We start from the raw sequence: 102,005 nt of genomic DNA on the forward strand, positions 1-102,005 counted from the left end.
GGAAGGGTGGGGGGGGGGAAGAGGGAAGGGTGGGGGGGGGAAGGGTGGGTGGGGGAGAGGGAAGGGTGGGTGGGGGAGAGGGAAGGGTGGGTGTGGGGGAGAGAGGGAAGGGGTGGGTGTGGGGGGAGAGGGAAGGGGGAAGGGTGGGATGGGAGGGTGGGGGTGAGGGAAGGGGTGGGGGGAGAAAGAAAAGGGAAGGGTGGGGGGGAGGGGGAAGGGAAGGGTGTGGGGGGAGAGAGGGAAGGGTGGGGAGAGGGAAGGGTGGGGGGGAGAGGTGGGTGGAAGGGACGGGCAGGGAAGGGAGGAAGGGTGGGGAGAAGGGAGGGGTGGGGGGTGAGGGATGGGAGGGGTGGGGGTGAGGGGGGAGAAAAGGGAAGGGTGGGAGGAGAGAGAGGGAAGTGGGAGGGGAGAGAGGGAAGTGTGGGGTGGGGGGAAGTGAAGTGAAGGGTGGGGGGGGGAATGGAAAGGGAAGAGTGGGGGGAGGAAGGGGGGAAAGGGCAGGGTGGGTGGGGGGGAGAGAGAAAAGGGAAGGGTGGGGGGGGGAGAGAGAAAAGGGAAGGGTGGGGGGGGGGAGAGAGAAAAGGGAAGGGTGGGGGGGGGGGAGGAGAGGGAAGGGTTGGGGGGAGGAGAGGGAAGGGTTGGGGGGGGGAAGAAAAGGGAAGGGTGGGGGGGGAAGAAAAGGGAAGGGTGGGGGGGGGGAAGAAAAGGAAGGGTGGGGGGGGGAAAGAAAAGGGAAGGGTGGGGGGGGAGAAAAGGGAAGGGTGGGGGGGGGAGAAAAGGGAAGGGTGGGGGGGGGGAGAAAAGGGAAGGGTGGGGGGGGGAGAAAAGGGAAGGGTGGGGGTGGGGGAGAAGGGAAGGGTGGGAGGGGTGGGGGAGAAGGGAAGGGTGGGAGGGGTGGGGGTGAGGGAAGGGAAGGGTGGGGGGGGAGAGAGAAGAGGGAAGGGGGGAGGGGGGGGAGATGTGTGGGTGGGGGGGGAAGGGTGGGTGGAAGGGACGGGCGGGGAGGGTGGAAGGGAGGAAGGGAAGGAAAGGAAGGGTGGGGGAGAAGGGAGGGGTGGGGGTGAGGGGGGAGAAAAGGGAAGGGTGGGGGGGGAGGAAGGGTGGGTGGGGGAGAGGGAAGGGTGGGTGGGGGAGAGGGAAGGGTGGGTGGGGGAAAGGGAAGGGTGGAGGAGGGAAGTGGGAGGGGAGAGAGAGGGAAGTGTGGGGTGGGGGGAAGTGAAGTGAAGGGTGGGGGGGGAATGGAAAGGGAAGAGTGGGGGGAGGGAAGGGGGGAAAGGGCAGGGTGGGGGGGAGAGAGAAAAGGGAAGGGTGGGGGGGGGAGAGAGAAAAGGGAAGGGTGGGGGGGGGAAGAGAGAAAAGGGAAGGGTGGGGGGGGGAAGAGAGAAAAGGGAAGGGTGGGGGGGGGAGAGAGGGAAGGGTGGGGGGGGAGAGAGGGAAGGGTGGGGGGGGAAGAGGGAAGGGAAGGGTGGGGGGGGAAGAAAGAGTGAAGGGGGGGAGGAGGAGAGGGAAGGGTGGGGGGGGGAGGAGGAGAGGGAAGGGTGGGGGGGGGGGGAAGAGGGAAGGGTTGGGGGGAAGAAAAGGGAAGGGTGGGGGGGAGAAAAGGAAGGGTGGGGGGGGAGAAAAGGGAAGGTGGGGGGGAGAAAAGGAAGGGTGGGGGGGGGAGAAAGGGAAGGGTGGGGGGGGGAGAGAGAAAGGGAAGGGTGGGGGGGGGGAGAAAAGGGAAGGGTGGGGGGGGGGAGAGAGAAAAGGGAAGGGTGGGGGGGGGAGAGAGAAAGGGAAGGGTGGGGGGGGGAAGAGAGAAAAGGGTGGGTGGGGGAGAGGAAGGGTGGGTGGGGGGAGAGGGAAGGGTGGGAGGAGGGAAGTGGGAGGGGAGAGAGAGGGAAGTGTGGGGTGGGGGGGAAGTGAAGTGAAGGGTGGGGGGGAATGGAAAGGGAAGAGTGGGGGGAGGAAGGGGGGGAAAGGGCAGGGTGGGGGGGAGAGAGAAAAGGGAAGGGTGGGGGGGGAGAGAGAAAAGGGAAGGGTGGGGGGGGGGGAGAGAAAAGGGAAGGGTGGGGGGGGAGAAGGGTGGGGGGGGGGAGAGAGGAAGGGTGGGGGGGGAGAGAGAAAGGGAAGGGTGGGGGGGGAGAGAGAAAGGGAAGGGTGGGGGGGGGAGAGAGAAAGGAAGGGTGGGGGGGGAGAGAGAAAAGGGTGGGTGGGGGGGGGAGAGAGAAAAGGGAAGGGTGGGGGGGGGGAGGAGAGGGAAGGGTTGGGGGGAAGAAAGGAAGGGTGGGGGGGGGGAGGAAGGGAAGGGTGGGGGGGGGGAGAAAAGGAAGGGTGGGGGGGGGGAGAAAGGGAAGGGTGGGGGGGGGAGAAAAGGGAGGGTGGGGGGGGGGAGAAAGGGAAGGGTGGGGGGGGGAGAAAGGGAAGGGTGGGGGGGGGAGAAAGGGAAGGGTGGGGGGGGGAGAAAAGGGAAGGGTGGGGGGGGGAGAAAGAAGGAAGGGTGGGGGGGGGGAGAAAGGGAAGGTTGGGGGGGGGGAGAAAGGAAGGGTGGGGGGGGGGAGAAAGGTTGGTTGGGGGGGGGAGAAAGGGAAGGGTGGGGGGGGGAGAAAGGGAAGGGTGGGGGGGGGGAAGGTTTGGATGGGGGGGGGGGGAGAAAGGAGGGTGGGGGGGGGAGTTGGGGGTGGGGGGGGAGAAGGGAGGAAGGGTTGGGGGGGGGGGTGGGTGGAAGGGTGGGGGGTGGGGGGAGGGAGGTGGGAGGGGTGGGGGAGAAGGGAAGGGTGGGAGGGTTGTGGGGGAGAAGGGAAGGGGTGTTGGGTGGGGAAGGAGGGTGGGGGGGTTGGGGGATGGGAGGGTGGGGGGGGTGGAGGGTGGGAGGGGTGGGAGGGGGTGGGAGGGAGGGGTGGGAGGGGTGGGAGGGAAGGGTGGGAGGGGTGGGAGGGAAGGGTGGGAGGGGTGGGGGAGAAGGGAAGGGTGGGAGGGGTGGGGGAGAAGGGAAGGGTGGGAGGGGTGGGGGTGAGGGAGAGAAGAGGGAAGGGGGGAGGGAAGGGGGAGGGGGGGAGGGAAGGGTGGAGGGGGGAGAGGCAAGGGTGGGGGGGAGAGGTGTGGGTGGGGGGGGAAGGGTGGGTGGAAGGGACGGGCGGGGAGGGTGGAAGGGAGGAAGGGAAGCAAAGGAAGGGTGGGGGAGAAGGGAGGGGTGGGGGTGAGGGGGGAGAAAAGGGAAGGGTGGGGGGGAGGGAAGGGTGGGTGGGGGAGAGGGAAGGGTGGGGTGGGGAAAGGGAAGGGTGGGAGGAGGGAAGTGGGAGGGGAAGAGGAAGTGGGAGGGGAGAGAGGGAAGTGTGGGGTGGGGGGGAAGTGAAGTGAAGGGTGGGGGGGGAATGGAAAGGAAGAGTGGGGGGAGGGAAGGGGGGGAAAGGGCAGGGTGGGGGGGAGAGAGAAAGGGAAGGGTGGGGGGGGAGAGAGAAAAGGGAAGGGTGGGGGGGGAGAGAGAAAAGGGAAGGGTGGGGGGGGGAGAGAGAAAAGGGAAGGGTGGGGGGGGAGAGAGAAAAGGGAAGGGTGGGGGGGGGGAGAGAGAAAAGGGAAGGGTGGGGGGGGAGAGAGAAAAGGGAAGGGTGGGGGGGGGAGAGAGAAAAGGGAAGGGTGGGGGGGGGAGAGAGAAAAGGGAAGGGTGGGGGGGGAGAGAGAAAAGGGAAGGGTGGGGGGGGAGAGAGGGAAGGGAAGGGTGGGGGGGAGAAAAGAGGGAAGGGTGGGGGGGGAGGAGGAGAGGGAAGGGTGTGTGGGGGGGGAGAAGAGGGAAGGGTGGGGGGGGGAGAAGAGGGAAGGGTGGGGGGGGGAGAAGAGGGAAGGGTGGGGGGGGGAGAAGAGGGAAGGGTGGGGGGGGAGAAGAGGGAAGGGTGGGGGGGGGAGAAGAGGGAAGGGTAGGGGGGGGAAGAGGAAGGGTGGGGGGGAAGAGGAAGGGTGGGGGGGAGGAGGGAAGGGTGGGTGGGGGGGAGAGAGGAAGGGTGGGTGGGGGGAGAGAGGAAGGGTGGGTGGGGGGGAGAGAGGAAGGGTGGGTGGGGGGGAGAGAGGGAAGGGTGGGTGGGGGGGAGAGAGGGAAGGGTGGGTGGGGGGGGAGAGAGGGAAGGGTGGGTGGGGGGGAGAGAGGGAGGGGTGGGTGGGGGAGAGGGAAGGGTGGGTGGGGGAGAGGGAAGGGTGGGTGTGGGGGGGAGAGGGAAGGGTGGGTGTGGGGGGGAGAGGGAAGGGTGGGGGGAGAGGGAAGGGTGGGGGGGAGAGGGAAGGGTGGGGGAGAAGGGAGGGATGGGAAGGGTGGGGGAGGAAGGGTGGGGGGGGAGGAAGGGTGTGGGGGGGAAGAGGGAAGGGTGGGGAGGGAAGGGTGTGGGGGGAAGGAGGGAAGGGTGGGTGGGGGGGAGAGGGAAGGGTGGGTGGGGGGGGAGAGGGAAGGGTGGGTGGGGAAGGGTGGGTGGAAGGGACGGGCGGGGAGGGTGGAAGGGAGGAAGGAAAGGAAGGGTTGGGGGAGAAGGGAGGGGTGGGGGGTGGGGGAGAAGGGAGGGGTGGGGGAGAAGGGAGGGGTGGGGGGTGGGGGAGAAGGGGGGGGTGGGGGAGAAGGGAGGGGTGGGGGTGAGGGATGGGAGGGGTGGGGGTGAGGGGGGAGAAAGGGAAGGGTGGGGGGAAGTGTGGGGTGGGGGGGGAATGGAAAGGGAAGAGTGGGGGGAAAGGGCAGGGTGGGTGGGAGAGAGAAAAGGGAAGGGTGGGGAAAAGAGGAGGGGGGACAAAGGGAAGTGTGGGGAGGAAGGGAAGTGTGGGGGAGAAGGGAGGGGTGTGGGGAGAAGGGAGGGGTGTGGGGGAGAAGGGAAGGGTGGGGGCGGAAGGGACGGGTGGGGAGGGGGGGAAGGGACGGGCGGGGAGGGGGGAAGGGACGGGCGGGGAGGGGGGACGGGACGGGCGGGGAGGAAGGAAGGGTGGGGGAGAAGGGAGGGGGTGGAGGTGAGGGAAGGGAGGAAGGAAGGAAGGGTGGGGGGGGAAGGGTGGGGAATAGAGGAAAGGGTGGGGGGAGAAAAGGGAAGGGTGGGGGAAAAGAGGAGGGGGGACAAAGGAAGTGTGGGGGAGGAAGGGAAGTGTGGGGGAGAAGGGAGGGGTGTGGGGGAGAAGGGAGGGGTGGGGGTGAGGGACGGGTGGGGAGGGGGGGAAGGTACGGGGGGGAAGGGGACGGGCGGGGAGGGGGGAAGGGACGGGCGGGGGAGGGGGGGAAGGGACGGGCGGGGAGGGGGGACGGGCGGGGAGGGGGGAAGGGACGGGCGGGGAGGAAGGAAGGGTGGGGGGAGAAGGGTGGAGGTGGGGAAGAGGGAAGGGTGGGGGAGAAGGGGAGGGGGTGGAGGTGAGGGAAGGGAGGAAGGAAGGAAGGGTGGGGGGGGGAGAGGGAAGGGTGGGGGGGAGAGGGAAGGGTGGGGGGGGGAGAGAGCGAAGGGTGGGGGGGAGAGGGAAGGGGTGGGGGGGGGAGAGGGAAGGGTGGGGGGGGGGAGGGTGGGAGGAGAGAGAGGGAAGAGTGGGAGGAGAGAGAGGGAAGTGTGGGGTGGGGGGGGAAGTGAAGGGAAGGGTGGGGGGGGAATGGAAAGGGAAGAGTGGGGGAGGGAAGGGGGGGGGGAAGGAAAGGGTGGGGGGGAGGGAAAAGGGAAGGGTGGGGGGGGGAAAGGGCAGGGTGGGGGAGTGTGCTTTGGGGAGGGGGTTGGGTGGGGTGGGTTGAGGAGTGGAGGGGGAGGTTGGAGTTGGAGGGAGTTGACAGCCAGCACGTTGCCCCAAAGCGTGATTGTCAGCTTTGTGTGTTGTGATTGATTTGTAGATTGAGCTGGGCCGGGTTTCTCCGTGGTGAGATCCAAGGCAATGTCCCCCTCACCGCACACCAACCGCAATGTGCACAGCCCTTTATCTCCCAGGCTCCTGGCCTGCTTCACCTGTCAGTGAGTAACCCTGACTGCTGAATTGACACCGTCGCTGCAACACAACGCACTCATCCTGCTGTCTGTCTCAATCGACCGAGGCCACGTCTCCTCACAATCTACGTGAGCTTTGCCTCTGAGCACACTCGCCCACCCCCACCCTGTGATATGGAGAAACACTGTACTGGAAAATGTTTATTTCATATATATATATATATATATATATATCCAAAATGTGTTCCTCTCCAAATCAAGTTGGTTCTTGTCTGTTGGTGGAGTGAGCAAGTGTTTGTGATGCTGCTGGCCTCCAGTTTTGGGGTGGGTTTAGCACACTGGGCTAAATCGCTGGCTTTGAAGGCAGGCCAGCAGCGCGGGTTCAATTCCCGTACCAGCCTCCCCGAACAGGCTCCGGAATGTGGCGACTAGGGGCTTTTCACAGTAACTTCATTTGACGCCTACTTGTGACAATAAGCGATTTTCATTTCAGTTCCTGTCTTGTATTTCCTCCTTCCTCTCATTTGCAGCAGCTTGGATCATCAGACTTGTCTTGAACTTAAAAATCCACATCCCATCCGGATTCCTCATCGGGAGCATCCCTCCTCTGAATCCAGTGGAAAGGTATCGAAATTGCTGGTATCCAAAGGTCCGGTCACCTGGAGTGGAGACACACAGTTTGTAACTGGCACCGAGTCAGTGTTTAACATGGTGCTCAGTGAAAGCACTCGCACTCCCTGCCCGCTCTCTGGCTTTCCCCCTAGTGGGGGAATGAAGGGCTGTAATTAGCTCCCGTGTCAAGGCCCCATTAGCTCCCGTGTCAAGGCCCCAGTGTGTAACTGTTAACAGGAATGAATGAGGAAGGTCAGTGTCACAGTTCAACCATTAGGGCAGCTTTGCCAGGAGGAGGTGTATGAACCTGGCAAACCCCCACCTCGTCCGAGACACCGTCCCCACCACCAAAGTCCTCCCGACACTCCTTTCTCCCCTCCTTTTCATTCTCTCTCTCCTTCACCCCCCCCCCTCTTAGTATCTCCAACCCCTTTTCCCTTCCCTTCCCACACTCCCCCTTCCTCTCACTTCTCTCCCATACTTACATTCAGAACTATGGGGTGCAGTAAGTGTTCCTTTCTTCAGACCTTCAAAGTTAAAGCCTTCGAACCACCTACAACACATTAAAGTTGTTGAGCCATTAGTAAATATCATACTTGGTACCTTTGTGCAATCCCATGTCCTTGAACCCTCTTTACCCCAGGAGTGGGTCGAGTGCTTTTTCAGAGGGTTGATGAAGACTTACTCAGCCAAACGGAATCCCTACAGTGCCAAAGGAGGCTGCACTGAGGGCGGCACAGTGGTTAGCACTGTTGCTTCACAGCTCCAGGGTTCAATTCTTGGCTTGGGTCATTTTCCGTGTGGGTTTCCTCCCGAAAGACGTGCTTGTTAGGTGGATTGGCCATTCTGAATTCTCCCTCTGTGACCCCGAACAGGCGCCGGAGTGTGGCGACGAGGGGATTTTCACAGTCACCTCATTGCGGTGTTAATGACTACTTGTGAAAATACAGGTTATTCAAAAAAAACATCGGTTTCTCCTGCCACGTGTTAACTGGTCTTCCTGCCAACACTCTGCTTTGTAATGCCACCTCCCTCCCTGGCTCAACATTTCCCTCCATCGTGTCTTCAGCAGAAGCCCGGTTTGTCCGCACTGCCCCATGTCACTCACTTGTGTTTCTGGATGTCCTTCACTTCGTTTTTCTGGTTGCCCAGTCTCTCGGAAGGGTTGTCCCTGTGGAGAGGAACACAGAGACTGAGCGAGTAGCACAGGTTGGAAGAGCAGCATCAATGTTGGCAGGTTGGGTTTTGCCATCAGTCTAACTGCCTGGCACAACCGTGCCAATTAGCAGAGATATTGAATTCTCTGCGCCCGCCGGCTCTCACCTGCACAGCTTCTTGATCAGGGTGCCTGCATTTTTGGTGATTTTCTTTGGGAACTCGACCATGTCGATTCCTCTCAGGATGATGTTGTACGTTTGCATAGGGTCAGAGCCAGAGAACGGGGGGCTGTGGCAACACAAACACAAGAGATTAATCTGGCCTAGCCTGCCCTGGTTGCTGCACAGTGTGTGTGAACTCCATCCGCACGCCCCCGCTGCACCGAGGCTGGTGTCTTGTAGACGGGATGAGAATCCCCCCTCAGGAAACAACAAATAAAAAGCATTGCCCTCCCCCTCCCTAAATACTGCCCAAGTTCAACACACAGCAGCCAGCAAGTGTTTGGCGTGCTGTCACATCACATGAGGCACACATTACCACGATATGATTCACTCTCCACTGAAGCAGTGCATCGCCCCAATGTGCTGAAACAGAAGGTTCAATCCCCAAGACTGATCTCAGCTCGGAAGCACGTGAGTTGCCCCAGGATTGGGCAGAGGGAAAGACCGCCTGATTGCTAGCCAGTGAACGACTCCTCCCCTTACACGTTCCATTGGGTGGACCTTAAATGAAGACAGGACCAGGCACAGAGTGCTCCTGGTTGAATTGCTGCCACACTGACTCTGGCCTTTGGCAGAGTAGGTCAGTAGGAGAGGGGAAGAATGGCAGATGACCCGTGGTCACGCTGGGGGGGGGGGGAGGAGGGATTGTTGTTGAATTTTAAAGAGCTTACCTTCCCGACAGAAGCTCGTATATTAGAATCCCCAAGGACCAGTAATCTGCAGAGCTGTCATGGCCTTTGTTTAGGATGATCTCAGGAGCTACGTATTCAGGAGTGCCACAGAATGTCCAGGTCTTCTTCCCAAATCCAATCTTCTTAGCAAAGCCAAAATCCACCTAAATGGTGCCAACGACATTGATTAGCCCTCAGTGCCAGCAGCAATGTGCCGCACAAATTGTCCCGCTCAAAATCCAAGTTTGGGACACTCATTGCTGGAGACAGAAGGCAGTGTGCTCGTCTTCAAGTGTAGACACATGCACTCAAAGAGTGTTTCTTGTGGCAGATTGAGACCAGCGATTGCTCGCATTTGTCCACACACTGAGTCCCAGTCTCCACATTGGCTGTGCTTCTGTGGTGCCCCCTGCTCTCTCTGAGATCAGAACAGAAAAGTTGCTGGAAACTTTCAATAGTTCTGGCAACATCTGTGGAGAGGGAAAGAGGGTTCACGCCTGTGACCTTCCATCAGAACAGAGAAACGCTGGAGATAGGACGGGTTTCAAACCAGGTACAAAGGCAGGTCTTTTAAGGGGATCAGGGGTTATTATGAGAAGGCAGGAGAATGGGGATGAGACAATATCAGCCATGATTGACGGAGCAGACTCAATGGGCCGACTGGCCTAATTCTGCTGCTATGTCTTATGGTCTTATGAAATGGGGGGGGGGGAGGGAGGAACGGACAAGGGGATACTGAGAAAGGGCGGAAGGCTGAAGAGATTAAACGAGGGAATAGGTTAATGGCCTGCAGTTAAAGGAGATGATAATGAGTTAAACAAAGGGATGGGCGGAGAGGAGGTGTCACTGGGAATAACAGGAAATGAGCAAATGGGGTCGACGAGGAGATGCTGAACATTGAGAGTTCGTTGAGCTTTGTTGGAATAGTGTGGGCGATCAGAGGTAGATGTCAGTGTGGGACTGGGACGGAGAATTAAAATGGCAAAAGGCTGGCAGCTCCAGGCTTGGGGACTGGAGGGAGGTATTCCACAAAACAGTGGCCTAACCTCTGTTCCGTCTGAGAACCCTCCACACCATCCCTCAGATTGCTCAAAGGCTGACAGGTGTCCAACATTTACCAGCTCTGATGGAATGTCATTGACCACAATGGTAACTCTCTCACCCGAACCTGCTGCCTACCTCACCACCAGTCGTACAATTTTGCTGAAAACGTAATGACATTGAAAGAGAAGTCGGAGGTTCCGTTTTCCCCTGCTGGGGAGAGACATCAGCATTGGTGGGAACACACGACTGAGTGGAGAAATCTCCCCCAATCTCAGTCTCCTGTTCTCGACACTGCAGCCAGAGGAAGAAGCCTCTCTGCACCTATCCCATCGAGTCCCCACAGATCACAGCGTATCCCCCTATCGACCTCATCCTCTCATTCCAGAGACCAAGTGAACCTTTGCTGAAAACTTTGTTTTTTAAAATAAATTTAGATTACACAATTATTTTTTGTCCAACTGTTTGCAAGTCCCTCACGCCTGTTGGGACACGCTCAAATGCCGGCCTGACTTGGGAGTGCTTACCAGCTTGGCATAACCCCTCTGGTTGAGGATGATGTTCTCCGGCTTGAGGTCCCTGTAAATGACGCCTTTGCTATGTAAATATCCGAAGGCCTCGAGCACACAGGCGGTGTAGAACCGAGTTGTGGAATCATTGAACGAGCCCCTGCAATTTACCACAATATAAAAAAAAACACCTCAGCTCAGAGATCCACCAGGAGCAATGGTCAGTTACTCAGCCCCGGGTTCCACATTGAAGCCAGAGGATGTGCCTGGAGCTGGGCAGCTGTAATTCTGTCTCCCAGGTATCTCACCAATAATTTGCACTTAATAATAACCGTTTATTGTCACAAGTATGAAGTTATTGTGAAAAGCCCCTAGTCGCCACATTCCGGTGCCTGGTCGGGTAAGCTGGTACGGGAATTGAACCCGCGCTGCTGGCCTTGTTCTGCATCACAAACCACTCTCCTTACCCCGACCTTCATCTATTACTTCTGCACGAACAGCTAAAAAGAAGCTGCCACGGAGAAAGGAGGGAGTTCAAGGTGAGGGTGTGAAGGGAAGGTTTCAGACTGCTGTCAGGAGGTAACTGCACAGAGGCCAGGCCACGATTAACCATTAGGTATTGTCATGGTGGAGACATGGTTGGTATTCGGGATATCAATGAACTGCAACAGGAGCCTATATCTGGATTCCCATCAGCCCACCTTGGTTCCCTACCCCTTCACAGCCTGATCCAACAAGAATCTATCACCCTTTTTAAATGTCATTCAAACCATTTTATACATAACACCAAAACAATGGGGTGGTGCAGTGGTTAGCACTGCTGTCTCACGGTGCCGAGGACCCGGGTTCGAATCCCAGCCCCGGCTCACTGTGGAGTTTGCACATTCTCTCCATGTCTGCGTGGCTCTCACCCCCACAACCAAAATATGTGCAGGGTAGGTGGATTGGCCACGCTAAATTGCCTCTTAATTGGGGGAAAAATGAATTGGGTACTTTAAATGACGTTTTTTTAAAATCACCAAAACAACACTGCCACCCAAACCCCCCCTTAAAAAAAATGTCAACCCCTTTTCGCTCTCCACCCTCCCCCCTTTAGCAACTAACGGTGACTAGTTCCTTGAAATACACAACAAACATCTTCAATAAAACCCCTCACGGTGTACTTGGCCTTCTCGCGTTCTCGGAACTCCATCAGGCACTGGGTGGAGAAGCTGACTTCCACCCCATCAGCACTCGCCTCCGAGCAATCAGCGAGGTGAAGGCCATGGTATCGCACCCCTCCCACTCCCGCCCCGGCAAGTCTGACACCCCACATATGGCCAGAGTGACAGGGCTCCAGTTCAATGTTCAGAATCGCCAAAAGAGGAGACCCAGAACTCCATGAGCGTAAAGATGACCGGAACATGTGTGGAAGAATCTATCAACCGTAGTCTGATTTTCCAGTGGCCTCCCAGCCTCCCCAGATTTCTGATGGAGAAAGTTCCAGATTTCCACTATGGTGTGTGTGTGAGGAAGTGCTCATTAACCCTGAATGGCCTGCCTTTCCATTCCATATGATGCTCACTTATGCTGGACATGTCCACCAGTGGAGGTCGCCCTTCTCTCTAACCCATCAAATTGCTTCATCGCTTGAACAATTCAATTAGTTCACCCCGTATTATTCTATACTTGTGCGAATAGAAGCCTAGGCTGTAGGCCGGAGGACATTTTACAACCTTGTCACTGGCACACGAGAGGGGCCCCTTCATCAAACCAGATTGGAGGCAACTGAATTCAGGACTCGAGTGAACGCTCAATGGGCTGGACAGCTGGTTTGTGATATGGAGCGAGGCCAGCAGCATGGGTTCAATCCCCGCACTGGCTGAGGTTATTCATGAAGGCCCCGCCTTCTCAACCTGAGGTGTGGTGACCCTCAGGTTAAACAACCACCAGTCAGCTCTCCCCCCTTCACAGGGGCAAGCAGTAACGGTCAGCAGGGACTACGGCGACCTTACTGACCTGTCTCTCAGGATGGTCCACAGTTCACCTCCTAGGCAGGCCTCCATCAGCATGTAAAGGTACTTGTGGTCACGGAACGTCCTGTACAACCTGGAACACACACATGGGCGAGCTGTCAGTCTGCTTCATAAACTACGTTGGACAGATCGGACATCACAGATTCCCTTGTTGCGATGAAGACAGAGTAGGGAACCTGTTGTGAATCCCACTCGTGATTATTTCTCTCCCACACCAAGTGGGGCTAATGTTTATCATCAGGGGAAGTTGGGACAATAACTGGGGTCTCTATAAAACACAGCGCCGGGATGGGGAGGAGCTGGGAGAGTGGGCATACCTGACTATAAAGTCACAATGAGCCTCCTGCATGATTTGCTTCTCTGAGCGGATGTGCTCTTGTTGCCGCATCTCCACGATGTGATGTTTCTTCAGAACCTTCATCGCAAAGCTTCGGCCTTCCTCATTCTTCAGCTGCACCTGTGGCAGGAAACCAGTGGCAACATGGAAAGAAAATAGTCAGGAGACGTTTGACAAACACGCACGGCTCACTAATCAACATGACTTCCAGCAGAAATAGTAAGTGAGGTCCCCTGGTGGCTCACTCAGTCATTGCAGTGTTTCCAGTGGTACTGAAGCCTGGGCACAGTGAGTCCACAGGCTCACTCAGTCAACCCCACCCACACTCATAGCTCAGGTGCAACCCAGGGCGGAGGCGTAACTCCAAAACAACTTAGATGAGGCGGAGTTGAAGTTCGCTCCGAGTTTAAGATGCAGCATTGGAACCAAATCCATTCACTTCCAGTTCCGACAATGGCTGGATGAGGCGCTGGTGACCAATATACTCCCAGCAAGTGTTTTTCTCAATTATTTCCTGGAATATGGGTGTCACTGGCTAGGACCACTATTTGTTGCCCATCTCTAATCGCCCTGGAGGAGGTGGTGGTGAGCCACCCTCTTGAAGCACTGAAGTCCATGGGGTGCAGGTACACCCACAGTGCTGTTAGGGAGGGATTTTGCCCCAGTGAGTGAAGGAACGGCCGATATATTTCCAAGTCGGGATGGTGAGTGACTTGGAGGGGAACCTCCAGGTGGTGGAGTTCCCAGGTATCTGCTGCCCTTGTCCTTCTAGTAGAGGTCGTGGGTTTGGAAGGTGCTGTCGAAGGAGCCTTGGTGAGTTCCTGCAGGGCATCTTGTAGATGGTACACACGGCTGCCACTGTGCGCCGGTGATGGAGGGAGTGGATGTTGGATGGAGTGTCGATCAAGTGGGGCTGCTTCATCCTGGTCATTTAAATAGTATAGTGAGGCTTTCATTTCTAACAGACGGCAGAATTCCCAGGCCTCAGGAAACTCGGTAGCTGAAAGGCGGCAAATGGGGCTGAGCCCAGGAGGTAAGTGCCTTTACAGCACTGCCTGTAGGGCAGGATGAAGGAGGAGTGCTTTCCCCCGGCCTTCTGTGGTTTTCAACCTCACAACAACCTGACACAAAGCCCACCTCCAGGCTAACATCCAGGTCAGAGGAACGTCTGGTGGTCACTGACCCCAAGAGCCTGCTCCATCAGTCAATTAGACCATCAGTGAGAAGGAAAGCATAAGGAACTGAGTGAAACCCACAGGCATGCTTCATAAGTCACAGCTGAAATTCTCCACCAACTTCACTTTCCCAACTGCTCCTCCCTGAGCGTCCTCAACCAGACAAACTCACCAATTAGTAGCCACAATCTCTACAGGCTAAAAGCATCATTGACTAAACAGTAATTTCATTTTGTCGGCAAAGTAGAGAGAAGAATGGCTCCCTTTTATACTGTTGCACTCTCCACGTAACTACAGTCCTTACAACCAGCAGTCCACAGTTACTTCCAGCTTTCTTTTTAAAAATACGTTTACAGTACCCAATTTCTTTTTTTCAATTAATGGGCATATTAGCGCGGCCAATCCACCTACCTTGCACATCTTTGGGTTGTGGGGGTGAGACCCACAAAGACACAGGGAGAATGTGCAAACTCCACACGGCAGTGACCCGGGCTGGGATCAGACCCGGATCCTCGGCGCCGTGAGACAGCAGTGCTAGCCACTGAGTAACCCTGCCACCCAGCTTCCAATGGGTTTCTATATACCCCAGTCTTAACTTTTACTGACCATCTCCAGGCACTTTCGTCAAGGTTTTGGTGAGGTTCCTAAAACCGCCATCTATAATAATAATCCTTACTGTCACAAGTAGGCTTACAGTAACACTGCAGTGAAGTTACTGTGTAAATCCCTAGTCGCCACATTCCGGCGCCTGTTCGGGGACAAGGAGGGAGAATTTAGAATGTCCAAATTACCTAACAGCACGTCTTTCGGGACTTGTGGGAGGAAACCAGAGCACCCGGAGGAAACCCACACAGACACGGGGAGAACGTGCAGACTCCGCACAGACAGTGACCCAAGCCGTGAATTGAACCTGGGACCCTGGCGCTGTGAAGCAACAGTGCTACCCACTGTGTTACCATGCCGCCCACAGTAAAGCCTCTTCCAATGATTCTTTTCCCGCCTGTCCATGCCTGGACAAATCTGGAATCCTCAGAAGGCTTCAGGAAGCGTCTCTTCAACTACAGATCATCTTCCTACATCTGGCTGTTTTTCAAAGTCATGCCACCTTTTCTCTCTGCTCATCACTATTCTGAATATTCAATTTCATAATGAAATCAATAAAAGATTGCAATTCCTTCTGTAGCTCCCATGTATCTATTTATATAGCTTTATTTCATCTGGGAACTACATAAATAATTAAAAATTTTAACTGAATAACATTTTTACAACCTCTGACTCTTACAGCCTTGGAGATGGGTCATTTAGTGTTTAGGGTTTACCCACTACTGCATCTGACCTAATTTTAAAAAAAATTTATTAGCGTACCCAATTATTTGTTTTCCAATTAAGGGGCAATTTAGCACAGCCAATCCACCTACCCTGCACATCTTTGTGTTGTGGGGGTGAGACCCACGCAGACACGGGGAGAATGTGCAAACTCCACACGGACAGTGACCCGGGATCGAACCCGGGTCCTCAGCGCTGTAGGCAGCAGTGCTAACCACTGAGCCACCGTGCCACCTGCCTCTGATCTAATTGAATTAGCTGCCGTTAATTCAGGCTGTTTGGTTTGCATTTACATCAGGGTTGTTTATCAGTTTAAAAAAAAAATTATCTGGCTTTCCATTTATATCCACTTTTTAAAATTCAGATTCCTAACATAAAAATTCCCTTTATAACAAACAGTCTTGACAATAACGGTGTTTTATTCAGTTGAACCAGGAAGTCTGAGGGGAATTGCCCTGATTTCTTTGGAAATTTAAATTATTCACACGGGTATCGGAATCAAAGGTTTGGTTTTAAAGTCAAAAGATAATTCGCTGACATTCCTGTTTGCAGCATCCCAAAGCATGCCACATTGCCGTGGAGATGGGCTGAGAGGGTTAGAAGATACTTTTGCTTAATTTACCTCTGTGTTTCTCACAGAGGGCACTGGCTGAGTTGGTGTGTGGCTTGCAGCTCAATGATGTACAAAGGAACTGGAAGATTTGCCTAGCTTGGAGGTAGAGGAAAATTCCAGCGATCCTCATAATGAAGGGCTGTTGAGCCTTGTGGCAGAAAGCAGATAACCTGAACAGTTAGCTTAGAAAGAGCTTTAAAGAAACTGTGGGCGTAGGTGGGAGAAAGTGGAAATGCCAGACTCGAAATCGGAGGAGACATCAAAGTACATTCTAGGAGGCTATGGCATAACCTTCAGGCTTTCATAACATAAGGTAACTCTTGGGGAAAGATAAAAGTTGTACAATAAAGTAAGTTGTACAATAAAGTTTGTTTTCATTTAAAAATGTGAAATCCTGTGACCTAATTCTTTTTAGTTAATTATTGGGTGTTCAAAGTTCTCTTTAAATGTCAGTGGGCCCTAGTGATCATAACACCATTTAGACGCATCTGGTATTTGCTGAATTGGTAAGTAAGCCTGTAACATGATCTTAAAAATGGCTTCATCGGCTCTCTTCCCCAAGCCAAAATGAACACATTAACCGTGTATCTCGTTAGGAAGTCTAACGAGCTATTCTTCATCCCCAACTCCCTTCCAACTTCGAAGTTAATGGTTCCAGCACAATTGATTACAACCCCATACCTATCACGCCTTTCTCGGACATTGGGAGACTCAGAGTCTACTCATTGTAAATTCAGAGACTGCTCCCCGTTGTCACCAAGCATTTTTAATGATAATAATCTTTATTAGTGTCACAAGTAGGCTTACATTAACACTGCAATGAAGTTACTGTGAAAAGCCCCTAGTCGCCACTCACCGGCACCTGTTCGGGTACACAGAGGGAGAATTCAGAATGTTTAATTCACCTAACAGCACGTCTTTTGGGACTTGTGGGAGGAAACCGGAGCACCCGGAGGAAACCCACGCAGACATGGGGAGAACGTGCAGACTCCGCACAGACAGCGACCCAAGCCAGGAACTGAAACCAGGTCCCTGGCGCTGTGAAGCAACAGTGCTAACCACTGTGCTACCGTGTCATTTTGTACCTTCCTCTCAGTTAAACAATCTTCCTTTGATCGCTCACAATTGAACCACTCAGGCTTACTCAAAATGACCCTCCTCTTCCTTTACCCTAAATTTAAAACTGGAGTCCCAAAATATAATAATGTTAAGAGACCTCATAACTGCAGCAGGGTGGCAGTGGGTTAGCCCTGTTGCCTCACGGCATCGAGGTCCCAGAATCGATCCCGGCTCTGGGCCACTGTGTGGAGTTTGCACATTCTCCCCGTGTTTGAGTGGGTTTCGCCCCCACAACCCAAAGATGTGGAAGGTAGGTGGATTGGCCGTCCTAAATTGCCCCTTAATTGGAAAAAAAGAATTGGGTACTCTAAATTTATATTAATAAAAATAACTGCAACACTACTCAATCTGTATCTTAGCTCTGTTTACGTGGCTCAGAACTGGAGACGTACCAACTCAACACGACCGAAACCCCCAACTCCAAGGGTCTGATGGACACTGAAATCCGTTCGCTCCAAGCTGGCAAAGAATGCAGCTTCTGCCTCAAACCTGCCGCAAACACAAAGACAACAAAATCATTTCACGCTGACTCGTGGTGCCTGATGACGGCCCATTCAGATTCAGCAGCTTGCTGGGACCAGTCTCCCCCAACCTTTACATAGCAACGTGACGGAGCAGCAGCAGACAAGGAAACTGACTCAGTAACTTCACAAAGTGGGCAAGAGGAGTGACTGCATTCAACAGCAGCACAGCATTGAGTGATACCGGGGCCTCCAGCTAATTGGTCACCCGGCCAATGGTGCTGAGGAAAGGGGAGGTGAGGATGGACAGTCTGATGCAGGGCACGTGGTCATGGGAAGGACTATTAATGACACACTGCATCCTCGGCTTCTAGATCGGGACACTGGATTGAGAAACACCGTCCACAACGCAATCATGTGGGGACAATCCAGAGGGGGCTATCACATTTATTCAATGTGATTTCAGTGGACAGAAATGAAATTGATACTTCAGGCTTCAGCAAAGATTATCGACCTGTTCTGCTTGAGGGGGGGGGGGGGGGGTTGAATCACTTGCTGAGCTGCAATCGCAGTTAACCAAGCTTTCTCTCTCAGTTACAAATAACAATACAGCACAGGAACAGGCCCTTCGGCCCTCCAAGCCTGTACCGGTCAGGATACCAACCTTGGCCAAAACCCCGAAGAACAAAGAGCAATACATCTTGCTGTATAATTTATTGCATTTTTGAGGACCCTCGCTCAACAGAAAACTAGCGGAGTGGAGAATCTCACGCCCCGTCGCCAATACATTCATACTCACTGCGCCTGCATCTCTGCGCTCTCGTATTCTCTGCTGGAGACATCTTCCAAGCTTCCGGTTAACTGTTGGAGTGAGCTACAGACAGCAAACAGTTTAAAACACTCGGACTGAAATGCCACTCGTCCTTCCACAGTCACCCTCTCACTGACCCATGTGCAATTCAGGTGGATAACCCTTCAGTGGAGTGATGCTGCTCATTGCAGCCTGAGGCTGCTTGTTGAGCATTATCACACTCAGGTTGTGATGGAATGACAGACTGTGGCCACCGTTTCTCCCATTTGACAAGAGGATTAACCAGCCACTGACCAGCAACATGGCAGAGTGCTTTGGAGAGAGCCAGTTACTGAGCAACCAATAGGGACCACAGCAGACGTGAAAAAAGCCTCATGTCTTAAAGTGGAATATGAAGAGGCATTTACCTTTGTTAAGGCATTAACACACTATAGATGCACTTCACTTACAGGTGAACCATGTTCCAACAGTATCACATTAAACAGTTGTGATTTAACCTTTATAGGTTTAAGGTGCGAGGGGCAAGGTTTAGAGCAGATGTACGAGGCAAGTTTTTTTTACACAGAGGGTAGTGGGTGCCTGGAACTCGCTGCCGGAGGAGGTGGTGGAAGCAGGGACGATAGTGACGTTTAAGGGGCATCTTGACAAATACATGAATAGGATGGGAATAGAGGGATACGGACCTCGGAAGTGAAGATTTTAGTTAGACGGGCAGCATGGTTGGCGCAGGTTTGAAGGGCCTGTTCCTGTGCTGCACTTTTCTTTGATTCTGCCCCTGGGAAATAACGGTTCACGAGTTGCTTATGGGTAGGAGATGGAGGCCGTCAATGAAGGGATATGACAAGTTATAGATTGATTTTTCCGCTGTTATCAAGATCCCCTGATATGATCGAGGTTTATCAGATGGTGAAGGGAGCGGCACCTCGTGCCACTTCGGTAGGTTACAGTGGACCAAGGAAATCACAATCTGATTGTGTGCAGGCCAGATCTTAGATTTCAAGAGGTGGTTCTATCTCCCCTCCCCCTTTAATTTGCCTGGGAGTCTCCCCTCTTCTTTACCTCTCCGAGGATAACATGGCGGGGTGGGGGGGGGGGGGGGGGGGTTATAAATGAACATACAAACCGATGATTTCGACAACACATTCCAGAAGCTCAGCACTCAGATAAACGAGTGACTATCTAACATCCAGCCTCTTATCACTGTTTCACAGTGACTGCCGGGTACCACAAACAAGGAGAGAAATATCTTCTGTTCCTGTGATGTTGGTCGAGAGTAAATGTTTGGGCGAGGACACCAGGGAGAACTCCCCTGCTATTTGTTAAAATCTAACCATGGCATCCAAAGATGTGCTGGTTCGAGTGGATTGGCCATTGTTTAGATTCCCCATGTTAGGATGTACAGCACAAACACGGTCAAAAAGAGTGGTTGTGGAAAGGTTTGAAAAGAAGTGAAGTGAGAGTGTTCCTCAGGTGGCTGGAGGTAGCGACAACAAAGGTCTTATGTACATGGGAAGGAAGGAACAAAAATCCCTTATCTGTTGGGTGTAAAAACGCCATGGGACTGCCCCTCCACTCTGCTCCACAAAGGCCAATATCGTATTTACTACCCCCGATGGAGCCAACGACTTAGGCCGAGATCGGGCCAACCTAGGATCCAATACGCAGTTTAAATCCCCTCCAAAAACCATTTGATGCGTGTCGATCAGGAATGGAAGCAGACAGCCTCCTAACACACGCTGTATTGTCCCAATTTGGCGCGAAGACATTTACCAATAACACCTGCCAAAGACCCGCTTTGTTACATATTTGCTGTTGGGATCCGCCAGTCCTGGTGGCTGGAAAAAAGACCCCCCCCCCCCGCCCCCCCACACAAACAAGACACGTGGCTCACCCAGCCCTTCTGCAGTCTGATCTGACATGAGCCTCCTGCAAAAACACCACGTCAGCACTCAGATTCTTTAGGTGAGCAAAAACCCTCAACGCTTTTACTGGGCCACCACAACAATGGTCAACTATGGCCCAAAGCTTGGCTTCACTTCCCTTGAAGCCTGTGGCCTGGGACAGAGAGCAACCACCCTCCCAGCTGGGACTCCAGGAGGAACCCTCTTCTGCATACTCACACTTGAGCATGAGATTAGATAGGGAGTGGCAGATTCTACGCAAGGCAAGGTGGGCATCTATGTGAAACATGACCGGTGAATGTAATAACACAGATAGAAATGACTCACTCTCTGTCAATCACCAGGCAAATCACATCCTCCGCTGCAATGACATTGGCCAGCCTTACGTCTTCGCTGGGCGGGGCGGGGGGGGCAGACAAGAGTAGATTCATTAGTGAAAACAGAAGATCAATCCCTTCACCATCACACGCTCAGAGCAAGGCATGTATTTACAGGCTCTCTGATCTCCATCACAGGCTCTTTCTCCCGATACTGCCAGGCTCTTACACACTCCTGCTCCTCCACTGGGCACACCCCAATACCCTTGCACAAGGTGTCACTGAGCAGTTATCAGGAACCTAGATCTGTAACTAAGGTCAGTTCTAACTCCACACTGCATCAAGACAGACCCAGCTCACTTCAGAGAACCTTACAACACAGCAGACTGTGCTAGATCTTTGAAGCACCTATCCAATTAATCCCAATATCTCTAGCCTTTTTCCATTCCCTTACAGTTTTGGTCCTATCTGAGGTATTAATCCACTTGCCGGTTATAGGTTCCACCACCCCTGTTGCACAGTGTGTTCCACCCAGCTCTGAGGTCAGACTGGCTCTGGGGTTGAGCTGATAACGGCTTTCTCCACATCACCCAGGTACCAATCACTTATTTCAATGTTCACAACTGTTGAGTGTCACAAGAGCTGGGGGGGGGGGGGGGAGAGTCTGCACAATCTGAGACAATAGAGGCTGACTTACCCATGTAGAGCCTGCTCTCCGAACCAGTCGCCCCTCGACAGGGTAGTGGGAAGTTCTGCTTCTCCACCTTTCCATTCATCCTGTGTTACATTCACCTTCAGGATAAAAGCAAAGCAGACGGCAGTGGGGAAAGAACAAATATTACAGGAACAGATGGGACACAGGACCCCTGTTAAACTGCTTCAATCTAACACTGCCCAGTCAGCACAGCTAAGTTGCCAGAATCACTAAATGCACCAATTCTATGCAAACATATCAGTCCATATTTAAACCATGTGAGCTCATCACTTAGATTCTACTCTGTAACTCACTCCCGGGTATCTGATATTCTGTATATAAACCATCCTGAACCCCTCGATTAGATTCCAGTCTATAAATCACTCCCGGGTATCTGTTATTCTATATTTAAACCACCCTGAACCCCTCGATTAGATTCCAGTCTGTAACTCACTCCCGGGTATCTGTTATTCTATATATAAACCACACTGAACCCCTTGATTAGATTCCAGTCTGTAACTCACTCCCGGGTATCTGGTACGCTATATATAAACCACCCTGAACCCCTCGATTAGATTCTACTCTGTAACTCACTCCCGGGTATCTGGTATTCTACATAGTTTCATAGAATTTACAGTGCTGAAGGAGGCCATTTGGCCCATCGAGTCTGCACCGGCCCTTGGAAAGAGCACCCTACTTAAGCCCACGCCTTCACCCTATCCCCGTAACCCAGTAACTCCCCCAACCTTTTTGGACACTAAAGGCAATATATCATGGCCAATACACCTAACCTGCACATCTTTGGACTGTGGGAGGAAACCGGAGCACCCGGAGGAAACATACGCAGCCACGAGGAGAACTGCAGACTCCGCACAGACCGTGACCCAACCCAGGATACGGATCTGGGTCCCTGCAGCTGTATAGCAACTGTGCTAACCACTGTTCTACTGTGCTACATAAACCACCCAAACCCCTCAAATAGATTCCAGTCTGTAACTCACTCCCGGGTATCTGATATTCTGTATATAAACCACCCCGAACCCCACGATTAGATTCCAGTCTGTAACTCACAGCCGGGTATCTGTTATTCTATATATAAACCACCCCGAACCCCACGATTAGATTCCAGTCTGTAACTCACTCCCGGGTATCTGTTACTCTGTTTATAAACCACCCTGAACCCCTCAATTAGATTCCAGACTGTAACTCACTCCCGGGTATCTGTTATTCTATATATAAACCACCCTGAACCCCTCGATTAGATTCCAGTCTGTAACTCACTCCCGGGTATCTGTTATTCTATATATAAACCACCCTGAACCCCTCGATTAGATTCCAGACTGTAACTCACTCCCGGGTATCTGTTATTCTATATATAAACCACCCTGAACCCCTCGATTAGATTCCAGTCTGTAACTCACTCCCGGGTATCTGTTATTCTATATATAAACCACCCTAAACCCCTCGATTAGATTCCAGTCTGTAACTCACTCCCGGGTATCTGTTATTCTGTTTATAAACCACCCTGAACCCCTCAATTAGATTCCAGTCTGTAACTCACTCCTGGGTATCTGTTATTCTATATATAAACCACCCCGAACCCCTCGATTAGATTCCAGTCTGTAACTCACTCCCGGGTATCTGTTATTCTATATATAAACCACCCTGAACCCCTCGATTAGATTCCAGTCTGTAACTCACTCCCGGGTATCTGTTATTCTATATATAAACCACCCCGAACCCCTCGATTAGATTCCAGACTGTAACTCACTCCCGGGTATCTGTTATTCTATATATAAACCACCCTGAACCCCTCGATTAGATTTCAGTCTGTAACTCACTCCCGGGTAGCTGATATTCTATATATAAACCACCCCGAACCCCTCGATTAGATTCCAGTCTGTAACTCACTCCCAGGTATCTGTTATTCTATATATAAACCACCCCGAACCCCTCGAGTAGATTCCAGACTGTAACTCACTCCCGGGTATCTGTTATTCTATATATAAACCACCCTGAACCCCTCGATTAGATTTCAGTCTGTCACTCACTCCCAGGTATCTGATATTCTGTATATAAACCATCCTGAACCCCTCGATTAGATTTCAGTCTGTAACTCACTCCCGGGTATCTGTTATTCTATATATAAACCACCCCGAACCCCTCGATTAGATTCCAGTCTGTAACTCACTCCCGGGTAGCTGATATTCTATATATAAACCATCCTGAACCCCTCGATTAGATTTCAGTCTGTAACTCACTCCCGGGTATCTGTTATTCTATATATAAACCACCCTGAACCCCTGGATTAGATTCCAGTCTGTAACTCACTCCCGGGTATGTTATTCTGTATATAAACCACCCTGAACGCCTCGATTAGATTCCAGTCTGTAACTCACTCCCGGGTAACTGTTATTCTATATATAAACCACCCCGAACCCCTCGATTAGATTCCAGTCTGTAACTCACAGCCGGGTATCTGTTATTCTATATATAAACCACCCTGAACCCCTCGATTAGATTCCAGTCTGTAACTCACTCCCGGGTAACTGTTATTCTATATATAAACCACCCCGAACCCCTCGATTAGACTCCAGTCTGTAACTCACTCCCGGGTATCTGTTATTCTATATATAATCCACCCTGAACCCCTCGATTAGATTCCAGTCTGTAACTCACTCCCGGGTATCTGTTATTCTGTATATAAACCACCTCGAACCCCTCGATTAGATTCCAGTCTGTAACTCACTCCTGGATATCAGTTATTTTATACATAAACCACCCTGAACCCCACAATCAAATTCCAGTCGAGAACTCACTCCCGGGCAATTTAGCACGGCCAATCCACCTAACCTGCACATCTTTGGACTGTGGGAGGAAACCGGAGCACCCGGAGGAAACCCACGCACACCCGGGGAGGATGTGCAGACTCCGCACAGACAGTGACCCAAGCGGGAATCGAACCTGGAACCCTGGAGCTGTGAAGCAATTGTGCCATCCATAATGCTACCGTGCGCCCCCTGGATATCAGTTATTTTATATATAAACCACCCTGAACCCCACAATTAGAATCCAGTCTGTAACTCACTCCCGGGTACTTGTTATTCTGAATATAAACCACTCTAATTCCTCAATTTACTAGATGTCTGCTGTGAATGACCCGGGTGTGAGCTGGTACCTGCTGTGTGTTGCCCGGGTGTGAGCTGGTATCTGCTGTGTGTTGCCTGGGTGTGAGCTGGTACCTGCTGTGTGTTGCCCGGGTGTGAGCTGGTATCTGCTGTGTGCTGCCCGGGTGTGAGCTGGTACCTGCTGTGTGTTGCCCCGGTGTGAGCTGGTATCTGCTGCGTGTTACCCGTGTGTGAGCTGGTATCTGCTGTGTGTTGCCCGGGTGTGAGCTGGTATCTGCTGCGTGTTACCCGTGTGTGAGCTGGTATCTGCTGTGTGTTGCCCGGGTGTGAGCTGGTATCTGCTGTGTGTTGCCCGGGTGTGAGCTGGTATCTGCTGTGTGCTGCCCGGGTGTGAGCTGGTATCTGCTGTGTGTTACCCGTGTGTGAGCTGGTATCTGCTGCGTGTTACCCGTGTGTGAGCTGGTACCTGCTGTGTGTTGCCCGGGTGTGAGCTGGTATCTGCTGTGTTACCCGGGAGTGAGCTGGTATCTGCTGTGTGTTGCCCGGGTGTGAGCTGGTACCTGCTGTGTGTTGCCCGGGTGTGAGCTGGTATCTGCTGTGTGTTGCCCGGGTGTGAGCTGGTACCTGCTGTGTGCTGCCCGGGTGTGATTCCTGTCACTGAAGCCACACTTACCTTTCCCTTGCTGATGATAAAGAAAGTGTCTCCACTGGCGCCCTGCCTGACGATGTAGTCACCCTCTTCATAATGAGTCTGCAAAGTAACGTGAGAATATCACAATGTCAACGGGCTGAGCTCATTCCCCCCTCTCAATGGGGTCACTACCCAGAGTAATACGGAGTGAAAACCGATGGTGGAACTCCGATCCGTGGAGTGTGAGCAGCAAATGAGGCCCAACTCTTCAACTTGTGATATAAACATGGATTGTGTCCCCTTGAGCGTCGAGGTGATCTGATCAAGATGTTCTACAGGTTGAAAGGACGCGATACAGGGAACATAGTTCCTCAGGGTGCGAAAGAGGCTTCATTTAAAATTATGCGTAAGGCCATACAGAAGGGAAATCAGGAATAGTTTCCTCAGACCAACGAGGACCGGACACCCGGATCATCCCTCAAAAAAGGACGTGCAACTATTTGAGCTATTCAGGAGGGGGATGGATAGATGTTTAGTCGCTGTTGGAGTGAGGGGAGGAAAAAGGTGAGACGAATACTGAGCCGCATCAGGGAATATTAGGACCGGTAACAAGGTTTTCAGGAGCGTTATCCAGGAGGAGAGGTTTGGAAGGGATTAGAGAGCTTAGACCTTTGGTGGATGACATTGTCGCCGGTGGTGAAATGAAGGGAGCGGTGGATGCACAAGAGGCCGTGATTGGAGGAACGCAGAGATCTTGGAAGGTTTTGGGGACACACGAGGTTACAGAGATAGGAGGTGGTGACATTTGTCATAGGACCTCGCAAGTGAATGAAATGAAAATCGCTTATTATCACAAGTAGGCTTCAAATGAAGTTACCGTGAAAAGCCCCTAGTCGCCACATTCCGGCACCTGTTCGGGGTGGCTAGTAAAGCCATTCAGTGGCTTATTAATGGTGATTATTAATTTCGTTTTGGGTGTCCCACCTTCATGGACACCCTCTTTGTGTTAGATTTTAAAACACGGCAGCACAGTGGTTAGCACTGCTGCCTCACAGCACCAGGGCCCCGGGTTCAAGTCCCGGCTTGGGTCACTGTCTGTGCGGAGTCTGCACGTTCTCCCCCGTGTGTGCGTGGGTTTCCTCCGGGTGCTCCGGTTTCCTCCCACAGTCCAAAGATGTGCCGGTTAGGTGGGATTAGGGGTTATGGGGTAGGGCGGGGGGAATGGGCCGAGGTGCTCTTTCAGAGAACCAGGCAGAATCGATGGACCGAATGGCCTCCTTCTGCACTGTAGGGCTTCCATACTGCAGGACGTCTAGCAACAGAAAATACCTGGCTGGCTCAGGAATCAGAAAGTCTAAAATTATATCTTTTTTAAATAAGGGCGAGCCTGCAAATGCGCCAATCGAGCATTGAACGGACCCACATTTCCATTCAGGCTCTCGGAGTAATCACAGTTTGTGACCTTGAAGGGACATTCAGGCTGAATTAGCTGCTGCACATTCTCTTGCACGATAGGCTTGTTTTGAACACATACGGTCATGTATAAACAATACCACGGACTAAACTGCTGTATAAACTAACCTAAAACACAGGAGGAACAAATCCTAAATCAGATATCGAGGACACCACAATGTCAGGGTTAACAGGGGAGATATAATCAGCCAGAATTCCATTGCTATCTCCCTTCAGGGGGTTTTCCTCAATAAACCTTCCAGCCCTCGGACACCGCTCCCCCTTTTAAAATGAGCCCCTTCCCGTCGTTCGCTCAAATGCAGCCCTCAACTTGGCCTTCTGAACCGTCTGCTGGCACATTGTGGAGAGGTGCAGCCACCTGGAATGTAGTGCACTGTGTTGGGAAGGACCCTGAAACTTTCTCTGTAAATCTGTCCAGTCTGTGTCAGGTTAAAGTAACCAGTTTCAGACAGACAGTGGAGGGCTGGCTCGCTTACGGAGCACATGCCCAATGTGCAGAGATGGTTAAGGATGCTCCCCTACTCAAGGTGCTGACATGATGCAGTCCCAGTTGAGGCTGGGCGGCAGAATACTGGGGGGGGGGGGGGGGGGGGGGAGAAGGGGATCACTGGACCTCATCAGTACCTCCTCCAGCATGTCAGCGAGTTTACTCAGAACTTCCTCCTGAAGGTTGCTAAACGAGGGGACACTGTGGAGAGAAAAAGAGGGTGAGTGTGAACGAGCATTCACCATGTCTCTCTTATCACAAGCATCTTATCAGAGACAGGAAACACCATGAGCGATGCTGCAATTAAACCGCGTTGTTACAAACTGCACATTTCAAAGTCATGACTTTCTGGTTAACATTGGAGGAAACAGCCAATTCCCAGTAACAGAACCATTTCACCCTTTGATACGTATCAAGACCATCTTGAACCGCCAAGGAGCCACCTGTCTGGATCTGGCTCCGTCACTCTCTGTCTCCTCCTTACAACCAGTCCAGCCTCAGACAGAACCTGCGTTGCAGTAGCGGTGCGAGCAGGTGGGACCCTGACGGTGTGAGAGGAGGGAGAAAAGATGGGAGAGAATGCGAGAATATAAAATGAAAAGATAATAAATTGGGACAGGTTTGCAAAGAGAGAGAGAAGTGAACTAGTTTGCTTTGTTGGACTAGTTGCTCTGCCTGGCTGATTATTTATTGCACAACTTAGCGACTGGTGATGACGCTGCAATGCACAGAGGGGTGTGGACCTGACAGATAATCCATAGGTCAGAGCCCCTCAAGAATTGGATGCAGGCAGAAAAAAAAATAGAGCCTGCAGCGACCTGTGGCTTTCTGAGCAGACCCACACAGTGAGCACCTGTGAGTACGTTTCTGTGGACATTGATGAGTATATGCGGTGACCGTGCACTGCGTGTCCCGAGTGAGAGCTGACCAGACCCCCTGTCCATAATGCCCAGCTCCAAGCCCAGCTGCCACCCAGCCTGAAACATTCACATCTCTGCCGTCTGAGTCACACACAATTCTGCTCACCCGGTCATCGAATCATAGGATCCCTACAGCGTAGAAGGAGGCCATTGAGTCTGCGCCGATCCTCCAAAAGAGCAATCTGCCATGGCCCGCTCCCCCACCTTATCCCTGTAACCTCACCTGACGTTTGGACACTAAGGGGCAATTTGAGCATGGCCAATCCACCTAACCTGCACATCTTTGGACTGTGGGAGGAAACCGGAGCACACACGGGGAGAACGTGCAGACTCCACATAGACAGACACCCGAGGCTGGAATCGAACCCGGGTCCCTGGCGCTGTGAGGCAGCAGTGCTAAACCACTGGCTCCGGGACCACAAACGTCCCAAAGTTAAAACTCTCGTCCATGGGTTCAGATCCCTCTGGCCTCGCACCTCCCTGTTTCTGTGGCTTTTGCAGGAGTCCAACCCTTCAAGATTGTAGAATTTGGGAATAGTTACGGCACAGAGGAAGGTCATTCAGCGCCGTGTGGGTGCCAGCTCACTCGAAGGGTGACATCACTCGTCCCACACGCCTGCCTTTTCCTGTGGCCCTGAGTTTGTCCTCTCGTTACCCCTGGTTCTTTTGCCAATTACTTTCAATTAGCCTTTTTCCTCTGTTCGCCCCCAATTCTGGCCTTGCCCTCCCCCCACCACCACCACTGATGGCCCTAACTCCAGCTGCTAAGACCCTAAATTCCCTCCCCAAACCTCTCCTACTCCTTTATTCCTTGCAACCCGTCTCTGTGATCAGGCAGTTCAACAATTAGTGTTGGTTTGCACAGCAGATTGGAGAACTTTACTGTGGTAAAGGCGCTTTATAATTGTTGGAAGAACCAATGGTCTATAGCATGGACTCAGTCACGGGTTTGGCAATGCAGGTTTACTGTTTGCCTCAACACGTGTGTTCTTTCAGGAGACTGTGCCCTCTCTGGTGTGTGGTACTCCCTCATCCTTGTGAATGTTGGTGTTACTTGAAAACCATTCTCCGCTTAGGCGTGAGCACCCTTCGATCTGCTCCTTGTGGGCTTCAGAATGAGGTTGTGAAGAAAGATTGGTGCATTGCAAGCTGGAAGGGCTGGCCTGCTGTGAGAAGGACACAGAATGCGGTTCACAGCGTGAAGAGGAGGTGATGTTGAGCAGCTCTGACTGATCGGTAATGGAAATCCAACTCTCTGTCAAAATGGTTTGGGCATCTCTGTGATGGTCATCAAACCCTTTTCTCCTGGGTAAAGATTCTTTCAAGTGGATCTTCCCTTTTCTGTCTCTGAATTACTTATTAGTCCCCACAAATCTTCACCTTGCCTGATGATATTGAAGAATGTGAATATTTCATTTACAAAAAATGTTTTAAGTACCCAATTCATTTTTTCCAATTAAGGGGCAATTTAGCGTGGCCAATCCACCTACCCTGCACATCTTTGGGTTGTGGGGGTGAGACCCACGCAGACACGGGGCGAATGTGCAAACTCCACATGGACAGTGACCCAGAGCCGGGATCGAACCTGGGACCTCGGCGCCGTGAGGCAGCAGTGCTGACTACTGTGTCACCTTGTCGCAACGTGTGTGTGTGTTTGTATATTTACATGTGTATGTGCGTGTGTACATATGTATATGTGTCCATATGTGTGTTTTTGCATGTGTGTGTATATATGTGCGTTGTGTGTGCATGCGTATGTGTGTGTATGCGAGTGTGTATGCGTGCATTTGTATGTATGGATATGAGTGTATGTATGTATGTGTGTGTATGCGTGTTTGTGTGCATGTGTTTTTGCATGTGTGTGTGTATATATGTGCGTTTGTATGTGTGTGCATGCGTATGTGTGTGAGTGTGTGTATGTGTGCGTGTGCGTGTGTGCGTCTGTGTGCGTGTGTATGTATGGATGTGTGTGTGTATGTGTTTGTGTGTGTGTATGTATGTGTGTCTGTATGCATGCATGTCTGGATAACTGAGTATGTGTGTGTATATGTATGTGTGTGTATATATGTGTGTGTATAGGTTTGTGTGTACATGTGTGCATTTGTGTTTTGGGTGTGTGTTTGTATTTGGGTGGGGAATGGGAGTGGCACAGATAAACCAGCATCAGGGAGGGGGGAGCTGGAGTGGAAAAGTCAGCTTTCCTTCAGATTTTAGCAGCTGTTCCAGTCTTAACCCTGGGAATTAGCAAAAGAACATAAAACTCAGAACAGCAGCCGTGTGTCCCATCTACAAGATGCACTGCAGCAACTCGCCAAGGCTCCTTAGGCAACATTCCAAACCCACGGCCTCTACCATCTAGAAGGACAAGAGCAGCAGATACCTGGGAACCCCACCACCTGGAGGTTCCCCTCCAAGTCGCTCACCACCCCGACTTGGAAATATATCGGCCGTTCCTTCACTGTCGCTGGGTCAGAATCCTGGAACTCCCTCCCTAACAGCACGGTGGGTGTACCTACACCACACGGACTGCAGCGGCTCAAGATGGCGGCTCACCCCCACCTTCTCGAGGGGAAATTGGGGATGGGCAGTAAATGCTGGGCTCGGCCAGTGGAGCCCACTGAAACAATTAGGAGCTGAAGGAGAGTGAAGCTTTGTGCCTGGGGTGCAATCAGGACAGGGCCCAGAATGCATTGGACACATGGCACAGGCGTCAAGTTCCACTCACTCACCTTCTGAGGAACTCCATGTGCTCGGCATGTTTTATCAGCCCTGTCCGCATCATAATCGTTTGGAAACATTGCCGGTCGATGGCCCAGAGCTTGATGTTGGTGAGGGCTGCGAAGCAAATGAGAAAAATAACATGTCTAAAACCGCACGGATACCAGTCTGTCATTCTCCAATATGTCTACATTGGAATGCACACAACACTAACACAGGTCAAGTCCCACCAATCCCCGGGCTTAGTCTGATGGTTCCCCCCGACCCGAGGTCCGGGCCCTAGTGCCCGATAGGTTCAGGATCGCACGCTTCGACCCATAGGACCAGAACTGGCCTCTCGGCCCTTAAAGGGGCCATGCTATCGCAATAGATAAAGCAGGGTACTGCAAGCACGGCACGTGAGGGAGTGCGTTTAAGTTCCTTGGTCTTACTCCCCTTGTATCAATGCAAGCATTCACATTTACGCACCACCTTTAATGAAGCAAAACACCCCAAGGTAATTCCCAAAATGCGACATTGCACTGAAGAGATAGCAGGCAGATGATCGGAAGGTTGCACACAGATGTAGGCTGTAAGGGGTGACCTGAAGAGGGGCAGAGAGCCAGCTGGGATATCCAGATTATGTTTTGTTAATTTATTTTCAGGACGGCGCAGTGGTTAGCACTGCTGTCTTATGGCACTGAGGGCCCAGGTTCGATCCTGGCCCCGGGTCACTGTCTGTGTGGAGTTTGCACATTCTTCCTGTGTCTGTGTGGGTCTCACCCCCACAACCCAAAATGATGGATAAAAGCAAATTACTGCAGATGCTGGAATCTGAAATGAAAGAGAAAATGCTGGAAAATCTCAGCAGGTCAGGCAGCATCTGTAGGGAGAGAAAAGAGCGAACGTTTCGAGTCTGATGACTCTTTGTCAAAGCTTTGACAAGGAGTCATTGGACTCGAAACGTTCGCTCTTTTCTCGCCCTCCAGATGCTGCCAGACCTGCTGAGATTTTCCAGCATTTTCTCTTTCAACCCAAAACAATGTGCAGGGAAGGTGAATTGACCACGTTAAATTGCCCCTTAATTAGAAAAAAAAAAGAATCGGGTCCCCTCAATTAAATAAATAAATAAAAACAATCTATTTTCAGGCGTCCAGCTCTGAAACCTCTCCCCTTTGCTCCCCAGAGGGCAAAATGCTGCGAATCTGATCGTTAAGGTAAAACAGGACGCCGATTCTGGTGTTTGCTCCATGCAGGGGCTGCATGAGTCTCTCATCAGATTCCAAACCAAACTAATTTGTATTCCAGTCGTTCCTCTGGGCTCGGAAGCTTTCCCCTCAGAGTATCGGGAGCCGCAGGCCAGGAACCAGGAAAGGCAAGTGAAAGAACGCAAGATTTTCCAGAGCCTTCAAAGGCAAATTAAATTAGATTGTGTGCTAATTCAACAGGTCAGATATCCGAGCCAGCCGGGGTCACGTGCAACCCTGTTGAAGATGTGTTCCTGATGAAGACTTAGTGAGAAGTCTTCACTTCCAGATATCTATCTTTCGATCTCTCCATAATTGAATCATACATGGTCAGCAAGTGAGGTTTGCTTTTCAGCAAATTGGTTTAACGCAGGATCCAACCGTCACATTTTCAGTCTTCAGTTAAAGATAAGCAGATTCAAATATTTTTCTCAGGTAAGTTCCTCGTCTGCCAGCTACGGTAGGGATAGTATACAGGAACAGGAGGAGGCCATTCAGCATTTTGAGCCTTTCCCACTGTTTTTAATTAGATCATAGCAGATCTGCACCTCAGCTGCCTTGGTCCCACACACCTGGGCAGACCAGCGAAACTCTGTCATACACAGAGTTTTAAAACAGAAACAGTCCACTCGGCCCAGCTAACTAGGGACGGGCGATAGTCTCCGTTGCCCTCAGCAGGTTTTTTTAAAAAAAATTTAAATAATTTTTTTTAATTCTCCATTTTCACATTTTCTCCCACATTTACATCCATCAACAATAAACAATAATCAGCAAGATATGTCAGTCCCCATAATAACAACAACGATCCCATCCACCCACCAACCCCCAAACATCAGCCCGCATGTTTACATAAACAAATGACAAAAAGGAATCAGGGATTACCCGTAGTCACCCTTAATCTACACAGCCCCCCTCCCCACCTCAGGTCTCCAGCTCCTCCCGTCCACTGACTCTTGTGGAACTCCTCCCCCTACCCTCGGTTCCCTCCCCCCAACTTTCCACCCCGGCTAGACCCCTCGGACCCTGTTCTGCCAGGCTCCGATGGCCGCAGCCCCTCCCCCCACCTCACTCCCGTTCACTGGCCGGCACAAACCGGCCAGCGTGGAGGCCCCCGCCCGGGTCCCTTTCCCACTTGCCCGGCCCCAGGAAAGCCCAAAGATCCCCTTTTAGCACACAAACCCTGCATATCCACCTACACCCCAAAGAACCCTCATTTTGAGTGAAAGTCCCGTCCCTTCCCTTGTCCAAATATATACAACATTGGCTCCTTTAATCTCTACACCCGCGCGCAGTGATACAAAAAAGAAGAAAATACAGTCATGAGGTTACATCGGCACATGGCCATTCCTCAATTTGTCAGTTCTGCCACAGTCCTTCTGCTTTCGAAAACTCCTCCGCTGCTTCCGCCGTTCCAAAATAAAAGTCCCTGAGCTTGTAAGTCACCCTCAGCTTCGCTGGATATACAATGCCGCACCGCACCTTGCAAATGTACAGTGCCCTCTTCACCCGGTTGAAGGCAGCCCGCCTCCTTGCCAGCTCCACCGTAAAGTCCTGGTATACACGTATACCAGCTCCAGCCCACTGCACCACCCGTTTCTGCTTGGCCCAGCTCAGGACCTTCTCCTTCACCCTCTACCTACGGAAGCACAGAGTCACTGCCCTTGGTGGCTCACTCGCCTTTGGTACAGGCCTCCACGACTGATGAGCCCGATCCAGTTCATATCGGGAGGGATCCTCCCCTTCCCCCAATAGTTTTGCCAGCACCGCGGCAAAATACTCAGTCGGCTTCGGTCCTTCAACTCCTTCGGGCAGCCCCACAATCCTCAAGTTCTGTCGCCTGGATTGTTTTCCAGCTCTTCCATTGATCCTCGCAGATCCTTGTTAGTATCCATCACCTTCCGCATCTCTTTCCCCATCGAGGCAAGTTGATCACCGTGCTGCAATAACGTCTCCTCCACTTCCTTCAGCGCCTCCCCTTGCTCTCGCACCTCCGCCACTGCGCTCGCCACCTCCGTCCTCACCGGGGAAACCGCCTCCTCCACCAGCACACTCAAAACCTCCCTCATCCCCTTCCACACCGTCACCATGCATTTCGCAATCTGCCCCAACTGCTTTTCAAATTCCTCAGCCATCACCTTGGTTATTTCTTCAGCCGTAAGCGGTGCGGCCTTCCCTGGTGCTCCAGCCTCCATTTTTCCTGGTGACCCCGCGGTGACCTTTCCACTCCCCGACGGACCTCCAGCTGTTTTTTTTTCTGCCGTTTTTTTGCTCACCCTCGACATTTTTCTTAGGGTTTTTTTCCCTCCTGTGTCTTCACTGTGCCTCCTCCGTGCCTTCTCCCTGCTTCTGCCGCCTCCGTGGACCCTGGGACCGGGCTTAAAGCCCCGAAATTGCCGTTGCCGATCGGGGGCCCTCCATTGTGCGGCGCCTCCCGCCCGCCGTCACCGGAAGTCTGCCCTCAGCTGGTTATGCGACTCCCGAGCGGTCAGCTTCTCAGAGGGACAAGTGGCGTGCAGCCACACGGGATTGAGCAAAAGAGCAGGTAGCAGCTCTCTTTAGCAGCACAGAATCTACCGACTCCCCTCCCTCCACAAGCCACACCCTGCCGTTGATTGTTCTGACAATCACACCTTAGATCGGTGTCCTCTGGCGTTGGAACAACATTTCAAAGTGCTGTAGCTTGACGCATGACCCGATAGTCTTGCAAACTGCCTGGAGGATCGCGATGGACTTCAAGAAGATATGTGGACACGTTGGCGGTATTGGGGGACTTGGGGCAGATTAAGTTTAATTCAGAGAAGTGTGGAGTGAACGAGGCTACACAATATTAAATGAAAGTTGTAATTCAAAAGGAGGAGAGCACGATCAACGGTATAGGTGCACATATCGTTTGAAGGTTGCTGGGCTGGTTGAGAAAATGGTTAAGCCGGTCGTGATCCTGGGCTTTATGAATAGGGATGTGGAACAGCGAGCTAGAAAGCTATGGCGAGCATGTAGAAGGGCCTTGGCTCAGCCTCAATAGCAGTAATGTGTCCAGTTCTGGGCACCACACTGCGGGAAGGATGTGAAGGCCTGAGAGCAGGTTGAGAGGGGAGAGGGAGAGAGAGACAGCCAGAGAGAGAGAATAGTGGGAGAGAGTGTGTGAGAGAGAGAATGTGTGAGAATGTGTGACAGAGAATGCGTGAGAGAGAGAATGTGTGTGTGAGAGAGAGAGCCAGACAGAGAGAGTGTGAGAGAGCGAGTGGGAGAGGGAATGTGTGTGAGAGAGAGAATGTGTGAGAGAGAGAGAATGTGTGAGAGAGAGAGAATGTGTGAGAGAGAGAGAATGTGTGAGAGAGAATGTGTGTGTGTGTGTGTGTGTGAGAGAGAGAGAGTATGTGAAAGAGAGCGAGTGTGTGAAAGAGAGCCAGAGAGAGTATGTGGGAGAGAGTAAGAGTGTGTGAGAGAGAGAATGTGAGAGAGAGAGAGAATGTGAGAGAGAGAGAGAATGTGTGAGAGAGAGAGAATGTGTGAGAGAGAGAGAATGTGTGAGAGAGAGAGAATGTGTGAGAGAGAATGTGTGTGTGTGTGTGTGAGAGAGAGAGAGAGAGAGTATGTGAAAGAGAGCGAGTGTGTGAAAGAGAGCCAGAGAGAGTATGTGGGAGAGAGTAAGAGTGTGAGAGAATGTGTGAAAGAGAGAATGTGTGAGAGAGAAAGAGAGAATGTGTGTGTGTGTGTGAGTGAGAGAGAGGAAAGCCAGAGAGAGAATGTGAGAGTGAGAGAATGTGTGAAAGAGAGAATGTGTGAGAGAGAATGTGCGTGAGAGACAGAGAATGTGTGAGAGAGAGAGAATGTGTGTGAGTGAGTGAGAGAGACAGACAGACAGACAGAGACAGACACGTTCCAAAACCTGAGGGATCTGGGCAGAGGAGACTGAGAGAAACTGTCCCACACAGTCCCAAGATGTGCAGGTTAGATGGAATGGTAATGATCATTGGGATACGGCGATAAGACGGGGGAGTGGGCCTGGGTCTTTCAGAGGGTCGGTGCACACTCGATGGGCTGAATGGCCTCCTTCTGCACTGTCGGGCTCTATGAATTCCGATTTAAGCTGTGATTGTCGACAGGATCGATGACAAGGTGAGGAAAATTGTTTGTTTTTCTCTCAAAGCAGCAAGTGATTAGGATCTGGAATGCACTGACGAGAGTGTGGTGGAGGGTGGAAAATGGAACCGGATCTGCACCAAAAGGAGAAAGAAAATCCGCAGGGCTAAGGAGAAGGGTGGGACAGCGGGACTAATGATTTAGAAATCGTTAATATCTCCGCACTTCGCACCCAGTGTTACGACGTGGAGAATTTTATGGAGAATTCCTTTTTTGGCGGGCTTGCACTGACGGACTAAGATCATTCCCAGCCACTGAGCGATTACAGAGCCCAGCTTTCTCTTGATCCCACCAGATGTCTGTATCCCAGGGAAATCCATTCCACAGAATTCCTACAGTACACACGGCCATCAATTTTTAAAAAATTTGTTCATGGGACATGGGCGTCGCAGGCTGTGTCACATTGTCCATCCCTAACTGAGGGGCAATTAAGATTCAACCACATTGTCTGGAGTCATATGTAGGCCAGACCGGGTAAGGACAGTAGATATCCTTCCCTAAAGGACATTAGTGAAGCTACGACAATCGACAATGGTTATCATTCGACTTTGCTAAATTCCATATTTTTATTGAATTCAAATTTCACCATCTATCGTGGTGGGATTCGAACCTGGGTCCCCAGAGCATTACTCTGGGTCTCTAATTTACTAGTCCAGTGACAATACCACTACGCCATCACTCCCCATAGAATTTACAGTGCAGAAGGAGGCTATTAGGCCCATCGAGTCTGCACCAGCTCTTGGAAAGAGCACCCCACTTAAGACCACACCTCCACCCTATCCCCAGAACCCAGTAACCCCACCCAACACTTAGGGCAATTTTGGACACTAAGGGCAATTAATCATGGCCAATCCACCTAACCTGCACATCTTTGGACTGTGGGAGGAAACCGGAGCACCCGGAGGAATCCCACGCACACACGGGGAGAACGTGCAGACTCTGCACAGACAGAGACCCAAGCCGGGAATCGAACCTGGGACCCTGGAGCTGTGAAGCAATTGTGCTAACCATTATGCTACCGTGCTGCCCATCTGCATCGACCCCATGAAAGAGCAACCTATCTAGGCCCAGTCCCCCTGCCCTATACCTGTAACCCAACCTGCACCTCTCTGGACACTAAGGGGCAACTTAGCACGATCAATCCACCTAACCTGTACATCCCTGGACACTAAGGGGAAATTTTAACATGGCCAATTCACCTAACCTGCACATCTTTGGACTGTGGGAGGAAACCCACGCAGACACAGGGAGAACGTGCAAACTCCACGCAGTCACCCAAGGCCAGAATTGAACCCTGGTCTTTGGTGCTGTGAGGCAGCAGTGCCAACCACCGTGCCACCCTTCAGAAGCACCACGCCAGTGGTTGGGTTAAACATTCAGAGAGGGAGATTCGAGGGCCCCTCGTCCATTGAATGAAGGAATCTCAGCATTTGAACTCAAGGTGATGAGGGAATTAACCCTGTGTATGGCCAAAGGGTCACAGCCTGAAGGACTGGAGAATGTGAGGGAGGAGATTAACCAGGGTGCAGGGTAAGCACATTCCCTTTAGAGTGAAGGGCAAGGCTGGTAGAAGTAGGGAACCCTGGATGACTTGAGATATTGAGACTCTGGTCAAAAAGAAGAAGGAGGCATATGACGTGCATAAGCAACTGGGATCAAGTGGATCCCTTGAAGAGTATAGAGATTGTCGAAATAGAGTTAAGAGGGAAATCAGGAGGGCAAAAAGGGGACATGAAATTGCTTTGGCAAATAATGCAAGGGAGAATCCAAAGAGATTCTACAGATACATAAAGGGGAAAAGAGTAACTAGGGCCAGAGTAGGGCCTCTTAAGGATCAACAAGGACATCTATGTGCAGAGCCACAAGAGTTGGGTGAGATCCTGAATGAATATTCCTCATCGGTATTCACGGTGGAGAAAGGCATGGATGTTAGGAAACTAAGGGAAATAAATAGTGATGTCTTGAGAAGTGTGCATATTACAGAGGAGGAGGTGCTGGAAGTCTTAAAGCGCATCAAGGTAGATAAATCCCCGGGACCTGATGAAATGTATCCCAGGATGTTGTGGGAGGCTAGGGAGGAAATTGCGGGTCCCCTAACAGAGATATTTGAATCATCGGCAGCCACAGGTGAGGTGCCTGAAGATTGGAGAGTGGCGAATGTTGTGCCCTTGTTTAAGAAGGGCAGCAGGGAAAAGCCTGGGAACTACAGACCGGTGAGCCTAACGTCTGTAGTAGGTAAGTTGCTAGAAGGTATTCTGAGAGACAGGATCTACAAGCATTTAGAGAGGCAAGGACTGATTCGGGGCAGTCAGCATGGCTTTGAGTGTGGAAAATCATGTCTCACAAACTTGATTGAGTTTTTTGAGGGGGTGACCAAGAAGGTAGATGAGGGCAGTGCAGTAGACGTTGTCTACATGGACTTTAGCAAAGCCTTTGACAAGGTACCGCATGGTAGGTTGTTGCAGAAGGTTAAAGCTCACGGGATCCAGGGTGAGGTTGCCAATTGGATTCAAAATTGGCTGGACGACAGAAGGCAGAGGGTGGTTGTAGAGGGTTGTTTTTCAAACTGGAGGCCTGTGACCAGTGGTGTGCCTCAGGGATCGGTGCTGGGTCCACTGTTATTTGTGATTTATATTAATGATTTGGATGAGAATTTAGGAGGCATGTTTAGTAAGTTTGCAGATGACACCAAGATTGGTGGCACAGTGGATAGTGAAGAAGGTTATCTAGGATTGCAACGGGATCTTGATCAATTAGGCCCGTGGGCCGACGAATGCAGATGGAGTTTAATTTAGATAAATGTGAGGTGATGCATTTTGGCAGATCGAATCAGGCCAGGACCTACTCAGTTAATGGTATGGCGTTGGGGAGAGTTATAGAACAAAGAGATCTAGGGGTACAGGTTCATAGCTCCTTGAAGGTGGAGTCGCAGGTGGACAGGGTGGTGAAGAAGGCATTCGGCATGCTTGGTTTCATTGGTCAGAACATTGAATACAGGAGTTGGGACGTCTTGTTGAAGTTGTACAAGACATTGGTACGGCCACACTTGGAATACTGTGTGCAGTTCTGGTCACCCTATTATAGAAAGGATATTATTAAACTAGAAAGAGTGCAGAAAAGATTTACTAGGATGTTGCCGGGACTTGATGGTTTGAGTTATAAGGAGAGGCTGGATAGACTGGGACTTTTTTCCTTGGAGCGTAGGAGGCTTAGGGGTGATCTTATAGTGGTCTATAAAATAATGAGGGGCATAGATAAGGTAGATAGTCAACATCTTTTCCCAAAGGTAGGGGAGTCTAAAACTAGAGGGCATAGGTTTAAAGTGAGAGGGGAGAGATTCAGAAGGGCCCAGAGGGGCAATTTCTTCACTCAGAGGGTAGTGAGTGTCTGGAATGGGCTGCCAGAGGTAGTAGTAGAGGCGGGTACAATTGTGTATTTTAAAAAGCATTTAGATAGTTACATGGGTAAGGTGGGTATAGAGGGTTATGGGCCAAGTGCGGGCAACTGGGACTAGCTTAATGGTAAAAACTGGGCGGCATGGACTGGTTGGGCCGAAGGGCCTGTTTCCATGCTGTAAACTTCTATGATTCTATTCACACACGTCAGCATGTTCAATCAGCTGCTATTGAAGACGTTGCAGGCAGTCGAATATAAATACCAAACATTTCTCCAGTCCGAACATTCAGTGCTCATCAGCACTGTACAAGAATGGTTCCCATGGAAACTCGCAGTGTCTATTTATGGTGAAAGACTTACGCAAGTTCAGTCTTCGATAAAGTCAGACCCGCTTCGAAAGAAACTGAATAAGAATGGTCTGGGAATGAGGGCTCATTGAGTGGGGAACTATAATCAGAGTGTCCCTCGCTCTCAGGCTTCCTCTGATGAGGGACGCTCGCAGTGGTAAGTTGGATCAACACTGTGCCGCGGTAACCTGGCACTGCTGGATGCCAGGGGTCAGTTTGAATCCTGGGCATTCATCAACCTTCATAACATCTCATTCCCGCAGATCCTACACAGGCCGAAGGCTGAAGGAAGCTGTTGCGATTAACCATGGTGACCCCGGCTTCCTTGGTGGCCTATGCACATTTACCTTGGGTGCCCTCCGTCTTGCCACCCTGGCTTCCGCGGACACCAACTACCCTTCTCAGGATCCCAATCCTGACAGCAGGCTGGTTGCCGGAACCCTGCCCAACTCCCCGGTTACCACCTACCTTTGACTGTTGCTGTCCTGGTACAGTTGTAGAGGATGGCCAGCTCGCCAAACACTTTCCCCGGCACCATCGTACAGAGTTTCACATTCTCTTTCGTCACCTGCACCTTCCCCTCTGTGGAGGTAAACAGAGCAGTCACTCAGCAGGGGGGACGGAAACGCTGGACAACGCGCGGAAGAGACGGGTCGCCGAGCTGCCCACAGCCGGGACAACAACGCCGGGTGGGTGAGGACACGGTGAACTCGTGGCAACCTTCTCACAGCTTCGGAAACTCAGTGCAAAATTCAGACATCATGTTTGTGTCCTCATGGGAACCTCCCAGTCCACTGGGTTTGTCCTTACACGGATAAACCATTGTATACAATGGACAAACCCCACATACACACACCTTTTACAAACTCACCTTGTACACTTCAAAAGCAAAGTGGTTTAAACTTTCTTTCCTTCCCCCAAGAAGAGCTCTCAGGCTCCCCCATGCCCTAGCCTTGAACACTTCATTCCCTAGTTTCCCTCATGCCCTCTCTCCCAGCTCATCTTGCCCACGAGACCAATCCATCGGCTCCCTCCGTCCAGCTGCTGACCACCTGATCTATCTTCCTGGCCCCATCATTGGCTGATATTGTTAATCGATCTTGCTCACGATCCTTCACTTCTGTTACCATCGCCTCCCAAAAAAAGCCCTTTGGCCCCCTTCGTCCGTGTCTGCAACCTCCCTTTCCTCCCCAAAGCCCCTGCACGGGTCTCTGCCTCCCAAATCCGTACTCCCCCACGTTTGAATCCCTCCAGTCAGGTTTCTGCCCTTACCACAGTGGCGGAACGGCCACCTAAGATGGCATCCTGCATAGGATGCTGGGAGAATTGGCCAAGTTTAACGACAATCAGGTTGCAGTTTAAATAAACATTGATGAGCAAACTAGACTAGCAATACATGGGGAAAAGGCCATCTCCAGACCATCCCAGGAACAATGTAACTATCCAGTCAATCACACTTGTTTACCAGACACAGCGACACATAAACTTATTCAGAAAGCCCACCTGCCCCCAACACTTGCAGGCATGGCCGCTGAGTGCCCACTGATTGGACTTGACCAATCAGGGTGATCGGGTCCTGATCAATTGATTGGCAATGACCCAGAGACCGCCTCAAAAGGACACAAAATCCAAGCAGGTTAAACGGTGCTGCTCCGCTTTAGAATCTCTCTCTGCAGCAGCAACGATACAACGGTAATCTTCACCGGCTGCCACGAGGAGGACCATCACCTCACCAATAGAAGGAAGACCCGAGCCAGACCAAGGACCGAGCATTAAGGGCTACAGGATTCAGCACACAGATAAAGGCCAATACCTGTCTGCTACTTGCTCGTCAATCAAAAGTTAAGTTAAGGTCTAGTATGAACTATTAGTACTCTGTAGAATGACTCGTGTTGATGGAGTGATTGATTAACTATAACAATGTGCGAGTGTGAATAAACAGTGTTTGATTAACAGACGGGGTTTGTGAAAGGGAGACAGCGGAATACAAATGTACGGAGGCTCTTGAATGTTACAATGATGCCGGCGGTGGAAAGGGAGGCGGAGGTAGTGGCGGCGATGGATGCAAAGAAGGCCTTTGATTGGGTAGAATGGGGGTACTTGTGGGAGGTGCTGAAAAGGTTCGGGTTGGGGAGGGGTTCGTCAGGTGGGTTAAGTTGCTGTATGAGGCCCCGGTGGCAAGTGTGGCCACGAACAGAAGGAGGTCAGAGTATTTTCGGTTACACCGTGGGACGAGGCAGGGGTCCCCCCTGCTCTTTGTGCTGGCGATTGAACCCTTGGCCATGGCGTTGAGGGAGTCGAGGAACTGGAGGGGGCTGGTGCGGGGTGGGGAGGAACATCGGGTGTCGCTCTATGCAGACGATTTGTTATATGTGGCGGACCCGGTGGGGGGAATGCCGGAGGTGATGAGGATCCTCAGGGAGTTTGGGGATTTCTCAGGGTACAAGCTCAACATGGGGAAGAGCGAGTTGTTCGTGGTTCACCCAGGGGACCAGGAGAGGGGGATTGGTGAGCACCCACTAAAAATGGCGGAGAGGAGCTTCAGGTACCTGGTGGTCCAGGTGGCCAGGAGCTGGGGGGCCCTGCATAAGCTTAACTTCACGAGACTGGTGGAGCAAATGGAGGAGGAGTTTAAGAGGTGGGATGTGTTGCCGCTGTCTCTGGCGGGTGGGGTGCAGTCAGTTAAAATGACGGTGCTCCCGAGGTTTTTGTTCCTGTTCCAGTGCCTCCCCATCCTGATCCCTAGGGCCTTCTTCAGGCGGGTTAATAGGAGCGTTATGGGGTTTGTGTGGGCGCAGAAGACCCCGAGGGTGAGAAGCGTGTTCCTGGAGCGGTGCAGGGATAGAGGGGGGTTGGCGTTGCCTAACCTCTGTGGGTATTATTGGGCTGTCAACGTGGCAATGGTGCGTAAGTGGGTGATGGAGGGGGAGGGGGCGGCATGGAAGAGGCTGGAGATGGTGTCCTGTGTGGGTATGAGCCTGGAGGTGCTGGTGACGGCGCCGCTACCGCTCCCTCCAAGAAGGTATACCACGAGCCCGGTGGTGGCGGCTACCATCAAAATTTGGGGGCAATGGAGACATCACAGGGGGAGGTGGGGGCCTTGGTGTGGTACGGGGGAACCACCAGTTTGTCCCGGGGTGAATTGACGGAGGGTTCCTGAGTTGGCACAGGGCAGGTATTAGAAGGATGGGAGACCTGTTTGCGGACAGGAAGTTCGCGAGCCTGGGTGAGCTGGAGGAGAAGTTCGGGCTCCCCCCGGGGAACACCTTCAGATATATGCAGGAAAGGGCGTTTGTTAGGTGGCAGGTGGAGGAGTTCCCACTGTTGCCGCCACGCAGGGTCCAGGACAGGGTGCTTTCGGGGTGTGGTTTGGAGAGGGGAGGATCTCGGCAACGTATCAGGTGATGCAGGAGGAGGAGGAGGCCTCGGTGGAGGAGCTAAAGGGTAAGTGGGAGGAGGAGTTGGGTGAGGAGATTGACGAGGGGATGTGGGCAGATGCCCTGGGGAGGATGAACTCTTCCTCCTCTTGCGCGAGTCTCAGCCTCATCCAGTTTAAGGTGCTGCATAGGGCTCACATGACCGGGGCAAGGATGAGCCGGTTTTTTGGGGGTGAGGACAGGTGTGTTAGGTGCTCAGGGAGAGGATGTGGAGAGGGTGAAATTCGCCTTAAGGGGATCGGTACAAGGGTTCTTCAGGCGGTGGCAACCGTTCCTAGATTTCCTGGCAGAACGGTAGACATTGGTCAGCAGCAGCAGCAGCAGCAGCAACCTGGGGGGAGGGAGGGGACTCGGGGGGGGGGGCCTGATTCGTTTTTCTTGATTAGGCGTGAATATTTGCTTTTGTGCTGATGATGGCTGTTAATTTATTAATTGTGTATCGGGGGGGGGGGGGGTTCTTTTTTTTTTGTATTTTGTTGATATTTTGTGAAAATTTGAATAAAATTTTTTTCTTTTAAAAAACAGTGTTTGATTAAACAAAGTTGACTCGCAGTCATTTGTCCACCCCATGTGGGTTAGACACACTGTGGTAGCAACACCACAGTACCAAAACAGCCCTCAAAGTGACGATGGCATCCAATGCGACTGTGCCAAGGGTCTTTCTCGACCTCTGCAGCATGGTCGACTGCACCCTCTTCCTCCAACACCTCCCCACTGCTACCCAGCTGGGCGCGGCCGCACGTCTCACCTGGTTCCAGTCAAATCTATCTAATGGTAGCCAGAGATCACTCATGATGGCTTCTCTTCCTGCGCCCTCACCCTTACCTCAGGTGTCTTCATAGAATCTATCCTGAGCTCGGCCCCTCTCAACTCCTTTTGCTTACCTACATGCTGCCTCTTGTCAAAACCGACTGAATGAAACACAGCATCACTTTTCATCCCGAGTTCCACCATCATATCTCTCGCCTCCTCCACTAGTGTTCAAATGATCCTCTGCAAACCATCTACTCTTCGTTCCCTACCCTGCATTCACCCCTTGACTCGCTGACCGATATTGCCTGCCAGTTAAGCAAAGCCTTGATTGCAAATTTCTTACGCTTGATTGCAAATTCCTCTCCACCTCCTCCAGGCCCCCCAAACCCTCCATACTCCTCCAATCCCTGCCTCTTCAGCATTCCTGATTTTGATCACTCCACCATTGGCGGCTGTCCCTTCAGCTGCCCGAGGGACCCCGAGCTCAGGAACTCCCTCCTAAACCTCACCGCCCTCGCTCTCCTCCCTTGACCAAGCTTTTGGGCATCTGGCCCAATATCTCCGCAATGGCTCAAGGTCCGTAATGCCGTGGGATGTTAAAGGCTTAACATAAACAGTTGCTTATGTTGTTGTAGTGAGTAATATTCGGGACAGCATCAAGCACATTCACCCACATTAAAAGCACAATATGTCGCATCCTTCTGTGGAGCACACGCAGTTAAGTGGAATGAAGCCATGCCTGTCGGAGGCGTCCAGACAAAGACTGGGTGAGGAGTCACAAACACCTGTGAGCAGGCCTCCCACAACCTTGATTCAAACTGCAGTAGTCCAGGGGCCTGCAGGCGCACGCCCTCGTCACACCTCAAGAATGAACTGAGTGCTCCTAAACCCAATCAGGCACAACCTGCTCAAGACAGCTTTCTCCCTGCGTGGAGGCTGCTGACTCACAGCCATCTCCAAGGTGGCTTATCAACTGGCGCAGTCTGCAATGCGGGCACGTGAGTCCGCTTGTTCTCAGCCAACCTTGTCTGGAGGGGAGGGGAGGGGTCGCTGGGCTGGATGGTGGTAAAAGTCATTCCCCAGCTGTACAAAGCTCTGGTTTATATATATATTTTTTTGACCGTACCAGGCATCATACACACCTTAGGGTGAATAAACTGGCCTTGGGAGGAGTGCAGTGTAGATTTACTGGAATGATACCTGGTCTTATGGTTGAGCAATTAGGAAAAGGAGAGTGTACTGACTAGGCCTGAACAGAACGGAATAGAGCATAAGATATAGGAGCAGAATTAGGCCATTTGGCCCATCGAGTCTGCTCCGCCGTTCGATCATGGCTGATTTGGAATAGAATCCCTACAGTGCAGAAGGAGGCCATTCGGCCCATTGAGCCTGCACCGGCCCTTGGAAAGGGCTTAGGCCCACGCCTCCACCCTATTCCCATAACCCAGTAACCTCACCTAACTTTTGAACACTGAGGGGCATTTTAGCACGGCCAATCCACCTAACCTGCACAACTTTGGACTTGTGGGAGGAAACCGGAGCACCCGGAGGAAACCCACGCAGACACGGGGGAGAACGTGCAAACTCCACACAGACAGTGACCCAGGCCGGAATTGAACCCGGGTCCCTGGAGCTGTGAAGCAGCAGTGCTAACTACCGTGCCGCCCACTGTGCTGCCCGATATGCTTCTCATCCCCATTCTCCTGCCTTCTCCCCATAACCCTGATCCCCTAATTAATCAAGACTTGTAAACAGACTATTGCCTATAATTTAGAAGATCAAGGCGTGATTTCATTGTGGTTTCTGGATACTAAGTTGAACAGATGGGGTAGATAAACTATTGCCGCTGGATAGGAAGTGTCGGACCGGGAGCTGTTCAGAAAGTTCAAGTTGCAACTTTCAGAAGTTACAGCACAAAAATATCTCGACTCGCAAAGGTTGGTAGAAGTTTGGAACTCGCTTCTGCAAATGACACTCGACATTGGATAACTTGTTAACGTCAAAAACAAGTGTGATAGATTTTGGTTAGCCAAAGGTATGAGAAGGGATATGAGGCAATGGTGGAATATCACAAATTCTGGTGGAGCGGCGCGGTAGCACAGTGGTCAGCACTTCTGCTTCACAGCGCCAGGGTCCCAGGTTCGATTCCCGGCTTGGGTCACTGTCTGGGCGGAGTCTGCACGTTCTCCCAGTGTCTGCGTGGGTTTCCTCCGGGTGCTCCGGTTTCCTCCCACAGTCCAAAGACGTGCAGGTTAGGTGGATTGGCCATGATAAATTGAACTTCTAGGTGAGGCATGTTTCAAAACTTCTCCGAACCACATAAAACTCTTCTTGTACCTCAGCACCCGCTGGCCACGGCATTGCCCAAGCACTCAGCTGCAGGTGGGCAGTTTGTCAGTGCTGCCAGCATGCCAGTCTCTTAACAACATGTTACTCCTGGTCAAGGGGGCGTAAGATCCGCCTGCACCTCCTCTCCTGCATCAACCCACAATTCCTTGCATCCAATTTAAATGGGAAGTAGCTCACGAGAGGCGACGCCGAGAACAGCCTAACCGTCACATGGAATGAGAGAAGCGATTCATCTCAACTCCCCTCCCCTCACCCAACCCCTCCATTCAACAAGGCAAAGGGTGAACTTTTATCTCAAATGTGTCTGCACTATCCCCATAGCCACTGATTCCCCCCAAAATTTGTCAATCTCTCGTCATCAATACACTCAATGGCTCTGCTGGTGTAGAGCGCTCCCAAAAGATTCAGGGACTGCCGAGCGAAGACATTTCTCCTCGACAGGCAGACCCACTCATTCTGAGACTCGTGACCTCTCTGGGCCATCGGGATGGGAATGGGGGGGAGGGGGGAAAGAGAGGGGGGGTGGGGGGTGGGGGGGGTAGAGAGAGGGAGAGAGAAAAAGAGCTTCATGCAAGTTTCCATGCAATTTTTTCAACATTTAAAAAAATCCTCTCAGCATGGTGAGGTTTAAGGTGTGTGTGCGTGTACATGTTTAACAGCGGTGTCAGACTGGACGGCGTATGGTCCGCTACTTTAGACCGGGCGTGGCGAGGCTGCCTATGTGTGCATGTTTGCAAGGAGCAGTGAGAGAGAGAGCACACGTCAGTCTGGGCAAGCTGGGGACTGATGCATCACGTTTTCTTCAGCCATGGCGGCAAGGTGGTGCAGTGGTTAGCACTGCTGCCTCACAGCACCAAGGACCCAGGTTCGATCCCCGCCCTGGGTCTCTGTCCGTGTGGAGTTTGCCTGCCTGCGCGAGTTTCACCCCCACAACCCAAAGATGCGCAGGGTAGGTGTATTGGCCACGCCAAATTGTCCCTTCATTGGAAAATAATAATTGGGCACTCTAAATTTAAAAATAATGTTTTTCTCAGCCAGTCTGACAGGGCACTGTGCATTAAATCTATTCTGACTGGGGAAGGGACAAGGCTCTGGTGACAAATGTACTGGCCCGTCCTGTAATCACAGTCTAATTGGAGTTAAAATAGGTTACGCCGAGTTTCAACTCATCAGGGAGTAGCTGACGGATTTTCAGACTGAACCATTATCCTTTTCACGTTTCCCTGCCGCCTATTCCTATCTCTTGTTGTGACTGCCAACGGCTGTCATGTGAATTAGAAAGAGGGAAGTCTTCAAGACAAACACACTTGGGAAGAAAACATACATTAACCAACACAAACTCAGGCAGATTACTATGAGCTGAATGGGGCGATGCAACAGACATGATCAAGCGGCTGATTGATCATCACTTGATGGTGTCGTGTGGGTACCAAATACAATATTCAATGTAAAGATGAAATAAAGATACCGCCCTCATCAGTTAACGTGTGACCCCCCCTCCACCCCCATGTCACGAGGCCTTGTTTGATTGGCGGTCTGTGCTGCTCAGAGCTGGTGGATGTCGGGGAATCGAGGTAAGAGTTTATTTTTAAATCATTCACTCATGGGGTATTGCCAATAGGCGGCACAGCAGTTAGCACCGCTGCCTCACAATGCCAGGGACTCGGGTTCGATTCTTGCCTCGGGTGGCTGTGTGGAGTCTGCACGTTCTCCCCCGTGTGTGTGTGTGGGTTTCCTCTGGGTGCTCCGGTTTCCTCCCACAGCCCAAAGATGTGCAGGCTAGATGGATTGGCTGTGCTAAATTTCCCCTTAGTGTCCAAAACGTTAATTGGGGTTGCTGGGTATAGGGTGGGTGGGACGTGTTCTTTCAGAACAGCCTCCTTCTGCACTGTTGGCATTCTATGATTCTGCCGGCAAGTCCTAGATTTTCCCACCCGCCCATAAATTGGGGGGATGCTGGTGTCAACCTGCTCTGCCATTTAGGAGGCCAGACTTGATAAGGACAGCAGATTTCCTTCCCTAAGGGGCCTTAGTGCGTCCAATGGGGTTATATGACAATCTGGCAATGGCACTGTCACCGTTATTCGTGTTAGCTTTTTCATTTCCAATTTAGGTTCCCCATCTGGGAATCGAGTCCTCAGTGCGATTCAAACTCAGGTCTCTGATTATTAGCCCAGCCCTCTGGCCTCGTAACGTCACGAATTCTGACACTGTTCCCATACTTAGGTGGGTTAATCATTGTGAAGGCTTCGGCGCCAGAAAGGTGGGTTATCAATTGGAGAGTTAAGTACAAGGAAGGTGGGCTATCAATTGGAAGCATATTAGAGAGACGTTCAGCATAACAAGGGTTAGAATGGGGCTGGAGAACAGTATGGTGTTCAGAGTCACATGATTGAGGCCTCAGCACAGTAATTGTCTCGTAAAGGCCAGCCCGGAGATAATACATAGGAACAGGAGTGGGCCATTCAGCCCTTCAAGCCTGTTCCACCATTCAATGAGATCATGGCTGATCTGAGGCCTAACTCCAGATATGATCTAAAGAAATCCATCAAAGATGCCAAAAGACAGTACCGGATCAAGCTCGAGTCCCAGGCTAGCCACACGGACCCACGCCGTCTATAGCAATGTCTACATTGGGCTACAAGATGAAGGTCTTCAACACCATCATTCCTACGAAACTCATCTCCAAACTCCGTGGCCTTGGTCTCAGTTCCTCCCTCTGCGACTGGATCCTGAACTTTCTAACCCACAGGCCACAATCAGTAAGGATAGGCAACAACACCTCCTCCATGATCATCCTCAACACCAGTGCCCCAGAAGGCTGTGTCCTCAGCCCCCTACTATACTCGTTATACACCTGTGACTGTGTGGCCAAATTCCCCTCCAACTCGATTTTCAAATTTGCTGATGACACCACCGTAGTGGGTCGGATTTCGAACAATGACGAGACAGAGTACAGGAATGAGATAGAGAATCTGGTGAACTGGTGCGACGACAATAATCTCTCCCTCAATGTCAACAAAAAAAAAGGAGATTGTCATCGACTTCAGGAAGCATAGTGGAGAACATGCCCCTGTCTACATCAATGGGAACGAAGTAGAAAGGGTTGAGAGCTTCAAGTTTTTAGGTGTCCAGATCACCAACAGCCTGTCCTGGTCCCCCCATGCCGACACTATAGTTAAGAAAGCTCACCAACGACTCTACTGTCTCAGTAGACTAAGGAAATGTGGCATTTCAGCTACGACCCGCACCAACTTCTACAGATGCACCATCGAAAGCATTCTTTCTGGTTGTATCACAGCTTGGTATGGAGCCTGCTCTGCCCAAGACCACAGGAAACTACAAAAGGTTGTGAATGTAGCCCAGTCCTTCACACAAACCAGCCTCCCATCCATTGACTCTATCTATAATTCCTGCTCGCTCGGAAAGGCAGCCAGCATAATTAAGGTCCCCACGCACCCCGGACATACTCTCTTCCACCTTCTTCCGTCAGGAAAAAGATACCAAAGTTTGAGGTCACGTACCAACCGACTCAAGAACAGCTTCTTCCCTACTGCCATCAGACTTTTCAATGGACCTACCTCGTATTAAGTTGATCTTTTCTCTACACCTTGCTATAACTGTAACATTATATTCTGCAGCCTCTCCTTCCTTCCCTATGTAAGGTATGCGTTGTCTGTACAGCATGCAAGAAACAATACTTTTCACTGTATATTAATACGTGACAATAATAAATTAAATCAAATCAAAATATTAAACTCCCCTACTTCTCTTCCAAATTTCGCAGCATCATAGAATCCCTACATTGCAGATTGAGGCCATTCGGCCCATCGAGCCTGTACCAACCCTTTGAAAGAGCATTCAACCCATGTCCGCTCACCCCACCCTACCCCTGCAACCTCATAACCTAACCTGCACATTCCTGGACACTAAGGGGCAATTTTGCATGGCCAATCCACCTAACCCGAACATCCCTGAACACTACGGGGCGATGTGCGATGGAGTCTTTTACAACCCAAGACGGAGGGTGATGCCTTGGTTTTAATGGTCGATCTGAACCGACAGTACCATCGACAGTCACGCACTTGTTTTCACTGCTCAACTCCTGAAGTGGGCCTTGAACTCAGAGCCGTCTGACTCATGGGTGAGCACGCTGCCAACTGCGCCATAGCTAACGCTCTGCTGCGAATCCTTGTGAGGCTCTTCAATGCTGTAGTCTAGATTGTAATGTCTGGGATCCCTGGAAAGAAAACCCGCCTCATGTTTCATCCATTTCAATTTGAACCACACACTGTGTAATTCTATTTCCTTCAGCCTCCAATTAATCGTCAATGACAGACAAATACCAGTCAAGAGCTGCAGTGAATTTACCGTCTGAGGTGAGCGAGGAGGAAATGTTGACTTTGACTCGGCACTCATTTATCTTGCGCCGCTGAGGGAATACTGCACGGTGAGGCTGAAGACACATTGCAGAATAACATTGATACACACTTACTTCAGGCATGCCAACTCTTCCCCTATGCGTCTACCCCTCCCTTCCTGGCCTGCTCTTCACCTCCCCCCTCTGCTCCCTCCTATCCCATTCTTCCCTTCCCTCTCTCGGCATTGCCGTTCAATGAGCTGAACGGGCAGACTTTATGCCAGTGGTTCTGCCTTTCCTTACAGCGGCTCCAGTGGTCCGAGAGAGTCCTGCCAGGCAAAATGCAAGTCACTCACACACAACGTAACGGCCGAGGCCCTACGTGGGAACAGGCCTGAACCCACATCCATATCGCTCGCCAGCGAGCAGACTGGCTCCCGTGTGCAGAGCATAAATTAGGGTTTAGGCAGGGCCTAAGATAAGCAATTTAAAAAAAACATTTAGAGTATCCAATTATATTTTTCCCAATTAAGGGGCAATTTAGCGTGGTCAATCCAGCTACCCTGCACATCTTTGGGTTGTGGGGATGAGACCCACCCAGACATGAGGAGAATGTGCAAACTCCACACGGACAGTGTCCTGGGGCCGGGATCGAACCTGGGATCCTCGGCGCCATGATGCAGCAGTGCTAACCACTGCGCCGTCCCAGTTTTAGAAGCAAGGTGACGGCTGATTTTGTTTGATAAATATTAGCTTCCCGGGTGAAGATTGTGATTATTTTTTTTAAAATTCTTATTAGAGTTTGTTAATTTTGTACGAATAACGCAACAGAGAAAACTCGGCAAATGTAGGAACAAGCAAGACAGGGGCACGGTGATTCAGTGAGGGGATTCAGATGCCAATTAAAATCTCCAACCCAAAAAAGAATTAGTCGAGGCCAACTCCACAAATTCCAAGAAGACCTCTGTGACAAACTACGGGGTCAATTTGGCGGGCCATAAACATTCATTACCGAGGCCTTTTCTCCACGTACCAGCTACTTATTAATCACATACCTGCTCCCTGTCGTGTTATGTACTCTGGGATAACACAGGCTGCAACTGGATGCAGCTTTAACCAAAAGATACTCCAGACCTTGAAGTTAGTTCAATCTGATTTATTAAACCAGTAGCACAGTTAGCACAGTTCTCTATGAGTTCGACTCCCTGCTAACCTCGGTGTGGTTACTCTGTCTGACTGAACCAGACTAGCTCTTAGCCACGTGCTGGAGGTGTGATACTGTACATACATCCTGACTCACTCTGTAGATGTTCATCAGTGGAAAGAGGCGGAGTGTGAGTGCCTCGTGCCTTTTATAGTGAGATACCACCCCTGAGTGTCCTGCCTGCTCATTGGTCATGTCCTGTTCTCTGTGTTCACTGGCTGCCTGTCTGTATATCATTATCTGCATATCATGACACCCCCTCTGTCCTTTACACAATTCACCACTTTGAAGGGGATATTTGTGTTCACCAAAATTGCCAACCCTTGCTGCTGATCGAGAACGAGGCAAAAAGAAACATGTCCCACCCAATCCCGCCTTAATTTTGAGTGGCTCCTAGACATCGAAATGAGCCCCCTATAAAAGGGGTATGTTCACTTTCTCCTTCTTAAGAAAAGAAAGGAACTTTTTCCTCCTGATAGGCCACGATGAAATCCCCGTACATTCCAAGAGCAATGTATAAAATTTGTTGTCGCCATTGCATAGACCACCAGAGAAAAGGGATAGGATCTTCATGCCACATTCGAACTGTGCCATAATACATCCCCCTCATCTTAACTCACACCAGGGACATCAGACTATCCCAACAGCATTCTTGTCTCGGATAAAAGACCTCTCTGCTCAATACAGAAAATCATGACCACAAGAAGGGACTTCCTCGGCAAAGGTGAGGACGCCCAGTACGAACCCTACGGCCATAATGTCACGGCTATCGGGAGACAACCTCCTCAACATGGAGGAGAGGAAAAAGACCAACAAGGGAATGGGAGCCAAATGCCCCTCCCGCATTTTGAACACCCCCCCCCCCATGAAGACCTGCATCCTCCACCCACCTCCCAACAATGGCATCACTCGGTTCTGACATGATCAAAGAGAAGATATAATGAGAAAAGAGGACGGATAATTAGCACGCGACACAGCTACCATGAATAATAATAACAGCCCCCTGGAACACTCAGAGAGAAGAAAATGACATTCATTATAGCACTCAAATGTTAACACCTCCCATTAAACCGGATAAATGCAGGCAGCATGGTGGCGCAGTGGTTAGCACTGCTGCCTCACGGCATCGAGGTCCCAGGTTCGATCCCGGCTCTGGGTCACTGTCCATGCAGAGTTTGCACATACTCCCAGTGTCTGCGTGGGATTCGCCCCACAACCCAAAGATGTATGGGGTAGGTGGATTGGCCACGCTAAATTGCCCCTTAACTGGAAAAAATGAATTGGGTACTCTAAATTTTTTTTTTTTTTTTTAAAACAGCATAAATGCGAATGAAATCAGTCAAATAATAATATGTCTGGATTCCAAATTTTCCGAGTCGCAGAATATCAGTCCAACTCCTTGCCCTCTGTGGACTTAACGAAGACCAATGCACTAGTCAGGTCGCTGAAATATTTAACTGAATCATTGGATATCACTTTTAGGGTCGCAGGATAATGCACGACATAATTAATTCCAGTTGCCTGGAGTTTCATAGAACTTACAGTGCAGAAGGAGGCCATTCGGCCTATCGAGTCTGCACCGGCTCTTGGAAAGAGCACCCCATGTAAGCCCACACATCCTAGTAACCTCACCTAACCCATGGCCAATACACCCAACCTGCCCATCTTTGGACAGTAAGGGGAAACCGGAGCACCCGGAGGAAACCCACGCAGACACGGGGAGAGCGTGCAGAATCCGCACAGACAGTGACCCAAGCCGGGAATCGAACATGGGACCCCGGAGCGTGAAGTAACAGAGCTAACCACTGTGCTACTGTGCCGCCCAACTTCGTCGAAGTCTCAACGCTTCAGCTGCGTCGCTGTCAAAAAGTCCTGGAAGAAGGAAATCCTCGCCCCGTTGTGGAGCCAGGCCCCACCGCGTCTCGCTGTCTCCAGGACTCTCTGGCGATCTTTATAATTGTGGAAGCGAACCGTGATAGGCCTGGGACATTGATTGTCCCTCAGCCTCAAAGTCAGGAGACAGTGCGCCCTTTCTGATTTGAAACGCCCAGCCTTCACATCCAGCTTGCGGAAATGTAGCAGCCAGTTCTCAGGAGCCTTGCCCTCCGCTCCCTCAGGCAGACCGACCACCCGGATATTCTCGGTTCTCCAATTCTTCCCAGATTGCTGCAAAGCAAAGCTGGTTTTCCAAGGATTGATTGCAAGCTTTAGTCGAGGAAGCACCATTTTCCATGTTCAGGATTCTTCCTACCTTTCATCGAGCCCCTTATTGGTAATCTGCAGCTCGGCCTCATGAGCGCTCAGATTTCCCGTCAGCAAGCTGCGTCTCTGATCTATTACTCAGATAATATTTGCAGTTAACATTTTCAGCGCCTCAGTGAGCGTCCTCGAATCCGACTGCGCCCTTTTACCCCCGGATTGCTTCCTGTTTATCGGCACACTAAAAAATAAACTTTCGGAGCACGTGCCGGGCAAACAGGATAAAAGATGGATTAGAAAGTGAGGGGGGGGGGGGTTAGAAACGGCGGAAAAGCTGCTATTCCCATGCCCGCATCATAAGGCATAGGAGCTGAATTAGACCACTCGGCCCATCGAGTCTGCTCCGCCACTCAATCATGGCTGATATGTTTCTCACCCCCATTCTCCCCGTAACCCCCGATCCCCTTATTAATCAAGAACCTATCTATCTCTTTCTTAAAGACACTCTTTGATTTGGCCTCCACAGCCTTCTGCGGCAAAGTTCTGATGAAAGGTTATCAAACTCAAACGTTAACTCTGTTTCTCTCACCACTGATGCTTCCTGCCTTGCTGCGTACTGCCACCATTTTCTCTTTCCATTTTAGGCGATAGTTACCCTGGCTGTACCAGCCATGAAGCTGGAGGCTATCGCCCATCGGAATTGGAGGGTACTGCACTACCACATCCTTGGTGTGAATCGACAGCACGTAATCACAATCTCCACAGCCCCCCCCCCCAGTGGATCGGTGCCCAAAGCAACACGTCCAGCAGCTTGACTCAAGTCGTCAAGCATCTGAGATCTCACAGGTCATCAGTCTTAATTAGTTAAGAGTCCATTGACCGGCTAAGTACCAGTTAAGAGAAAATGTAATGATTACCTACATAATGCGATGCAGGTCTTCCACAATGCTGTGAACCAGAGCAAACAAAACAATCACATTTCTGCTCTCAGCTTGTAGCTGAATGGTAGACGCCGACTCAAGATTGTGACCACTCACGTCCTCGCAGTGCTGTCCAACTCATATGCCAACACCCCAAAGAGCTTCCTGTGCTCTCGTACTGCTTACTCCATGGCTCCCCTGCTCAGCTTCTGCTCCCTGCCTTTTCAATTTGACGACAGCACTTGCTATTCATAGTACAGGACAAGGTATCTGAAAGGAGAGATGACGACATCATCACAACTGGACTCTCTGCCATGTCAGCCTTCAACAGAGGCCATATCAATAATGCATCTCTCCTATAAAAAAGGACAAAAACCTGAGAGAATCTTTCTGTTTGATAACAATGCTCCCGGACTGCAAGGTGACTTGCTGAAATTCAGGAGAAAGTGTTAACGCACTTGTGCGGAATATATACAAAGCAAAATTGGAGGCACATCTTTGATGGCAACTCAATGTCTCGAAATGATTAATCTTCCTGCAGGGTTACGGCGAGGGCTGTCAGCTCCCTGTGCACCTACTAGAAATCTTCTTCCCTCCGAATTCTCTCACTGCCTCGACAAAAGGATAAGTCAGCATTTGATGAGCTGATTTATCGCGCTGTGAACCCCCGACTGCACACAAAGGCAGGATATGCTGTTCCAAAATAAAAGCAACCCTGCCCCAAAGCAATACCTGCAGTTCTCAGCTTCCAACCTGGATTAACTGCGAAGAGTTCCAACACAAGACGGTGCAAGGATTGCTTGTTTCAATTCCTGCTACCCCCTTTGAGTGCACTGGGGCGTAGTTCTGCCAGCTTCTGCCACCTTGCTCGTGGTTATTGAATGGCTTAACCTGAACCAGGGCTCAAGTTGACCAAGTTGAACTGAACATGGAATCATGGAAGAATCCCTACAGTGCAGAAGGAAGCCATTCAGCCCATCGAGTCTGCATGGCCCTCCGAAAGAGCACCCTGCCTAGGCCCATTCCCCCGCTCTATCCCTGTAACCGTACCTAACCTAACCGTTGGACACTAAGGGGTACGTGTCGCCTGCCGTTCCTTCATCATCGTTGTGTGAAAGACCTGTTCCTCCTTCCCCAGTAGCATTGTGGCAGCTCCTTCACCACACAGGTTACAGCGGTTAGAGAAGGCAGCTCACGCCAGCATCTTGGAGGCAACTAGGGATGGGCACGTGCTCCTTGCTTTTCTAGAAAAACCCACAAGAAAGCTCCAGTCAGCTGTATCTCAGTTGGTGGCACTCCTGCCTCTGAGTGGAGAGGTTGCTGGTTCTAATCCCAATCTCGGACTGAAATCACAGAACCCCTACAGGGCTGAAAGAGGCCATTCGGCCCATCGACTCTGCACCGACCGTCCGAACGAGCGCCCGACATCGGCCCCTGCCCCTAGCCCCCTAACCCCATCAAAATGTTTGAACACGAAGGGCAATTTATCATGGCCAATCTGCACATCTTTGGACTGTGGGAGGAAACCGGAGCACCCAAAGGAAACCCATGCGGACACGGGGAGAAAGTGCAGACTCCACACAGACACTGACCCAGCGGGGAATTGAACCCAGGTCCCTGGTGTTGTGAAGCCACAGTGATAGCCACTGCGCCACCGTGCTGCCCCTGGAGTGCTCGACACTCGGGTGAAATGCGCTGTCTTTCACATTACATCTACGCCCTGGGTAGGGGTGAGCAATCCCACTTTACTATTTCAGAGAAGCGCAGGGGAGCTCTCAATCAACATCACTCGGTAGCACAAGTGGATAGCACTGTGGCTTCACAGCTCCAGGGTCCCAGGTTCGATACCCCGCTGGGTCGCTGTCTGTGCGGAGTCTGCACGTTCTCCCCGTGTCTGCGCCGTTTCCTCCGGGTGCTCCGGTTTCCTCCCACAGTCCAAAGATGTGCAGGTCAGGTGGATTGGCCATGACAAATTGCCCATAGTGACCAAAAAGGTTCGGAGGGGTTATTGGGTTATGGGGATAGGGTGGAAGTGAGGGCTTAAGTGGGTCGGGGCAGGCTCGATGGGCCGAATGGCCTCCTTCTGCACTGTATGTTCTATGTACTCACACACACAAAAAAATGATCTGTTCACCGTCACACTGCTGTTTGTGGGATCTTTCTGAGCCGCTGCGTTTCCTACATAACCACAGCGACCACGCTTCAAAGGGCTCTTCATTGACTAAAACACTGGAGACATCCCGGGCATGTGCAAGGCACCATATTAATGCAAGTCTTTCATATTCAGAGTGAATGCATATTCTTTCTGGCTGCCTCCTTGTTGGAGATACCCAAAGAACACCACCCTCGCCTGCAATGTTCCTTGGCCCCAGTGCGGGTTCATCAATCGTGAGCTGAGATTCTGAAGTGGCCTGCAGCGTTGTAAATGCAGTGCAAACAACATCTACACCCTGATTAATGTGCTCGCAACAAGAGATCTCTGACCAGAATTGCCGTGACCCATAAATGTCAATAACCCTTATATATTTTTCACAGCACGTACCAGTCTGCATTCAACCAGACATGCTCTTTCAACTGAATTGAATGGAACTGGTGAAGTGTTGCATGCAACAATCTCCCCGGCTTTGATCAGTCCTACAGAGCCCAGATAGGATGGCAGATAAACCGTGGAAAACATTTAAAGGATTAATTCCTAATTCGCAACAGGCACGCATTTCAGTGTGAAGTTTTAAAAAAACCACAAGCAAAGTAGTTAAAGATTGTGTTAGATTATAGGGCGATGTTGCTAAACATCCTGAGGACTGGGAGGATTGTAAAATTCAGGAGAGGATGGCCTAGAAATTGGTACAGCAAGTGAATGTGAGAATAAACGAGCTAAAAATCTCAAAAACAGAAGGTAAAAGCCGCTATTGTTATGGGCCCGGGCTAGAACCCTTGGTTAAGATCCCGGACTGGAGCCTGACTGTTTGGTAAAACAGTGTGGAAATGTTACTGCGCTACAGGAGTGATAACACTGACCATTAGACAGCTTTTATGTTAAAACAAACTTAAATTTGAACACAGAATTAAGCACATTAGCAACCAATGAAATAGCTTTACAGTTAACAGTTACAACATCTTACCTTACTTCCTGAAACCTGCCTCTACATTCCAATTAAGGAAACCCATATAATTTGATTGCCACTTATATATAAAGTTTTTTTTAAATTAAAAATATGTTTATTCAAATTTTCCAACAAAATTTTTAACAAATCCCCCCCCCCCCCATAACAAAAAGAAAGAAACACAAACACAACAGTCAAGAATTGTACAAAAATTTTACATTGGGTTTCCCCATATACAGTAAGCCCCCCATATGACATTCAAAGGTACCCGTAGGGAAGCCCCCCCCCCGCCCACCTGAATTCCCCCCCACCGATAGAGACCCCCCCTCCCCCCCACCCTTGGGTTGCTGCTGCTGCTGGCCTCCTCCTAACTCTCCGCGAGATAGTCTAGGAACGGTTGCCACCGCCTGAAGAACCCCTGCACAGACCCTCGTAAGACAAACTTTATCCTCTCCAGCTTAATTAATCCTGCCATGTAATTTTCCAGGCTTCCACACTGGGGGACTTTGCGTCCTTCCATAATAGCAAGCTCCTCCACCGGGCTACCAGAGACGCAAAGGCCAGGATACCGGCCTCTTTCGCCTCCTGCACTCCCGGCTCGTCCGAACCCCAAATAGTGCCAACCCCCAACTTGGCTTGACCTGGACTTTCACCACCTTGGACATAGTCCTCGCGACACCCCTCCAAAACCCATCCAGTGCCTGGCACGACCAGAACATGTGGACGTGATTCGCCGGGCTTCCCGAGCACCTCCCACATCTGTCCTCCACCCCAAAGAACCTACTAATAATAGTCGCACAAATTCGGCAGAGCCAGCCCTCCCCTGTCCCTACTACGCTCCAGAAACACCCTCTTTACCCTCAGGGTCTTATTTGCCCCCACGAAACCCATAATCCTCCTACCTACCCATTTGAAAAAGGCCTTGGGAATCATAATGGGAAGGCACTGGAACACAAAGAGAAACCTCGGGAGGACCCCGACTGTACCCTGCCCACTAGCGAGAGTGGCAGCACATCCCATCTTTTGAAATCCTCCTCCATCTGCTCCACCAACCGCGTCAAATTGAGTTTGTGCAGGGCCCCCCAACTCCCAGCCACCTGGATCCCCAAGTACCAAAAGCTCCTTTCCGCCCTCTTCAACGGCAGGTCGTCTATCCCCTTTCCCTGGTCCCCTGGATGCACCACAAAGAGCTCACTTTTCCCTACATTGAGCTTATACCCCGAGAAGTCCACAAACTCCCTTAGGATCCGCATGACCTCCACCATCCCCTCCACTGGATCTGCCACATACAGCAACAGGTCGTCCGCATACAGCGACACCCGATGTTCCTCTCCCCCTCAGACCAGTCCCCTCCATTTCCTGGACTCCGTTAGTGCCATGGCCAGAGGCTCAATTGACAATGCAAACAGCAAGGGGGACAGGGGGCACCCCTGCCTCGTCCCTCGGTACAGCCGAAAGTACACCGACCTCCGCCGATTCGTAGTCACACTCGCCACCGGGGTTCTATATAGCAATCTGACCCAGCTGATGAACCCCTCCCGAACCCAAACTTCCGCAGCACTTCCCAAAGATAATCCCACTCCATCCGGTCGAAGGCCTTCTCCGCGTCCATAGCTGCCACTACCTCCGCTTCTCCCTCCACCGAGGGCATCATAACCACATTGAGGAGCCTCCGCACATTGGTATTTAACTGCCTGCCCTTTACAAATCCCGTCTGGTCCTCATGAATCACCCCCAGGACACAGTCCTCAATTCTCGTAGCCAGCACTTTTGCCAGCAACTTTGCATCCACGTTGAGGAGCGAGATCGGTCTATACGACCCACACTGCAGTGGGTCCTTGTCCCGCTTCAGGATCAGAGAGATCAGCGCCCCGGACATTGTCGGGGGCAGGGTCCTCCCCTCCCTTGCCTTATTGAAAGTCCTCACTAGCAACAGGCCTAGCAGGTCCACGTATTTCCTGTAAAACTCGACCGGGAACCCATCTGGCCCCGGGGCCTTCCCCGCCTGCATGTTCCCCAATCCTTTAAACAGCTCCTCCAGACCAATTGGCGCCCCTAAACCAGCCACCTCCTGCTCCTCCACCCTCGGGAACCTCAGGTGATCCAAAAATCGTCGCATCCCCTCTTTTCCCCCTGGGGGCTCAGATCTGTACAGATCCCCATAGAAGTCTCTAAATACCTTGTTTATTCTCACCGCACTCCGCACCGTATTCCCCCCTCTATCCTTAACTCCACCTATCTCCCTCGCTGCCTCCCTCTTACGAAGCTGGTGTGCCAGCATCCGACTCGCCTTCTCCCCATACTCATACGTCGCCCCCTGTGGTTTCCTCCACTGTGCCTCTGCTTTCCCTGTGGTCAACAGGTCGAGCTCCGTATGGGGGTTCCGTCGCTCCCCGAGTAGCCCCCCCTCGGGGGCCTCTACATATCTCCTGTTCACCCTTAAAATCTCCCCCACCAACCTCTCCCTCCCCTCTCTCTTCTCCCTGTGGGCCCTGATGGAGATGAACTCTCCCCTGACCACCGCCTTCAGCGCCTCCCAGACTACCCCCACCTGCACCTCCCCATTGTCATTGGCCTCCAAATATCTTTCAATGCACCCCCGCACCCACCTGCACACCTCCTCATCCGCCAATAATCCTACATCTAGACGCCACAGCGGGCGCTGGTCCCTCTCCTCTCCTAACTCCAGCTCCACCCAGTGCGGGGCGAGGTCTGAGATGGCTATGGCCGAATACTCCGTTCCCTCCACTTTCGGGATTAGCGCTCTGCTCAGAACAAAAAAAATCTATCCGGGAGTAGGCTCTATGGACATGGAAAAAGAATGAAAATTCCCTGGCCTGGGGCCTGACTAACCTCCATGGATCCACTCCCCCCATCTGGTCCATAAACCCCCTAAGCACCTTGGCCGCAGCCGGCCTCTTACCCGTCCTGGACCTAGAGCGGTCCAGTGCTGGGTCCAGCACCGTGTTGAAGTTCCCCCCCCCCCCCATTATCAAGCTTCCTACCTCAGGGTCTGGAATCCGACCCAGCATGCGTTTCATAAATCCGGCATCATCCCAATTTGGGGCATATACGTTGACCAGTATGACCCGCACCCCCCTGCAACCTACCGCTCACCATCACATATCGACCTCCATTATCCACTACAATATTCATTGCCTCAAACGACACCCGCTTCCCCACCAGTATTGCAACCCCTCTGTTCTTCGCATCCAGCCCTGAATGGAATACCTGTCCTACCCATCCCTTTCTCAGCCTTACCTGATCTGCCACCTTCAAATGTGTCTCCTGGAGCATAACCACGTCTGCCTTGAGCCCCTTTAAGTGCGCGAACACCCGGACTTCCGGTTGCGGCGATGCGGAGCTACACCGCACGTTTCGGTAGCTCCCACAACAACGGACTTTCGGGCTCTCCAGAGGAGCCCCAACGGAACATTTTTGAATTGATCCCGTGTGGGAAGGTGCAGTAAGGTCCCCCCTTACGATATATGGCCGACATCAGCGGTGGAGCGGCAAAAAAAGAGGCTCTGGAGCAGCGGCAAAATCGAGGGGGAAAAAGCAAGATGGCGGAGGGCGGAGAGCGAGCAGCATGGGGTCCGGACCAGCAGGAGTTCCTTAAGCGGTGTGTGGAGGAGCTGAAAAAGGAGGTGCTGGCACCAATGCTGTTGGCGATCGAGGGGCTGAAGGAGACCCAGAAGACCCAGGCGGTGGAGCTTCGTGAGGTGAAAGATAAAATGAATGACAACGAGGACGAGATCCTGGGCCTGGCGGTAAAAATGGAGGTGCACGAGGCGGTGCACAGGATGTGGGCCGAGAGAATTGAGGTCCTGGAGAACAGGTCGAGGAGGAAGACCTGCAGATTCTGGGTCTTCCCGAAGGAGTGGAGGGAGCTGATGTGAGTACGATGCTCCAAGCGCTGATGGGAGCGGAGGCCTCTCCGACCCCCCGGAGTTGGAAGGGGCTCACCGGGTCCTGGCGAGGAGACCCAAGGCTGATGAGCCGCCAAGGGCGATAGTGGCAAGGTTTCATCGCTTCGCGGACAAAGAAAGTGTGCTGCAATGGGCCAAGAAGGTGCGGAGCAGTAGATGGGAGAACGCGGTGATCCGAGTTTACCAGGATTGGAGCGCGGAGGTGGCAGGGAGGAGAGCTGGCTTCAGCCGGGCCATGGCGGTGCTGCATAAAAAAAGAGTCAGGTTCGGCATGCTGCAGCCTGCGCGACTGTGGGTCACTTATCAGGACCGACACCATTATTTTGAAACGCCAGAAGAGGCTTGGACCTTTATTCAGATGGAAAAACTGGACTCGAACTGAGGGGATGTGGTTGTGGGGGGAGATGTTGGTTGTATATGGGGTTGTAAATACGGGTAAAGAATAAGTCATAGGTGGGATGATGGATGGGGATGTGGGTAGAGTTCTGATTCAAATTCCTAAAATTTCCTTTTTTTTTCTTTTCTGTAGACGAGATGATGATGGGGAATGTGGGCATCGGTGCTGGAGGGAGGTGAGACACGGGGATGAGGGAGCTTGGATAATGGCTGCAACAGGAGCTGCGCCACAGGGGGCGGGGCTGGTTCAGGAAAGCGCGTCCTTTTTCCCACACCAAAAAGGCGGGGGGGGGGGGAATGGAGGAAGGCAAGGAGGAGGAGAGACTCCCACACGGGGGAGATCAACGGGAAGGCGGGGGAAGCCGGGGTCAGAAGTCAGCTGACTCTCGGAAGTAATATGGGGGGAGCAAAAGAGCTAGATGTGGATCTAGCAGCGGGGGGGGGGGGCGATTCTAGGGTTGCTACTGCACTGTCCGAGGGAGAACTGAAAATGGAAGAGGTGGTCGGGGCGGGGGTTCCCCGCCTGGGGGACTGGAGGGTGCGAGAGGTGCGAGAGGCGCGAGCACGGGACTGGCCTAAGATAGGAGATGGCTAGTCGGCGGGGGATTGGGGGTGGGTAACCCCCCCAATCCGGCTGATCACGTGGAATGTGAGAGGCCTAAATGGGCCGGTTAAGAGGGCCCGAGTGTTCGCGCACCTAAAGGGACTGAAGGCAGACGTGGCCATGCTTCAGGAGACACATCTGAAGGTGGCAGACCAGGTCAGGTTAAGGAAGGGATGGGTGGGGCAGGTGTTCCATTCGGGGCTGGATGCGAAGAATAGAGGGGTGGCAATACTGGTGGGGAAGCGAGTGTCGTTTGAGGCCAAGAACATAGTAGCGGATAAGGGAGGCCGATACGTGATGGTGAGTGGTAGGTTGCAGGGGACAGAGGTGGTATTGGTGAATGTATATGCCCCGAACTGGGACGATGCTGGATTCATGAAACGGATGTTGGGGCGTATTCCAGACCTGGAGGTAGGGAGCTTGATAATGTGTGGAGATTTTAACACGGTGCTGGATCCAGCATTAGATCGCTCCAGATCTAGGACGGGGAAGAGGCCGGCTGCAGCCAAGGGGGTTTATGGACCAGATGGGGGGAGTAGATCCGTGGAGATTTGCCAGGCCTTTGGCCAGAGAATTCTCTTTTTTCTCCCACGTACATAAGGCCTGCTCCCGGATAGATTTTTTTGTTCTGGGCAGGGCATTGATCCCGAAAGTGGAGGGGACGGAGTATTCGGCCATAGCCATTTCAGACCACGCCCCGCATTGAGTGGAGTTAGAGCTGGGGGAGGAGAGGGACCAACGCCCGTTGTGGCGGTTGGATGTGGGACTGCTGGCAGACGAGGAAGTGTGTGGGAGGGTGCGGGGGTGCATCAAAAGGTACCTGGAGGCCAACGACAACGGGGAGGTGCAGGTGGGAGTAGTATGGGAGGCGCTAAAAGGCAGTGGTCAGGGGAGAGTTAATCTCCATCAGGGCTCATAGGGTGAAGAGAGAGGGCAGGGAAAGGGAGATGTTAGTGGGGGAGATTTTAAGGGTGGACAAGAGATACGCAGAGGCTCCTGATGAGGGACTACTCAGGGAGAGGTGACGTCTCCAGACGAAGTTCGACCTGTTAACCACAGGGAAGGCAGAGGCACAGTGGAGGAAGGCACAGGGGGCGATATATGAATATGGGGAGAAGGCGAGCCGGATGCTGGCACATCAGCTCCGTAAGAGGATGTTACGGTTTGTTTGTAAGGAGGAAAATATTGTTGAAAAATTCTTAATAAAAACATATTTTAAAATTCTTTTCTAAAAAGTGCGCAAACACCCGGGCCCTCTTGACCGGCCTGTTCAGGCCCCTCACATTCCAAGTTATCAGCCGGATCCCCCCCCCCCCCCCCCCCGGCCAGCGACTAGCCATCTACTTTTCTCGGCCAGCCACGTGCCCGCGCCTCCCACACCTTCCAGTCCCCCAGACGGCGGACCCCCACCCCGACCACCTCTCCTACTTCCAGCTCCTCTTTGGCCAATGCAGCAGCAACCCTATACCCCCCTCTTCCCCCCACCCCCCCCCGGATCCACATCTAGCCATTTTGCTCCCCCCATAACACTCCTGTAAGTCAGCTGACTCCTGCTGACCCCGGCCTCTCCCGCCATTCCATCGACCCCCTTCAGTGTGAGAATCCCCCCCTCCCTGGCAGTCAGTGTGCGCTCCTCTCCAGCACCGTCCATCGTCCCCCGGCCCCCAACCCCGTCCTTTCCTAGCGCGGGAAAAAGCCCGCGCTTTCCTGAGCCGGCCCCGCCCCCTCTGGCGCAGCTCCTTTTGCGGCCTTACCCCAATTCCCCATCCCAGAGCCTCCACTCCCCCTCTTCCTTCGTGGGGGACTGCCCCTCCAACACCAACGCCCACACTCTCCCACAGTCTCCCCATCAAATCCCTTCACCCATCCCCACCCAGCACCCAAACCAGAGGAACATTCGCTAAACGTAATAAACACCATACACACAGTAAACATCCCCCCACAACAAACCCTCAATTTGAGTCCAACTTTTCAGTCCGGATAAAACTCCATCCCTCATCAGGCGTTTCGAAATAGTGGTGCCGATCTTGGAACATGACCCACAATCGCGCTGGTTGAAGCATTCTGAACTTCACCCCCTTTCGATGGAGCTCCGCCTTAGCCCGATTGAAACCAGCTCTCTTCTTAGCCACCTCTGCACTCCAGTCCTGGTAGATTCGGATCTCCGTGTTCTCCCACCTGCTGCTCCGCTCTTTCTTGGCCCATCTCAGGACCCACTCTCTGTCCATAAAGCGGTGAAACCTCACCACTACAGCCCTTGGCGGCTCGTTGGCTTTGGGTCTCCTTGCCAGGACTCGATGAGCCCCATCTAACTCCCGAGGCCTCGGGAAGGCTCCCGCGCCCATCAGCAAATTGAGCATCGTGCTCACATATGCCCCAGCATCGGGCCCCTCCACTCCTTCGGGGAGACCCAGAATCCGAAGATTCTTCCTCCTCGACCTATTCTCCAGGTCCTCAAATCTTTCCGCCCACCTCTTGTGCAGCGCCTCGTGCGGCTCCACCTTCATCGCCAGGCCCAAGACCTCGTCCTCGTTCTCCGAGGCTTTTTGCCGCACCTCCCGGATCGCCGCCCCTTGGGCCTTCTGGGTCTCCACTAGCTTCTCAATCGCCGCCTTCATTGGCGCCAGCATTTCATTTTTCAGCTCCTCAAAGCAGCGTCTAAGAAACCCCTGCTGCTCCTGCGACCACTGCGCCCATGCTGCTGGGACTCCACCCGCCGCCATCTTGTTTTTTCTCCCTCTCACTTTTCGCTGCTCCAAGATCACTTTTTTCGCCGCTCCACTCCTGGTTCAATCCATATAATGTCGGGGGGACCTTGCTGTCACCTTCCCACACTGGAAGCCGTCGAACAATTGCCATTGAGGCCCCTCTGGAGAGCCCAAAAGTCCGTTCCCGGCGGGAGCTGCCGAACGTGTGACCTACCTAGGCATAGCCGCAACCGGAAGTCCTTATGTAAAAAGTTAACAACCAGGTTTTACTTGCTTATATTGGTGCAGAGTCCTTGCAGAGAGAACCTGTTTTTTTTAGGACCAAGCTGAAAACCTTCTGCTCAGCTTAGAGACCTGGAAGCAACTCCCTTCTCCAGACAAACCTGTCTCCTCCAATTAGCTGCAAAGGAACATAGGAATTAGGAGCAGAAGTTGGCAATTCAGCCCTTTGAGCTTGCTTTGCCATTCAATCAGATCAGGGCTCATCTCTTCCTGGTCTCAAATCCACCTCCCTACCTCTTCTCCATATCCCTTTAACCCGTTTTTGATCAATAATATATCTATCTCTTTCTGGAAGCCATTTAATGATTCGGACTCCACCGCACTGCGGGGCAGCGAGTTACACAACTTCACCATCTTCTGAGAGAAATAGTTCCTCCTCGTCTCAGTTCCCAATCTACCGCCTCTCAACCTATATCCGTGACCTCTCGTTTTAGGTTGCCCCACAAGGGGGAACATTTGGTCTGTGTTTACTTTATCAATCCCTCTTAGTATTTTGTACACCTCGGTCAGATCCCCTCTCATCCTTTGAAACTCCAGCGAGTATCAGCCCAAACTGTTTAATCCCTCCTCATACGCCAACCCTTTCATCCCCGGAATCAATCTGGTGAGCCTCCTCTGAACTGCCGCCAATCCCACCACATCCTTCCTCAAATAAGGAGACCAAGGAGGCAGCACGGTAGCATTGTGGATAGCACAATTGCTTCACAGCTCCAGGGTCCCAGGTTCGATTCCGGCTTGGATCACTGTCTGTGCGGAGTCTGCACATCCTCCCTGTGTGTGAGTGGGTTTCCTCCGGGTGCTCCGGTTTCCTCCCACAGTCAAAGATATGCAGGTTAGGTGGATTGGCCGTGATAAATTGCCCTTAGTGTCCAAAATTGCCCTTAGTGTTGGGTGGGGTTACTGGGTTATGGGGATAGGGTGGAGGTGTTGACCTTGGGTAGGGTGCTCTTTCCAAGAGCCGGTGCAGACTCGATGGGCCGAATGGCCTCCTTCTGCACTGTAAATTCTATGATAAAAACTGGACACAATATTCCAGATGTGGTCTCACCAACACCTTATACAATTGCATCAACACATTTCTACTCTTAGACTCCTTGCAATAAACGCTAACATTCCATTTGCCTTTTTAATTACATGCTGTACCTGCATACCGACTTTCTGCGATTCATGAACAAAGACCCATGTCCCTCTGCCCAGATGCATCTTGAATCTGCTTTCCATTTAGATTATTTTTTTTTTTTAAATTTCGAGTACCCAATTCTTTTTTTCCCCAATTAAGGGCAATTTAGCATGGCCAATCTACCTACCCTGCACACCTTTGGGTTGTGGGGGTGAGACCCATGCAGACACGGGGAGAATGTGCAAACTCCACACGGACAGTGGCCTGGGGCCGGGATCGAACCCGGGTCCTCAAAGCCGTGAGGCAGCAGTGCTAACCACTGCACCACCTACTATTTAGATGTAATTTGCCTTTCTATTTATTCGGCCAAAATGGATGACATCACACAGCACAGCTACACCACCTGCACTCAAAGCACACGGCATTCTTTTGTCTCTTGTTACAAGATGTGCCTTGATCTGTTAAGACAGGCTCACACTGTTACAACATTACATTAGCACTCTATCTGTAAACACGTCAAATGTCTTTTAATATCTCTCAGGAAAACACTCCCCCGCAAAAATCACTGATTGCCTCACTTTTTTCACAGTAACTTCATTGCAATGTTAATGTAAGCCTACCTGTGACAATAAAGATTATTATTACTTTTACTCCCGTCTCTAGCAGACATACTGTCTGTAAGCATTCTAACCTAGGCTTTAATAATATTACTGCAAAAATGCAACTACAAAGTATGACAATTTCTTACGTTCATTACACTATTGTAAGAAGAGGATTAGTGTGAGTAAATGTGGGTCGCCTAAAGGCAGGAACAGGAGAAATTGTAATTGGAATAAGGAAATGACAAAAGACATTAAACTTTGGATCTGTCATCAGAGTATAAAAGAGAATAAAACACTTTGGAAATTGTGCGAAAACAAGGAAAGCAGATTCAAGATGCATCTGGGCAAATGAGGAACTGGAGGATATTATTATTAGTAAAGAAACAGTACTGGAGAAATTAACGGGACTAAAAGCGGACACATCCCACAGATATAATGGCTTATATGCAGGGGTTTCAAAAGCGGTGGCTGTAGGATTAGCGGGTGAATATGTTTTGACATTCTGTGGATTCCCGGGATTCCTCATGTTCGGAAGGTAGCAAATGTACCTCTCTAATCAGGGAGGGAGATAGAAAGCAGGGAACCGACAGGCCAGTTAGCCTGAGATCAGGAGGAGGGAAAATGCTGGATTCCAATCGGATGTGACAATAGGACACTCAGAAAATCAGAATATGATTCGGAAGCAAACACAAATTTACGAAAGGGAAATAGCGTTTGACGGGTCAGTTAGCGTTTTTGAGATTGGAACTAACAAGGTGGGTAACGGGAAATCAGCGGGTGCCATGTGGTTGGGTTTTCAACAGGCATCGGGTAAGGTGACAAACAAAGGGGTTTATTACACAAAATAGAGCTCAGGGAATAATTTCTCAACATGGATTGAAGATTAGGTAACGGACGTAAAGAGAGATAGGAATACACCGGCCATTTTCAGATTGGCAAGCTGTAATTTATGGGGAACAAGGATCAATAGTTGGCATGCTTGCTGTCTACACCAATGATACAGATGCAAGGACTGAGTGTAACACAACTAGGTTTGTCATATTACGATCCCGGACCAGACCCCAACATTTGTTAGGACATCAGACAGGAAACCCAAAACTTCTTTTTCAAACTCGTAAAACTGTGAGGAAAGGCTACATCGCCCCAGGAGTGATTCCATGCAAAAATAGGGATTATGGTGTATTAAAACAAACGTTATTATGAACACAGTATTAAACTGTCTTTAACAGCACAGACAAATATCTTACAATTACCAGTTTCGAGAGCAAGAGAGAGAGAGAGTAAACAATCTGCAGAACCTCGTCTGTCAGATTAACGTTGAATCTCTGACATAGAAACAGCTCACAGCCAAAACTAAACAAACTCAAAACCAACTGCCACAGACCTGGCTCCTCCCATCACTACGTCATCTTTATCCCACTCAAGTCCCAGGACCTAATTACTTAAGTTTAAACACAATGCCTCCAATTATCCACTCCCCAGAAGCCATAACAAAATCCCATCAGGCCTCCCCTTGTAAACGTAAGCATGGCTTGAAAGAACGATGATCTCACTTTTACGGCATCTTAATTGCACCTTCTGCAGCCACAAAGTCTGGCTGTCTTTCAAACCAGGATTTTTTTTAAAATGACTGCATCAGATATATACACACCCTGGCCCAGGTGTTTAAAAGCAATACTGCCAAAGAAATATAAATCACAATTTCTTACATTCATTACAGTTGGGCAATACAAAGTTTGGAGGGAAAGTAGGCTGCAAGGAGGACACAAAGTGGGCAGGAACATGGCAGATATAGTATAGTGTGGAGAAATGTTAAGTTTTCCCGGTTTGGTAGGACAAATGGTGAGAAACTGGGAGATGTTAGTATTCAGAGGGACATGGGTGTCCTTATATGAATCACTGGAAGTTACCATGCAGATAAAGCAAGTGATTCAGAATGCAAATAGTGTGTGCTGTTACAAAGGTGTTGAAGGGTAAAGACATCTTACTGTAATGGGATAGGGTCTTGGTGAGTCCACACAGTGCATTGATATACTTATCCTGGGAGGGAGTGCAACAAATATATGGCATACTGCTTCCCAGGAGAGTGGGATTGTCCTGGAGGGTGCCGAATGCTCAGTCATTTGAGTATATTCAACTCAGAGGTCGATACATTTTGGGATTCTAAGGGAGGTAATCAAGGGATATGCTGACAGTGCGAGTGAAGTAGATCAGTCGCAATCTCAGCGAATGGCGGTGCCTGGGCTGAGGGGCTGAATGGACAAAGCCTGCTCATGTTTCTTATGTTCTTAGTGGCGCATTGTTCAACTCCCAGAAATAGGAACCATGTGAGCCAACTGGCTCCAACTTTCAAACTTGTGAGTGTCCTACCTTCCATTACGTACACCAGCGAGCCCACGTCTCCCTCTTCGATGATGTAGCTGTCCTGCGTGTACTCCACCGGGTACATGCAATCCACAATCTCCTGAATCTGAGACATCTCCAAATTCTTCATGAAGTCATTCTCCAAGATGGCATCCTTGATCAGCTCCTTTGACCTGTCGCACGGGAACAGAGACACATCAGGGGGAGGGCGAGACACTGAGGAATTAACAGTACGTGCACATTTAGCTAATTAACTCACTGCATCCAATGGATTGGATTGGATTTTGTTTATTGTCACGTGTACCGAGGTACAGTGAAAAGTATTTTTCTGCGAGCAGCTCAACAGATCATTAAGTACATGAGAAGAAAAGGAAATAAAAGAAAATACATAATAGGGCAACACAAGGTACACAATATAACTACATAGACCCCGGCATCGGGTGAAGCATACAGGGGTGTAGTGTTAATGAGGTCAGTCCATAAAAGGGTCATTTAGGAGTCTGGTAACAGCGGGGAAGAAGCTGTTTTTGAGTCTGTTCGTGCGTGTTCTCAGACTTCTGTATCTCCTGCCCGATGGAAGAAGTTGGAAGAGTGAGTAAGCCGGGTGGGAGGGGTCTTTGATTATGCTGCCCGCTTTCCCCAGGCAGCGGGAGGTGTAGATGGAGTCATTGGATGGGAGGCAGGTTTGTGTGATGGACTGGGCGGTGTTCACGACTCTCTGAAGTTCCTTACGGTCTTGGGCCTAGCAGTTGCCATACCAGGCTGTGATGCAGCCCGATAGGATGCTTTCTGGATGCAAGATACAAGCGTCCACTCAATGACTGCCTGCGGTGGGCCTTCAAGAGAGTCACGTGATTGAGGCAGGGCATTCCCCCTTAACGTACCTCCTCTCAATTGGTTGTCCACCCATATCTCATAACAGGACGGAAAGCTTGATGTTGAAACCGAGACTCAACCTATTCTTGATCACATTCCCCACTCAAATCTATTCATTAATTTGCAGGGGTGCCAAAGCTCCGTGCTTTTCCTCATCCTGATGACATGCAATCTTCTGCAATCCCAAGCTTCCTGCCATCAAACCATATTCTGCTTTCTCTTTGCAATTCTTAAAAGAATGTACACCGTGGACATTCCCAATATGGAAAAATGACCCGTCACATTATGATGGAAATGTGGCCAAGTGAATAAAGGTGAGAGTGGTGTTGGAGGAAAGGGCGTAATGAAATGATCCACAACTCTTGAACCCAACATACTGAGGAAAAGCTGGTTCACCCAACTACATAACTGCCCACAACTGGTGTGCATTGAACAGGCACCCAAAACTGACACTCCAGACTTTGAGGAATCTGTGGTGTCTCCACCGCCACCAGCCCTCCAGAAATTCCGTTCCTTCAATTCAACACTGAAGGGCTAAGACACCGATGCTCAAATCGTAGAATGGTTACAACAAAGGAGCCATTTGGCCCGCCCTGTCCATTCTAGCCCTCTGGAAGAACTACTGAGCGAGTCCCAGTCCCCTGCCTTTGCCCCGTAGCTCTGCAAATCATTTATCTTTGGATAATAATCCAATTCTCTTGTGAAAGACATGATTGAATCTGCTCCCGTCACCCTCTCGGGCAGTGCGCTCCAGATCTGTGTAAGAAAGGTTCCCCTTGGCTGGTTCTTCTCGCCAATCACCTTGTTGCGAAAGGTGAGAGAGTAAAATGCCACGAATGGAGGACAAGTGGACCAGTGTTGGTAAACCAAGGGGTTAAAGGTATTCAGACTGAAATGGGGTGGGGTGCCAGGAATTGTGAGGTTCTGAGGAAGAATGAGTTGGAGAAGCAGATGGTGCTATGAGCCAGCGTTTGAACATAATGAAGTGACAGGGAGCAGGGTGGGTGTGTGGGATGGAACGTTTAGGGATAAGGAGGAAGAACAGAAAAATCAGTCAAAGGAAGAGAGAGAGAGACACAGAGTCAGTTTAATTTCTTGCTCTGCTCAAAACCTGGCGGTGTGCTTTCGTATTGACACATCCCCAGAAAATATACTCTTGTTAGGGGGAAAAAAGGTAGTTTTAAGGGATTTCTATTTGTATCGGCATACATTAGAAATATGTTATAGCTTTAAGCAGGTTTAATTTAATGTTTCTGTGCCTGGAAGAGTAAAAACTATACTTAGATTTGTGCTGGATAAAGGTGTTTTGTATGTGTGAGGGTTGGTTTCAATTCCAACTGTGATTCTATTGAGCTTAAAGAGGGCTACGACGTAAAGTATAAATAAGCCAGCAAAGGTGTGCGAGCATTGCTGAGCAACTGGAGGCCCTTTTAAGGGTAGAAAAGCTTTTTAGTTTTAGCTGGATGTTGCAGTTGGGAGACAGGACACCGGAGAGTGCAAGTCTCTCAACCCTGCCAGGAGAAGCTGGACAACACAGGGAAGTTGCAAAGATGCAGGCTTCCTAAAATGTTACAGTCCAGATGACCAGGGAATCGGGACAGAAGAATGTATTAAGATGCCTGAAGTTAAGAGAACAGGGGCCCAAGGTATTATTGAGAAGAATTCAAGGAAGAGTAAACAAAGTGTTCTGAATTACAGAGACAATTGGAGTCTCCAAGTTTAAAGTTGGACAGCAGACCTCATTGGGAAATGAAATATCAGATCAATTTTACTGAGGTCTGGGAATCGAGCGGTAAAGAAATTGTTAAAAGTTTGTACAGACCGAAGATATCCTAAAGGGGTTGGTGTAAAGTTCTGGACTGGATTCCTTGTCAAAAGTGGAGTGGAAGCTTTGTTTAAAAGTGCCAGTTGGAAAACCTGGACTGCAGTTCGGAATGCAAACCACTGAGGGAAAGCATAATTATGAGAGGAGGTTTTAAACATTGCTTTTGAGAGTGGAGTTTGGAAACTCAAGTGACAATCACGTGGGGGGGGGGGGGGGGGGGGGATTCTGAGGAGAAATTCACAGACACTAAAGTTGGGTTCAGAGCGGAGCGCGTGTCTTAACTTCAGGTGTCTTAATACATTCTTCTGTCCCAATTCCCTGCTCATCTGGACTGCAACATTTTAGGAAGCCTGCATCCTGACCACAGTCATCCTGTATGCTTAAAAGGGGCTTGTGTGTGAATAAGACCATTGTAGCACTTTGTAATCTACGTTCATCTTAAAATCTGTGTGTAATCCTGTGACTGTCCTGTGACTCTATTCCTCCAGGTTTTATTTTAAAAAAGGTGAAAGTTGTAATTTTTTGAGCCAGGGTTCCATTCTGGGATCTTTGCATCCAGTTACAACATCAAATGGGATGGTAACACTCTGGATACTGAATTTCTGCTACAGTCGAACTTGGTCATTTTCCTGACAGGGACCTTGGTGTGTGAAATGCAGGAAGAACCTGGCAGAACAAAGTTATTGGGTTCAATTGGTACCCAAGCTAGCCAGCTTAATTTGATCTGCCCCAAGATACAGTCAACAAACGTCACACGGGTGCGATACTCCCAATTCACAAGCCAACCGGTGCCTTGGTTATCTGGGGCGGGATTCTCCCCTACCCGGCGGGGCGGGGGGGGGGGGGTTCCGGCGTAATGGAGTGGCGTGATGCACTCCGGCATCGGGCCGCCCCAAAGGTGCGGGGGGCCAAGCCCTCACCTTGAGGGGCTAGGCCCGAGCCGGAGCGGTTTCCGCTCCACCGGCTGGCGGGAAAGGCCTTTGGCACCACGCCAGCCGGGGCCGAAAGGTCTTCGCCAGGTGACGCGGGTCGGTGCATGCGCGGGAGCGTCAGCGGCTGCTGACGTCATCCCCGCGCATGCGCAGGGGAGGGGGTCTCTTCTGCCTCTGCCATAGTGAAGACCATGGCGAAGGTAGAGGAAAAAGAGTGCCCCCATGGCACAGGCCCGCCCGCGGATCGGTGGGCCCCGATCGCGGGCCAGGCCATCGTGGGGGCAACACCCGGACCAGGACCCCCAGGACCCCGGAGCCTGCCCGCGCCCCCTTGTCCCGCCGTTCAAAAGGTGATTTAATCCACGCTGGCGGGACAGGCATTCCAGCAGCGGGACTTATTAGATTATTAGATTCTTATCCTGGTTGACAGCTACCCCTCAATCACATCAGTAAATCAGGTTCTCTTATCAGAATCGCACTGCTGTCTGTGGGAATTGTGGGCACAGACTGTCTCCTTTCCAATATTACAACAATGGTCACGTTTTCAAAAGTCCTCCATTAGCTATAAAGTTGGGGAAGATTCGGAGGATGTGGGAGATGCTAAATAGATGTAAGTCTACCTATCCCCTGGCAATATTCGATTCAGTTTCCTCCTGATTAGGTGGCCTGACCGATTTGATGGAGTTGGTGCGAGGGGTTTAACGTGTCCAGACAGTATTGGGTGCAGACTGGAACATTCAAACCGCCCTCAGGGGAAGCTCTGAATCACCGTGAGTATAACACATGAAAGGGGCACTAATCTATTCACCTTGAAGTCTGCAGCTCAAAGGGATGGTGTATAGGTATCGATTGGACCAAACGTCAATAGTCAACCCTTTTATTTCTGAAGTTCTCACTTTAACAAATTAACAGCCATCGGGAAGCAGTTATCTAGGCTACAGCGAAAAATGCACTGTTCAGAGATTCTGCTGTTTTGTCGACACAAAGGCTGCACAATCAGTGTCTGCCTGGAGTGACAGAACACTGCACGGGGGGGGGGGGTTCGAGGAAGGGTTGAATGAGATGAGAGGCACAGCAGAAATAGTCTACCACGGCAAAAGCAAATTGCCGCGGATGCTGGAAATCTGAAATAAAGTGCGGATTATGCCCAGCAGGACGGGCAGCATCTGTGGAGAGAGAAAAGCGTTGAACCCTTCGGGTCCGATGGCCCATCAGCAGAACTGGACACAATGCGAAACATAACAGGTTTTAAGCAAGTGGGGGAAAGGCCGGGGGGGGGGGAACAAAAAAAAAACACATCTGTGATCGGGTGGAACGCGCCCATCACTTTCTCAACACAAATTTCATTTCTTCGCTGTGATTAATGGTTGGACGTCGAAGGGACAATTTCTGTGAAATAAAGTGCCACGTGGGATGGAGTGACTCTTGCTCTGCGCTCCGCTCACACAAAAAGCAAAGCATACTGTATGCACAGAAAATAGAAGCAGGAGGAGGCCATTCGGCCCATTCATTCTGATCATGGCTGATCAATACCCTGATCCCGCCTTCCCCCCATTTCCCTCGATCCCTTTAGCCCCAAGAGCTAAATCTAATTCCTTCTTGAAATCGCACAACGTTTTGGCCCCAACTACTTTCTGTGGTAGCGAATTCCACCGATTCACCGCTCTCTGGGTGAAGAAATTTCTCCTCACCTCAGTCCTCAAACTATGACCCCTAGTTCTGGGCTCCCCACCATTGGTTGCTCTCCTACACATTTAGGATTAACTCCAAATCATTTTTGTGTTTCTCCACACTCTTACCACTGACACAATAATACCGGGCGAAGGAAAACAGACGCTCCGATCCACAACACGTCACAAGGAAGAGGCCGCTCAAGTACCCAATGGGTAACTCCTGCAGATGTCCTTCAATTCAATGGAACACAAAATTCCTTTGAATAGGAATCTAATATTTCCTATTCCCACCTCATTACAATGCCTCTCCAAGGGCCAAACCCTTCCCATTCCCTCTCCCGATGCTAAATTCCAATTGAAGAAACCCCTCCCCATTTCTACCTCTTGAATGGATTTGCACAGCTTGAATGAAGATCGTCCCATTGGCTCCTGTTGCACTGCCCTTCTGAAGAATTCAAACAGGCTAAATTCTTTCCCATTTAACCCTTTTTGCGGGGAATTCCAAAGGGACCTAGCTGCTCCCTACTCAATCCCGCCAAAGTGAAATCCCAATCGGACGATATTTGTCCATTCCCATTCCGGATGCGAGGAACACATTCAGATAATAGATGGTGTCACCAAATCGTCTTTCTGCTCAAGTCTGGCAAAGATGTGGAGGAACTGTGCCGGATTGAGTTACTGCTGAGCAAGAGAGAGATGGGCAACAATCCACTACCACACTAAATTGTACTGAGAAATAATAATGTTAAGCAATGAGTCAGCAGTGAAAATGAGCACTGACAAATAGAACCTGAGTGAAGATTTTAGCAACAGCTATTATGGCGCCTACAAATGTTCTCCTTAGTTCAGAATAATACATTAACCTCCATGAAATATATTAACCCCAAAGCATTCAGGTCCAAGATAGTGTCGCCTTTCTATTTTAAAAAATGTTTTACTGAGGCATTTATATTATGAATTTTAACACCCTAAAACCAGCCAACATGGCCAACATAACCAACACCCCAATAAATATTCCCCACCAACTCGCCCCCACCTCATCCACCTCTCGCTGCCTCCTCTTTTTAACTCCTCTCCCCCCCGCTGACAGCTTAGTTCTTTCCAAAGAAGTCGATAAACGGCTGCCACCTCCAAACAAACCCCACCATCGAGCCCCTCAGGGCGTAGCGTAAATTTCTCAAGCCTGAGAAACTCAGCCATGTCACTAACCAACACCCCCGACTTTGGGGGTTCCGAGTTCCTCCACGTTAGCAAGATCCAACTCCGGGCTACCAGGGAGGCAAAGGCCAAGACATCGGCCTCTCCCGCCCCCTGCACACCCGGGTCCTTTGTCACACGGAAAATCACCACCTCTGGTCACAGGATCATCCTTACCTTCGGAACCTCCGACACAACTTGAGCAAACCCCCCGCCAAATCCCCCAGGCTTTAGACACGGCAGAACATGTGGACATGATTTGCGGGCCCACCACCCACACCTGTCCTCCACCCCTTCAAAAAACCTGCTCATCTAGGCCACAGTCATATGTACCCGTTGTGGACCACCTTAAATTGTATAAGGCTATGCCTGGCACACGGCGAGGACGCAATAACTCTCCTCAGGGCATCTTCCTGTAACCCAGCCTCCAGCTCCCTACCCAACACTTCCTCCCATTTCCGCTTCACCTCCCCTATCGGGGCTCCCTCCCAATCCATCAGCTCTTTATAGATCTCCGATACCTTCCCCCCCACTCTCGATACCACCTTACCCTTTAGCCCCTGGGGCAGTAGGTGTGGAAAGGTCAATACCTGCCCCCGCACAAAGTCCCTCGGCTGCAAGTAACGGAACCCGTTCCCACCGGGCAGCTCAAACTCCTCCACAAAGAGGGCAGCACGGTAGCATAGTGGATAGCACTGTAGCTTCACAGCACCAGGGTCCTGGGTTTGATTCCCGGCTTGGGTCACTGTCTGTGCAGAGTCTTCACGTTCTCCCCATGCCTGCGTGGGTTCCCTCCGAGTGCCCCGGTTTCCTCCCACAGTCCAGAGATGTGCAGGTTAAGTGGAGTGGCCACGCTAAATTGCCCTTAGTGACCAAAAAAGGTTAAGAGGAGTTACTGGGTTCGGGATAGGGTGGAAGCGAGGGCTAAAGCGGGTCGGTGCAGATGGCCCGAATGGCCTCCTTCTGCAGTGAATATTCCATGTTCAAGTCCTCCAAGCCCCAGTCTATAATCAAATCTCCGCCCACTGCCACCTCCGGAACCCCCCCATCCAGCCCCCCCGGAACAAATCAGTGATTGCCGCATATCGGTGCACACACTGACGCTTCCTCCAACCCCACGTGCTGCCTCCACTGTCCCCACACCCTCAGGGCTGCCATCACTAACGGGCTTGTGGAGTACCTGACCGGCGAGAGCGGCAGAGGCACCGCTACCAGCGCCCCCAAATTCGTATCCCTACCTTCCCCACTACTCACTTCCTGACCATTACAACATCCGCCACCCAGTAATAGTTTATAAAGCTCGGGAGGTCCATGTCGCCCCTCCCCACGCCCCCGCTCCAGCGGCACCTTCTTCACCGCCCACACAAACCCCGAGATCATCGCATTCACTTTCCTAAAACAACGCCTTGGGAATGAAGATTGGGAATCTCTGAAGCACGAACAAGAACCTCGGGAGGACCGTCATCTTCACTGTCTGAACCCTCCCCGCCTATGACAACGGGAGTGCTTCCCACCTCCTAAAGTCCCCCTTCATCTGCTCCACCAACCAAGCCAAATTTAACTAATGTAGCTGCTCCCACCCCCGTGCAACCTGAATGTCCAAGTACTAAAAACGTCTCCCACCCTCTTGAACGGCATTTCCCCCCGATCTCTTCTCCTGCCCCCTCGCCTGGATCGGAAAGACCTCACTTTTCCCCATGTTCAATTTAATCCCCGAAAACCGGTCGAATTCCTCTAGGATCTCCATAATCCCCCCTAATATCTCCTGGCGGATCCGAAATGTACAACAAATCGTCCGCGTAAAGCGAGATCCTACGCTCCCCCCTTACTATCCCCTGCCAGGATCTCAACGCTCTCACGCCACCGCCAATGGCTCTATAGTCAAGGCAAAGAGCAATGGGGAGAGCGGGCACCCCTGCCTCGTCCCCGATGCAGCCTGAAATAGTCCGAGCTCACCGCACACTCGCCACCGGTGCCCGGTACAGCAGCCGGGCCCAGTCCACAAAGCCCTGCACGACCCCGAACCGCCCCAGACCCTCCCATACATATTCCCGCTCCACCCGATCGAAGGCCTTTTCCGCGTCCATGGCGACCACCACCTCCACCTCCCGTCCCTCGACGGGCATCATTATCACATTTAATAATCTCCTAATATTGGCCACCAGGTGCCTCCCTTTCACGAACCCCGTCTGGTCCTCCCCGATCACCCCGGCACACAGTCTCGAGGCCAAGATCTTGGCCAGTAACTTAACGTCCACATTTAATAATGAGATCGGCACCTGAAGAGGCGATGGACTTCGTTAACAAGGCTGGCCCTGAGCTGAGGACGTTTGGACTCATGTTAGAGCTTTTAAGTATATGTGGTGACTCTCCTGTTTTGGGATGTATCTTTTTTTTTTGATTGTTTTTGCGTGCTTTTTGTGTAGTTTACCTTAATGTTTCCTTTTTGGTCTCTTGGCTTAGTTTGAGTTCGGCTGGGGGAAATTAATAAAGAAAACAGTTAAAAGGGTTGGGTTAAAATGGATGCTTCAGGGGAACTTTGTGCAATCTTTTTCTGTGTCTGTATGGGAGGGACTGAAGAGGGCCTGTTATTTCTTATCTCTTTTTTTCTTGTTTAACTTAAATTGTGCTATTGTGGGGGTTGTTTATGCCTTGTATAGAGTGTTTGCTTAAGTAGGGCTGATCTGGGGAAGTGGTGTGGAGGGGTGACTGGGAACAATGGGTGGGAGCTAGCTGAGTGCACCTAGTCAACGGGAGCAAAGGTGGGGGGGGGTGTCCATATAGTTAGATTAGAGCTGGCGTTAAGTGATGGTGTTGCTGGGGGAGGGGGGGGGGTTGCTCTGCTGACAGGGATGGAAACTGGACATGGCAACAGTGAGGTCATTGGTGTAGCTGGCCAGGGGCGGGCCAGAGGAAGTGTGACACATGGCTGGGGGGCTGGCCAAGGAAAGGGGATGGCTGATCGGCAAAGGAGGGGGCGAAGTGCCCCCCAACCAGGCTGATCACCTGGAATGTTAGAAGGTTAAACGGGCCAGTGAAGAGGGCGCGTGTGTTTGCGCATCTGCGGGTTCTGAAGGCGGACATAGTCTTGTTGCAGGAGACGCACCTGAAAGTGGCAGACCAGGTTAGGTTAAGGAAGGGCTGGGTCAGTCAGGTCTTTCTTTCGGGGCTGGATTCTAAGACAAGGGGGGTTGCGATCCTGATTAATAAAAGGGTATAATTTGAGGCGGAGGGCACAGTCGTGGATGGGGGTGGCAGGTTTGTTATGGTGAGGGGTAAGCTCGAAGGGATGAGAGTAGTCCTGGTCAGTGTGTATGCCCCTAATTGGGACGACGTGGATTTTATTAGGAGGGTGCTAGGGAAGATCCCCGACTTGGACTCGCGTAAGTTGATCATTAATACAGTCCTGGACAGGAGCCTGGACCGGTCATGCTCAAGAACGGGCAGGTTGCCAGCGATGGTAAAGGAACTAAGAGGGTCCATGGAGCAAACGGGGGGAGCAGATCCGTGGAGATTTAGCCGGCCGACGGCGAGGGAGTTCTCGTACTACTCCCACGTCCACAAGGTGTATTCCCGAATTGACTACTTTGTTGTGAGTAGGGACCTGCTGGCCGAAATGGTGGGGGCAGAATATTCGGCAATGGCCATATCGGACCATGCTCCGCACTGGGTAGACCTGCAGTTTTGTAAGGACAGCTTTCAGCGCCCACCATGGAGGCTAGAAGTTGGACTACTCGCGGACGAGGTGGTGTGAGAGGCTGAGGAAGTGCATGCAGAATACCTGCAGGTGAACGATACTGGAGAAGTCTCGGCAGCAGTGCTCTGGGAGGCACTGAAGGCAGTGGTGAGAGGGGAGCTGATTTCAATCCGGGCGTACAGGGACAGGACAGATAGGGCAGAGACGGACCGACTGATTAAGAAAATTCTACGGACGGACAGGAGCTACGCGGAATCCCCGAGGCCAGAGTTACTCAGGAAACTACAGAGGCTGCAGGTCGAATTTGGGGTGCTGACTACAGGCAAGGCTGTAGAGCAGCTTAGAAAGGTAAAAGGTGCGATTTATGAGCATGGGGAGAAGGCCAGTAGAATGCTTGCGCAGCAACTGAGGAAGAGGGAAGCGGCCAGGGAAATAGGGGGGGTAGTGGATGGGGAAGGTAATCTAGTGGGTGATCCAGCAGGGCTGAACAAGGTCTTTAGAGACTTTTATAGGAAGCTGTACACTTCGGAACCACCCGGGGGAGCGGGGGGAGCGGGGGGGGGGGGGGGGGGTGAGGCAATTCCTGGACGGACTGACCTTCCCAAGAGTGGGGAGGGGGTTGGTGGACGGACTGGGGGCCATGGTCAGGATCGTAGAGATATCGGGGGGCCTGAACGTCATGCAGTCGGGTAAAGCCCTGGGGCCGGATGGGTATCTGGTGGAGTTTTACAAAACATTTGCCGGGATAGTGGGGCCGGTGCTGGTCAGGGTCTTTAACGAGGCAATAGACAGAGGGCGTTTACCCCCGACAGGCCACCATCTCGCTCATTCTGAAACAGGATAAGGACTCGGAGGCCTGTGGGTCACACAGGCTGATCTCTTTGATCAAGGTAGACGCCAAGTTACTGGCCAAGATTTTGGCGATCAGAATTGAGGACTGTCGTAGCCGAACTTCAGCAACTATTACTGGGCGGCCAACATAGCGATGATAAGGAAATGGATGGTGGGTACGGGGTCGGTTTGGGAGCGGATGGAGGCTGCTTTGTGCAGGGGCATTAGCTTAACAGCCCTGGTCACGGCGCCTCTGCCGCTTCCGCCGGCACGGTACTCCACCAGCCCGATAGTGGTGGCGGCTCTTTGGATCTGGGGCCAGTGGAGGATACATGTCGGGGAGGTGTGGACCCCAATCTGCAGAAACCACCGATTTGCCCCAGGGAACATGGACGGGGGGGTATCGACTGTGGAGGAGGGCGGGGATTGTGAGGATGGGGGATCTGTTCCTGGAAGGGAGCTTTCCGAGCATGTGGGCGCTGGAGAAGTTTGGGCTGGCAAGAGGGAACGACTTTAGATACTTGCAGGTGAGGGATTTTGTACGCAGACTGGTGCCGTCCTTCCCACGTCTCCCGCCGAAGGGGAGGCAGGACAGGGTAGTTTCTAGGGGAGAGGTGAGAGAGGGTAGAGTCTCAGATATTTACAAAGAACTAATGGGAGCTGAGGATACGCAGGCCGAGGACCTGAAGCTTAAGTGGGAGGAGGAGCTCGGGGGGGGGGGGGGGGGGGGCTGGAGGACGGTATTTGGGCAGAAGCCCTGAGCAGAGTAAACACGACCGCAACATGCGCCAGGCTCAGCCTGATCCAGTTTAAGGTCGTGCACCGGGCCCACATGACGGTGGCCCGGATGAGCATATTCTTCGGGCTGGAGGACAAGTGTGCTAGATGCACCGGAGGGCCAGCTAACCATGTACACATGTTCTGGTCGTGCCCTAAACTCAGGGGGTATTGGCAGGGATTCGCAGATGTCATGTCCCGGGTATTGAAAACTGGGGTGGTAATGAGCCCGGAGGTGGCAATCTTTGCGGTTTTGGAGGACCCGGGAGTCCAGGAAGAGAGAGAGAGGCCGACGTTCTGGCCTTTGCTTCCCTGGTAGCCCGGTGACGAATACTGTTAGCATGGAGGGACTTAAAGCCCCCAAGGGCTAAGGTATGGCTGTCGGACATGGCCAGCTTTCTTGGCCTAGAGTAAGTCAAGTTCGCCTTGAGAGGTTCGCTACTGGGGTTCGTCCGAAGGTGGCAGCCATTTATTGACTTCTTCGCAGAGGAGGGGGCAAGGGTAGAGTAGAGTAGAATAGGGCAATATTGAGGCAGGTCCGTGCGTGAACAGAGCCATGGTTTGCACTATGTTTAATTTGTAATTTGCGTTTTAACTTCTTTTTTTTTGTACTGTACAATGTCACTTTTTCTATATGCCTAAAATACCTCAATAAAATCGTTTGTTAAAGAGATCGGCCTGTAAGACCCACACTGTTCCTGATCCTTATTGCGTTTTAAAATCAGGGAGATCGAGGTACTCCCCCCACCCCCCCTCCTCCCTCACCTCGTTAAACGCCCTTACCAACAAGGGTCCCAGGACCCACAAAAACTTTGTATAAAACTCTACTGGATATCTGTCCGGGCCCAGGGGCCTTGCCCGAATGCATCGCCTCCAGCCCCTCCACCATTTCTACCAGCCCAAAGGGGGCCCCCAGCCCCTTCAGCAGGTCCTCCTCCAACCTCGGGAACTCCAACCCCTACAAAAACCGCCTCATCCCTTCCACCCCGGGGTTCCGACTCATACAGCCGACTATAAAAATCCCTAAACACCCCATTCACCGCCATCGGGTCCAAGACCGTGTTCCCCCACTCCCTGTCCTTCACTCTCCCTCGCTGCCTCCTGCTACCTCAATCGGTGCGCCAACATCCTGTTCGCCTTCTCCCCACTTTTGTAAACCACCCCCCTCACCTGCCCAACTGCTTTGCCCGTGGATAAAATCCTATGTCGCCTTTCTTTGATAATACCCCTAGTGAGCACACCTTTCTTGGAATGAGCCTCCTCAGTCCCGTAACCTCCAATTGTCTGACCACCACCGTCTCAAGGGCAATTAGGGATGGGCAATCAATCGCCTAGCCAACAACGCCCACATCCTGTCAATATTATTTAACAAAACTCACCGCTGAGCAACATGGTCTTCAGCCAGTTTGCAGCCTTGGGTGATTTCCTGAACTACTCAGGGGGTTCCCTGAGTAACACGGCCCTGGATCAATTAGGTCATCAATGGTCAGCATGGGGATGGCTAAACTACCTTCCATCCAAAAGGCCGTCTCACCTGTACAGTCCCAGTCACTCTGCCCAACACAGTCCCTCAGTACTTCCCATGCTGTTACATTTTTCTGCTCAATTACAGGAGCAGGTAAATTTATGTTGCATTTCGTGCCCTATTTGTTCCAGGACAGTAACTGGCAGCAGGCAACAAGAAAGAAAGGTAATTCTTTGTGTAGGAACGGCAGCAGCTCCAGCAAATGTGCTCACAGTGTGGATAATTATTCCACAGCAGAGGAAAGCTGACAGCTTCTGGGCTTAACAAGGATCGGTGCATTGACTGCAGGAGACAGCGCTCGAACTGACGTGTGCAGAAACAAAGCAAGTCAAAGACATCTGTCTTCCACTTAGCTTTAAGTAAAAATAACCAACTGCAAGGCGTTTTTCACTTCAATGGAAGGTGGAAGCAACACAGTAAAGCTCTCGCTTGCTACGCAGGACATGCAAGTGGATACCAACAGAAACCAGCCAAGATAGAGCACCGAGGTGCTACGTGGGGGTCAGGTGAATCCTTTCTCGGAAGAATTGGAAAGCAAACAAACTGACAGAACATATATCTCCCGACATCATCCGAGAACGAGGCCTGTTGTGCATCTATGCTTTTGATCAATGCTGTGGGCGGCACGGTGGTTAGCACTGTTGCTTCACAGCGACAAGGACCCGGGTTCGATTCCGGGCTTGGGTCGCTATCTTTGCGTAGTCTGCACGTTCTCCTCGTGTCGGCGTAGGTTTCCTCCGGGTGCTCTGGTTTCCTCCCGAAAGACGTGCTGTTGGGTGAATTGGACATTCTGAATTCTCCCTCTGTGTACCCGAACAGGCGGCGGAATGTGGCGACGAGGGGATTTTCACAGTAACTTCATTTCAGTATTAATGTAAGCCGACTTGTGACACTAATAAAGATTATCATTAAAAAGATGAACCTTAGATCAGAACAACAGCAGATTTGCTTTTTTTTTTAAGGAAATGCTAAGATCGGCAGGATTCGCTGCCCTGCCCACAACTCACTGACGCCAATGGGACGAAGAAATGCAAGTGATGATTTCTATTTAGGTCACGAATGGGCACTGGGGATGAACCTGCGAGCTCCAGGGCATCATAGCTGAAAGGGGAAATTTCCGAAGTGTTTCCTCATTCCTTGCTGAAACGTCATCTCTTGAATTGAACCTTAGCTGGTTTAAGTTCCAGACATTAAAGCTCAACCAATATTTAGATTCCAGGGAAACACAACGCACACGTTTGTGCCCATGTGCAGGACGCAGTCATTCCCCAATACAGTGCAAACTAAGAGCCGCAGGGGGACTGCCCGTTCGCTGTCTCACCTCAGCAACTGTTTAACGGCAACATATTTATAATATGGCAAAACTATAGACTCTCCACAGGGGTGCTAGATGGCAAATATTGAGGGCTTGAGCAGCCGGTGATCTGAAGCAGTCAAAGGATGACATTTAAGGACGTGGAAATGGGCTGCTTTACTGACTGTTGGGATACGTGCTTGGGAACTCGTCTCAGGGTCAGCTCAGGCAGTTGGCAGGGAAATAGGTGGAATTGATGGCTCGGCAACAGAGTTTACGGCGGGGATAGGAAATAATGGCTTTGGTCTTCCCAATATTTAGATGAGGAATTTCTTGGAGGGTCGAGAGGGTCGGTGATGAGGGGGAACCGGATGCTGTCAGCGTCCATGTGAAGAGTAACGCTGTGGTTTCAGATGACGTCACCGAGGAGCAACATGCAGATGAGAAATAGGCGGGAGGGGTGGGGCAAGGATTAGATCCTCCGGGGACACTAGGTAACGGTGCAGGAAGGGGAATAGAAGTCAAGCTGGTTTTCTGGTTATGACTAATGGTGAGAGCAATGCTGCCCAGCTGGGCAATGGTGAGGAGGCGTTGGAAGAGGATGGCGTGGTCAACCACATTAAAGGCTGCTGACAGTTCGGGAAGGATGAGGAGGTTGCCTTTGTTGCAATCACATAACACATAATTTTCTGACCTGTTAACTTAGAGCCACTTAGGTACTGTATTCTTTTCAGGAAACCAGTGACCAACAGAATATCTGTGCAGAAAATGGCAGATACGGAGTATAGAATCCCTACAGTAGAGAAGGCCATTCGGCATCAACCCTCTGAAAAATTACCCTATCTCAGCCCACTTCCCCGAAATTCCACCTAGCCTTTGGACACTGAGGGGTAATTGATCATGGCCAATCCACCTGACCTGCACATCTTTGGACTGTGGAAGGAAACCGGAGCACCCAGAGGAAACCCACGAGAACATGCAAACTCCAAACATAGAGTCGCCCAAGGCCAGAATTGAACCCGGGTCACTGACGCTGTGAGGAGCAATGCTAACCACTGGGCCACCGTAACACCAGGGTCAGCCATGAATCACAGATAATACCTCCAAGGCAGTTTGACCTGTTAACTCCCGACTGATACAGTCAGGTGTGAGATAGTCATTTCGCAAATGAAGTTCAGTCTTTCGACAAGTGTAGTCATGTCTGACACATTATTTTTGGAACACGTATGCTCGATTTTTAAATGAAATGGGGAAAAAAATGATTCTGAAGTTCTTCCCAATCCAAATAAATCAGTTGAAATAATTTACGATGGCCTCGCAGTGGAAATACATTTCTTTTTACACTTCTTACGGATATTTCTCCAAGGAAGCATTCAAATAGATGATTAAAAGGAAAGGGTTTCAGGAACCCTAGCATCGGTTGGTTTAAACTCATTCATTTTGCCAGAAGGCTCACCCAATGGAAAGATCATTACACAAGAGGCAATGGAAGGCACTGTCTCTCCCTTGAATGGGTATTGAGGCCAGCTTAATTGAAAATAAATAAGTTGGGGATGAACGGATTTTGGTTGTTCAAGGATACTGAGGGATATAGAATCACCGAGGGCAAACAGGGTTAAGATGTGGAGCAGCCACGGTCTAACTAAATCAGGCTCAAGGGGCTGAATGGTCTCCTTGCGTTCCTATCTATATTGTTCCTGTTGATCTCTGCAGAGAACAGCCCTTCTAAGGCTCCTTCAAGAGCACCTTCCAAACCCACTGCCCAGAAGGGACAAGGGCAGCAGATGGAAGGGAACACCATTCCAAGATCACACACCATTCTGACTTGAAACGATGTTGTCTTTCCTTCACTGTCCTGGAATCCCTTCTCTTGTGGTGTGGCTGTGCCTTCTCAAGAGCAATAAGTGCTGGTCGAGCCAGGATCGCACAGACCTCTCAAGTGCTAGTTATGTTGAAAAAGAGAGGTGGTGGAAAAAGCCTGTTCGCTCCTGATCAAAGGATAGTTGAGGCATTCATGGAGGGGTCCAAGAAACAATCCTCTTTGTGTCCCTCAGCAAATCGCCAAACCACCTTCGACAGCACCTTCCAAATCCATGACCGTTACCACCTCCAAGGGCAGCAGGCACATGGGAGCCCCACCACCTGGAGGTTTCTCTCCAGGTCACTCACCATGCTGACTGGGAAATACATTGGCCGTTCCTTCACTGTCGCTGGGTCAAAATCCTGGAGCTCCCTCCCTAACAGCACTGAGGGTGTACCTACATGAACTGCAGTGGTCCAAGGCAGCTCCTCGCCATCTTCTCAAGGGCAACTGGGGATGGGCAACAAATGTTGGCTTTGCCAGCGAAACCCAGGGACATGAAACAATTTTTTTTTAACTTTGCTGCCAAACTAGTTCTTCGAGACTCCTTAGAGCAGGGCCAGAGGGCAGGGTTGCAGAGGATTGGGGGCCGGACGTTTGTTGACCTTCCTCAGCCACCACCCCACTGCTCTCCTTTGTGGTCAGTCTGTCAGCTTGGCTCCATGGATGGGCTGCTGAGTTTCCACCGGCACCCACAACCACCCCCGCCTCACCTCAAACTGACCAGATAACCATTAGTGCTGGAAATGCATCATTCCAATGTACATCATGCTTAATACGCAAGAACATAAAGAATAGAACATAGAACATAGAAAAATACAGCACAGAACAGGCCCTACGGCCCACAATGTTGTGCCGAACCTTTGTCCTAGATTAATCATCGATTATCATAGATTATCATAGAATTTACAGTGCAGAAGGAGGCCATTCGGCCCATTGAGTCTGCACCGGCTCTTGGAAAGAGCACCCTACCCATAGTCAACACCTCCACCCAACACTAAGGGCAATTTTGGACACTAAGGGCAATTTATCATCACCAATCCACCTAACCTGCACCTTTGGACTGTGGGAGGAAACCGGAGCACCTGGAGGAAACCCACGCAGACACGGGGAGGATGTGCAGACTCCACACAGACAGTGACCCAAGCCGGAATCGAACCTGGGACCCTGGAGCTGTGAAGCAATTGTGCTATCCACAATGCTACCGTGCTGCCCTTAAGAACACATAAATCTACACTATATAATTTTACCGTAATCCATGTACCTATCCAATAACTGCTTGAAGGTCCCTAATGTTTCCGACTCAACTACTTCCACAGGCAGTGCATTCCATGCCCCCACTACTCTCTGGGTAAAGAACCTACCTCTGACATCCCCCCTATATCTTCCACCATTCACCTTAAATTTATGTCCCCTTGTAATGGTTTGTTCCACCCGGGGAAAAAGTCTCTGACTGTCTACTCTATCTATTCCCCTGATCATCTTATAAACCTCTATCAAGTCGCCCCTCATCCTTCTCCGTTCTAATGACAAAAGGCCTAGCACCCTCAACCTTTCCTCGTAAGACCTACTCTCCATTCCAGACAACATCCTTGTAAATCTCCTTTGCACCTTTTCCAAAGCTTCCACATCCTTCCTAAAATGAGGCGACCAGAACTGTACACAGTACACCAAATGTGGCCTTACCAAAGTTTTGTACAGCTGCATCATCACCTCACGGCTCTTAAATTCAATCCCTCTGTTAATGATCGCTAGCACACCATAGGCCTTCTTCACAGCTCTATCCACTTGAGTGGCAACTTTCAAAGATGTATGAACATAGACCCCAAGATCTCTCTGCTCCTCCACATTGCCAAGAACTCTACCGTTAACCCTGTATTCCGCATTCATATTTGTCCTTCCAAAATGGACAACCTCACACTTTTCAGGGTTAAACTCCATCTGCCACTTCTCAGCCCAGCTCTGCATCCTATCTATGTCTCTTTGCAGCCGACAACAGCCCTCCTCACTATCCACAACTCCACCAATCTTCGTATCGTCTGCAAATTTACTGACCCACCCTTCAACTCCCTCATCCAAGTCATTAATGAAAATCACAAACAGCAGAGGACCCAGAACTGATCCCTGCGGTACGTCACTGGTAACTGGGATCCAGGCTGAATATTTGCCATCTACCACCACTCTCTGACTTCTATCGGTTAGCCAGTTCGTTATCCAACTGGCCAAATTTCCCACTATCCCATGCCTCCTTACTTTCTGCAGAAAGGAACCTTATCAAATGCCTTACTAAAATCCATGTACACTACATCCACTGCTTTACCTTCATCCACATGCTTGGTCACCTCCTCAAAGAATTCAATAAGACTTGTAAGGCAAGACCTAATAGGAGATGGGGTAGACCAAACGGGCCACTGAGCCTGGTCAACCATTCAATCTACTTTCCCTGTCTGCTTCCCATGTTCCATAATTCCCTGAGAGACCAAATATCTGTCAGCCCCACAGCCTTAAATGCGTTCACGGATGGAGCACCCATAATCCTCTGGGGGTAGAGAATTCCAAAGATTCCCAATCCTTTGGGTGAAGAAAGTTCTCGTCTCACTCCTAAATAATTGCCGCCCCCCCTTACCCTGGGACTGTGCCCAGTGTCCCCCGAAACAACCTATGGGTGTCCACCCTGTCAAGTCCCTTTAGAATCTTATAGGTTTCAATGAGATTAACTCCAAAGGATATAAACCCAATTTGCTCAGCCTCTCACCAGAGGGATAGCCCCCCCCCCCCCCCCATCCCAGGGACCAGTTTAGTGAACCTTGGCTGTATTACCTCCAACGCAGGTACATCCTTTCTTGCACATGGAGACCAGAACCACAATATTCCAGATGCAATCTCACCTAAACCCTGGACGACTGTAGCCAGGCTCCCTCATTACTCCGCCAATTCCCTTGCAGTCGAGGCTGACTTGCCGCTTGGCTTCCGAGTTGCTGGCTGCACCTGCACGGCAGCTTTCTGCCTTCCTTGTACAAGCGTGCCAAAGTCAACATCAGCGCTTACAAGCTGATCATCAAAATGGCCCCGGTAACAAGTGGCTGACCCAGCACTCATCTCACTGTGTCTTCCCCAGCCCCCCGCAACACCACCACCACCCCCCCCCCCCCGGAAACTGTGATTACTCAAAACTCAGATTGAAAAGATGACCTTCTCGATGAAGGTAAAATTCCCAAGTCATCCCAACTCTGTTGATCAACACAAGTAGCCTAGCGAACTAAATCAAGTAAGTTGAGGGACAAATTAAAGGGACATTCCCTTAAAGGGAAAGTTAATCAAACCAAAATGTGACTAAAGGGGTCAGTAAGGCACCCCAGCCCCTGCGGGCGCCCAACGGGCAGGGAAGGCCTCGAGGGTGCCCACTGGCACTGTCTGCCCCCTCTCCAGGGTCACCCAGCCGCACATTTTCTATTGCTTGAGCAAGGTTTCTTTTTCTGTTGAAATGCAGAATTTGCATCCAAGATCACAAGCAGCATGATTTGGAAGTGCACAGGTTCCTCCTGCCCAGGGGAAGGCGGGAAGGCAGCAAGGCATCAGTTCGGCTAGACAGTGGAAAAATGATGGTGTCCAGTGGGACCCTTCAACATATGGCCTCTACAAATGCTTTCTCTCACTCTCACAGACTCACGACATGGGTGTCACTTGCACCTGGTGGGCACAGTGCATCGCAAGCTCCCCGACCAAATAGGGTGGCGGAATGAGCTCAGGCACCTTGGAACTGAAGTTTAACGGTACCGTTTAGTGCAGGCGGAGGGGTTTTCTACTTACTGTGCACTCTTGGAATAGCAGGGCAGGGTGACGTGGCTGATGTCCTGGATGTCCAAAGCGGTGGGCTCCGCCGAGATGGCTTGCCTCTTGGTCCTCTGCTGCTCCTGGCTGATGGACTCGCTCTGGCTGGGCTGCTGGGAGGCCGGGCGCAGGACGGATCTGTACTTGTCCAGCTCGGTCTGCAGTTTCTGAATCAGCTCGTCCTTCTGATCCAGCTCCAGCTCCAGCTCGTCGATCAGGGCGTCGCGCTGCCTCAGCTCCTCGATCTTCTCCTGGAGGGCGTACTGCAGGTCGCGCAGCGTCCCCATCTCTCCCCCACCCCCGGTTAGCCCAGGGGGTGCAAAGAGAGGTGGGGGGGTGGGCTTACTTCCTCTCCCTTTATTTCCCGCAGAGGCTGTGCAGGTCTCGAGCCGGGTTACCAAGCATCCCCCCTTTCCTCCTGGATCTTCAGAGCCTCTCCTCTCACCATATCTTGCAGCTCCAGGTAAGCTACCCCTCTCTTTGGCGAACCCACCCCTCAACACCTCCACGATATGCGGTCAAAACAAAATGAACAAAAAAAATCTCTTGTGATTTCAGGAGGGGAAGGGAAAGGGTGGGTGGACCCCAGCCAAGTTGGGACAGCTCCAAACCCCAGAGCCTGCCCCACTCTGGATCGGTGCAAGGGGAGGATTTATTTCTAGTTCCCCAATCTCAAAAGCCACTACCACGCACACAAAAAAGCACCCCAAGGGATATAGCCTCAGTAACAAAAATGGACCAGTGGGAATTAATTTTAAAAAATAGAGAGGGAGGGAGGTAATAATCCCGGAATGAGAGATGCTCTGATGACGAGTGGGACAAGGTGACTGAGCATTGCCAATGATTCCCCCATCCCAGGCTGGTTTTCAATGAAAACAAATATCTGGAGGGAGGCGAGCAAAGCTGGAGCCTCTGGAAGGGAAGGGAAGGGATGGGGAGGGTGTGGTGTTGTTGCTGCTACAACACACAGAGAGAGTGTGATTTCACACGGAGCACTGTAGACTTCGGAATCTGGCAGCGGCGGTTCAGCACCACAGCGAGAGGGACAGCGCCTCCGGCAGAGCTCCCTCCCTCCCTCCAGCCAGGTGCCTCTCCCACACTAAAGTCGAGCTGACTATCCACGTTTGCTGCTGCTACCGGTGGAGCCGGCCCCCTTCGCTCACGGCAGATCGACCCATCGCTGTGCACTTATTCGCCGAACCGATTTGAAGTTGTCGGAGCTTGGCTTCCCCAGGATCTGGCGAGCAGAGCAGAGCAGAAAGAGGTGTGTGTGTGTGTGTGTGTGTGCAGGTTTTAATGTCCCCGTGCTCTCAGGCACGCCAGCGCTGGGCTGACTTGCAATGCAAACGGAGACAGTGCAGTCCAGAGTTGCTCATCTGAAAATGGAAACTGCAATTCGCCCCCCACCCCCCAACTGAGGCTGTGACAGAATCCTTCTAACCCTCAATGACACTCTCTCCCCCCCCCCTTTCTCAAATCCCCACCTCTCCCCCCTCTCAACTACATCCTGCCTCCTGGCCCAAACGAGCTAATATTCCAACTTCTCCATCACCTCCCCATAGATCATTGGCCAGAAGCTGAACTGGACCCAGCCATATAAATACTGTGGCTACCAGAGGAGCAGGTCAGAGACTGGGAATCCTGCGGAGAGTAACTCACCTCCTGACTCCCTAAAGCCTGTCCACCATCTACAAGGCACAAGTCAGGAGTGTGATGGAATACTCCCCACTTGCCTGGATGAGTGCAGCTCCCAACACTCAAGAAGCTCGACGCCATCCAGGACAAAGCAGCCCCGCTTGATCGGCACCCCATCCTCAAGCATTCACTCCCTCCCCCACCGACGCACAGTGGCAGCCGTGTGTACCATCTACAAGATGCACTGCAGCAACTCACCGAGGCTCCTTCGGCAACATTCCAAACCCACAACCTCTACCATCTAGAAGGACAAGGGCAGCAGATACCTGGGAACCCCACCACCTGGAGGTTCCCCTCCGAGTCACTCACCATCCCGACTTGGAAATATATCGGCCGTTCCTTCACTGTCACTGTGTCAAAATCCTGGAGCTCCCTCCCTAACAGCACAGTGGGTGTACCTACACCACACGGACTGCAGCGGCTCATGAAGGCGGCTCACCCACCACCTTCTCAAGGGGCAATTATGGATGGGCAACAAATGCTGGGCGACGCGCACATCCCAGGACAAATACACAGGGCGAAGTGTCTAATTTAGACACGAGACAAATCGCCCACTTCACAAACTAGAAGTTTTCAGAAATATTGTAGGTCCCTTGTTTGGACACAGGGAAACAGCTGGCTGGGAGAGACAGGGTGACCCGGGGTCCACGCGACATTAAAGAACAAAGCTCAGTTGGTCAGCGAACATCCAAACCCACTGAACTGGACATTACTCTCAATAGTTCACTGGGCAAGGTCGATGAGCAATCTGCCTGCTCACTGTGTCACTCAGTCAGTTCACTATTAACCTACCAAGGGGTTAGGTGAAGGGAAGACTTGGAGCGTCTGGGATTATCTATTTCTGAAACGGGACGGTGTTACACATCAGCAGGACCAGTGCCAATTTAGATTAGGGAACAGGACGAGACCCCAACAGTTTTCCAATTTGTAAACTGTGAGGAAAGTATACTTCACCCCCAGGAGTGACTCCACTGACAACCAGGGATATCTTATATTAAAACAAACGATATTATTAAGCCCATTCACATCCAAGAAATAAACAGCTTTTCAATGAACAGAAATTACCATGCCGCCAAGGACCCAGCCCTGGGTCACTGTCCGTGTGGAGTTTGCACATTCTCCCGATTTCTGCGTGGGTCTCACCCCCACAACCCAAAAACATGTGCCGGTTAGGTGGATTGGCCACGCTGAATTGTCTCTTAATTGGATAAAAACAAGAATTGAGTACTTTAAATTTTTTTAAAAATTTAAAGAAAGGTCTTTAAGCTGACTTTCCCATACACTTCTAACATTTCAATTCAGCAAAATCCACACACACAGGTCAAATGCTACTTACTAATAAAGTTAGCACTCAGTGGTTTACAGATTTAATCACAAAGTCCTCGGGAGAGAGGCTTTCAGTAGTCAGAATGAGAAATGCAGCTCCTTTCCTCAGAACCCAGAGCAGAAGTCTAAAAATGAAAATGAAACTAAAAGAAATAGATACAGGGCAGGGCTTTAAAAAACAACAGACATGGGGCAGGGCTGAAAACAAAACTGAAAAACAGACCGAGCCCCTCTCATGAGTGTCATTACAGCCTGACCCCTTAATCACAGCTTGAGCAGACAGATAATCTGGACACCTCAACCCAAACTCTTTTATTAACATTACTGCAACAACACATAATACAATATACATCAACATTTCCTACACTCATCGCAAAACCTTGCAATTAAGAAGCTCACAAGTCTCAGAAATTTGAAATACAGAGAATGCATTTTAGGAAATACACACAGTCGGTGAGCCAGAAGTGGGAGCAAAGGGAAAGGTCAAGAAGGTCCAAAGATCTCAAACAAAACATCAGACTATTTTCCCAAGATACTGACTGACCTGCTCGGCAGTTCCAGCAGTTTGGCATTTCAGTTCTTTATGACAGATCTCCTGATCGTGTCAGTGGTAGCTGATGCAGGTTGGCATGGAAGCCAGCCACGTGAAAACCACAAAAAAACAAATCTGTGACCTTCAAGGCAGATAGGGAGTGAGCATTCCACATCCACCCGTCTTCATGCAGTGCCTTTAATGTCATAAGGTTCCTCGGAGAATCATTATAAAACAGAATTGTGACATTGAGTCACACAAGGAGATATTAGTGCAGGTGATCAAAAGCTTGGTCACAGAGGTCGTTTTTAAGTAGCGTCTTAAAGGAGCAGAGAGACTGAGAGGTTCAGCGGAGGGGATTCCAGAGCCGCTGAAGATTTGCCCACCGATGGCAAAGCAATTCAAATCAATGATGCTCAAGAGGCCATAATTGGAGGAGTGCAGAGATAGAATTCATAGAATTTACAGGGCAGAATGAGGCCATTCAGCCCATCGAGTCTGCACCGGCTCTTGGAAAGAGCACCCTACCCAAGCCCACACGCCCATCCTATCCCCATAACCCAGTAACCCCACCCAACACTAAGGGCAATTTTGGACACTAAGGGCAATTTATCACGGCCAATCCACCTAACCTGCACATCTTTGGACTGTGGGAGGAAACCGGAGCACCCAGAGGAAACCCACGCACACACTGGGAGGATGTGCAGACTCCGCACAGGCAGTAACCCAAGCCGGGAATCGAACCTGGGACCCTGGAGCTGTAAAGCAATTGTGCTAACCACTATGCTACCGTGCTGCCCTAGATCATAGGAACCCTACAGTGCAAGAGGCCATTTAACCCATTCAGTCTGCACCGACTCTCTGAAAGACCACCCTAACTAGGCCTAATTCCCCCGTCCTATTCCTGCATCCACACCATAAGGGGCAATTTAGCGTGGTCAATCCACCTAACCGGCACATCTTTGGACTGTGGGAGGAAACCGGAGCACCCGGAGGAAACCCATGCGGACGCGGGGAAAACATGCAAACTTCACAGACAGTGACGCAAGCTGGGAATCGAACCCAGGTCCCTGGCGCCGTGAGGCAGCAGTGCTGACCACTCTGCCACCGTGCCGCCCCCTCAGATACATCTCAGATGGTCATGGAGCTGGGGGAGATTATCGAGATGGAGACCGGGGTACAGGCTGTTTGAAATCAAGCATTTTAAAGTGAGGGAATTATGAAAGCTGCGCACTGCTTAACCGAGAGCCAATGCTGAGGGGTGATGGGTGAATGGGATCTGCAGTGCGTAAAGATGCAGGTGGCAGAGTTTTGGATCACTTCAGATTTACACGAGAGGTTGGCTAACAATACTCGGGAAGTCAAGTCGGGAGGTAACAAAAACAGGGGTGAAGGTTTTGCATGTGAAGATGTGCCGAGGCAGGGGGAAGATTAGGGTGACGTGAAGGTGGCAGAACAGGCTACCTTTGTGATTGTGAGTGGCACATGCCCACGCGTCCTGAGAAGGAGATACAAAGTCGGACACCAGCAGCAACCGAGGAAAATCCGGCCGCCTCAGAACGAGGTCTGACTGACCACGGCCAGATGGTCAAGATCCACGCACTGTCAGGGATTTGCCGATGTTCCCGATGGCTTCTATCTCTTTACTGTTTCCGGATAAACCACTCACAGTAGGTGATCGTTCAGCCAATAAGTTAGATCGCTTGATGGCTCGAGTGTGCGTCAACTCCAATTGCTCCGTTAGATTCTGTGACCTTCATTGCAAAAAATAAAATCCTTTGATGACAATCTTGCAATTTTCAATTGACCCCAAGCAGAATCCCAGATGTGCACACTCCTTTCTGTAACAGCTGAGGGAATACAAGGAACCCCGTCCTCATGAATTAAGTTTATTGACCGTGTATCATTCAGGTGAATGCACCCAAGACCAAATATCCTTCCTGAGGCGCGGTGCCTAGAACCGAGATATCTCTTCACCCTCTTTGCTCTGTCGCTCTCAGAGATACAGGACAATACTCCATACCACTTTTAAATTATGTTTTGTCCATGCCCGGTGGTGCCTGTACATGTCCTGCTATGACTAGTCGCCTTACCTGGAAGCATAACACACTTGGCTTGTTCATCCACTTTTACTGAGGCTGTCAAATACAAACCATTCTCCATGCTTGTGCTGAGGAAATCTTAGCACAACGCCAACTAAAGGCCTGGTTGAGAGCTGCAGGGAACCATGGGCAGACAAACAAAGTTGAACAAGAGATTGATTGTGTTTCCTCGCAAGCTGGCGGGGGGGACAGATTACATCACCTCCAACAACACGATCCAAGTGCATCAAATACATTGTCGGTTCCTTTTGCTCGAATGTGGGTGATTCACGCTGTGCAGACGCCAGCCTGTGCTCAGATCAGAGCCAGAGTGAGGAATTCTCTCTCTTTGCTGGTGTAGGCAGTAAGTCTGGAGCACTGTGTCTTTAGGTCAAGTGAGAACCCGGCGGGAAATAGATTTGGACCCACAGAGGCAGACTGCAGATTCACAGGGAGATGCCACCACACCTTGCTGGTGGGGTAAACGGCAATGTGCCAACAGGTAGATCCTCCTAGCCATGCAGATTGTCGGGTTCAATGGTGTGAACCAAATGGGAACGTTCAACCACTGTTTCAGTGACTGGAGGGCAGTTTCCAGTGGGGGTTCACCAGGATTCAGCACGCGGGGCCCTTGTTTTTCAGGGCATATATCAATGACTTAGACATAAGTGTAAGGGGGCATGACGGTAATTGACTTCAGGAAGCAGAGTATCGTACACACCCCTGTCACCATCAAAAGGGCCGAGGTGGAGATAGTTGACAGCTTCAAATTCCTAGGTGTGCACATCACCAACAATCTGTCCTGGTCCACCCACGTCGACGCTACCACCAAGAAATCACAACAGCGCCTATACCTCCTCAGGAAACTAAGGAAATTCGGCATGTCCACATTAACCCTTACCAACTTTTACAGATGCACCATAGAAAGAATCCTATCGGGCTGCATCACAGCCTGGTATGGCAACTGCTTGGCCCAGGACCGCAAGAAACTTCAGAGAGTCGTGAACATAGCCCAGTCCATCACACAAACCTGCCTCCCATCCATTGACTCTGCCTGCGCCTCCCTCAACCTTGCGAAAGCGGTCAGCATAATCAAAGGCCCCTCTCACCCGGATTATTCGCTCTTCCAACTTCTTCCATCGGGTAGGAGATACAAAAGTCTGAGAACAGGATTCAAAAACAGCTTCTTCCCCGCTGTTACCAGACTCCTGAATGAGCCTCTTATGGACTGAACTGATCTCTTCACACATCATCTCAGCTGAGTAGCACTATACTCCGTATGCTTCATCCGATGCCTGTGTCTATGTATCTACATTGTGTATTTATTGTCTGTCCTATGGTTTTCTTTCATGTATGGAATGATATATATGGACTGTGTGCAGAAAAATACTTTTCTCTGTACCTCGGTACACGTGACAATAAACAAAACCAATCAATAAACCAATCAATCAAGAAGTTTGCAGATGATACAAAAATTAGTTATTTGGTTGACAATTTGGAAGAAATCAGTAGGTATTAATGGACTAGTCAGGCAGACAAAAAGGCGTCAAAGGGAATAGTTAGGAGGAAAGGGAGGTGATAAACGAGAAGAGGGCGGAAAAGGTACGGGAATACATAATAAATGGTAGGTTACTAAGCAGAGTAGAAAGTCAGAGGGACCTTAGAGTGCATGTCCACTGATCCCAGAGAGTTGGACAAGTAGACAAGGTGGTTACTGCTACATTCAGGATACAGGTATTTAGTAGACAAGGCATAGTATAAGGGCAGGGAGAACTGCACACAGCACCAGTTAGGCCACAGCTGATGTACTGCAAACAGTTCTGGTGGCCTTCACAGAGAAGGTGTAATCACACTCAGGGGGCTTGCACCCTCCTTTACGAGGATGTCGCCACGGCTGGAAAATTTTAGCCGTGAAGAAAGATTGGATTGATTGTTTTCTTTGGGAAAAGGGAGAATTTATTGAGGTGTATATAATGGCGAGTGGGCCTCAGCAGAATGGATTGGGAGGACCTAGCTCCCTCGAGGTCCATAGCCAGGAGCAGACATTTACACTATTTGGCAGAAGGATTGGAGGGGAGTTTCTCGTCACGCAGAGGGTGGTGGGTGGGGGTCTGTAACTCGCTGCCTGAAAATGGCGGCACAGGGGGGGCGGGGGAGCTAAGAGTGTCACAGGGACACAGGAATTCAGTGTTCCTCCAGTGTCCTGAAAGACTGCACCAACCAAAACCTTGGGCAGAATCCAAATCCAATTGGTGTATTGCTACCCCAGCTATGCATCATCCCTCGTGTAACAAGCTCCGAGCTATTCATGGCCGCACGTAAGCACAGGGATACTTATGAGCCGAATAAAGGGGCCTTTGTTGTGTAGAAAGTGTGACGCCTTTCAATCACTATATCAAGTGCTTTGCTCGCTGACTGGGCACCGTGCTCAACGAGTGTCCGATGCCACTCCGTTTCCATAGTGATCACTCCAGCTGCTAAGGCTAACGCAACGTTCTGTCGCGTTTCGTTGAGTAATTTGCTGAGTATTCTCTCAAGGAGGGCTTCACCGAGCGTACATCACGGCTCGTTCGCAAACCGACGGTGAACCGAAGACGCATCCCCCGTTGAGAGCTCCGGGGGTCGGCGTTGAGGAATAGAGCCACAGAGGGTGGATTCAATCCTCCGCATGTGCAGATTGAGCCGGTCACAAGGGTAAAAATAGCTGTTCCAGTTGACATCAGCTCTGGGAGGGAGGGAAGGAGGGAGAGAGAGAGAGAGACAGTGGCCCCTGCTGGAGAGGGCGCACATGTTCAGAAGCATGACTGAGAATAGGATCGGGTTCGCCTCTTGGTCGGTATTCCATCACTGCCCCAGTGTCAAGGCACAGCCCTGGTCAAGGAATGGGGTGGTGTTGGTGGCATTGCATATCAGTGAGAACCGGCAGCTTCAGGAAGGGGAAGAGGAGCTGGAGAAACGGCGCCAAAGGAGCACCTTTACAGAGATTTACGGATCAGGGTTACAGCTACGACACTGGGTAAAAATCAGATGCAATCAGCATTGTTCCAACCAACAAAATCTAACAGAGAGGCTTACACGGTAATAGGCTCCTTTGAGCATCTCAACTCTTTCCAGAGGCTTGTGAACTAATTATCTTTATTAGAATTGTCATATTTTTACAAAAAAACACCATAAATGCTTCTGCGAACGTCAATTCAAAAAAACACAGGCGAGCACCGACACAATTGGTTGGGGTGAACCATTAAAAGAAAATACATAAGAAGATCTTCACGTCCCGTTGGGGAGTGCACCAAAACCATACCTTCCCCAATTCCAATTAAACCAGAGGCATCAGTGGCCTGCGATAACGTCTTTCTCTCGGGTATGGCCTCTGCCGGAGCCAGTTAACCATTCTTTAAAAAAAAAAAATTTAGAGTACCCAATTCTTTTTTCCCCAATTAAGGGGCAATTTAGCGAGGCCAATCCACCTAGCCTGCACATCTTTGGGTTGTGGGGGTGAGACTCACGCAGACACGGGGAGAATGTGCAAACTCCACACGGACAGTGACCCGGGGCCAGGAACGAACCCGGGTCCTTGGCGGCGAGTTAACGATTCTTTAACCCAAGGTAAAGAGGAAACACAGAAAGAATTCCGCAAAGGTAATAGCTCTGAGGGATATTTTGCATATAACCATGAGACACAACACATCCCCAAGACCTGGTACAGTACACATATATATATATATATATATATATATATACACACACAGAAGACCAGAAAATATTCATACAATTGGTTTAGATCAGTGCTTTCAAACTTTTTTGCCCGGGACCCATTCTTACCAACCGGCCATCCTTCAGGACCCACGCCGGCCAACCTTTGCGACCTACGCTGGACAACGTTTGTGACCTATAGCGCCGACCTTTGCGACCCAAGCCGCCCATTCTTCGTGACCCACGCCGGCCGACCTTTGCGACCTACGCCGACCAACCTTTGCGACCCACGCCGGCTGACCTTCGCAAGCCACCAGGGGATTAGAGATAATTAAGTTTGTAAAAGAGATGAAAACTGACTAATAGTTTGTAATTTGATTTTGCTTTCATGAATGTGGAACTTCCTGTATAGTTTGGAATAAAATACATTAAAAATTAATTGTTTGCTGAAGTTGGACTAATGGGCTTTTGTTTATATCAAGTGGGTTTTCTGGGGAGTAGATAATTAGAGACACAGCGCTCAGCTTAGTAAGATGTTGCAGGTAATGGAAGGAGCCAGGGGCTGAAGTAGTTTCTGGAGTATGAGTTTAGTTTGAATCTGTCTACGAACAGACTAGCTTCTTCTCTCAAAACAGTTTGTTGAAAAGATTTTGCCTGCGAATAGAGTGCTAGCAATGTAGGGAAGGCTGGCAGGTTAACCAGTAGTTTGACCCAGACAAGAATCTGCAGCTGGTTCCTGAAGAGTCTCTCTCTTCTCAGAGTGGTTTATCCAAGGGGCGGGAATCTCCGCCAGCAGGATTCTCCGTTTTGCCGGCGCCCGGGGGTATCCCGATGGCGTGGGGCAGCCCCACAATGAAAAACCCCATTGACCGGCCGGCGTAACTGAGAATCCTGCTGGCGAGTCGGGGCAGAAATGTGGTGCGGCGAGGCGGTGAATCCAGCCCCAGATCTCTCCTTACAGCAAGTATTCCTGGGTTGACGAACTGTATTTAGAAGTGGTTTGTGACCAGAGACGGGTTTTGCTTGAGTGGAGATAAAAGATAGCAGTTTGGAATTGTTTCATTGCCATTGTTAAGCATTCTTCAATGGGCAATTGTAAGCTATTTTTGTGTGTGATGTTACAGATATTTTAAATGTGTGTTGATAATAAAGTTTGTTTTAATATTCCAAATCCTTATTTTGTGTGGACTCACTCCTGGAGCGAAGTATCCTTTCCCTCATGATCTGACAAATTAAATACAATATTGGGGTTTCTATCCGGTATCCTAGGGTCTGGTCAGGAATTATAATATTCGTCAAGACAACAGATTGACTTAGGAGAAAACCGTGCTTGCTGGGGTGTGCACCCAACATGGGAGGGATGCAGGAAGAGATATGAAGGCCTCAGGTTGTTTGAAGGCAAAAGCCATTTTAGGCTTGTGGATGAGAGCACTGTAGTGACTAGACGACTAAACCAGAGCACGATCACCGCTGGTCACCGAGAATCGCCTGGCGACTCTCAGAAACCAAGTTTCTACCCTCCAAAGGCAGTCATGCGTGTAATGCTGCATCTAATATATCACAAAAAGAGGCAGGGAGGGGGAGGCTTCAATATAGCAAGGGTGGCCTCTCTGTATTTACCTTGTAACAATTTTCATTTTGTTAAGCAGTTTATAGCATGGCCAGATCTTCCAAGGGGCTTCACGGGAGTCTTAACAAAACGTGGCCCTTGAGAGTTGAAATTGTTATTATTTTTACATTCGTGGAACAGAAACAAAGTGACCATAAAGCAGTTGGACAGAGTAACAAAGAAACGGGTTTTCCAATTCCATTTACAGCAGGAAATCTGGGTGATCGCAAAGCATGGTTGGCTCTTAACTGAGGTGATCATCCAGTTCTGTCAAAACGGTTCAAGAATTGGATTGAATTTACAGTGCAGCAACGGGCCCTTCCGCCCAGCTGGTCAATACTGGTGCTTATTGAATCCATGCAGAGCAGAAGGTGGCCATTCAGCCCATCGAGCCTGCTCCGACCCTCCAAAAGAGCATCCCACCTGGGTCCAGCCCCATGTCCTACTTCCGTAACCACCTAACTTTGGGGCAACGTAGCATGGCCAATCCATCTAATCTGTACATCTTTGCACTGTGGGAGGAAACCAGAGCACCCGGAGGAAACCCACGCAGACACGGGGAGAACAAGTAAACTCCACACAGACGCAAAGGTCGGAACTGAACCCGGGTCCCTGGCGCTGTCAGGCAGCAGTGCTAACCTCGGTGCCACCGTGCCGCCTTCAAGAGTGGCCTGCCACCCACCTCTAACCTCACTGGAATAACCATCCGCCCCTTTCCCAGTCATGTGTTGATCTCGCTTTCCTATAAACACAACTAATCCCTGCGGTGGTGAGTTCTACCCTCTCAGAATCCGCTGGGCTAAAGGCATTTCTCCTGAATTCCCTATTGGGTGCATTAGTGACCAGCTCATGGCCTCCAGCTTTGGCTCCAACTCAACAGCACCGGAGTCCTGTATCCTGTCGGGAATCTGATGAAAAGGCATCAGAATTACGACAGAGGAGATTTTTTTAAAGTCAATCTAGTTCCCCTGGCACTTGTACAACGATAATGGAGTTATAGGCTAATTACTGCTGTCAATTAGTCTGAAACAATCTCAGATATGAGGGGAGGGAAATCTCATTGTCG

General features: G+C 51.0%; 1 protein-coding gene across 4 annotated transcripts; it reads right to left on the reverse strand.

Moving 5' to 3' along the window:
- Window positions 1-6,127: 6,127 nt before the first annotated feature.
- On the reverse strand, window positions 6,128-91,293 carry LOC140396972 (cGMP-dependent protein kinase 1-like). Of its 4 annotated transcripts, XM_072485970.1 has the most exons (18): window positions 89,983-91,293; window positions 69,691-69,857; window positions 39,822-39,935; window positions 30,253-30,358; window positions 26,741-26,804; window positions 24,686-24,763; window positions 20,888-20,982; window positions 20,201-20,266; window positions 17,961-18,035; window positions 17,093-17,189; window positions 12,448-12,587; window positions 12,114-12,203; window positions 10,134-10,275; window positions 8,566-8,729; window positions 7,839-7,961; window positions 7,624-7,686; window positions 7,001-7,068; window positions 6,128-6,562 (listed from the first exon to the last, which is right to left on the reverse strand). In XM_072485970.1, exons 1-18 carry the CDS (start codon window positions 90,288-90,290, stop codon window positions 6,393-6,395), a joined length of 2,130 nt encoding a protein of 709 aa, XP_072342071.1. In that variant the 5' UTR covers window positions 90,291-91,293; the 3' UTR covers window positions 6,128-6,392. The 4 variants fall into 4 exon arrangements, with proteins under 4 accessions (XP_072342071.1, XP_072342072.1, XP_072342073.1 ...); XM_072485971.1 differs by lacking the exons at window positions 69,691-69,857; window positions 89,983-91,293 and adding an exon at window positions 54,693-54,804; XM_072485972.1 differs by lacking the exons at window positions 69,691-69,857; window positions 89,983-91,293 and adding an exon at window positions 54,577-54,733.
- Between the last annotated feature and the right edge of the window lie 10,712 nt (window positions 91,294-102,005).

This window comes from Scyliorhinus torazame, chromosome 20 (genome assembly GCF_047496885.1).
Source record: "Scyliorhinus torazame isolate Kashiwa2021f chromosome 20, sScyTor2.1, whole genome shotgun sequence".
Lineage (NCBI taxonomy): Eukaryota > Metazoa > Chordata > Chondrichthyes > Carcharhiniformes > Scyliorhinidae > Scyliorhinus > Scyliorhinus torazame.

What these genes read in the sequence shown, in the direction of transcription:
- LOC140396972 (XM_072485970.1), bottom strand. Translation starts at nt 90,290, where the DNA reads ATGGGGACGCTGCGCGACCTGCAGTACGCCCTCCAGGAGAAGATCGAG. An exon ending in TTATCATCAGCAAGGGAAAG is followed by an intron (nt 20,983 to 24,685) that starts GTAAGTGTGGCT and finishes TTTATCCTGAAG; the next exon opens with GTGAATGTAACACAGGATGA. An exon ending in AGCGCAGAGATGCAGGCGCA is followed by an intron (nt 17,190 to 17,960) that starts GTGAGTATGAAT and finishes TGTTTGCGGCAG; the next exon opens with GTTTGAGGCAGAAGCTGCAT.